We start from the raw sequence: 144,179 nt of genomic DNA, 5'->3' as shown, positions 1-144,179 counted from the left end.
ATCGAAGGTGCTGTACAAACAAGCTGGGGCCTATTCAAGATGACAATATTGACAATCGTACATCGACAAACGCCAAACAAAAAGTAAAAATGTATCGGGATGCGAAGGCCGAAGGCCGAGCTACGGAAGTGTAGTCCTAACTAATACTTTTTGTGTACTTACTCCTCAAACCGAAGAATACCTACAGTAAGTATATTTGCCTAAAACACAGAACAATTAGTATAGACGCTACAGAGATAACTGACCCATATGTATAGAAACGATAGACGTATTGGTAGACAACAATGAACCCGAATAAATAAATTAGAATTAGGTTGTGTTTGGTATGTTGTCAGTATTACGTATTTTTAATTTCGTTGCATTGCATATGTTCGGGCTATAGCCGGCAGTTATATCTGCAAAAACGAAATTCGCAAATTGCGGGCATCTTTCTCGCATCTCTGTCACTCTAATTACGCCTTCATTGGAGTACAAGAGAAAGATCCCCGAAATTTGCGAATTTCGGTTTTCGCGGTAGACCCTTTGTCCCTTACGGTCGCACGCATGTGGCAACAGCTTCTTAGAGTCTGTAAGAGAAGAGTCTCGGAATGTATTAGGCCCCATATATTCCACGACTCTTCTCTTTCCGAACAGACTCTAGTAGTTTGTGGTGTAGGTATACCTACTTGCTTTGACCCGGTAGCGCGTAGCGTAGCCATGGTCAAGTAAAAATCGGTAGAAGAGAAGAGTCGTGGAATGTTGTTGTGTCGTGTTGTGTTGGGCTTCATATAGTGTAGTAAATAAAGGTAGTGGACCCCGCAGTAATTCCTCAACCAGAAAAAACTTTACAGTATGATAAAGTATCAATAAATAAAAAGTATTGTATAAATTTCCAAAGAATAATAATAACAGAATTAAAGTAAATACCTAAAGTCTTAAATCGTTAATATCTTTTTACGGAAAAATGCTCCGTTCAAACTTTCTTCACCGGACATATTCAATGTAACGTATTCCAACAATATATGAAATATCAAAAAAAAAACCCAGCAGAAATACCAATATTAATAAAATATAATTTTTTGGCGTGTCTTGGACCGGAAAATTATTCCGTCAATTTTTTTCACTGGAATGCCATTTTATTGCAGTTTTATACCTACAAAATGAAAATCTAAAAAAATTACCATGTATAACTGTACTATTTTCAGAAATTGCCTTTTTACTCGCTGTGGAAAATTTCTCTATCCATTTTATTTACTGAATTAAGTTCACAGTTGTCTTTCTATTCAACTATAAAGACATCCAAAAAATAACGAGCGTATTAAAAACTAAACATATCGGGAGCAGTGTGTAGGGAGCGAGGTGTACAAGGGATGATATTTCATTTGGATACTTTGGATTTAAGTGTATACGTGACTACTTAGTACATATTTAAAATGAAATCAGACTGAGAAATCTTCTACTCTCAGTTTTTAATAGTTCTAAAATACTTACATAAATTTGGGTATGCATTTTTTTTTTCTTACACACTACGCCAAATTATATTGTAAGATCATATAAGAAGAAAAAAATGACAGAGCAATTTTCCGATGAAAATGAGCGAAAAAAAAAGGAATTATCATAAAAAAATATTCCCATGTTTGACAAAAGTTTTAGATTTTTTTCTAGTATTACATACTGATACAAATAACTTATTTGGTAAAATAATTTTGGACCGAGGAATTACTCAGTTCAATATATAAACAGATTTGTATTTTTACGTATAAATACCTAACTTAGAAGTGTTTTTTTTTGGATATTTATATGTTAGTTTCGGCTCATACTATACAATAACCAAGCAAAATTTCATTGACTGTGTAATTAATACATGGGTCTCCATACAACAACTTGCTTCATTTACTACACTAATATGGGTCACGACTTTTTTCTTTCCGCACAGTCTCTATTGGACTCTATGCAATTTTTCGCGGAGCAAAAGCAGAATCAAAACGCTATGACAATCTTATAAGTATATACAAGTTACTCTATGCTTGACAGTGACAAGAAAATGATAGATATATCGATAGCATCCAATTTCTACAATACCTAATTTTGGAATCGGCCAAATATGGCACAAATATACAAAATTGAAGTAAAAAACTGAAAACGTTACCGAAATAAACATGTGAAATACTTAAAGTAATTAAAATTATATAAGTATGTATCGGAAAAAAATATAAAGTATACCTTCGCAAGCGCCAAAGGATACATGTGTAAGTAGCCAGTCAAAGCTATAATTTGTATTTTTAAAATGTTTTGTGAACCGCAATATATCTTCTCGTTTGCTTTGCTTTTATGCCGGCTGTACACACTCGTCGAGCGACCCTGAGACAGGCCGAGAAGGAGAGTGTACACACTGCTCCTTTCTCGTTTTACTCATCTCGAACCGCTCTTCTCCGATTAGGTCTGGTTTTTTCGAGACTCGGCGCGAGGCTCTTGACGATACAGCTAGTACCGCGAAAACCGAAGTTCGCAAATTGCGGACATTTGTTTCTTTCAGTCCAGTTAAGACTTATTTAGAGTGACAGAGAGAGAGAGATGCCCGCAATTTGCGAACTTCGGTGTTCGCGGTAGACCCTAAGATCTAGAATATAGATTCCCACGATACATACTGAGTCTAGTGTGGAGATCATTGTATTGCTTCTATTCCTCGAGCAGGCCTCCAACCCCTGCCCACCTGGGGGAGCATACACCTGCCGTGTGTGTAGCCGGGGGATCCTCTCCCGCATAGGGCTATACGCAAGTGTCGTTACCAGGATGTTGCTTAAAACATCTGACACAGATGAAAAGGCCTATCATTAATGTTTCTTGAAATATTTTTTTTATTTGATTTCTTTTTCTAATGGAGGATTAAATGTTAATTAAACCCGTTTGTTTCCCAGTGTGCCTTGGCCCTCAGGATGGGAAATATATTTTCCGGCAAAAATACAACAGGGTTTGTTTATTTAATTTAATACCTACTAGTGCCTCTCGCGTCGAATGATGGTCCCTATGACGGGTACCTAATGATTCTCCGAAAATTACATATATTATTATAGAGGGTGACCTGGGTGACCTTAGCCATTGGACAAACCCTGAAATCCCACGTAGGGTTACTTCTCAGAAATGCTCTAACGGTAATATTTTTTTAATTAGAACAAAATATAAAAAAATAAATTATCAAACAAAAGTTATTTCCAATAATCGACAACAAAAAGAAACATACTGTATTAATTATTAAGAATAAGAAAAATAAGAATAAGAATAAGAAACCATTTATTGCAACACAAAAAGCACACTGGTTACATAATATAAAAGATTTACCAAAGAATTTGTGCGGCAAAATGAACGGGCTCAGCATACGCCGCGTCAGTCATTTCATTAGAAATTGCCAGTGCTTATTGGCAGTGCTTTTGACAATTTGTTTGAAATTGTGCGGCAATTATGACATTTGTCAAAAGTCAGAATCTTATTAATCATTTATTAATGTCATAAATAAAAAAGATAATCAAAACGGTCGAAGAAGGTTTCATACTATTTATTACCTCAGGAGCTAACTAACACATACAGGTTGCTACAAAGTAAAAAAATCGTAATTTGTTAATTTCTTCGTAACCGCTACACCGATTGTTATGATACTTTGTACTGGTTCTAAATACCCTAATGCATATGTACGTTTCGGCTTTGTCCAATGGCAAGGACACCCTGTATATAATCGTTGTCTGCGAATCGATAATCTTCTAAAAATTTCTCGGAGAATCACTAGGTACCCGAAGGATTGAAGTAGTACCTTCTGTGGTGATCAGTTGGCTGGTTTGAACCCGGTTGCCGATTAAGGCGTCCGTTGCACGCCGGCGCGGTTGAACGGAGCGGGTGAGCGGGTTAACGAAAAATAGTATATCATCATCATCTCAGCCATAAGACGTCCACTGCTGAACATAGGCCTCCCCTTGGACCTCCATTCGTACCACACACACAACAACATAGTATGAACAACGCTAACTGGCGAGGACGTGTGCTACGGATTTTACAAGCTTTTTATTAACTTGCAATGTATAGGGAGGTAACTATGTATCTTTGTACGGGTTAAAGCTTGCAAGTTAAATTCTACCCACTTCCCAACTACCATGGAATTTGAAAATTATGAGTGACAATGCAATATTATGGTACCTACCATAGAGCTGATCTGATGATGGAGACACGAGGCGGCCATAGGAACTCTATGTTAAAACAACGAAACCAAATTGAGTTTGGGGTTTTTAGCATTGTCTCGATGAGTATTAGTTGCCTGTGGAATGAAAAGTAAAGACAGAGATGAAAGCTTGTACAGTCACCTGCAATAATATGTTATTCTTCGAAGGCCGCAGAAATATGTGACACGCTCTTATGGCTCTACAAATAAGATCGTGTCAGATATTTTTGCGGCCTTCGGTGTGTAACATATTATTGCAGGACTGTACTAAAGAAGAAATTTTTGGCAAAAACTTATTATCTACAATGGCACCTGCGTGCGCCTGCTCCGGGCACTCGCGCTTAATATTGAATAATCTTAATCTCTAGTAAATATACCATATTTATTGTGTTTATTTATTACAGGCCTCCACGGCTGGGTGTGACCCCATCTGGGCGACCAGTGACCCCCCACCGATGTGACCTCACATCGCAAGTAGATAAAATACCAACGCCTCGGTCGTCTGCACACAGGTTCTTTGACATATCTATACCTCTAACTAGCTCTTTGACACCCTCACTCTATTCTAGCGTCAGCGCTATGGAAATGGCGTCTTTGTGCAGTTTATTGCCTCGAGCAGCAGCAAAAACTTTTAAAGCCGCCTTACACAAGCGTGTTTTGAACGTCGGCGTCTAGTCAGCGCTATGGAAAATGGCGTCACTGCACAGTTGCGCCAACGTTGTGTCGAACAGCAGCCATAGAGTTGACTAGATAAAACTTAGAAGACTGTTGTGTGTACTTGATCGACTGTTTTTGCTTTCAGAAAGAAAAAGAAGTGGTACGCTCTCGCAGCACTGATAATTGGCGCTATAGCTGTGGGCGCTGTGGTGTATAATAATAACTCATAAACATCTAAAAGCTGTAACAGATGGGCATTACCGGACGGACTTGGTTCGGTCAGCATATTTCTTTCTCTCTCTTACTTCTGCTTCTTTAACAGACGTACGGCGGACCTTCCCCTCGGTCGAACAGGCCTCGTACCGGACCAAGACGGTCTGGTACGCCCGTCTGTTACAGCTATAAGCTAGCACAGCTGTCTATATCGCCACAGGTGGATTCTTCTCTTTCTCACAGATAGTTAATTGATACTATAACCCTTTAAAGCGGAAAAAGTTCTGAGTTCAAGCCTCCATGACGCTAGATTGTTCTGATGAAGTTGGGAAAAAACGCAAAAAGAGGCTAAAAATTAATTTAATTCTAACATGCCTTGTGAATTAAGGGGTTAATCGAGATAAAATAATAGCATAGGAAGGACGTGAAGACCTCATTGGTCGCGTGCGGTATTTCTGGACCGATATGACATTCAAAACTTTTAAGATTACTTTTAAGATTGAAGCAAAATAATTATTTATGTATATATGTATACATATTGTAACTAAGCGAAAATCGATAAATTAATATATCTGACTTTTTGCATTATTTATTTGATTGCCATTAATTTATAGGTGTTTATTTATTTCGATATTATATTTTCTTTTTAAATGTTTATTATTTTTACTCAATCGCTAACGATGTCAATATTGCGGAAATTTCCCAAAAAGTTCTCAAAATATTCAATACAATTTCACTGGAAACAAAATAAACTTTAATTTTTGAAATGGAAAATTTCGATTCCTACGCATAAATATGAGAAGTATCCGAAATTTTTCATTGTTGAACTTGTAGCAATTTTAGAATTTTTTCGACGTCACAAATTAGGTACATTTAAGGAGCATTATTTTATAGTTTATACTAATAATCACAAATAACTTAGAGTTTAAAATTACATTTAAGGGTCAAACAGATCACCGTGTTATGTCTTTCCTGTAGACATACACAAGACTTAAGGGCTATAAAGGTTAATTTTCTTATTTAACCCTTATCCACGTGAAAAGGTCCTCCTTTTATTTAGAGAACTATGATAAAATCATTGCTTACATGCCCACAAGCTGTTAACTATTGCCCACAGGAGAGAAAACTAGTGTGTTATCGCGAACAGTACATTTTTCTCTCCTGTGGGCAATAGTTAACAGCTTGTGGGCACGTAAGCAATGATTTTATCATAGTTCTCTAAATAAAAGGAGGACCTTTTCACGTGGATAAGGGTTAAATAAGAAAATTAACCTTTATAGCCCTTAACTCTTGTGTATGTCTACAGGAAAGACATAACACAGTGATCTGTTTGACCCTTAAACCTCAGTCTACTCAGTAGAAATGTGATGTAACTACTTAGATCGTCTAAATGTGACAATAAACAAAATTCACGTGAAATTATTATTTTTTTATTTATTTATTGTCAATCTTTGGTTTACCTACAACATCCAAATGAATTTCTACAACACAGGTTGGCCCAAAATTATGTTGACAAATATTTTTTTACATTATTTATCTTACTCAGAAGTCTTACAAAATGTCTTTAAAAATTAAAACTATAGTCTGACAAACAATTGAAAAAGGCGCGAAATTCAATATTTCAATGGAGTGATAACCCTTCGCGCCTACATTTTTAAATTTGCCGCATTTTTTCTACTGACGGAAATGGCTTGATGGACTGACTATACAATCCTGTAACTCAAACAAAACGTATTATTATCTCAAAAATATTCTCCTTCAGACACAAACGCAAGCGTTATTAAATTTATCAACAATATGCATTCAGTAAAAAAATATTAACGTATTTTCGGGCCGCCCTACATTAAGCTTAGAGCCAAAAGTGGTGGATGATGGAGATCGAAGTTGTTGTGGAAAGAAGCTGGGGCCTATCCAAGATAACAATATTGACAATCGTACATCGACAAACACCAAACAAAAAGTAAAAGGATGCGAAGGCCGAGCTGCAGGAGTGTCGTCGTCAAACTCAGAACATTAGTAGGCTAGTAAAATTAGATGCAAACAAATCGTTAGGTAATTGCCAGCAAGCTGGAAATAGTTTGAATACTTTCAATTTATTAAATAAAAATAAATGTGGGTATAATAAAATTAAATACCATACGTTCAATTGGTCCTAAATGCATATAATCCGAGTTTGCTCTATCCCAGGAGGTGTGGATATATTTTGGGAGCTTTAGGCGATACATTTTAACTTGGATTGACAAAAGCACTCGATGTAGAAGGAGCCCATCATCAATTACAATGTCACTATCAGCAAGATTGGTGTGAATCAGACACTGGGGAAATAATCGGATTTTAACACGATGTTAAAAAAACAATATTCAAAGTGGCTGCCATTTTTACAATCTTTGACTACGAAATAATATTACCTAGTACCTAGTACCTTTCGGATCCTCAGATGTTAATTTTTATCATGATTAGAGCAAATTTTCTGTCGGACGTACCGTTTCTGAACTACAAGCAAAAAACTCAAAAAGAACAATATTTATTCCACAACTCCTGGAATGGAGCAAACCCGGATTACTCTAACTTAGAACCAAATGAAGGTATTAAGACGATTTCGAGCTTGCTGGGAATTAATTCCTGAAAAAATCTAATGTGACTGGCCTATAGTATCTTAGACTGCTACAGAATTCGAGCAACACCGACTTCCGAAAGGCAACTGAGATAACTGACCCCCATGTATATAACGATAGACGTATTGGCAGCTGATTGGCAGACAGCAATGAACCCGAATAAATAAATAGGGTTGTTTTTGGTATGCCGTCCGGGTTACGATTTTAAAACGTACCTACGTTTACATTTTTAATTTTGTTGCATTGCAATGTTCGGGCTATAACCGCAAAAACGAAGTTCGCAAATTGAGGGCATCTTTCTCGCTTCTCTGTCACTCTAATTACGCCTTCATTCGAGTACAAAGAAAGAGAGATTTGCGAATTTCGGTTTTCGCGGTAGGCCCTCTATCCCTCACGGCTGCACGCATGTGGCAACTCTATTGTTAAGTATAGAGTCTGTGTGGAAAGAGAAGAGTCGTGAAATGTATGGGATCCAATACATTCTACGACTCTTCTCTTTCCGCACAAACTCTACCTACTTGATTTGACCCCGTGGCGCGTAGCGTAGCTAACGTGAAGTAAAAATCGGTAGAAGAGAAGAGTCGTGGAATGTATTGGGTCCCATATGGGTCGCGACTTTTTTCTTTACGTATAGACTCTATGCAATTTTTCTCGGAGCAAAACTTGAGCAAAAGCAATCAAAACCAAAGAGTAAAGTAAGTAAGTAATCAAAACGCTATGACAATCTTATAAGTATATATAAGTTACTCTATGCTTGACAGTGACAAGAAAATGATATATCAATAACATCCAATTTCTACAAAAACCAACAATATCTAATTTTGGAATCGGCCAAATATGACAAAATTCAAGTAAACAACTGAATACTTTACCGAAATAAACATGTATATAAAGTAATTAAAATAATATAAGTATGTATCGGAAATATTAAAAAGTATACCTTCGCAAGCGCCGAATGATACATGTGTAAGTAGCCAGTCAAAATTAATAATTGAAATTTTTAGAATTTTAATGTTTTGAGGACCGCAATATATCTTCTCGTTTGCTTTACTGTTATGCCGGCTGTACTCACACGTCGAGCGACCCAGAGACAGGCCGAGTATGAGAGTGTACACACTGCTCTTTCTCGTTTTACTCGTCTCGTCCGCCCTTCTCTGATAATGCCGGCTGTACACGCTCGGCGAGAGCCTCTCGCCGAGAGTCTCGGGCGAGAAGCTGTCGACGAGAGCACACCATGTACACACTCGTTGAATCATTTAAACCGCGGATGCCCGCCACGATGGACATAGAAACTGTTGCTGCGATTTGCCTCTGTGCTGCTAGCTACTATAATGATTTAGGCGTATATCATTTAAAAAAAAATTACTAAGCCATGGAGAAGAAGGAGGTGGTGGATGGTTACTAATTATGCACCGCAAGAGAACCCTAATCAATTAGTTCACTTATTCGGACCCAAGCATAGTAGATATATTGCTTATCTTTATGTTTCACATCTTTTGGGTTCCACAGGACTGGTTCCATTTGGGAAAATTCTAAAAACTGCAATTCAGTCTTGTTGGACCACATTTTAACGGCTGATCACCAAAACGCGTCTTTACAGAAACATACCGGGCAATTATTGATGATAATAATATTTAACATACGTGTGGTGGTAATTTGCATTTGTGACGTCTACCCCCAATTTGTTCATAGATTTTTGTCGGGTAGTTACACAAGTCTCTGTTTTAACAATGGGTGTGTACATGCTCTGCCTCGCTGCCCTTGCGGGAGCAGCGGGACCCTTTGACTCGGCCGCAAAAAACCGACCGCAATCGGAGAACGGCGAGACGAGGCAAGGAAGACCGAGACAAGACGAGAGCAGTCTGTACACACTCACTCTCGGCCTGTCTCGGGATGTCTCGCCGAGAGTGTACAGCCGGCATAACATCGGTTTTTTTTTGAGACTCGGTGCGAGGCTCTTGACGAGTGTGTACAAATCTAGATTCCCACGATACAGGCTGAGCCTAGTGTTAGTAAGAACTCCAGTCCACTGAGTCTAAGTAAGAAGAAATCAGATCGGTTTTACGAGATTCGGCGCTTATAAAACTTTTGAGTCTTTTAAGTCCCGAGTCGAGTCCTTTGTTGAGTCTTTTAAGAGCAACTCAAAAAGACTCGTCTCCGAATAAACACTCCGTCAACAATTTTATGGGTTTTTCCTGAATAACAATAAAGATATTAGGCGTAATTGTACCTAATTCACAAATTTTACATAAAGACAATGCGTTTTGATTTTTTTTTGTAAAAAAATAAAGAGTTCTCTGAAAAGGACTCATGTTCTAACAAGTTGAATGGAACTCACGTTTAGACTTAATTATAAGAGTCTCAAAAACTGAGTCGAGTCTTGAAGCAGACTCAAAGGAAGGAAGGAGGAGTCTTAACCAACACTAGCTGAGCCTAGTGTCGATATAATTGCATTGCTTCTCTTGTAAAATTTATTGAAATAAATAGGTATATATATTTGTTTATTTAATATGTTTCTAGCGGGGGAATAAAATGTTAAATTAAACCCGTTTTTTTCCAGTGTGCCCTGGCCCTCAGGATGGGTAATATATTTTCCGGCAGAACATCAGGGTTTGTTTATTTAATTTAATACCTACTAGTAGCACTCGCATCATATGATGCTCCCTATGACAGTTACTAATCTCTCTTGGTTAGGCTTATTTAGTTTAATATTATTATGTAAATATCTAAATAGAAATACATAATAGAAAACAACCATTACTCAGGAACAAATATCTGTGCTATAACACAAATAAAATGCCCTTCCTGCGATTCGAACCCAGAACCATCGGATCCACAGGCAGGGTCACTCACTACCCACTAGGCCAGACCGGTCGTCAAAATCATCATAAAATTAGTTTTATGTTGCTGGATTCGTCAATCTATGCATCTCAAGTTAAAAGTGCCGTTTTTATTTAGAGTTCATAAAAATCATATTTCGGCCAAAACTAAAACTAAATTTCGGGCTTTAAAGTTTTTGGAGATGAGATAGGTAACCAAACTTTAATGCTGTTATCAACACCAGAAATACATTAATATATACTTATATACCTAAACACAAAAATCGTAATACTAATTATAAAATTGGTTTATAAAAAACAAAACTGCCAAAAAAAACACAAATATTTTTTTCGCAGAGATGGTACGGGTGCCAAGACTGCCAAGCTATCCGTCGACAATGTCAGTTGCAGGTGGGTAGTACCACCTACTTTTGGTATAGGTATGTAACCTTTTGGGCGCCAATGACCGATATACCGCACCGCACGTTCAACGCCAGAGACTGATTAATCGGTCACAGACAGCTTTTGTGTTTGACAAGGCGTCGAAAAGGTTAAATATATTAGGCATCTATGAAAAGGTATCTTACTTATTTTTTTTTAATGTACCTTTAATTAAAACATATTAAATAAAACAATTTTTTTCGCAGAGATGTTACTTGTGCCACGGATTTCGTCCATTGTGTCGATTGCAGGTGGGTAGTACCACCTACTTTTGGGATATTTAAACATATTAGGCATCTCTATTTTAAAAAATGTACCTTGAATTAAAACATACTTATTAAATAAAACAATTTTTTTCGCAGAGATTACACGGAATCCGTCCACTATGTTGGTTCCAGGTGGGTAGTACACCTACTTTTGGGATATTTAAGTATTTCTTAGGCATCTCTGAAAAGGTACCATACTTCATTTTCAAAAAATGTAACAGTAATACAATTTTTTTTATTTAATTATACTTTTGCATTCCGTGATACACTATTAGACAGTTATAGAATTAAATAAGACAATATAAAGGGATAATATCGGAACAAATTTATAATATGGCATGGCACAGCCACTTTGTCAATAGAAAATGGCGGCAAATTTAAATAAATGTAGTCTCCCACGGGTTGACCTTCCATAGAAAATGAGAAATTCGGGCATTTTTCTGCAAAAAAGTCGGGTGTGATTCAGTATTAAACACATTTCACGTTTCGTACTCTTATATTGGAAACTCGGTAGATGAATTATACGCGATATAATACATTTAAATAGTTTATTTCATGAATATCCAAAGACATAAAAATACCTATTTGTAACTATATATATAATCAATTACCAAAGGAAGGATTGGAAGGAATGGAAAAAATCGCACGCTTCTGTAGCTAAGGGACACCCCACACGCGTCTTTTGAGCGCTATTGAAAATAGCGTCACTGCGCTTTTGCGCCAACGTTGCGTCGAGCAGCAGCCATAGAGTTGATTAGACGCCGACGCTCGGGAGACGCTAGTGTAGGCAGGGGTGCGAAACTACTGCCTTCGGCCAAACTCGGCTCCGCTCGGCTCAGCATTGCTCCGAGCAATTATTAGGGTTGGCACCACTTGACTTCCTTTTGCGTGCACGACCACAGATAAGATAATCACTTGAATTTTGACAACCCTAAATAGCCGAAAGGGATAGTGCCATATATTAGAAAGGGATAGCATGATTCGACCCTGAACCGCTGTCAAACTTCGGTTTTGTAGGAAGTTTCCTTTCTGTACGGCAGTACTATTATTTATTATGTGATGTAGGGTAGCTCTAAGAGCGCCTGGACAGGTATTCCAATAGCTCACAAGGTCGAATTTTCTAAGCAATTACTTCCATTTTTTCCTTTAATTAAAAAAAATGTTGATGAAGTATATATTTGCAGTACATGTTGTGACTGCGGCCCCGTGGTGTATAAAGACTGTTCAACCCTAGTACGACGTAGATGGTGGGGACAAGAGTGAGTAAAAAAAACCGGCCAAGTGCGAGTCGGACTCGCGTTTCTAGGGTTCCGTACATAAGTACGACTCACGCTTGACTGCACATTTCTAATAGGTTTTCCTGTCATCTATAGGTAAAGAACTATTTTGTGTATTTTTCTTCAAAATTTTAGACCCAGTAGTTTCGGAGATAAGAGGGGGGAAATGGTTATTTTTTGGCTATTTTCTTAAATAACTTCGAAACTATGTATTATAAAATTATAAAAAAAAACATGTACATCTTTGGGTCACTAATTTACATATGTGTACCAAATTTCAACTTAATTGGTCCAGTAGTTTCCGAGAAAATAGGCTGTGACAGACGGACAGACAGACAGACGCACGAGTGATCCTATAAGGGTTCCGTTTTTCCCTTTAGAGGTACGGAACCCTAAAAAACTACATAAATAAATAATAAAAATAAAATATATTTATTTTCAGATTCCTGAGATCCATAGATTGTTAGTTACAAGACACTTATAAAACTACATTAGTAAACGTAAAACATAATAAAAATACTTATTTTCTAGGTCGTAAGACATGAAGGTCGGTATATCGGCGGAGAATATCCGAGTCCCACCTCTCTGCTATCATTCTCAGGATGCTATTTGAGCTCCCCCTCATCCGTATCACCACAGATGCCGTCGTACATAAAGTGCCTTTAAAGTGTCATTCTATGGAACTTGCTAACTATGTAAACAAAAGTCACTAGTAAATTCGTCATTCAGAGAAAATCTCAATATGGCGGTTTGTTTACATAGTTAGCAAGTTCCATAGAATGACGCTTTAGGTAATTAAATTTGACGACCGGTCTGGCACTAGTGGATAGTGACCCTGTCTATGAAGCCGATGCTCCCGGGTTCGAATCCCGATAAGGGCATTTATTTTTGTGTAATGACACTGATGACACAGATATTTGTTCCTGAGTCATGGTTGTTTTCTATATATTTAAATATTCATATATCACTACACCTTATAAAACAAAGTCCCCCGCCGCGTCTGTCTGTTTGTTTGTTTGTCTGTTTGTTTGTTTGTATGTTTGTTCGCGATAAACTCAAATCTACTCAACGGATTTTCATGCGGTTTTCACCTATCAATATTAGAGTAATTCTTGAGGAAGGTTTGGGTGTATAATTTGCTAACCCGTGCGAAGCCGGCGCGGGCCGCTAGTTATGTGTATAGTTACTTATTTAAGTACCTACATAAATATATACCCTCCGATTGCAGCTCTTACCGAGGCATATCGCTTCTTTCCAGTGCCGGTAAAATTCTGGCGCACATCATTAACGCACGCCTAAGCCAACTAGCTGAACGACACCTTCCAGAGAGTCAGTGTGGATTTCGTCCTAGCAGAGGAACCATTGACGCCATCGCTGTCGTAAGGCAACTCCAAGAAAAAAGTCTGAAACAACAACGGCCTCTCTACATGTGCTTTGTCGATTTAGAAAAAGCATTTGATAGAGTTCCACGTGAGGCCCTCTGGCTTGTTCTTCAAAAATCTGGCTATCCAAAGAAGTTCGTAAACCTGATTTGTCAATTTCACGTTGGAATGAAGGCACAGGTTCAACATGATAGCGAACTTTCTGAGGAGATCCAGATTTCGAGTGGCGTAAAACAAGGATGTGTTCTGGCACCCATACTCTTTGCCATATACTTTTCAGCGGTCATGAGAGACGCACTTAAGTGTTGCAGCAACCAAATCCAGCTTAACGTAAGGTCTGGGAGAAGTGTGTTGGACATCTCGAGATTCAGAGCAAAGTCCAAGGTGCAAAGAGTCTCTATAATGGAGATTCTTTACGCTGACGTCGTATGCCTAATGTCCTTCGAGCAACACCGGCTTCCGACACATCGGAAAGGGAGGGGCCCAAGCGATATCTCACCGTACAAATCTTTCTGCCATTTTTCGCGGGGGGAAAGGTGCACACAGTCGCACTTCTCACACACTTACATACAAAATCCAATCTGTAATGACGACACAAATACATAGAAAATGACGCACGTCAAAGACAAATCTTGCAAACCTCGATCTCTTTTTGTGTACGGACGAGTGACAAGTGTCACAACATGCACACTAACACATTTTCGTTGAAGTATGTTATTGTATTCTGAGAGATGTGAAGTCGGATTTGTCGCTCGACCGATCCGCAATTTGTACTGAGCGAGCAAAATCGATAAATCCAACAATTACATGAGACTAAAATATAATAATTGTGTTAGAATGTAATTAAACGTATGATATGTAAAAAAAAATATTACATGTGAAATGTAACACTTTCTTTTTGTAAATTTGATGTCCCCGACCTCGTTTTATAACAAAAAACCGAGCAAACAGGCATTTTTGTGCAGCAGTGTTCACGCGCGCATCTGGACTCGGTCTAGTGAAAAATCCAAGTGCAACTAGTTTTATTACCCGCGCTAGATTAGATTGACGCGCTAATCTTGTACCTCGGCAGAGGGGAAATAGTGCGAATGCCGCCTCCCTTCCGTGTTGCTCGAAGCTAATGTCCGATAGCATGACGGATCTTCGAAGCTACGTTGACGCTTTACATATCTCTTGTCAACGGTTCGGACTCGTCATTAGTGCTTCCAAGACTCAGATCCTCAAGCAACCACTAAGAGGTAGCGAAGCTGATCCAGCAACGCTTTATCTAGATGGGGAGCCAGTAGATGAGGTATCGCGCTTTAAGTACCTTGGAAGTACTGTCCGAAATGACAACACTTTGGCTTCGGAGATACCATTCCGCATCGCTAACGCCGATGCCAATTTTGGACGACTCGCTGACCGGGTTTGGAGGTCCCATGATCTTAAGCTAGAGACGAAGATTAGCGTCTACAAGGCGCATAATCATCCCGGTCCTTTTGTATGGCTCAGAGGCATGGTGCCTTTACAAATCCGATATAAAAAAGCTAGACACCTATCACCTAAGGTGTCTAAGATATATACTCAGAATCAAATGGCAAGACCGGGTTCCAAATTCTGAGGTCCTGCGTCGTTCTGGGCTCTATTGTATGGAAGCTCTGCTAATGCAGCGACAGCTAAGGTGGTGTGGGCATGTCCTCCGAATGGATGACCGCCGCTTGCCCAAAATCGTATTCTACTCTGAATTGGTGAAAGGCAAGCGGAAGCACGGCGGTCAGCATCTGCGTTATAAGGACGTGCTCAAACGACACCTTAACGCTTGCAACATCGACCCTGAGCGTTGGGAGGAGCTTGCTACAGACAGGTCATCTTGGCGGTCGACCATCTTTAACCGCATCAAATTGTTTGAGGAAAACCGCCTCAACATCTTAGATGCGAAACGCCAACAACGTAAAGAGAGACCGAAGCCCTCTTACGCGTATATATACAACGCGTCTGGCCAACTCTATTGTAACACCTGCAGAAGAGTCTTTAAGACCAAGTTCGGCCCATAACAGGCGTAATCCGTAATTGCTGAGGTCGCTGTCATCGAAATCGATGAGGAGGACTATATAAATATATACCGCTTAAGTGTGTCCATCTCTATCAAACGAGTAAATAATACCTATATATATGTAGTGTGTGCAGTGTGCGTAAACTGTAGGAGGCATAGCATGAGTACCCTGTATTTTGGCTCAAAGTGACAATAAAGCATTAAGTTGTCATGATCCCATGATATATGTCTATCTTTCCTTTTCCCTAAAGTACCTTCTGTGGTGATCAAATGGCAGTTTTTTAGCCGGTTGCCGATTAAGGGCGTCCGTTAGCTGGCGCGATTGCACGGAGCGGGTGAGCGGGTTAACGAAGAATAGTATGAGCAACGCTAACTGGCGCGGACGCGTGCGAAGGATTTTATTCTATAATGGCACCCGCGTGCGTGCGCCCCCTCCGTGCACTCGCGCCTAATATTGAATAATCTCTAGTAAATATACCATATTTATTGTTTTTATATATTACAGGCCTCCACGGCTGGGTGTGACCCAATCTGGGCGACCAGTGACCCCCCACCAATGTGACCTCAAATCGTATGCAGATAGAATACCAACGCCTCGGCCGTCTACATCTGCATACAGGTCCTTTGATATGTCTATACCTCTATCTAGCTCTTTGATACCCTCACACTATTCTAGCGTCTTTTGAGCGTCGGCGCGACTAGGAAAATGGCGTCGTTGCGCCAACAATGTTGCCTCGGCAACAGAAAATCGTTGCTAAGAGCCACCTCACACCCACACTCGCGTCTTTTGAACGTCGGCGTCTAGTCAGCGCTATGGAAAATGGCGTCGCTGCGCAGTTGCGTTGCGTCAAGCAGTAGCCATAGAGTTGACTAGACGCCGACGCTCAGCAGACGCTAGTGTGGGTTGGCTCGATGTCAACTGACTAGCTCAGCTACCGTGTAATATCCATGGTATAATAATATACTCCGCCTGGTACTCCATTCCCGTCTTTTCTAGGTCACCTAACTGACACGGGCTTACGTCATCATGCGACAGCGCTATATGATAATATGCGATAGCGCTATATATAGCGGCCATGTTGTTGTGACGTAGCCCCGTGTCACTCTGGGAATGGAAGACCATGTTTTATTAGACTATGGTAATATCAATCTTCGTACATTTACGATTAAGCGCGATGTATATTAAACGTGGCATTCAAAGGGCTTAATAGGGCGTATATCCTATAGCTTTGTTAATTTAGGATAAGACTTTTCACTTGTGATTACTAATTAGCAGCTCTTATCCTATAGTTCGTTTTTTTAGCATTAGAAAGAAGGTAACCGATCTTGACATGTCTTTTAATTGAAAAACGCTTTTTAAAAATCAGTAACTAGTATTTATGAAAGCAGAAGAATATTAAATGATTGTATTAGATAATTGTCACATATTTGCCGTGACTTATTTTCAAACCTTTTTTTTCAATTAAAAGACACATCGAGATTGTTTACCTTTTTTTCTAATGCTAAAAAAACGAACTATAAATACTATTAAAAAAATATTTTTTATAGTTTCTTGATTCGATGATTATTGTTGTCGTTTCCAAGTAAAAAGTACCACTTTGTCACTCGTTATAAGGACGCTTTGACAGGTTATTCGTATAAAGATACAAGCAAATCTCGTTCTTATGGTTCCTTTGACTAGACTTCGACACATTTTACGATTATAATAATAATTCAGCCTACCTACTAACGCCCACTTCTGGGCAAAGGCCTCCTCTCACCCGGGACAGGGTATGGGCTATAGTCCCCACGCTGGCTCAATGCGGATTGGGGACTTACACCTCTGAATGTCTTCGCAGATGTATACAAGTTTCCTCACGATGTTTTCCTTCACTGAAAAGCAAGTGGTAAATATCAAATGATATTCCGTACCTATATAAGTTCCGATAAACTCATTGGTAAGTACGAGCCAGGATTTGAACCCGCGACATCCGGATTGATCCAGTCGGCCACTACCGCATCACATTGTACGAATAGGTTTTGATATTGGTATCACAGGTTGAGAAGCGCATCTTCCATCTCCTCTGGTCCGGCCATTCCCGTCCGTATGAAAAATCCCTCGTCGCTCAGAAGAGGCCTATCGTCCACCTCACACCATGATCATGAGTAAGTGTTCAATAATATTACGATAGTAGACTTATATCGACCGGGATATGAACCGTGATTACCTTTTCTATTGTTTTTGAGCTCCCGATATTTCGATGCAGTTATATAGGTATTCATTTCAGCATTCATTTCATAGGGAAGATAGCGGGTGGGTACTGGGTAGCTCGAACACGATACAAAAGGTAATCACGGTTCATATCCCGGTCGATATAAGTCTAGTGAAACTAACCGTGAATCATTCAAACAAAATATAGTAATACGATACAAATTAGAGATGCAGCGGATAGTTGTTTGGCCGGATACCGGATCCGGCCGCCGAATATTCGGCCGGCGGAACTATACCTACATTTCGGTTTTTCAAGTGGGCATTGTGCAGGTTTTGACCTGTTTCGTAGTGAACGTTCGCGCGGACTCATTTCTAGGTTCAAAATGAGTGCGCGTGCAAGTGAGTGGAATGTTTAAATTGTTTTATATTAATAACGAGTGAGATTATGACCGTGACGTTTCTTAAATCCAATTATGTTTACTCCGAAATCAAGCAATCTTACTATCCGGTATCCGGCCGGATAGTAGGTCACTAATCGGTATCCGGCCGCATATTAAAATTGTGGCGGGAAAGGCCGGACACCGGATAGTAACCGAATATCCGGTGCATCTCTAATACAAATGCGAAAAGTAAGAAATTCGCAATCGAATCGAACACGATCGAAGAGAGTATTTTTAATCAACACGACATTATTCGCACCTGCATCGTACAAAGTTTTACAGTACATAATGGCCCTTTAAATTTTCGACATAGGCACCGCACTAGGGTTGCTATAAATGTAGCAGGGCTCGAAACCGGTTTTTTTGAAAAACCCTGAAGTAGCACAATATTTTTAACTATTTTATACTCTTTACGTAGGTAGGACTGAATCATCTATTTAGGTAACAAATTCGTATTATTAGATAGTCCCGTTCAAAATGAAATAATAAACCAAAGAACGAAAAAGAACGTAATAATACCGGTATTTTTTGTGTGTGTAAAACCGATTTGAGCCCTGAAATGTAGGGAAGCCGACCGGGACTTTTGTTGCACAGCTGGTATTATATAGAGACAAATACATACATACATCACTGGCTCAGTGACCCAAAGAGGATCTTGGCCTCTGACACAAGAGAGCGCCACTCTGCCCTATTCTGCGCCACTTCACGCCAGTTGGGTATTCCGAGGGCGGACAGGTCTTTTTGGGCTTCGTCACTCCAGCGGTATCTGGGACGCCCCGACGGACGTTTTCCGCCCGGGTGCCCCACATACGCTCTTCTAAAAAAAAAAAAAAAAAAGATAAAAGATTTTTATTCGTGACGATCACAAAACATGTACGAACATGTACAGACAACAACAGCAAGAACAGAAGAGAACAATAAGTGTGCATCACGAAATGGACCCAACTCAGCATAATGCTAGCTATAAAGCCAGCGCTGGTCTTCCGTAGGGCCCATTCGGTGATGCCACGACAGATAACACAAAAAGATACATATTAAAACATTGCAAAAGAAAGACAGAAGAAATAATTAAGAAAACAGAAAATACAAAATACAAGAAAACTAATTAAGAAACGAAACAAAACAAAATGAAAAGAAAAGCATAAACATAGACAAAAATTTATAGTAGACGTAATATTATGAACGCGACCATACCATGCGTCAACGCTTGCCTGCAGCTGCTAGCGCCAGCGGCGACTTGCGTAACAGCTTCAGGCTTCTCACAGCACGATCCTCCCCCATCCTCTCCAGGTGACCGAGCCAGCGGAGTCGTGTGGCTTTGATCTTGCCAATTATATTGGGCATCGCAACAAGCTCCTCTAGCTCCCTATTTTTCCTTCGCCTCCAAGTCCCATCTTCCTCTCTGATAGGCCCCAGAATCTTTCGCCAGATTTTCCTCTCCGCCACTAAGAGCTTGCTCTCTTCTTTCTGAGTCAGCGTCCAAGCTTCACACCCATACATCAAAATTGGTCTAATTACAGTTTTGTAGACTCGAATCTTGGTCGGTCTACTGATCAGCTTGGACACTAAGACTCGATGGAGCGCTGCCGAGCATCTTAGGGCGTTTTGGATTCGGATATCTATCTCTTCCTCCCTTCGGTTGGTATCAGTTACTGTGCAACCAAGGTACCTAAAAAGATCCACACCTTTGTAGGTGGTTGCTCCGACTACTAGGTCTTCTCTTTTCACTCTGGTGTTCTTGTACCTTTTCATTTGGAGATATTCAGTTTTCTGGTGGTTGATTCTGAGACCTATCTTCTCCCCTTCCTGCTCCACAATTCTAGCCATGGCTTCCAGATCCCTTTTGTTTTGAGCCAATAACCCCAGGTCATCAGCATAGCCAATGATCTTATGTCTGCCGTTCAACTCTACACCCCCATCATACATAAGCAATTTTCGAACGACGTATTCGAGTGCCAAGTTGAACAGCATTGGCGAAAGGGCGTCTCCCTGCTTCAGGCCAGTGCCAACTGCAAATTCGGCCGTCAGTTCTCCGCAAGCTCTTACCCTCATCTTGCTCACTTTGGTAGCACTGCAAAACCGCAGCACTGTGGATCAGATATTTCTGTTGAAACAGCTGATGGAGAAGAAATGGGAGTACGCACAAAATATCCACATGCTTTTTGTTGACTTTGCCAAAGCATACGACAGTGTTGACAGAGATACACTGTACAAGATTTTGCGGTACTTCAAAGTACCAGAAAAATTGGTGAACATGGTTATAGAGACAAATAAAGTGTCATTTTTACAAGCTTTTATTTAACTTGCCCTTTTTGTTTATATATTAGGTACTTCATAGTTAGTGTGGGTCAAATCTTGTAAGCTAAATTTGACCCACTTCCCGGTGTTCGTTTGAGCTGAAATTTTGCATAGTACATATGTACCTAAATAAAATGACAATGCAATATTATGTAGCCATGGGAACTGGATGGATTAAATACTGGGATTTGGGATATAAAACCGGACGCCTGCCTAGTAAATCAATATTATAGGACATTTTTTTACACCATTTGACTTAGCCCAATATAATAACATGGTAGGGTAATTCGGCAGTAACTGACCACTTTTACTAACTGGCCACCCTAAACTAAAAATGAATTCTATTCACCTATTAACAGAATTCATTTTACTATAAGGCGGCTAGTTATTGAAGGCTGGCCAGTTATTGAAACCTTATGCTAAAATGAATTCTGTTAGGTGAATAGAATTCATTTGGTGGCCAATTACTAACAGTGGCCAGTTACTGGCAAATTACCCTATACAATATTATTTCTGGCAGACGGTGACTCACCGTATTATTTATATTGTTGTGTATTGCAGGCCACAGCCAACGCCGTTCCCGCAGTTCAAGAGTCCCACTGCCCCCAGTACTCGGCCTGCTACCGTAATACACGACTGCATACATCCACACGACGGCATACGTCCGTTAGTTTTCCTTTATACTTATTATTCACGGGCATAAGTGTATCAGAAATTACGGAACATTTAGAGCCATCCCACACTAGCGTTCAAACATCAAATGCTGCGCAGTTGCGCCAACGTTGCGTCGAGCAGCAGCCATAGAGTTGACTAGACGCTGACGCTCGAGAGACGCTAGTGTGATCTTGGCATGAAGTTAAAATATCATTGCCGTAGGGTTAGGCCAAACAATCCTAGCAAGCTAGGATTAATTACATACCTGTTACATACCCTTTTCGTTAAGCCCCAAGACACAAGCTCAGCTTAGTTTGGGGCTCACCAGACACCTCCTGTGCATGTACTGTGTTCCCAATTATTATCAATAAAATATTCTTATTCTAAGCTGGAAATCGTTTGGTCTTAGGAGCGAATTGTTTCGTAGTCGACATCTAACGTCAAGTAGTGGAACTATCAGCTACTGACGAAAAATGTATTACTTAAACAATTAACAACTAATACTAGTGGCTCTGTGAGCTGTAGACCTCGCGAGCAGAGCTTTAAATAACATGGTGCTAAGAGCTTTAAATATAGTAAATTAAAAAAAAAACAATACGAAATTGATGTGTAAAAAAATACAAAAAGCTATATAATATATCCCAGCATACAATTACTGGGGATCGAACCCAGACCCTCTGTGCAAACAGAAAAAGCGAACGCTTACAAACTGAGCCAAATAGTTCTTAGATGGGTTGACGAAATTTAGCTACTCCTTCTCAAATTAAAATTAGTTAAAATTAAATATCTCAATACCTCCAAAACCAGCGAAATAAATTTTCTGAATTTTTGGCCATTTAATCTATAAACATATCTCAAAAAGAAAACACTCGTATGGTACCGATACCACTATTTGTTTAGGCGCGAGCTATCACGACTCCGCCATTTTAAAAAAATTCAAAAAACCGGACGGACAAAAAAATTTTTTTTAGACATAGAATCCAGTCACAAAATTTCACGAGATCCGGTTAAGAATTGCGACCTGTAGAGGAGAACATCCGGACATACAAAAGCAAAATGCTCCAGTCGAAACGTAGACCTTCGCTACGCTCCGGTCAATTGTAAGCAGAAGGAGTTGAAAATAGGCTTCCGGTTAATCCGGTTATAATATTAACTGAAAATTTTTGAGCATTAGTTTTCGTCATCTATTGTGAACTAGCAGTACTGATAAATTCCGTTACATGACGCTAGATGTCGACTATGAAATAACTCGCTTTTGGTAAGAAAACTGATTTATGGAGTTACCACTCTTTCTTTACTTATATTTTACAAGCTTTTATTTAGTTCACCTGACCGTTGTCTGTCTGTCTGTCTGTCTGTCTGTGTGTAATCAAATCTGGCAAGTTAAATTTGATCCACATCCCGGTTTCCGATTGAGCTGAAATTTTGTTTACATACGTAAGTCGGGTGACAATGCAATACTATGGTGTCATCGAGCTGATCTGATGATGGAGACCGGAGGTGGCCATAGGAACTCTGTGATAAAACAACGAAACCTAATTGTGTTTGGGGTTTTTTGAATTGTCTCGATGAGTATTAGTTGCCTGTGGAAAAAAAAGTACAGTCAGCAATAAAAAATTGTACCAAAAATGAATTTTTTGCCAAAAACTGATTTCTATGGAACTAGTGCTTAACCTTTTGAACGCATTGAAACAAAACAAAATAACATCATAAACAAAAACGTCAATTACACGCCAGTCTCCAGCGCAAGCGAACTAATGTATACCTTACTAGAAAGTGTGAAGGTTGTTTTGAAAGCGTCCGCCATAACATTTGTCCATGGCGCTGTGGACACGACGAATTTAAGTGTTCTTGGCGTTCAAAAGGTTAAGTTACTTTTTTTAAACTTTCCTTTTGTAGGGTTCCGTACACTCCGCTGTCCGTCTGTCCTTCTGTCTGTTCGTATGTCTGTCTTTCTGTTACCGGGCTGTATCTCATGAACTGTGATAGCTAGGCAGTTGAAATTACCACAGATAATGTATTTCGGTTATTTATATAACAAGAAATACTAAAAACAGAATATAATAAATATTTAAGTGGGGCTCCCAATGGTACGGAATAGTACGGAGTACGGAACCCATCGTGCGCGAGTCCGGCTTGCACTTGGCAGGTTTTTTTTTACTTCTTTAAAATTTTATTAATGCCTATATGTTTTTTTTATACTCAGGAAGCCCGGTGGTGGTGGTGTGGTGGCGTCAAGGTTAGTTTTCATTTTATTATTATGTTTCATAATTGTATTTTACATTTTCACCATGTACCTACTCAGAAAGGCTTTTTTTGAAATCAGTGGACAATGTTACATTTTATCCCGTGGAGTACAAAGTTGTTTTAAAAAATCTTGTTTAGGTAGGTACTTTTCGCCGGCTGAGAATACGTTTGTGCCATATTCATTTTTGAGAAAAATCGTTTTAAGGGTTCCCAAAATAACAAAAAATATGCTATAATTGACACTAATCATCTAATCAATTTTTGAAAAAAGTTATTTTTCAAAAATGTTGTGCCATATCCGCATTTTACTATAGGATAATTACACTCTTTTAACCTTTTCGACGCCGTGTCAAACACAAAAGCAGTCACCCGGACGTCACGTCACCAAAGTGTCAAAACTGAAATTGAACTTTATGCATATGCACGTAGGTCTATGTTGCTCTGTGGTCTATGACCGATTAATCAGTCTTTGGCGTTGAACCCGCGGTGCGGATATCGGTCATTGGCGTCCAAAAGGTTAACAGAAAATTATCACAAAAGTGTGACATAATCCAACACTTTTGTGTCATGTCATACATTGTACGTTTAACACTTACTCATCAAAAACGGATATGGCAATATGAAAAATGCTTTTATTTCATGATTACCACTATATTCAAAATATCTGTGTGGTACTATAAATAGTAAATATATGTGCCTAAATGATAAGTAAGTTCAATATTTCCTAAATGCAAAACTTTTCGAAAAATATTTTTTTTGCTTCTTTTTGCTCTCCTGCAAACCAATGTAAGTGGCGTATGGCATAAACGTATTCTCACCCGACGTTTTACTAGCATTAAATTGGATTAGATTTGTAATATTTTTACAAGCTTTTAATTATTTTCATCTGTAGGTTTCTTTTCAAATCTTGCAAGCTAAAATAGAGTCATTTCCAATGGGGTTGGCCGGTCGAAGTATTTAGCAGATGGCGCCAGCATAGCTTACCCTGTCAATCCCTAGAATTGTGTCCAATTTTTGTTTTTTTTAATGGAGTTTTATGCCCTGGATGCCAGCCCTTTAAGCCAAATCTCATAGAATAAGGGGCAAGCTATGATGGCGCCATCTATGCAAACCTTTGACAGTTGCCAACCCCATTATTAGATTGAGCTTAAAACTTCACATACTTTTAGGTGACAATGCAATATTATGGTACCATCGAGCTGATCTGATGATGGCTACCGGAGGTGGCCGAAGGAACTCTGTGATAATAATTATGATAATACTACGCAAGCTCATCTAACCTATTTATTTGGGTTTGTTAGAATTGTCTCGATGAGATTAGTTGACTGTTGTAAAAGAAGTACAGTAAAGCTTGTATAAAAATGTCATTTTTGTCAAAAAAAGTTACAGTCATACCCCGTTTTTAACGACTAGAATTTTTCTAACCTCAAAAGTTTAGTAATTAACTTTTTCTTCCGAAATGCTAGCATATAGGATAGAATGATATCGAATATTGCAGTACAATAATTATGTAAACGACACTATACTCAAATTTAATTTTGGAGGAAAAAGTTACCACTACTTTTGTGGTTATAAAATTTCTATTCAGAAAAATACGTATTTTCCTCGCGGTGGTGAAGTTAGGCTCAATTAGACGATGCGAGAACTCGCATGCGAGTTTCGTTACGCAGCATACTATGTAGGGGAACAACACGCGAACGCGAAGCGAAGCGATGCGGCGTGGGGTGAATCAATCCTTTGATAACTATAGAAGTGTCCTACGTGGGCGATCTCGTTGCGAACGCGAACACCTTGGGCCCGCCGCGCCGCGCCGTGTTCGCGAGTTGTTCGCTTACGTAAGACGCAGCGTTACATTGCGGCCGGCATTAATCCGTTGCGTACGATGCGTCCGATACGTGCGTTGCGGCTTTGTGGACGTCTAGCTCAATACTACTACTAGGTCTACTACGCTGCTGCGCTACACTACATTCTGCGCGAGCGAGACAGCAACATAATTGCGTACACGGCGGGAAAAAAATGATAACTCGAGATATTTTATTGAAGAAATTCGAACTTAAAATAAACTTACTAAAGTTCAAATTTCTTCAATTTTTTCCCGACATTTATCAACTTTTTCCCGCCGTGTACGGAATTATGCGCGTGCGTTAGAGATAGAGAATGGCTTGTTAATGTAAGTAATTCTTCGTAGTTCGCGTCCTTCCACTAGTATTTATATGTTAGTACTTACATTAGTAATTAAATGTACATACTATTTTTTCATTGACAGGTTCTGGAAGTTTTTTGTCCTCGCGTTGCTTCTGGTCGGCGTCGCGGGTAAAGTTTACGGCCCGGGGCTACTGCGCAAGGCCAGGAAAAACTGCGGGGAATTCCCTCCTTGCACTCCTCGCAAGAACAAGTATACATAGTTCGAACTCGCTCCTTGTCGCAATAAGTTCCGGTAAAAGCTACTTAAAGAAAAGTTTCCATAGTTCGAATTCCCACCTTGTCGCAATAAGTTCCGGTAAAAGCTACTTAAAGAAAAGTTTCCATAGTTCGAATTCCCTCCTTGTCGCAATAAGTTCCGGTAAAAGCTACTTAAACAAAAGTTTTCATAGTTCGAATTCGCTCCTTGTCGCAATAAGTTCCGGTAAAAGCTACTTACAGAAAAGTTTCCATAGTTCGAATTCCCTCCTTGTCGCAATAAGTTCCGGTAAAAGCTACTTATACAAAAGTTTTCATAGTTCGTTCGCGTTAAGAATGCAGTAAAATTATCAATTCATCATTGTCCTAGCTACGCCCGTGATGATTTAACGCGAACGAACTATAACAGTGCAAGAGGTGAGAAAATATCGTGCTTAGTTTTAACTACCAATCACAATCACATACCGCTTGGATACACTTAATAATTATGTGCTTTAAGCAAATAGTTTAGGTATATGGATAATCATAATACGATTTATTGTCACAATCATTTTATTAAATCATTTCTGATTGTCATAGATTTTGTTTTATTAAAAATGTATTGAGTTAGGTTATTAGCATGGGCGTGAATTGAATACTGAGCTCAGTGAGTATCCCAAATGAATGAATAGGTATAACTAAAAGGCGATTATTGTCAAAAAACAAAAAAAAAACACACATTTTCATCATTCAAACATTTATTCGAAAAAAGATAAGTTTTAACTTACATTAGGTACCTATTTGTATTATAAGGTAGAGTAGGTTATAAGTAGGTACATAGGTATATAATATATAAGAAATATACAAAATGGCACAGTTACAATAAAATTATTGAATCTACAAATGTTTCAAGTATTATAAATGCTTTAGGTCAGCCTCAAAAACTGTAAATATATCGAAAGAGTATAAATAGATCATTATGCATTTCATATGTACTTGTTTTAAAGTCATGTTATATAAGAATAGAATTGACTATCCGCTCTAAAGTTATATCGTATTAACATTTTGTTGTATTTAATACATAGGTATATATTTTAATAAAGCTGTAAATATTTGTCCCATTTCAGTAATAATCCAATGCAATATTTCTACAGAGTTTTCTAGCCTTTTCCGTTTTGTAGATTAAAATAATCTATCAAATAGGTAATATTAATATATAATTTGAGTTTTGGACAGTCTGAAGTATTTAAGTTGTATTAAGCAATAACATTTAATACATTTAGGCGAATCTGACACTTACAAGCTAAATATCTACCCCACAAGACTGTAAAGATTTATAAATTTATAATAATCTTAGATTTAAACACTCGACGTTAGATTACATAGTTTTGAATACAGATGTAGTGCATAATTATTTTCCATCGTATTTTCACGGAAACGTACTAACGTGTCTTGCTATTTCAGTCAGTCTCGGTACAAAAAGTACAGAGGTTGATTGAAGTAGCATGACAAATACGAACGTTTCCGAGAAAATACTATGGAAAACAATTATGCACTATACATCTGTACCTAAATTTGATCTAAATACCGTTTATTAGTTTTATTTAGTTGGAAAAGAGGACATTTTGTGTGATACGAACATAATGGTCAATTTCCATGTATGTTCAACTGCAGACGTGGAAATGGAAAATATCGATTCCCATACAAAAATTTTAGGCGTTACCAAAATATTTCCATGTGGACATTTCGCAACTTTGGAAATTTTCCAACGACACATCAGTAGGCTCAATACTCGCATTTTGTCAGTCTACCTATGATCCTACCTTACTAAGGCATAAACCTTGCATACATTCGGCACCATTCGAGATCTTTCCAGGCACTTTTTTACCACATTCCGTTATATAATAATCATATTTCCTGGATTCAAATATAGAGTCACAAAATATTGTTAATTTAGTAAGCTAACACTAACACTGCATAATATCAAGAAAAGTTATGTCAATTTTAATGAAATATGAAAATACCTACTAATATTTCATAAAAAAAGATAAACTGTCGAAATAGCATGATTTTACATTGACAAGCATATATTTTGAAACAATTTCGAGATACGAATAAAAAAAGAAAAACTTATCCTTAAAAATGCAAAAAAACACGAACTCAAAATGAATTCTGTAAAAAATAGAAAAATAAACGTACATAATCCTTAATCTACCTTAATTATATGGGCATAAGCAACATTTATTTTGCCGCGTGGGATAATCATCAAGGGCCTTAGACTACAATCGTTTGTTGACAAGCACCAATCAAAAAAATAAATGCATAAGGCAGACGTGAATAAGTTAGCGAAGGTCTCCTTTTCAGCTTGGGCAAAAATGCTATCGTAATTAGATATTCTCCTCCACGGATCGTAAATTCTCAACTTATCTCGTGAAATTTTGAGAGCAGCTTCGGTAGTTATATGTTTTCAAATTCGCGAAGCCATACATAAATACCATTTTAAGCTCTATAGCTCTACATTCTTTACTACATTACTAATTCTACAGCTCACAGAACCACTTTTTTTGCTGCTCTATACGACACAAAGAACGATTTTTTACCACAACGAATGGTTAAGTTTCGACTGGCGTTTCCTACGACTAAAGCTAGGCCCCTAAACATCAAACATCATTGAGGTACTTTAGCTTAGGCGGTGTTGTAGATGGCGCCCTTGCTGGCGTCGTCCATCTTGTGGTAGTGGCTTCGGATCACCATGAGGAAATACAGATGGATCACTGTAAAGAGGAAACGGTCATGTTAAACAAATTCAATTCAAATTCAAAATAATATATTATTTCAAGAAATACAGAAATTTCAATAATAGCAGTACAGTAATCTAAGAGACAGTAAAATAAGAAATACCGAATGCGCGCACCCGAGCTGCATACATCGCCATTGTTAGTAGCTCGGTACTACTTACAGGGCTAGCGTGTCTTGTAGTAAGTCAAGTGTAAGTCTTGGGCAGTTGTGTAAAAGTCTGACAACACTGTGTTCTTGTGCGGTGTAGGCATTCACGCAAACATCAAAGGCGTCGGTCCACTGTTACTTTATACACTGTGGTATTATATAAGTAACCTGCTTATTTGAAGCATCAAATACCTCAATACCAGTTCAATTTAGTGTGATTCCGAACCAGAAATCTTTAGTTTAGTCTTTTAGAAGACTTTAATGCCCTTGAGACTGTTTTGGTTCACGCCAATCCTTTTTAGCGTCTGCAATTAATCATATTCTGGACAAAAAATATGCCGTCTTTGAGCAGTCGGCAAAAAATAGGCTTTTGTTTGATTTTATATAGACCACCTACGTTTTTAACATCTATAGATTCTAATGATTATTTAACGTAGCTACAATGTCAACAACTATTTTGAGATTTGTGTTGTACACCACTCTGGGGTGCCTAGGACAGTTAGGACAACAACATTATACTACATAATGTCGATAGATATCTCATTATAGGTAAATGATACATTAGTTTACGTTTGTGATGACAGATACCGCTCTAGACTCTTAATAGCTGGTTTCGTTGTTATTGCTTAATTGACTTAATCGTCTTTTTTTTTACCGAATGATCATATACAAATGAAGGTCAACATCAGTTGTATACATTATTAGATAAACTTTAACGTTAAACAATATATTTTTTATGATTTTTGGTACATTTAACAAAATGAGATCCGATTGAAGTATTATAAATGCGAAAGTAACTCTGTTTTTTTAATGATTTATGAGGTAAACGAACAGACGAATTACCTGATGGTAAGCGATTACCACCGCCCATGGACACCTGCACACCACACTACTGCTGTGTGTCTGTCTATCTGTCTGTTACCTCTTCATACTTAAACCGCTGAACCGATTAAGATGGAATTCGGTCTGGATATAGCTTGAAGCCCGGAGCAGGACATAGGATAGTTTTTATCAATCATCATCATTAAACTGCAGGTCTTAATATTAAGCTATATTTTTTTAAATAACTATTTGTTTCTGACGGTCAAGATAAAAAAATTCACGATTCAAGCCTCATGCCTCATAGCCTCTTTAAAGTACTAAAAATTCTGCATAAAACAGTGATGTTATAAGGTAATTTTTGTGAAATTAATATCAAAGTATGCGTAATTAAGAGCTTTTTTTATTAGCCTATAAGATAAAGATCCCAGCAGTGGGCAAAGCCTCCCCTCTTTACCGCCATTTGGTCCTATCCAATGCACACTCCACTCTTTACTAAATGTGTCAAGGTAGTCCCTATAAAGAGCTAAATAAAAACAACACACACAAACGAAGTCGCGGGCAGAGGGTATCAATAAATCGATACACAACATAAATAAATATTGGACGTTATATAGCTTGTAGCATGGGGAGCGTGCGTCATCACATTGCATATCGGCACATCTGCGCGTAGATAAAGGATCGTCACTGTCGAAGGAATGGGTGTACAGTTGTAGTGCGTAATTATTTTCCATCGTAAATTCACGGAAACGTACGAACGTGTCTTGCTATATATTTCAGTCGGTCTCGGTACAAAAAGTACTGAGATTGACTGAAGTAGCATGACCAAAACGAACGTTTCCGAGAAAATACCATAGAAAACAATAATGCATCGGACCCTGGCTGAGATAAATAATGAAATATTTACGCAAAACAATGGTGTAGGATACAATGTTGAAGACTGAAGGGCCCTGGATAAGATAAATAATGAAATACTAACCTAAACCAATGATATTAGAGATGATGTTGGAGACGGCGGGCCCTGGCTGAGGCCAGAGAATATGATAACGGCGATGATGAAGATGGGGGAGTAGATAATGAAATACTTACACAAGGCAATGATGTTGGAGACGGGAGGGCCCTGGCTGAAGTCGGAGAACTTGATCATGGCGATGATGAATATGGAGTAGATAATGAAATACTCACCCAAGGTAATGATGTTAGAGATGATGTTGGAGATGGGAGGGCCCTGGCTGAGGCCAGCGAAGAACATAACCACGGCGATGACGAAGAAGATGGCCGAGTAGATCAGGTACGCCTTCACGTGGCCACGCTTGTTCTGAAAAAAAAAGTTTTTTTTTTTAAAGATAATAACTACGTTTATTTCATTTGTTTTTACATAGTCACGCTAAAGTAGGTAATTATACTACAGTGAAACCTGGATAAGTGAGACTTCAAGGGACGAGCAGATTTGTCTCACTTAAAGAGGTATTCCACTTACCCAGGCTCTCAGTTAGCCAGGTACAAATAAATGTCTGTCTCATTTATAGAGGGTCCCATTAATAGAGGTGAGAATAGAGGTTATATCTCAGTTATAGAGGTGGTTAATAATTTAAGTCTGTTTAAATATTTCTTTGAATTTATTTTGAATGATTTTCTAAAGGATAGATTTTTTCAATTAAAATTGATACGGACTTCATTGCGTCTTAGAAATTAATTAAATGAAAATTTGTTTATTCTTGTTACTTATCAAGATTTCAGCTTTCGTTTCGATAGTTTTAACTACATAAAGTAACTAAATGAAACTTGAAGTCGTTTAGACACAATTAAGCAAATGCGGAATTTGTGGATAGACTAAGAGTTAGGAAGAATACGGAAATAGATCAATAAAGTCCAAGTTAGAGAGGTCATAGATTAACGTTATCTCAGATACAGAGGTAATTCGTATAACATTCTAAAAAAACAATTAGCAAAATATAATCTTATAAATATAGTCTCAGTAAAAGAGGTAAAATACACTCTCTGTCTCAATTATAGGGGTAAATGTGACTATAAAATCACAACAACTAATCCCAGTTATAGAGGTTCGTTTAATCTCACTAACAGAGGTAATTCAGTGCTAAAGTGTCGGGACCGCACCATGAGTCCCAGCTATAGAGGTTTCTCACTTATCCAGGTCCCACTTTTAAAACCAGGTTTCACTGTAATTATAAAAAAGTATATCAACTGAAATAGATGTCATGTACTACAGAAAAACTGATCAAGCTCTCTAGCCCAGGCCGGATTCGAACCGATGTCTTCAGCTTTCGCGGTTCCGACATTGGAAAGCTATAATCTATTTTACCTTAAAAAATCTCAAATTTAACTTGCTTGTTAAAAAATAATGCGAGAATTCTGGCTAATACATAAATGCATTCAATGCAATTCAAATATTTAATGAAACCATTGTTTTAATACTTATATGGACAGGTATATCAAGAAATTAATTCAATTCAAATTACAATATGCTATTATAGGAAAACAAAGAAGTTTGACCTTGACTAGACGAACTAGTTAGGACTCTCAATGTTGTTGGGTGGATTTCATCACCAAAAATTTCACCATACAAAAAAATATTTTATTTTAATGTTTAATTTAACACGATTCTAGCTGGGTAAAGTAATAGGGGGCTGTATATTGAGGATATTTATGGTATTTATACAATCATTTGTGGCTTATATTTGAAGTTATCGCTTTCGGAAAATAAAAACGCAAGATGGTGATGACAATCATGGTACGGTAATGACTCTTTTATAGACGGTAATGACACTGCATGTACGGTAATGACGATTTGGGAACTAATTTATATATGTATTAAAAACGTATTAAAATAACAAAAACTTTTTTTAATTGTAAGGCTTTAGAACTTTAATAAACATGACAAATAACATGTTTTTGAACATAAGACTAGCTACATAAATTATTATTAGAAAATTATAAAAAATACATTTTATTCATATAAATAAATATATAACAAGTATTTTTATTGTATAATTTTAAATAATTTATATTCCGAAATAGGCAATTTATGTATTCATTAATTTTTTTGGGTTTTTTCAATGTTAAATCATATTAACAATATTGTACTCTTATTATCAGTTTAAACCCGCATCTTCTTTTATCTACTGCATAACTTGGTATTTATATCATATTATAAAATTGCTGGCTTACCAGTGAGCTTAATTTTTATAATAAATAATAAATTCGTTTATTCGCGACCAACTTGGATCAATAGTGTTAGTGACAGTTTTTATCTTAAGGCTAATGTTAGTATCTATAATATAATATACACAATTATTTACTTACTAGCTAATTCACTACTACAATCTCATATAACTATTTCTAATAAATAAATAAATAAGCAGATTTTCTCAATAAAACAGTTTAGAGAAAATCCCCCCACCTACTTATTCCTGCGCACATGGATCATGCAGCAGTTATTTATATACAGGCCATCAACCCTGTCCGCAATCATGATATATGATATATTACTTTTTTTTGATAATTTGATTCATTGCATAAGTTTGTATTTTTGTTGTTTTATAAATTAACTTTAAAAATAGCTATAATGATTTAAATCCATATATATATTGTTTAATAGCTAAACATTAATATATAATCAGTGTTTTATAAGTTGCAAGACCCCTACTTGTGATGCATGTCATAAGTTACAAAATGTTAGGTATTGGGTCCGGTGACTACCCAATGGTATAATTATTAATTGCTGTAATTATATACATCAATTAATATAATATTATCAAAAAACATAAGGCCATTACGATAGTGAGCCAGTACCGTAGCCTATGGTCGCTTAAAACTTAATATATGTTGCTTGTTTAAATACTTTGTTTTAACACGACTAACATGCAATTACAGACTCTAAGTTGCACGATTTACATTATTAGATAATAAATAATAAACATTTGTATGTTCTAAGTTCTAAGTGACCTAAATTTTGCCTACTTCAGTCAAAATGTTATTTAAAACTAACCATCCTCTAGTGTGAAAAAAATAGTCATATCTTCTTCTACATTTATTCTACATTTATAAGGTAAACATTATATAGTGTTAGAAGACATAGATAACGTTTTTCAAACATACAGCTTAATTTCATAATGAATTATAGCAAAATAACTAGAAAAGTTTCTGAAAACCGTCATCACCATACACATGAAATCATCACCGGTCGTCATTTTTTCCCGGTGATGATGGGTATGGTGTTGACGATTTGAGAGTTTTTTGTTTTTATTTCTAGAATACGAATAATAGTAGTTAATGTCTATGCTACACAATAAACTTCATGTAGTTTGCCATTCATTTCAATAATTATTTCTAATATATCATTTGTAACTTTTTTAAACCAAAGCATAACGGTGATGATGCTCTGTTGTGACAAACTACGTTTTACAAATTTGTTCGTAATATTTCTCACGATTCAATGATGTGACTTTATAGTGAAATCATTTTTGGCGTTCTATATTAAAGTGAAAAATAGGGCAAGGACCTTTAGCGGTATTTCGTTGTTCATACACGGAGATAAGCTCACATTGACATTACCATGACGGTGTTGACGAATATTCGTGACAAAATTTTAAATATTTTTAAATGTACTTTCTCGGTGAAGGAATTATTGCATATTTTCCCATGTGTTAAACAACAACATGGAAAAGATATAAGTAAAAGAAAAATCGCAATCGTACGATAGGTATGCTATAATTTTCACTGCAAACAATAAGGTTCAGATTTTTCCGGTAGACGGTGATGATTTTAGACACATAAAACATTTTATATAAAAAAAACTATTAAGTTATTGGAGATGGTAATTGAAGGAACATGAAGATAATAGTTCTTAAAAACATATAAAAAAGTTGCAACTCGCACAACCTACTAGTTTTTTTTATAAAGACCGAACCATAAGTTTTCGCAGGATTTTGAAATCCACCCTGTTATGTCTTCTCCCTAGTGCATGTTATACTCATAAAATATTTGTTTAAATTTAAACTTTAACATAATTCGCTGCCCCAATATTACAGGGTTCCATGTTTCAGTTTTATCGAACTGAAATTGAACATTGTCATAGTGACATTAAGTCAAATTTCAACTATTTTTAAAATGTAACATAGAACCCTGTAATATTGGGGCAGCGAGATGTCAATAGATGACATCGGGTGCATCGACAAACGCCAATCGAAAATAAATAATGTATTCGGAAGACCGATGCTACGAAAATTTTACTCATGTGACTAATATACATTATTTAACATATTGGGTGCCGGGAACCGGCCCCGGTTCTTTGTTCGTAGTCGCTTTCCTCTACAAAGCGGGAAAACGCTGGGATCGGCTACGAGCGTAGCGCTACGAAGCCGTAATATTTGACGTATCTTAAAGCTCGAATGTGTTTAGTTTCGATTGGCTTTTTCTATCAACGCACGTCGTGTCGAATGATGGTCCCTATGACATTTCCTTAAAGTCTCTTTTGGTTGGGCTTAATTTTACCCATTCAGCGCTAACACGTTGTTGTTTGGCCTCTACGAAGCATTTCCGCTACATACCGGTGATACCGGGATATCCATATGTTATCGGCTACGACGTAGCGCAACGACCGTAGCTTAGCGGTTAGTGTGTTAAAAAAATTATTGAAGTTAAATAAAAAATATATTAAACTAACAATTTTGTGTGTTAAACTTCCAAAATTGTCTGAAAACATTTAACGTGTCAGTTGGTGTCAGCTACTCCCTAGCTCCATATCAGTTAGAGGTGGAGGTAATCCTCATTGGATACTGCCGGTCCGGTATCCGGCAGCATGCCCGACTCGGCTGCGTTAGAGATTTTTTCCCCAGCCGCCTACGGACTAAACCCCTCCACCCTGTGAAGTGTTTTGTTTCTAGAAACTCGTGTAGGGACCATCATTCGACTTCGAGGTAAGTAGGTACCTATTATACACGTGTTTTTTGCAGGTCTAGATCGAGAAATAACACGTGTTTAAATTGGCAGCGCAGATCGAGAACTAACGTACCAGGTGGCGATTACAATCGTTACAATGGGTTACATATGAGATATTTTCCGATATAATTTTGAACATAAAACTGAAGTGATTGTAGTTTAATAAAGTAGCCATGGAACGCCTTTCCAAGCCAACTGAACAAACAATTGATATTAAAGTCAACAGCGTAAAGCACCGAGACGTTTCGTTTGCTTTAGGTACACGTTTATGTTATCATTAAGAGGGAAGAATAGCATTGCGATGCTAGGTACACTTTGGGGTTCCGAAGGGTAAAAACGGGACTCTATTAACTACTACGACTCCGCTGTCCGTCTGTCTGTCACCAGGCTGTATCTCATGAACCGTGAAGGCTAGACAGTTGAAATATTCACAATAGATTTATTTCTGTTGCCGCTATAACAACCAATATTAAAAAACAGAATAAAATAAATATTTAAGTGGGGCTCCCATACAACAAACGTGATTATTTTGCAGTTTTTTGCGTAGGTAATAGTACTGCGCGAGTCCGAGTAGTCCGACTCGCACTTCGCAGGTTTTTTGATGAAATTTCCTTTTCGTGAGAAAACGTTAAATCTTAACAAATCACTTTGATTTTGATGTCGATCGCTTCAGCATAATATATTCTAGGATTATAAGTTTTGCTTTAATAACATTTTTGAAAAAAGGAAAACTATAATAAACCTAGTTTTTCACTGTGTCAATAACGTACAAAAAATCAAGGAGAATAGAAAATATTTAGAAGTGGAAAAATCATTTTCTCTTTTTGTATGGACGAGTACGTACGTAGTATTCTTCGCTCTTAACAGTTAAGAATTTCAAAAAAAGTTTAGTACAAAATGTGTTATAAATATGTAGGTTTAACATTTGCATTATACGCCACCGCGCATAACAAAACCTTGACATTGCGAAACCAGTTATGTATACAAAACAGAGTAGTTATATTTAGGTATAACTATTCTGTTTTATATTGATTTATTTGAAACCAGATTGATCTTGAATGCGCGAATATGGTGCCTACCTATAGATACCTAATACAGGTAAACAATTACACGATTTATCAAATGTTACTTTTAGTCTGCGTTAAGTGTAGTGGGGTAGTATTATGATTGATTCCTGTAGACTATACTCTGGCAAAGGCACTTTGTTAGTAGAAAAAACCGCGAAATTCAAGATTTCTATGGGAGTTATTAGTCGCCTTTTTCTACTGGCGGAAATGCCTAGCCGATCTATACTTTATAAATGATTTTTTAACGACCTAATACTGTCGTTTGGAGGTACCATGCCTACGAAGCTGAAGATACTGGGTTCGAAATATGTATAGTACCCACAATACAATCCTTATTGAGGCTACTGTACTAAGTAAGAAGAAGATTATTAGGTACATAGGTAAATAATCTTGTTTATTTACTAGTATGTATCACGTGCTTTGCGACAGTGTTTGCAATGTCAGTACGGCTACCACCAGTTTTGACATTGACATAACGCTCACGTTTAAGTAACTTACTTTCTATGCATCTCGCTCGTACTCGCATATGCGAGCAATAGTGGAAGCGAAATGTACAGAAAGTAAATTACGTAGACGTGAGCGTTATGTCAATGTTAAAACTGATGGTAGAGGCTCAGATATTAACCACAGCGGGACACAAAAAGGGTTGTTGACACGTGTCTTTATAACCTTTAAAGAATGTTTATTGAGTTTGCAGTCTTTGGCATACTATCTGACAAAGTGTAAATAACAGTAGGTAGTTATTTTATGATTATTTTAATGTAATGTTTGACCGAGGTGGTTGTTGTATTTATAAATGTTGCAATGTATTTTACAGTACATATGGCCCTATTTTCCCGCACTAGTGCGTAAAATAGCACTTTTCGTGTGTATGTCAAACGTTTAACTGGCCATATATATTATAAGTACTGTAAAACGTTGTACGATACACGTGCGAATAGGTAATTCGCAACTCGTGTCGATTTAAAACACTCCCTTCGATCATGTTTTAATTTATCGCCATTCGTTTCGAATGTCCTCTTTTCCGCACTTGTATCGTAAATAACTATTTCATGTCACTATATATGATGTCACTGTAAATGTTGTATTAACTTGTGAAAGAGCCCTTCCCCTTGGGGCCTACTTGCAGAATGTTTGAACTTTGAATTTGAATTTTTGCATTTTGAATATGCCAAACTTTTATAGGTAATATTGAGAATTAACAACAACTTTAATATTATGGTAATGTTTTACGTAGTATACGTCAGGGGAAAAATTATATGGAAGCTTCCTTAAGAAATTAAGGAAGTTTTTTCTCAATTGGGATTTACCAAAGGTTAATGCATCAATGATAAACCAGTTCTTAGTTTAGTAGGTACCTATTTCATAATGGTTATGTTATGAAACTTATAAATGTTAAGATTTTATTTAAAACTAGTTTTGCCTGCGATTTCATCTGCGTGATGATGATGATTGATTTAATCCTCTGTCCTTCCCCGTTCTGCATACCAAATTTTATCTAAATCAGTTCATAATTTCAGCGTAAAAAGGCAACAGAAAAATAGACGGACATACAAATAGAGTTACTATTGGGCGTTTCTCAGAGATGACCTTCGGTGCCTGACTTCGGTGCCAAATTTTTTTTTTAACTTATTTGATATGCGACTTTATTTCCTAAAATCTAGCCTTAATATAAAAAATATTGGTAGTGGAGGCCTCCATTAGAACCTTATAGTTTTTAAGATATTTGAGATTTAAAAAACACCGAAATCATGTGCAGGCACTGAAATCAATTGGCGTCACCGAATTCAATAATGCATACACAAAAATCACATTTCAATTTTATATCTCAATCATATTACATTTTAATCATATTTTTCATTCTTATTTGATTATAAGCGATGTAATAAGGCTAATGATCTCGAAAGCTTACATAAATTTAATAGATATAGACCCAAGATTTTAAAATAACCTAATTACGGCTTGTAAAACAACATCTCTAGAAGATATCCCACACTATTTGACTGTCCTCTCATATAATAGGGTGGTGGGCGATGTATGGTCCTGGAACGAGTTTCAGACATGTCGACCACAAATTCGCACATTAGTGCCATAAAGGAGAAGATGTTTGTTTCACACAATCCGACCGCACACGCATCAAAAAGAAACTTATGTTACCTACACTCGATAAACAGGAAACTTTTGAGTGGTGTTCAATGCTCAAAAAATATTTAATGCACTTATAAAGCAATGTGATGCAATACGGAAAACAAGTATTTTTGAATAACAGAGTTTTAAAGCGTGAACTCCATCAATTTAAAACTATTTGAAGTGGTCGACTAATGCTTGAAGATCTAATAACCTGTTAATTATTTGAGGGTGCTGGAGATCTCCAGCATTCTGAAACACTTGAGATAATTTGTAACTCCTATATTTAGACATACAGACATAAGACATTGAGGATTGTTAAAACATTTGCTATGTTCAATTTGTGTCTATGGCTATCCTTTAGAAATATCGATCAGTAAGGTACGCTCAGTGCCTTTGAAGCGATCTCGACATTAGAAGGCCACTTTATTTTTAATCCCTTGTTCTGAACATCCCGTCCCTTGGGTGCACCTTGCATAATACTTACATACACAAGTTATTGTAAAAGAAGTGGGATCTGCATTCATTTAACATGGCTGACACGTTTTAAGTTATCGAGGTATAGGGCCTCAGGTGATACAGAGGACAATTAACATAATTTACTTCATTGGTTTGAAGAGAACATCAAGACAGAGAAAGAAACATTGGGTTTACAAGTTTCAACACACGTCTGGTTTAAAAAACTACTCATAGTAAACTAGTGATTTTTGAACTTGTGAACATCAAGACAGAGAAAGAAACATTGGGTCTACAAGTTTCAACACACGTCTGGTTTAAAAAACTACTCATAGTAAACTAGTGATTTTTTTGTACCTATTATGAATTCATTTACTTACAAACATAATTTTACGTTTATACAACGTATCTTGCACTTTTTAGGTGTAATAAATTAGTACAACAAACTAGTTTACAAAGCAGGATTTGAATTCAGTGATCACTTTTTTGATATCGGTGGTCAAAAAATCCACCGAATCCAAGGAAATCAACACCAGTGATGTCAAAATTAATCGCTTTTTAGCAATTACAGAAATAGCATGAGTGATACAGAGGAGATGTAATAATGATGGATTTACGTACTTTCGAGGATTTCTTAAGCACTTGCATAACGATAAATGCACTAAAACTTTCGGAGTAAATTGCACCACCGATCTCAAAAAAACATAGAACCAAACCCACCGAAGGACGGTGAAACCTTTAAAAAATCACTTTATTATACTGTGACTGTACCTCTACTCTATTCAACGGTTAAGGCACAACTAAAGCATACTATGTTTGAGACACTGAGTTCCTGGTTTACAACTTTGAAGGAGTACCGACATGTTTTGCAAATTACACCGAAATCAGGCACTAGCCCGGGACACATCGTAAATTTGGTTTTATTCAATGAGTTGAGCAAATACATTATTGTGATATAAAGATTATGATAAGTTAACTAATACCTTATGCGTGAATACCCATAATAACTCCGATCTAATGCCCCATCTTGAGTAATAATTTTTTGTTTCATAAAATCTGGGTGCGGGACACTCCCACCGAACATCATTTTTGGCATTTGAATTTTTTTTCTTGTATTATATAAATAATAAATAAATAATTTGATAGTGTCCCAGACAGAATATAGGCTGAAGATCATGCCTAAATTTATTCAGATTTATTGAACAGTAAATTCAATCATTTATAGCCCCGGACACGTAAAAATGGCCCTCCTGAGAAATGCCCTATTGCATTTATAATATTAGTAGGGATTACAACTTCCAATATTATGTGAACGTGAAGTAAACATCAGTGGGAAATAAGTCGCTTAAAGCAAACCTTCCTACTCAAAACTGGTTAGGTACTGTGCGTTTTATAAATGGGGAATTACCAACTGCAGTTATGCGGGTAATGCGGGCGGCATCAATGAATAATAATTCCACATTTACTATGTTACTATGGCTATACTTTTTCAAAATGAGCTTTTAGAATCAGAGTCAACATTGGTGCTTCCCAGAGAAATGAGTAAAAGTAAGCATAGAGTGCTCACTCCATACATGTTGTTACCAAAACGCCCATTACTTTCGTAGTCGACATCTAATAGCGTCAATTAGCGTAATTATCAGTACTGCTACTCGACACTAGATGTTACGTGTCGCGACTTACGAAAAGTGTATTGGTCAACAATTCACAACTAATATTACATGCAAAAGAAGTTGAAAATAGAGTTCCGGTTAATCCGGTTATAATATTAGATGAAAATTGTTGAGCATAAGACTAAATCCGTTCGTCGCGAAATCTATTGTCGAGTAGCAGTACAGATAGTTCTGCTACTTGACGCTAGATTTCGACAACGAAAATAATAGTCGTCTTGGTTACAAAACTGATGTATGGAGTGAGCACTCTATGCTTACTTATTTCAGTTACTTCTCTATGCCGAAACTACCTCGAATTCGTTAACGTTAAAAATGGGGTGCCAGTAAAATAGAACATTCGTAAACACGATATGTAAGTATCCATCCATATTGTACAATGGGCGTCCGGGCGTTGGAGTTGGACGGTCACGTACAGTCACCATCAAAAATAACGTATCAGACGCGTCAAAAGTTAGATACTTTCGCGAACAACTCAACAAAAATATATAATATAATGTCTCTATGTAGAAAAATCAAACTGTAACAGATACTTTTGAACGCAAAGTGTAGAGCTTTATCCCTCTTTTGACGACCGGTCTGACCTAGTGGGTAGTGACCCTGCCTGCGAAGCCGATGGTCCTGGGTTCGAATCGTGGTAAGGGCATTTATTTGTATGATGACTACAGATATTTGTTCCTGAGTCATGGGTGTTTTCGATGTATATAAGTATGTATTTATATATATAAGTATGTTTATATCGTCGCCTAGTACCCATAGTACAAGCTATGCATAGTTTGGGGCTAGGTTGATCTGTGTAAGATGTCCCCAATATTTATTATTTATTTATTTATTTATTTTTGTATTCCAGGCCGGCGAAGCAGATAGATACTTTTCAACATTCAAACATTTAATATTGTCTTCGGTTACCGCGATACTTACTCATGAAATAAAGCTATTGACACGGATTAGCTTTATCGCGTATCTTTATCTTTACTTGAAAATAGTTGTAATGTAGAACTAGCCTTATGAACCAATTTTGCATGTATAACTGGTCTTCAAATTTATAGTTTACGATGGTTCATTATTTTGTAAGTGGGTGGTTTTTGCACAGTGTAGTTTTTCCTCAGACACCTGGTTGACCACGAACGCTGTAAAGGGTTCGAAACGTCGGGATGTAGACGATGTATTATGAATTCAATATATGGGATATAATCCGTTTCAATAGTTTTATTTCATTCAAACATTTATTCTGCAAGTAGGCTCAATGGCTCTTTCACAAGTCAATACAACATTTACAGTGACATCATATAGTGACACAAAATATACATAGCAATATTTATAAATACAACAGCCAATTATGTACCTACCTGGGTCAAACATTACATGATAATAGATTGTCAATTTTGGAGATCGCGGTCATTATAAGTAATATTTAGAGATAGCATGTTCTCATTAAAGCTTGTTTTCCCCAAGTTAAACTGTAGATAAATTATTTTTTCTAGCCATGTTACAAAATTTTTGACGACCGTGTTAATCTCTAATTCATGTACTATTTCCGTATGTGATTTATCGTCGGAAAATTTAAGAAGCATGCATGATTATTAATATAAGACGGGTGATCATTAATATAGGTCAAAAAGAGCAGCGGTCCTAAGAACGCTGCCTTGAGGGACCCAAATTTTTTTATGACATAATATATTACTTAGTTAAACATATTAACAATACGCAAATACAATTTTTCGTGACTTTCCAAAAAAAAAAACCCAATCGAATGTATTGTAATAGTAGCCATAGATTTTGGATTTAGGTATGCGGGTCAAACAGATCACTGTGTTATGTCTTTCCTGTAGACATACACAAGAGTTAAGGGCTATAAAGGTTAATTTTCTTATTTAACCCTTATCCACGTGAAAAGGTCCTCCTTTTATTTAGAGAACTATGATAAAATCATTGCTTACATGCCCACAAGCTGTTAACTATTGCCCACAGGAGAGAAAAATGTACTGTTCGCGATAACACACTAGTTTTCTCTCCTGCGGGCAATAGTTAACAGCTTGTGGGCATGTAAGTAATGATTTTATCATAGTTCTCTAAATAAAAGGAGGGCCTTTTCACATGGATAAGGGTTAAATAAGAAAATTAACCTTTATAGCCCTTAACTCTTGTGTATGTCTACAGGAAAGACATAACACAGTGATCTGTTTGACCCATGCCCTTGATAGAGATGGACATCATGTAGTGTGACGTCATTATGAACACAATACGTCGCGGGCGTCGCGGCTCACCGCGGCTATAGATATAATCGAGTCTCCGACAATTTAGATGATTGTGTAGTCACATATAAATATAGTTGTATATTTATGGTTTCAATCCACAAACAAACAACGCCACGTCAAATTAAGCCGAATATGGGCAATCAGCGGAAATAATTCGTGTAGTTTTGAAAATTGGTACAGTTATACCATGTGGTGTCCAGATAAACATGCTAAAAGTCCTCGAGGGTAGGGAGTGTGCTGAGGGTGTAGAGGGGTAGGGGGGGTTTGAAGGTACCTTTTTCCATGTTTTCGCTCATATCTTGAATATCTGTTCTGTCATAGGTAAATCAAATTTGCTTAGGTAAATCCTGACCAGTAATATATGATCATTGTCAAGAGGGCGCTGTTATTCTCATGTATAGAGTGACAGTTCAGTTCAGTTCAGCTAAAAAGGCTTGGACATGTAACTCTATAACACCTTTATGTAAAACCCTTTTTACATATGTGGAAATAAATGATTATGATTATGAAAGTATGAAAAAAATAGTTCCAGTGAAATTCCGCAACATGGCGCGTGATCATATATTCCTGGTCAGGCTTACTTAATAATAAAGTTTAGATGTAGGTCCTATACATAATTAACCTGTTAGACTTGTTAGACGATGAACTAAAAGTAAACGTCCCAGTGCTCGACATGCTAATGCCCAATAGATGAGACCCTGCTGTCACCTCTATTGACAATGACTTAAGTTTGAAGGTGACTTGCACCGGGGCAGTGACGACCACTCGGACGTCTACCTTATACGACCTCAATACTTTAGTTCAGTTTCTTTTTTTTTTCACCTTTATTTATTTGTACCTACGCAAAAACTTATGAAGACCTTGGATATTTGGTGGTTTCAGTATTCATGTCTCGAGAACAGTGGCGTTGTAGAATAATACTATGTATTTGTAAGCCGGCCACGGTTGGATTTTTGCATAATTAACTTTTGCGTCGAGGTACATAGTTTAGACTAGAGATGCCCCGAATAATGAATTTGGCCGAATACCGAATACCGAACATTCGGCCCTCCTCTCGGCCGAATACCGAATATTCGGCATGACATGCTAACATTGAGCCACAATTATTATGAAATCTATTCGCCAGCAAAACACAACGTTTGCTAAGATATATTTTTATGTTGAACAGAATCAATTAATGTAGTTAGAGTCAATCAAATCAGACCCATGACAAAAATAAAATATTTTGGAATCAACAAATGCTCAAAAACGTGCCTTCGTGTTTAATTACTTTCCAAGAATACATTTTAAATATTAAATATACCTGAGTTATTGTTTTTTTCTTTTTTGTGTAATTTTTCTTTTTAGTTAGGTGCAACAGACATTCGGTATTCGGCCGAATAGTAGGCAATATTCGGCCGAATACCGAATCATAATCATTTATTTATTTCTTGAATGCGGTACAATAAAGATGTAAAAAAAGAATATTCGGCAAAATTGCCGAATATTCGTGGCATCTCTAGTTTGTACAGTCGCCATCAGATATATCGGAGCGGCCAAGGTGTTCATAATATCTGAACACGCGCCCTAACGCCTTGACAATAGAGGCGTGTTCAGATATTTGTGAGCGCCTTGGCCGTTCTGATATATCTGATGGCGACTGTACAAGTATTCCCTGCGCAGCTACACTTTGTATGATGTTGTAGCAATTTTTTTTACTAAAGTGTCATTCTATGGAACTTGCTAACTATGTAATCAAAAGTCACTAGTGAATTCATCATTCAGAGACAATTTCAATATGGCGGTTTGTTTACATAGTTAGCAAGTTCCATAGAATGACACTTTAGCCTAATTTAGTGTCCCACTGCTGGGCAAAGGCCTCCCCTTGTTTCTTCCACTCGACCCTTTCGTTGGCATTTTCTCAACATTCGGGTAGAATGCGTTCAAGTCGTCCCGCCATCTCCTTTTCGGTCTGCCTGCATCCCGGCCTGCACCATCTATGGTGTCCGGTGGGTACTCACTAACATAGATCGTTTGTACGTTGTCGAACTAGGGCATTTTAGGGGAATTTTAGTAGGGCAGGTATAAAAACAACTGTTCGCATGAATTTCGCGCGTTTCGCGAAAAGTTCGCGAATGGCACATCTGAACGCAACAAGCGTCACCTTATGCACAAAAAAAGGTTTTTAACTGATCGCGTAAATTTCGCGAGTTTCGCGAATAGTTCGCGAATGGCGCATTTGAACACAACAAGCATAATGTGCACAAAAACAGGTTCTTAACTGTTCGCGCGAATTTCGCGCGTTTCGCGAATAGTTCACGAATGGCGCATTTGAACGCAACAAGCCTTACCTTGTGTAGACCGACGAGCAGAGTGATGGTGAAGGCGAGCAGCAGCGCCAGGGCCAGCAGCAGGATGACCGATATCACGATGAGACCGACTCCCACTTCCTTAACGTCCTCCTTGTCGGAGCTGATGGCCACGCCCCCGGCCAGTAAGGATACCAGGATTAGGAGACTGAGGATTATCTCGCCCACCTGGAACAAGAGAAAATTCCTCATTTAGTACACTGATCACCGTTTAAGTATGAGTGAGACAGAATGCACGTATTAAGCATGTGTTACGCTCGCACACCGGAGCTTGCGGATCCGCTTCAAATGTTTAGATATACAGATGTAGTGCATAATTGTTTGCCATCGTATTTTCTCGGAAACGTTGGTATTTGTCTTGCTACTTCTATCAACCTCAGTACTTATTGTACTGAGACTGACTGAAATACGAACTAAAAAACGAACGTGTTTTCGTGCGTTTCCGTGAAAATACGATTATGTACTACATCTGTAATGCTTTAAGTTCACATCATCGGAATAATTTCTATGAAAACATGACTTTTTATGGCACAACAACACTTTGTCCTGTCAAGGGTTAGCTTAGACGGAGTCTAAAGATCAAAATTTACATTAATAGACTTGCGATTACTCTGGTTCCAAAAAATAGTCTGAATTCAATCGCGAAGATTGATAATCCAGCATCGATTCGAAATTTGGACGAATGCCAGCCTTCTAATGGAGGGCGATGACAGAAAGGTATAGGCAGACGCCGTCGGGACCAGGCAGCGGTTATTACACTGATATAAGCGAGACAGCACTATGCAAGCATATATCGATGTCCCGCTCGCACACCTGAGCAGCATGCGCATTAAAATTCGTATACGCTCGGTGTGTTATGATAGTATAGTTTGTTTATTTACCTTTCGGGCGCCATTGAAGATTTACCCTCTTTGCTATGTACAGTCGCCTTCGGTATCGGAGCGGCCAAGGCGGTCGCAAATATCTGAACACGCCTCTATTGTCAAGGTGCTAGAGTACTTGTTCAGATATTTTTGAACACCTCGGCCGCTCCGATAATATATCTGATGACTGCACCGGCCAATCTTTTATATTTTTAGAATATTTTACCGTTGTATTTCTCTTTTGGCCGAAAATATCTTAGAATTGAGATATTCTTATCTTCAACATCGGCTTTGAGATTCCTAAGGGTAAATCTGTGACGTTCCATAGGAAAAGGCACCATATGGCGGTCGGCGCTTACGTCAAGTAACATCGCATGCATTGCATGCATTCGTCGTTAATAACAGCGAAAGCGCCGACCGCCATAAGGTACCTTTTCTATTGGAACGCCACAGTTAGCTATATCTTACTATTGCCAAAGACATATGTAACTTCGTATAAGACGAATAAAGTCTAAGGAAAAAACGTGCCTCGGAATTCAAGTAAAAGTCATTCTCGAATAGATGCCGCACACACCTTTAGCCTATCCTCGGCTAGATGGCGTGACGACACCGTTTCATATTTAACAATTTTAACACATAGATATCAGTGAATGAACATGGATAAAAATGATATAAAAATAATAAAATCATTTATCCATATATATACATTTTTTGATAATTTTAAACGTTTTCATTTTGAGTTTTAGTCGTGTGTCGATAGATGGCAGTAAATTTACAGTGACTACAAAATTTACAATGACAGGACCCCTCTATACTATCTATTCTTTTTGCTATTGCTATGAAGTTCTAGTTATTTAGGCAGTAACCTAAATAACTAGAATAGTCATTCAATTAGGTGACATTTGCTAGAGTCGAATGTGTCAAGCTAAAATTACATAATTTAGGCAATTGAGATAGTTGGGTCGCTTCCCATTTTGCTCAACGATTTAATCTCAAGGTCACGAAAACAAAATAGCGTGTTACCTGCTCATATTCCACTTAGGGGTCATCCATTTATTACGTCACACGAATTTCTAGGTTTTTTTACCCCTCCCCCCCTCCTTGTCACACTTGGTCACATTTGGCAAACCCCTCCCCCCTGGTGTGACGTCACATTTCTTCAACGAAATCGGCAAATATTTATTTAATATTTTATCAAAATATTTTTGACAAAAAAAATATTAGTAATTTTATAACCCAAAACTGATTAAGAAATAAAATTAAACGAATAAAAACGATTATCGTTTCAAAAACTATTTAACTGTATAGCGAATAAAATAATTTAAATAAATTTTCGGTTAATGATGAAGTTAAAGTGACGTCACAAAGTATATGACTCCCCCCTCCCCCTTGTCACAACATGTCACATTTTCTTGACCCCCGCCCTCCCCCTAAACGTGTGATGTAATTAATGGATGACCCCTTATTATTAGACTTTCGGGATCATTAAACCGAAGTATGACCATGACCACTAGGTATACGTGATGAAAAAAATGGGCTACTTTTGCCTACTTTAGTTAAATATTGCAATGAACGTTGATAATACAGTAATTTTAGACATTTATCGTTTGCGTCAAATCCGGTAGGTAGTTCTGATTATTTGCAGACTTGTTTATGATTGGCCCAATGATTAATCAAAGTTTGAGACCTTGAGCGCCGAACGCAACTTTATCAAAAATCGAAAAATCCGCGAAAATTTCGGTTTTATTTTTATTTGGGTGATTTTAATTAACCCTAAAGGAGTAGTTTTTGATAGTACCTTCTCGAGACGTTTTTAAAGTAGATAAACTAAATTTGCTACAATACGAGACTACAATTGTCTCTGTAGATTTAGTAGTTTCTGAGAGAAAGCCTTTCAAAATTTATATTTTTTTTACATTGAATTCGTAGGCTAAGTGAGTGCAGTGAGTTTGGTTTGGCACCGCTTGGCACGATTGTTCCTAAAGGTGGCCACTGACGAGCCTTCCAACAGTCCAAATAGCGTGGCTGCAATCCAAAATCGGTCCGTGAATGTCAAAAATGTACAGTTACAATGTTTAGTAACGGCATCCATTTGGAAGGCTAGTCAGTGGCCTGCTTAACAAAGCTCACTTGGCCCGATAACCACGAGATCGTATCGTGTGCCTACCCCCCAAAAAGGGAGGGGAAAGGTCGGGTCCCCACTAGTCCCCAGGTCCAATCTATGCTATATTTCTTCCTGCTCTTAGCAACTAGGGCAAGTTCTATATCATTAACATACGTTCCCAGGCTGATGTCTATACCAATTTGAGTATCTTTTAAGTAGTTATTTACCTACATTTTGCCGTGAACTTTGAAGCCAACACTAAACGATAAGAGTTTGTGTCTAGAAGCATTAAAGTCGAGGCGCCATTAGTGAACTTTTGGGTGGGGCGGTCACGCTACGCACCGTTTATTGTCTCCAAAATAGCTTTAGGGATCTAAAAATAAAGTGGCTTTAACTACCAAGCTGCGTGGCTACAAAAGCTTGTCTAGAGGACGAAACTGTGTAGTTTTAGGTGATTTAATACATGCGTAGTTTTATTTGTAAAACCTGACCAGCAAATATATGATAATAGTCAAGAGGACGCTGTTATTCTCATGTATAAGGAGACAGTTCAGTATATAACGTAATACATAAGTAAAGTAATCACTATTTTTAGCTCGTAAATCTTGTTTTTTCTAGTATAATCCTTATTTGAATCCAGTTTTAGTGTTGATTTTCGCCTTCACAAGGACATAGGTATTACGAAATTGATTTAGGATATAGGGTGGATTTCAAAATCCAGCGAAAACTTATGGTTCGGTCTTTATAAAAAAAACTACTAGGTTGTGCGAGTTGCAACTTTTTTATATGTTTTTAAGAACTATTATCTTCATGTTCCTTCAATTACCATCTCCAATAACTTAATAGTTTTTTTTATATAAAATGTTTTATGTGTCTAAAGTCATCACCGTCGACCGGAAAAATCTGAACCTTTTTGTTTGCAGTGAAAATTATAGCATACCTATCGTACGATTGCGATTTTTCTTTTACTTATATCTTTTCCATGTTGTTGTTTAACACATGAAAAAATATGCAATAATTCCTTCACCGAGAAAGTACATTTAAAAATATTTAAAATTTTGTCACGAATATTCGTCAACACCGTCATGGTAATGTCAATGTGAGCTTATCTCGGTGTATGAACAACGAAATACCGCCAAAGGTCCTTGCCCTATTTTTCACTTTAGTATAGAATGCCAAAAATGATTTCACTATAAAGTCACATCACTGAATCGTGAGAAATATTACGAACAAATTTGTAAAACGTAGTTTGTCACAACAGAGCATCATCACCGTTATGCTTTGGTTTAAAAAAGTTACAAATGATATATTAGAAATAATTACTGAAATGAATGGCAAACTACATGAGGTTTATTGTGTAGCATAGACATTAACTACTATTATTCGTATTCTAGAAATAAAAACAAGAAACTCTCAAATCGTCAACACCATACCCGTCATCACCGGGAAAAAATGACGACCGGTGAGGATTTCATGTGTATGGTGATGACGGTTCTCAGAAACTTTTCTAGTTATTTTGCTATAATTCATTATGAAATTAAGCTGTATGTTTGAAAAACGTTCTCTATGTCTTCTAACACTATATAATGTCTACCTTATAAATGTAGAATAAATGTAGAAGAAGATATAACTATTTTTTTCACACTAGAGGATGCTTAGTTTTTATTTAACATTTTGACTGAAGTAGGCAAAATTTAGGTCATTTAGAACTTAGAACATACAAATGTTTTTTTTTTATAATCTAATAATGTAAATCGTGCAACTTAGAGTCTGTAATTGTATGTTAGTCGTGTTAAAACAAAGTATTTAAACAAGCAACATATATTAAGTTTTAAGCGACCATAGGCTACGGAACTGGCTCACTATCGTGATGGCTTTATGTTTTTTGATAATATTATATTAATTGATGTATATAATTACAGCAATTAATAATTATACCATTGGGTAGTCACCGGACCCAATACCTAACATTTTGTAACTTATGACATGCATTACAAGTAGGGGTCTTGCAACTTATAAAACACTGATTATATATTAATGTTTAGCTATTAAACAACATATATATGGATTTAAATCATTATAGCTATTTTTAAAGTTAATTAATAAAACAACAAAAATACAAACTTGTGCAATGAATCAAACTATCAAAAAAAAGTAATATATCATAAAAATTAAGCTCATTGGTAAGCCAGTAATTTTATAATATGACATAAATACCAAGTTATGCAGTAGATAAAAGAAGATGCGGGTTTAAACTGATAATAAGAGTACAATATTGTTAATATGATTTAACATTGAAAAGACCCAAAAAAATAAATGAATACATAAATTGCCTATTTCGGAACATAAATTATTTAAAATTATACAATAAAAATACTTGTTATATATTTATTTATATGAATAAAATGTATTTTTTATAATTTTCGAAAAATAATTTATGTAGCTAGTCTTATGTTCAAAAACATGTTATTTGTAATGTTTATTAAAGTTCTAAAGTCTTACAATAAAAAAAAGTTTTTGTTTTTTTAATACGTTTTTAATACATATGTAAATTAGTTCCCAAATCGTCATTACCGTACATGCAGTGTCATTACCGTCTATAAAAGAGTCATTACCATACCATGGTTGTCATCACCATCTTGCGTTTTTATTTTCCGAAAGCGATAACTTCAAATATAAGCCACAAATGATTGTATAAATACCATACATATCCTCAATATACAACCCCCCATTACTTTACCCAGCTAGAATCGTGTTAAATTAAACATTGAAAAAAAATAATTTTTTGTATGGTGAAATTTTTTGTGCTGAAATCCACCCTATAGCATCTGTTTGGTTAGCACTTTACATCAAATTATTACTTATTTTAAATTCAAATCTAGATGGAGTATGAATGACGAGTCGCGGTCACCACAATGATATTGCAGCTAAATATAGATTATACCGTCGGTTGGCAAGCAAAACTCACCAAGTACTATCAAAAAATTAAAGTAACAATGCACTTTATTACACTTGTAACACGGTTTATTGTCCAATAATTTAAATGATAGTAGTTAGTGATTTTTGCTTGTCACCCGGCGATACGAGCTCCAAAATTGACTTGTGACGAATGACGATTGTACAGAATGCTAGTCTCGTTTCACTACTCTCACTTGATTACAATACCTATTATGAATTGGACTTTAACTATGACGCGCAAGTGACAAACACTAGTCGCCTCTTTTTTACTTTGGTGTTCTTTTAATTATGCCTTCTATTTTTCGCTTGTTATGTTAGGGTATGCCATATCTATATATACAATATCATTGGGTCACCTCGCATCGGCGCTCCTATTCCCATACTAATTTAAGAGTAGTATTGAAGTGGATTACTGAACCTAATAGCCCACCATTCCATTGCCTAAAATGGGCTTTCATTAATTAGTAACGAAGAATAAATGTGTCCGGTCTAATCAAAAGGTCCCACTTTGTCGCTTCTAGTTTCCGAGTTTATAGTAAAAAAAATAATTGAAAATCGGGTTTTAACAAAAACTGATACAACATACTCTACGAGTAAAGAACCTGTGACTTTGGTTGCAATTTTAAGCAACTTTTTAGGATCGCACTCCAGTGGGTACCTACTACTGGGGACCTCTTAGCTAGCCGCCATTCTGCTCGGTCACGACCATGCGCGACCGGCGGCGGCGGCAACCATAGCAGGGAACGAAAGGTCCGATCGCAGTGTCTCGCTCCTACCTATGGTTGCCGCCGCCGCCGCCAGTCGCGCAATATCGTGGCCTTAAGAGTTAACTAAACACCGACGCTCAAAAGACGCTAGGGGTGGCCCTTAATGATAAAAGCGGCACCTATTGGGGCAGTGTCATTGGGACATGTAACTAACTATTCTAACTAACTATTTTGGCTCAGCGATCCAAAGAGAATCTTGGCCTCCGAAACGAGAGCGTGCCACCTGTCTCGATCCTGCGCAACTTCCTGCCAGTTACTGACGTGAAGCTGAAGCAGATCCGCCGTCACACTGTCTTCCCAGCGATACCTCGGCTGACCCACGATACGGCTACCAGTCATTGGAACATGTATAATATTATTCCAAGGCAGAAATTTACCCATGTAGTCCTCCGAATCGCTAAACTTAAGAATTGGGCGGGGCACATTGCACGTAGAACCGATGGCCATTGAGACGGAAAGGTTCTCGAGTGGCGACCACGTACAGGGAGGCGCAGCGTGGGTAGACCCCCCACAAGGTGGACTGACGACCTGGTAAAGGTCACGGGAGTCCGCTGGATGCGGGTGGCGCAGGACCGGTCATTGTGGGAGGCCTATGTCCAGCAGTGGACGTTCTCTGGCTGATACGATGATGATGATGATGATGATGATGATGATGATGATGATGATGATGATGATGATGATGATGATGATGATGATGATGATGAATAATAATTAACTCACCAGCTCCAGGTAGCCGATGATGAGGCATCCTGTCTTCAGCTCAATGCAGCCGCAGCACTTGTCGAAGATCAGGCTAGGCATGATTCTGGAACAGGAAAGAGTACGTTAACATTACAATAGTCGAAGAAAACCGGCAAAGTGCGGGTAGGTCTCGCGCACGAAGGGTTCCGTACCATTAAGCAAAAAACGGAAAAAAAATCACGTTTGGTGTAGGTATGGGCCCCACTTAAATATTTATTTTATTCTGTTTTCAGTATTTGTTGTCATCTATCTAGTTATCACGGTTCATGAGATACAGCCATAAATTTAATGTGATTCAAGTTCAAGTGCGCGAAATCTAAGCTTTTTAGCTTAATCTAAGCTAAGCGAAATCTAAGCTATTTATCTCGAAGAAATTTGTTTGTCAATCTAAATAGTTGCGTGTTGAGTTTATTAGGTATAGCAGCCGGTACCAAAAAAATAAAAAAAACATAATTTCTGACAGACAATAAAGGGTTAATGTCAAGGTAAACCCAAAGCACAGAATAAATAATAGTACTACCGTACAGAAAGGAAACTTCCTACAGAACCGAAGTTTGACAGCGGTTCAGGGTCGAATCATGCTATCCCTTTCTAATATATGGCACTATCCCTTTCGGCTATTTAGGGTTGTCAAAATTCAAGTGATTATCTTATCTGTGGTCGTGCACGCAAAAGGAAGTCAAGTGGTGCCAACCCTAATAATTGCTCGGAGCAATGCTGAGCCGAGCGGAGCCGAGTTTGGCCGAAGTCAGGAGTTTCGCACCCCTGCCCAAAGTCACGAGTCACGACCAACCTAACCTAATGTACCTATTAACCATAGCCTATGTATTATATGTAACCTCATGTTAGTAAATATAAACACTACTAGCGTCCAAAGAATCCGTATGAAACAAATGGAAAAAAAATCGATTACGTCTTGTCGAAAAAACAAAACCGGTCTGGCGTCTCGGAGCACTTGGAGGTGCCCTTGAATAACCCACGCCGTACTAACCTGATCATACGTGAGCCTTATGTCTTGGTAAATAAGACTCACATAATGTCAGTCAACAGTGTACACGATGGTACAAATCGATGATTGTTAGAAACTTAGCTTTATTGTGATGTGGTAAGAGTTGTTTTTGAATGGTAGCGTGTGGAATGAGGGACGAGTATGATGCTCAGACCAGACAGTAATCAGAGAAAATATTGTATATACTGACTATAGTAGCCGCAATACCAACTGGCGATTGAAGTCATAATGCCATCTCTTTCACTCTTGATTGATCTTAATAAGGGTAAAGGAGATAGGCATTATGACCTCAGTCGAAAATTGGTATTGCGGTGAGTATAATTCCCACACTAAGCTCAAGCAGGCTTGTGTTGTGGGTACTCAGACTACAATATAATTATGTAATATAAATACTTAAATACATGGAAAACACTAATGACTCAGGAACAAATATTTGTGCTTATCACAAAAATAATTGCCCTTACCCGATTCGAACCCAGGACCATCGGCTTTATAGGCAGGGTTACTACCCACTATGCCAGACTGATCGTGAAATAAAGCTAAATTAACCAAGCTAAATCAACTTCATACAATGCCGTGTGATCATTGTTGTATGATACTGTTTATTATTTTTTCATTTAGGCTTTTTCTAAAATTTAAAAATGTCACCCTGCTAATTACAACATCAAAAGGTGAAATTGACCTTACCTCACTTCAACATCTTAAAGTGTCATTCTATGGAAGTTGCTAACTATGTAAACAAACCGCCATATTGAAAATGTCAAAAATGATGAATTTACTAGGGACTTTTGTTTACATAGTTAGCAAGTTCCATAGAATGACACTTTAATAAATATTTTAACATTCTTAGGGCCACTTGCACCAGTTGCACCATTCCACTAATCCGGGTTAACCGGTTAAACCTGGAGTTACCATGGTTACCAGTACAATTTGACACTGGGTTAACAGTTTAACCGGTTAACCACGGGTTAGTGAATGGTCCAAGTGGCGCTAAGTAGGTCATTTATTTTTTTGTTTTTAATTTATAAATAGCAGCAATACGTCTGTATAGGTACGCTCACAAAGCTAAAATGCAAACAGCATACCTAATGTACTCAAATCATTATGGTTGACAGTCTTATATATCTTGTCTCTGGTAGGGGTTGTGGTAGTAGCCGAATATAGGCCAGGCGATGAGCCAGGCCTGTTGCTCCAACGAGTTGTTGAGTTTTAATTTTATGTTTGGAATTAATTCAAAGTTATGAAGTGACGACCGGTCTAGTGGGTAGTGACCCTGCCTATGAAGCCGATGGTCCCGGGTTCGAATCCCGGTAAGGGCATTTATTTGTTTGATGACACAGATATTTGTTCCTGAGTCATGGTTATGTTCTCTATGTATTTAAGTATTTATATATTATATATATCGATGTCTGAGTACCCACAACACAAACCTTCTTGAGCTTACCGTGGGGCTTAGTCAATGTGTATAAAAATGTCGTATGATATTTATTTATTTTATTTATTTATTTTATTTATTTATTGCACGTTGGCACGGGGGCTAGTTCCCGATTCGCCGGATTTACTTTAGTACGTCACAATCCGAACATACGAGAATCCGAGGAGAAAAGAATCCGGCGAATCGGGAACTAGGTAACCGAATGAAGAGGATATTGGACGACCGCTTTTATATTACAAACGTAGTTCTCATTTTCCTCTCTGGAATTCTGGATACTTATTAACATTACAGAAAAAAATTACACAATTCCATGGCTGTGTCCATTCGTTAAATTTATTTTATTTTATTAAAAAATAGCTATAGTTTGTTCGGAGTTTAAAAAAATTTTGTATGGAATGAAAAAGGAAAATTGGGACTACGTTTGTATCAAGAAGCGGTAGTCCACTGTCGTCCTAATACCTCTCTAATACCTATACCTAAGAGTTATTTTATTTAACACAATAAACACATTTAGGTAGTACAAGATTAAGGTAAAGTAAGTATTCAGCAGGTAAAAGCCTACTCGTATTCCAGAATTTCCAGACAATAAAGTCAACCTTCAAAATATTTTATTGCACGACACGAGTATCCCAGTCTCAGGTAGCAAAACAAATAAAGGCGAGGGGTCGTAAGCGTTTTTGGCCGTTGTTTTCAAGCCCACGATTGTGTGTTGACTATGGCCATACGCCAGGGACCAGTCCACTCCTTCCCAGAAAAAAACATTTAAATGGCTTAGTCGTTTATCGAATAGCCCCAACGATTGGCTTTCCCTTTGAATTGCTCACCCGTTCATTTGACTTAGCTCTAGGAAGAGGTTTCCCTTTCAGTGATACATCTAAATTGAAAGGGTATCCCCTTCCAAATTCAAAAAATTATGACACATGTACTGTCAACGCGCCAGACGCCCAGTCCTTCACTTTAAACATAACTAAACAATATTCAATTCTATTTTTACAAAAAGAAAGTTTAAAATGGGATAAGGTTAGCGCTTAGGAACGGGTATCCAGCTTACCTGTATTATAAAGCGCTTAAAAAGCCAAATGAAAGGGGTTTTAGTTATCAACGGCTTTGGTAAGCAAAGCCTTACGAAATACCACTTCCAATTCCCTCGAAGGGGATACCGGACCGGTCCCTGCTTGCCACCGTCCAAATGCACCGTTTTGCATGAAAAAACCTTGTGACCAAACAATGCATTCCTGCATTCATTCACCATCTGGCCATTAAAGTTATTTAAAGCAAGGCACCCTTTTGTTTTGTTCCTATCTTTAGCGATGATGTAATGACGCCTTGAAAGAAATAGTGATTCCTGGCTCATAGGCGCCGGCAGATAACGAAACAATTAAAAAACCGGCCAAGAGCATGTCGGGCCATGCTCAGAATAGGGTTCCGTAGTTGGGTGATCCTTCGTGGCTATTCGTAAAGTCCAGCTATCACTATACTAATAGCAACTGCCAAACAACGTCGACGACTCTACGAGGACACTTTTTACATTCGCGAAATCATTAAAGGTCACCTATATCATCTGATCACGTTCCTAAAACGTTCGCTGGCAAATTGTACCGCTGGACAAATGCCAAAAATCTGCACAAATCCACAGAATAAGTAATAGTACTACCGTACAGAAAATAAACTTTATAAAGAACCGAAGTTTGACAGCGATTCTGCAACGAATCATGATATCCCTTTCTAATGTATCTCACTATCCCTTTCAGCTATTTAGGAATGTTAAAATTCAAGTCATTACGAGTATCTTATCTGTGGTTGTGCACGCAAAGGAACGTCAAGTTGTGCCTAATAATTGCTCGTAGCAATGCTGAGCCGAACGGAGCCGAGAATTCCCGAAAGGAGTAGTGTCTCCACACAGACAAATCTTCGAGAACACATTTTTCCCGTGCGTTGTCATCCCATGTATTTCCCTCACCAGCCTCACCACGCATTTCTCATAGTCAATGTAATCAATACAGAATATAAACATACATACATTGTTTAGGTATATGGCGCTTTATTTACTAGTCATTTGGCTACACCCGTGACGTCATCAATAAACAAACGAGGGGAGCGACGACGGCTCCAAACAGACGCCACGCCTTTTTACTATAATATCCAACATTTAAAAGTATAACTATGTAGTTAGACAATAATTTCAAAAGCGTATTTTATGCAACAGTTACAAAACAGGGGTTCTAAGGAAAACAAAACAACGCGTAGGCGGGGGCGTATAATTTTTAGCATTACCTACCTGCCTCGTGTTTTTGACAGATTTGATTCAAATCTTAAGTTAAATTAATACCGATTCCCTGGAGTAGAAATTTTGAATTTTAGTGACAGAAATTGACAGTTATCAAAAAAAGCATGACTAAAAAAAGGGGCAAATAAATCGTTAGAGCTAAAATGGACGTCATTTAGGGAAAAGGATCCAACCCACAAAAAACTGTCTGTAATATACGAAACTGTCAAAAAGAAAAGTCATTCATTTGAATGACATATTTTTGAGGATGGATCCTTTTCGCTAAACCACGTCCAAATATGTGTACTGTACCTACCTACACATTTATACGGCTTAGTATTAAGCAGAGCTTAAGCTATAATATTATGAATGTGTATTTAAAAACCAAAGTTAAAAATTACCTACGCACTAAGATGGCGGAAACCTGTGGGTGCGGTTATGGCGGTAGATAAAAAAATAACGCCGCTCCATAGGGAAGCGTCATGGAACCGAGGGGACGCCCATTTTATTACCTATGTTCTGATAATTCTCAAGTTATAAATCACCACGAGTTTAAGATATAACTTTAAACTTTTATTAGTTAACATTTTCACGGTGCCCATTTTGACGATATTTTTTTGCGTGTCAATTTTTTTCTTTAACTGCGCACGACAACAATGTCTGGACGAGCTTTTTAGATTTCGGAAATAGTATTACTTTTTAATTTACTTTACTTAATTCTGAACTTATAGGTAGGCATTTGATATGTACTTACTTTTATTAAGGTACATTAAGGTAGTTAGTGAAAACGCACCTATTCTGTTTCTTGCATGAGCGTAAACTCGGAATTTTATCAAATCTCTAACAAAGAAATCTGTTATTCAAGAGTATAATGTCTTAAAATACAAATACCTATGTTTAAAAATACCTATACAAATAATGAAGAGCTATTTGTGTTCAGTGTAAAATTCTCAAAACCTGTTTTTATAATCGAAAATAAATTGACAGTTATAAAAGCTATAATGTTCAAACGACGCGCTTAATTACATTTTAATTTTATTATCGATTAAAATCAACGGGCGATGTTATTAATGAGAGTATAAAAATAAAATTAACTTACATTTTTTTCTTTACCAACACACAAACACGCAAGAACCGACACTGATAGCGGCTACGATCGAACTGATACTAAAGTCTAGATCAACACGGCGCGTCGTTGTTGATCAACTGAACGAGATGAGTGAATGAACTGGTTTTGGAACCGTTCGTTCTTTCTTGCAAGGACGCAGGACGCAGGGGACGCAGGTATGCGTCAGAGCGCGCAGCGATGTGAAGTTAGTTGCAAAACGGGTACGGGCTCTCTTGGAGTACTCAGGTCTGAAGTTAGCAATATTCGTTAGGGTGGTATTCCACCCGTCCAAATTCTTTGTCCAATGTGTATTTTGTCTCACATTTTGCTTAATGAGAGAGTGAGATGCAATGACATTGGACCAACATATTGGACAGATGGAATACCACCCCTCTGATACATACGTTGTGCGAGGTATAGGCGCCAGCTCTTCGTTCACCAGTTACGTCAACCAGACGCTTCGCGTTTTCTGCGAACAACTTGTGCGCACTGGGACTACTGGGAGTCCCAGTGCGCACAAGTTGTTCGCAGTTGTTCCCAGTCTGGGACCCCATGTACTTAATCAAATCTTTGTGGAATTATTCAAGGACAGAGATATTTCATGAGCTTTATTTCACTCGCTGTATATGATGCTAACGTACGTATGGACAATAGGTATACAATGCAGATAATGTAATGGAATAAATGTTTCTGTTAAAACATCTGGCGAAATAAAAATGATATCATCGGGCAGACAGATATGTAGGAAGTAGGGCGCCATGCCGGTTTAATAAGGGTAAAAAATGTGACGTTCCCCGGGAAAAGGTACCTTGTGACGGCTGACGTCACATTTTGTTCACACCAATCAGTGTGAGCGCTAATTTGTGCTCACGGACAAGATCATAGAAAACAAGATGAATGATGAAAACTACATACCGTAAAATGGGGTGAGTAGGGATTGCGAGGAGAGTCGGGTTATGATTGGGGAGAGAACGGATGACAGGGGGGTGAGTTGGTTTTTAAGGGCTACTGCTACCTAAATAATGTATTCCTATTACAAATGGAGCTATAGTAATATTCATAATAAAAAAAATTCGATTCAACAACGTTTAAAAATTTCATTTCATTTATTTATTGTAAATAAATGAAATGAAATCACCTTTTGTATAAAATCCCATCTTACCCCAACTACGAGGGACGGGGTGAGGAGAGATTTTGTGTTTATCGTTAAAGTTATGAAATAGAACTACCTAAAATCATAAAAAAAACTAAAACACAAACGGGCGTACAGGCCCCTAGATCTAACTTCATAGTTAATGATTCAATATCTGGGAGACCGAGCTTTGCTTGGAAAACATATAAAAAATCAAAAATGCGCGTTTTCCCAGAGACAACACCTACCCGACCTAGCTAGATATCGGCCCCGAAAACCCCCATATAGCAAATTTCATCGAAATCGTTAGAGCCGTTTCCAAGATCCCCGAAATATATAATATGTAGGTATATTGTATATATTAAATAAACAAGAATTGCTCGTTTAAAGGTATTAGATTAGATAATAACAAATCAATCAAAACTATAAGTTAATATTGTAACTTTAAACATTGAGAACTACTATTAGTCATTAGATAATATTGTATCCACTTATCGTTATCATTTACCTACTCGTAGTTAGAAATGGTCACATTTTAAAACAATACCACAGCGTTATCTCTTTATCAGTAACAGCGCAGTCAACGTTTGCGATTGCATTACTGCATTGTGAATGTGAAACATTTAACTAGTGTCATTCTATGAGAAAAGGGACCATAGGATGCGCATAGACACAGTGCGACAATGAATAGTAGAAAATAATTGATACCGTAAAACACCCTATTTTCGCCTACTTCTTGACATATTTTTGAAGTTTCCTCTTAGGGTACATGTTTATTGTGTGATCACTAGTATCTAAATGGTATATACAGGGTGAAATTTAAATCACTGGCCATATTCATTCCCGGCACTAGGTTACACTTAAGGAATCTATTTAGCGAAAAAAAAGAGTACATTTTTTTTAATTTTCATTTTTCAATTTTTAAATATTTTCCACGAGTCGTGGTCACCCTATTACCACAAATGTAAACAAACCTAATAGTAGGTTTTAACAACAACATCAGCAAAACCCTTATCTGACCTTCACTAAACCTTATAATCGTTGCAATAGGGTCCACCCAGGTAGTGTTGGCGATGGTAGGCAGATTTATCAATTTCGAGGGTAGTCTAAACTAAACCATTCCGCGCTAGCGGTAAACATAACGGTAAGCATAAATGATTAGTCACTCGTCACTCGCCAACCTTAAAATAATAATCGCGCGCGTACTAAGGTTAAAAAAAATGTTTTCGAACCGGGAATATTACGAAGTGGTACGGTGTTATTTATTAAGTGGTGAGTGTTTACGTGGTGCACAAAGATTATACGAAATGGAATCCGTTCCACGCCTTCGCAGACAAGGATTGAATCCAAGAGTACCATCTCGTGGGACTTTCGTTAATTGCGTCGATTTTTAATCAAATGTACGTAAGTTGATTCAATTTTTTAAATACGCCTGAATGCAAAGATTCCCGACCATTTTACTCATTGTTTTTAAGCCACGGACGTTTTGTTAATAATCATTAGTCAGAAATAACATTTTAGATTAAAAATGGGTTGCCTTTGCATTTTGACGGTTCTAAGCCCGTTAAAGAATGAAAGGAAAAATTAGCAACTTATGTAGGTAATCTCGCTGCAATAGGGTTCATAATTGGTGACGCGATTGCAAACAGCGGGAGGGGCGGGGTGTCAATGACCTTAACTGATAAGAGAGAAGCGGGTGTAGTGGGTAGTTGTCGGTTCACCATAACGTACGAGGTTTTTAGGACAACTTGATGATGAGTTATTTCGAAAAAAATGTACTGAGCGGTATTAAAAGAAAAAACACGTGTTTAATATTTTTTCGAGTTCTTTCGGTTGTTTCAATTTGGCCAGTGAATTAAATTTCACCCTGTATAATGATAACACCTAAATTTAATTTAAAAATAACCCAATTTTATGTACGTTTATACCTAAAAAAGGAGCTCAAAGACAATAGGCGAAGTTTCTTCTTTTTGCCTAATTTCGCCTACCCTATCAAACATGACTGAACATAGGCACACTCCATAAAAATTAAGTTCTACCCTCTGTATGATTCACGTAATTTATATTGAATCGTACGCCGGTGTTATTAAGGTCCTATTACGCACATATTTTCATCATAGGCGAAAATAGGAAGACATCCAGCGTGTTTTCATACATATCACTACGATCGTTCAGGGTTGTCAAAAATCATGTTTATAACCAACTGTCGCAATTAAAGAGGATTTTTGGTTTTCATGTCGTAAATCATATAGAGGTATGAGAAAAAAAAAAACATTTCAAAATCAACCACAAAATGTATTTAAAAAGTAATACATATTAATTAAGTACTTAACAAAAATCCCGTTTACGTTGGGTTATCTTGTAAAATACCACGACATAAGAAAATAACTTTAAATAATCCATTTACAAACGCATGGTCTAGGACTCTAGGTACTAAAAAAATTATGTCAACAAAAACACCACATGACTTAGTTAAAATTTCAAAATGACCTGAACACAATAAACACGTGAATCGGCCATTCTGAAATTACTGAGTCATGTGGTGTTTTTGTTGAATATAATTTTTTTGGACAAGTGTTTGTAAATGGATTATAGACTATATATGTATCAAAGAAGAAGACGACGAGATTACCTAGTTATATAATTAGATACTTCAAAATAAAAAAAAACGATTAATATTATTGTACGAGATCATTAGGATGTAGTTATTAAATCATATATTATTTATTTAGTAACTAAACTATTTCCGGAAGTTTATGGTATCACATCGTTCAAGCTGCTTTTGGCGATACTTAAAAGGTATCCACTTACTCGTAACTGTACCTACATATAATCAATAAGTAGATAATACAATTTTACTGTATTACCTATAGTCGTATCATCGAGAGCGTGGAATTGCATATGCAGTAGTATTGTTTGTTTACAGGCATTCTATATTTGAATTTTCTATTTTCTTGTACTATCAGCATACAACCACTACAAATGCAATTCCATCTTCTCGATAATTCAACTATACCAACACATCATCGTCTATATAATCATCTTTTCGTCACTAATTTCAATCTTGCAGTTTTTGTAACTTTACGTTTATTATTATTACTACTATAATAAATTGTACCAGTTGTATATATTAGAAACAAAAAATAAAAGAAAAAACTATTCTTTGTGCCAACAAAAATTGGCGGTCCATTATTACCTATTAAACTAAATGTGGATTTCGATCAGAGAAAGAAAGCCACAAATCGTTTTTAACCTATAACACATTATAGTTTGTAAAGTCAAAGGAAAAATGCAGTTTGCCCCTTCGATCTTCCTTTGGCACAGGCAACAAAGCCACAATATCTTCCTTAAGAACAGAAGCTATGTCATCTAATCGAGGCCAAACGAATAACTTTTTGGCGTTTCTAAGGAATTTAACGTTACAATTTGTTCCTTCCATATCTATTATTAATCCAGCATAATATTTGCAAGTTTTTTTAATGGTAAACTTAACTAGAACATAACTCCCCACCTCTATTGGTTTTGTTCCATTGTCAAAAACGTCGGTTACGGATTCTGCGCTAGTATTTAATTCATCAAGATCCTCTTCGTCATTCACTGAATCCAATAGATTACTCTTATATTGATCCCATGATTCTGGTTCAGTTTCTGATTCTGATGAATATTCTAAATCCTTAATTAAACCGTCTGAATCAGAGTCTTCACGAAAAAAGTGGCGTAAATTCTTTTCTTTTTTTATAGTTCGGTGATATGACATGGAAGCTTCATTAATTACACTATTATTACTGCCACCTGCTTCAATATCTGAAAAATGAGTATGATTTTCAGTCACTTTTTGTGTGCGTAGGGTGGAAGTTAAAGTAACTTTAGTTCCTTTATCTGTTATTTTATGAAAATCATCTTTGGACCATTTCTCGGCATCTGGCAAATATTTATCTTTCAAAATGGTTACTTTTGTAGATTTCATTGGAATTTTATTTGTGTTTGTAACTGTTTGAAGGGGCAGGTCAATATTGTTAATTTTATCGATGCACAACTTAAAAAGTGTATCCACAAGTTTACGGCAGTTATCTGCGGCGGGTAAACAGTTATTACTATTTTGAGGTTTTGTAGAAGATTTGTGTTTATTACTTGTGGTTTTTTTAGGTACATTTTTCTGTTTAGAGCATTTATCGTTTAATTTATTTTTTGTCCTTGGTGGAACACTTGATTCAGCAGTAAAGTCACTACTTGATACGGACTTTCCAGGAGCAACATTTAATTTTTTATTGCGAATTTTTTTCATTGGATCTGCAGCTCTATGCTGTTTTAAGAATTCCAGAAGTGCTGTGTCTATACTTTGATTAAGTGATATGTTAGCATTGGGCAGTTTTTTAATTACTTGTTGTGGGTTTAATGGATATATACCGGTACTTTTGAACGCACTGTAAATGTTGTCTGTTTTGTTACTCAATTCCGACATCAGAAGTTTAAGTAATTCGGGGAAATGTGATTTGTTTATTGTGGCCTCTCTTGGATTTTTTACCTTATAGTTAAATAAAATCTTTCTCCAAAGCTTTTTCATGGGACCAAAATAGCAGACATCTAGTGGTTGCGTCAAATGTGAAGAATTGGGCGGCAGTAAGACGAACCTGATTTCATTTGCTTCACAGAGAGACACAATCCGGTGATTTATATGTGACGCCAAATTGTCACCGATAAGTACTTTTGGACCAGACTTGCGTTTAGCCCATGGCAATATGATAGTTTCGAACCAGTCCTCGAAAATAACGTTGTCAAACCAGCCCGACTTGGAGCGGTTGAACCTCGCGTGTGTAGGACCATTTATTGTCCATTGCTGATGCAGATGCTTAGATCTATACACTACATATGGTGGCAGGCACTCTCCACCAGCTGATATCGCAAACATAATTGAAATAGCTCCTTTAGAACTATTTAACACTCGTTCAGGATACTTAACCCCCCTTCGAAATAGACACTTTTGTACGCCGGGGTCATCGGATAAATTGGTTTCATCATAATTTATTATGTTTTCTCTTGGAACACCATTGATAGACTCTTCTAAATTTTGAAAATAAGTAATCATGTCATCGGGGCTTTTTTCTGCTTTTGTTTTAGAAATATTTTGCGTTGTTCGGAGTGTCAGCTTATTTTTGTTTCGTTTCATAAAATTATTGACCCATTTATCGCCCGGCATTTTGTTATTGAATAGGCTTTGTCTATTATTTGCTTCCAAATAGCTAAATACCATAATCCTTACATCTAAAAGGGTGAGGGGACATCCATAGTTAGCTGCAGCTATTAAAACTCGAACAATATCTTCTTCTTCATCAAGTGTTAAGCGTGTTGGGCAACCAGGACCATTGGGATGTTTACAATGAAGTTTGTCCAATAATGTTCTTCGCGGTATACCAAACATTTTTTGGGCATCGTAAGATGAAATTTTTTTTGATTTCATCAAATCAACCGCAATTTTTATCATTTCCGGGTCATGCTTTGGGGTGTAATTTCTTTTTGTTTTAGATTTAGGTTGAGGTTTCCCCATGATCTGCAAATATTGAAAATACAAACATTATATAAAGAGTAACAATAGCAGATTGTATCACAAGGAAGGAAACTGACATATTTACGGCAAGGGCGTACATTGAATTCTAAGCGAAACAAAGGCTTTTAAAATAGAGTTCTAATCGTAAGGGATTCATGAGTTAATGTCCGAGATGCATATAAAATTGCTACCGTGTGATAGGTACTTATGTTTTTCATAATATCTATGACTAAAATGAAAAACTTACTCCCATCTGTAACCCCTCACCAGCAATCCCTAAACTCCGCTCCACCAACCTAGTAACCGATCAACTCCAAACCACTACCCCCACAACCTCACAACCACAAACCAACACTTTTGTAATTTAAATTTTTCATAATTACTACCCAATATAACGGATAGGGATAGTGGAGAGAAACAACAAAACTTAAGTACGTAACACATTTTGAAATACAAAAAAAAATGCAACGAGTAGGTACCTACTTTTTCATTAAAGTGACAACCCTAGGGGTAGGCGAAATTTGGAAGGAAGAAGGCGTTTTGACCTCCCAGGTGACATATTACAAGATAACTTTTTAATTACGAGGGATACGTGAAAACTAATTATTTCATGTGAAAGATCATTAAATTTCGATTATAGATTGCAGTATTTTGTTGACTCACCTGTTAAACATGTGCCGCTGGAGATAGAAGTATTCACGAGCAAAAAAATCTTTGTCACACCTTACACTCTTCAAGACACTCTAAAAGTGAACAAGCTGAAGGTAGACACAAAAAAGTAACAGCAGTGTTGCCACAAATAAATTTCCCAATAGATATGGTAGTTAAATATGTCACGTTTGATACCAATTTTAGTAGAAAATTGAATATTTTTAATTTAGGCGATGTTTGGCTTGACAGGCGACATTAGGGTATTTTACGGTAGGTAACTGTTTCGAGACATCATCTTCCTCGCGTTATCCCGGCATTCTGCCAGGGCTCATGGGAGCCTGGGGTCCGCTTGGCAACTGTTTCGATACCTACAGATTTGGTAAAAAAAAAAATGATTAATATTTTTTTTATTTCATAGAATAAAATTATAAAATAAATAAAGCGTATTAAATACCTGTTATTCGTCGATCCTGTACATGTGTTGAATATAAATTAAATGAGTAAAATCAATAATGCCAATATCTAGAAAGGGAAAATCGATTATTTTAGTACCTATCTCATGTAGCAATGTTAAATATAATTAAAATATTTTTCGTAATTCAAAGAGAAAGAACATCACCACATTCGTAAAAAAGAAACAACGGGTTGCACTCCGGGAGTGCCGGCAGAAGTGAAAACTCAATGACATTGTAACAGTTAGTTGCGTCTTACGTCAAAATATTAATAACAGCGCCATCTAGTGCAAAATGTCTGCAGCACTATGTATAATTGAGATTAACGCAATCTAGCGTTATTTCGTCGCATTACTTGAAACCCCCTAAGCACATCACTGTTAGTACTCAAGTTATATTAGTACCAGTTAGAGGGAAACTCACTAGATGTCATTTAAATCACGTAACGTTCGTTACGTGTCCGTCACACGTGACATCACGTCTTACGTCTTACGCTCTCGCGACTTTAACATTTTTTCCCCATCACAAAAAAAAGAGACCCCGCCGCTAAAGACGCTTTTCACTTCAAAAAAATGGCCGTTGGCCGTCCAGTGTCCACTACTCTTAAAAATGGTGCCTAACTCACTAATTGCCACCGTAAGGTACCTTTTTCTACGGAGCGACACACTTTAAGGGATGAGTAATATTTTCACGTATTGTACCTATTGTTATAGTGGGTAAAGGAAAGCCCTTCAATGGAGATAGGAATTACGTACTTTAAGGGGAAGAACCTGGTGGCCTACTAGCAGGATAATGGACACCACACATAACAGCCGTAGGAGCCATTCCAATTTCAAATTTGTTGTGTGACAATACGGTTAACAATTGATTTAGATTTTTGATAGCTTTACAGCTTTTAGAGGTAGTGGGGCAGTGTTATCTAACGACTGTGGGGAGCCGAGGTTGAGAGTATTGAGTCATATGTGACGTCCCACGAGTAAAGGTAAGTACCAGGGATGTAGCGGATGCAGATTTTTTGACATCCGCGGACGCGGATGCGGATATTTAAAGGCTCACATCCGCGGATGCGGATGCGGATGTCAAGATTAGGTACTTAGAAAACGTCAAATATTACAGTTTTAGTATTTTTTTATTAAAAAAAAAACGTTTAGTATTTCAGCAAGAATATTAGGTGCGTTATATTTAATAAACAGTAGGCAAACCTTGGCTTATCGGTGATACTTGGTAATTCGGTGATAATGGGTTGTTATCTTTCGCAGAGCTTACAATGCTGAAATGTAAGCAATTAAATCGCTGCCAACCCAATTGCAAGCATCAAAACTGACAGCTGCCAATGATTTTATAGCTCGCATTTCCTCATGGTGAGAACTGTGTAAGATTATAACGGAGTATCACCGAATTACCATGTATCACCGATAAGCCAAGGTTTGCCCTACCTAACTTCGCCGACTTTTCTGGATCGAGACGATTTCGTTATAGTTATAGGTAATAACGAAATTACCTAGCACTTACGCCGCCGCTAAGACTGTCGCGAACATCGCGAATCGGCTAATAGTTGCCAGCGTCATCGAGTAGATGGCGCTTGCAGTCACGTTTAAGTTAAATGACCGATTCTAGGTTATTGTGATTTTTTAGGATAAGACAAGAGGGTAGACGCCGAACGATAGTAAGAAAAGGATGTTATGTGCGAACAAATCGACGGGGGGAGAGAATCATGCTTTTGTATCAATTCAACGACTTTCTTATGGTGTTATTAGATTAATGATGTGTCTCCTATAAATTGTGACCAACGTATCAGTATTCAGAGTGCACAGTGATCCGAGGGAATTGTTGATGGCTAATATGAACTTATGGTAAACTTAGTGTGAGGAATGGGGTCGCTATAAGGGGAGGTTTGGAGGCGACTATGAGGCTCAAGAAACCAGGTGGATAATCAGGTGAGGCTAATTTTGTATGTAGGTGATAAAGTAGGACACCAGCAATGAGTGAATCGTTATCTCACTAACCAGGCCTCATATAGGTATGTAGTATGATTACATATCGCTAACCAGTATCAGTAAAGGCATCATCTCGTTCGATAGGTTAACAAGTATGGTGAGCTTGACGACAAAGACGTTCCTATACCGACTTGTTCGACATCCGCATCCGCATAAGCTCCGCATCGATTTTATGCGGATGCGGATGCAGATGCGGATGTTGAAAATAATGCGGAAGTTTCGCGGATGCGGATGTGGATGTTCGCAACATCCCTGGTAAGTACCTTATGGCGGTTGGCGTTTACGACGCGTATCAGCGTATTAGTATTGGAGCGTCGTGAATAACAGCGTAAGGGCCAGTTTTTGATTACCTACATTTGATTACAGACAACGGGACAGGTGAAACTAAATTTATAAAATCTTGTAAAATGAACTGTGTCAGTTCATTTTACAAGCTAGTACCTATCATTCGACGCCAGAGGTATAATTCTGAAGCGCGGCAGTTACCCGCATTCCGCACAATTGATGCAATCATACATAATTAAAATTATCACACGTTCCTGTTAATCCCATGGCATGGTATTCCCCTTATCTTCGTTGTTAGGTACATTTATTATGTGTAAAATAAGTTTGGTACCTACATACCAAAAACATCGACTAGAGTATAGGTACCTACTTAAGTACATATAACACTTTAAACTCTCGCGTTTGTACACATATGAATAGAGTCCAAGAAAAGTCTGCAGCGGATTTGATAGCCCACGCAGTGCAAGTGTTATTTATACGTCATAATTTCAGAGAAGTTTGACGTTTAAAATAACACTTGCACTGCATGGGCTATCAAATCCGCTGCAGACTTTTCTTGGTCTGACTCTATAAGGTCTCCATTTTCATTTTGCTGGGACATCAGTCTTTCGTGACCACAGCTAGTGCAACCTGGCTGAAACGCCGGAAAAAAAGGTAAAATAATGAAAATCGCGTTAGACCCGTTAGTGACATTAATTATATGTACTTACTTAAGAATTTTTCTAAACACACATGTACGAAAAGCATAAACTAACTAACTTAAGGGGCCGGTATATGACGTTTTCGATTTAGACCTCACTTTGTAACCATAATTTGTTCAATAAATGTTTAATAATTGCATTAAATTACACGTAAATTTGTTCACGAAGAAACCGTGTACCGACTTTTCATGCCATTGTATTTTTAATTTGCTGTTATTCTCTACAAATCGACACTAAAAGTATCAAAAAATCAAAATATGGAGTTCCGTTTGAGACGGAAGCAAAACAATTTTGTCTTTGACAGTAATTGAATTATTGTATGATTCTGAAAGCTAGATAATCCAGCTACCAATTTATTATCGATTTATATTTTTACTCACAAAGACAACACAGAAATTCAATCTCAAATGTAAACTTTCGAACAATTTCCATACATTGACGACATCACTCAAAATTCTTCTTCAAGTCAGATGCCCGTTGGGGCTACACCGGAGCACACGTGTACTTCTTCAAATGAAAATGACAGCTTTATTTTCTTGCTTTTGACAATTATATTGACATTAAATCATATACGCACACGAGAAAGTATACCAGTAGATAAATTGTATTTCAAAAAATAGGGTACATTAATATCAGCACGCGTCTCATTTAAATTTGATTTGCTGTTATAATGGTTGAAAACCGCAGTAAACTATTTTAAAACAATACGATTACAGTCGAATTTAAGTATTATGTTCCTTCAAAACTTGCTTAAAATGAAAAAAGTTTAAAGACTCATCTTTACTGATTGGGATCAATTTTTATTATGCTGGTATCATTTTGCGTCAGTTTAAAAACGTATTTGACTTCTGTACGTCAATGAATTTTGATGACAATTGTAATCTTGTATTATATTATAGAACTTTTATCTTAAAATAATGCCTATTAACAGGAAGAGTTATGTAATTCGTATAAGTAATACCTGAAAGTCTTGTACCTAGATCTGTAATACCATGGATTGCGACGAATAAATGATAATGATTATGCGGTTCGTTCCGTCTATATGTATAATGCGTGTACGTGCTGTTCTCTGAAAATCTTCAAGAAAAAATAACGGCTAGACCAGCACTAAGTACTAGCGAGTTTTTGCGGCTTTGGAGACCGAGATGAAGCTTACAGGCCAATAGCGCTCTAGTTATTGTTATGTATACCTATGTATCGAATGTTTTATAAATTACCTATAAAAAGCAATGTTTTATTTCGATTAGGTCTACATTTTGTGCATATTGAATATCTGAAGTATTTTCGTACTAAACTTGAAACTTTCGTTGAAACGAAATAAAATAATTATTCCAAATGTACAGTCGCCTGCAATTTATGTTACACAACGAAGGCCGCAAAAATATCTGACACGATCTTATTTGTAGAACCATAAGACCATGTCACATATTTTTGCGGCCTTCGAAGAGTAGGTACTTACCGTCATTACCACCAACTTTGCCCGCTTATTTTTTAAAACGAATTTCTCAAAAAACATCACATCATATGACTTTTTTTGCTCAGCACGTCCATTGTGATCAAACGCATCAGTTTATTTGAAAAAAAAAAATATTTTTTATCGTGTTTTTACTCATTTTTTTGCGTTTTAGAGGGCGGGCAAAGATATCCGGGGTTTTCGCCAACATTGCCCACGTCAATTTGGTATTCAAATACAGCTCGTATGATGATGATGTCTAAGGATCACTTAAAGGTTTTGGGCAATCCTACCATTCCCTGTTAATAACTTAGCGATAAGTGTAAAAACTTTAAAATAAATTTGCTGGGCAATGTTGCTTACCCGTTTTTGCCCATTTCCAAATAAGGCTCGCCTAAGCATTTTACAAAGGCTAGGATTGTCACTTTTGAGAAAATCTGTTACAATAGTAGTAGTAGTAGTAGTGTTTGACGACCGGTCTGGCCTAGTGGGTAGTGACCCTGCCTGTGAAGCCGATGGTCCTGGGTTCGAATCCCAGTAAGGACATTTATTTGTGTGATGACACAGATATTTGTTCCTGAGTCATGGTTGTTTTCTATGTATTTAAGTATTTATATATTATATATATCGTTGTCTGAGTACCCACAACACAAGCCTTCTTGAGCTTACTGTGGGACTTGGTCAATCTGTGTAAGAATGTCCTATAATATTTATTTATTTATTTATTTAATAGTTTAATGGCCAAAAATATGATTTTTGTTGTGTTTTTCATTCGTTAACGGGATAAAACATCTAAATAAAGGGTAATAAGACAAATTAAATACAGTATATATTTATAAATTTATTTTAGTGTACAAACATAACCTTCTTTTACTTGCGAAGTTGGGTAAATTAGATGAAAGTGACAACCCTAATCCGTTTTTGGTGGTGGGCAATGTTGATATAGATGCCAAATTACCGGATTACTTTGCCCACCGCTAAAACTTTTGTGTATTTAGGCCTTTTTAGTTTAAATCTCAATAGACATAATCTATGCTTCATGTGTTATAACTCAAACCCGGAAATATTTGTCAAAGGGTTCTCAATTTTTTCTACTTGCATTCATTATTTATCAATTTTTTGCCCGCCGAAATATACCCTATATTAGACAACTCGCTCAAACTCTAAATTCCCAAGTCAAGTTATGCACAAGTTTGGTATATAGTTTTGTCAGAAATATAACCTATTTTCTACTAAAAATAGCAGGGTGGCCTTAACTATTATAATTTTTTCTACATTAACGAATTTGTTTAAAATTGTCGTTTTGGGCAAAGTTTCCCTGGAGGCAAAGTTGGCGCTAATGACGTAACATATTATTGCAAGTGACTGTACATAAATGTTTCGGTGGTTTTGAGATTATTTTTCAGGTTAGTTTACTAACAATCAAGTTATGCAGATACCGATTTCGTGAACGTATAAGTAGTAAGGTACCGCTATTGTTTAGCGATACCGATTATTTTTGAAGGCAAAACTATACCGTTGAAATATAAAGATATTAAAATTACAGCAGGGACAACCATTTTTTATAGGTGTACCTAAACCATCATTGGCCGAGCGTTAGCAAAGGTCTCCGTTTCAGCTTGGGCAAAAATGCTTTTGTATGTTCTCCTTTGCAGATCACATTTCTCAACTGATTCTCGTGAAAATTTGTAAGCAGGTTCGATAGAACTATTCTGTTTCGCTTTATCCGCCAAAATGGAATTGCAACCCTGCTGAAACTTTATTTATTTAAATTCCTATTGAATGGATTTTGCACCTTATGAAAAACCGTATAGAGTAGTAAATAACATTTTACATCTGACTTAATGACATCTTGTTTTATTCGCTTTAATTGTACAAAACGCGTATCTCGACAATGCAATATTAGGTAGTAAAACAGTCAACAATCAAATTAATTAAATAGGTAAGTACGTCACGTGTGACATGAACAGACAAGGAAAGCAAGATTAAATGCATTGTTTCTCTTTCATCTTTCAATGGAACGCTTTTACCCTCAAAGGAGGCTAGTGGTCAATACTAAACTAAAAGTCCAATCCTAAAAAAAACATGATGGGTCACTGACCTGTCCCAGTAAAGTGAGGTAGTGTGCGTGAAGTGCGCTTGTGTGTGAAATGGGGTAAATTGACAGAATCTGAAATTTTACCCACCGCTACCGTCGCCTTAATGGCGCAGCCAGCGACCCAAAATGAGTCTTGGCCTCCGACACGCGTACACGCCAACTGTCTCGATCCTGTGCCATCTCCCGCCAGTTATCGGCATGGAGATCGCGCAAGTCCGCTTCAATGTGTACAAAAAGTACAATAAGCATAATAAAATTTATTTTTATTCGATTGACTAATTTACCAACAGACACAAATTATTATTATAAATATTATTTATTTAGCTTCTCCCCGCGTCTTTGTATGCTTAGAAAAGGCTAAAATATTCCATTTGAAAATTCTTATAATTAGGTGTAAGAACTCCTTGTTCTAGCAGGGGTCGGCAAGTATGGAATATTACGCGAAACTCTGCGTAGGAGGCGCCACTTCCACTATCCGTCACAATCTGGGGTTGTACCGCGAAACAAGAAAATCGAAATTTCGTTATCTAACCTCTCTATCACTCTTGCATATTCGAGCGATAAAGAGGCAGATAACTAAATGTCGATTTTCGCGTTTCCCGGTAGGCAAATATCAAATATCAACATTTATTCAGCAAATAGGCCACAAGGGCACTTTTACACGTCAACATTGAATTTACATACAAGCAAAAATAATAACAAGACATTTAACAATTTTATAAAATACAACTAACAATTCAAACTAACGTATTACAATTACTTAGAGATGTATATGGTATCTTAATGTCGAATTACATAAAAAATACAGATACAAAACACAATAAAAAAAAACTATAATATTTTGAGGTGCAAATGTCTCTAGATGTCAGAACTATAAGATTATATGGTTTATCAAATTATCCTTAGAGATGTATAGGGTCTCCAAGAGTCAATATCCTGTATAATTAACACATTCATTGAGATAAAAGAAACATACGAGAGCAGAATGAGGCGTCTCACTGTAATTAATTAATAAAAATAAAGTTACTAAGTATAATAGCTCGTGTAAGCTTAAACAGACCAGTCTCCACAAACAGGCCCTTGTTTATTGTCTGTGAAAACTTGACAAAAAAACAGTTTAAGGCACAGTACTTATGTATAAGTTACTCTATGGTTTAGGTACTAGACGAGCTAGTGCTGCACACTGGCGGCAGAACATTGCAGCTATTTTTGAGAAGAAGAGCCAACCGCAGTAGAAATTATCCGTTTTAGGAATCTCAAAGAGCCGCAAATGTTGTTTTGAGTTGTCTAACTCTAAATGTGATTTTTTCGGCCGGTTTTAATGCCACGGTTTGCCGACCCTGTTGTAGAGTAATAGCAAAGAATGCTGAATGATTTTTGCCTTTTTTTTTAGGCGTTTTTAAGGACTATAGGATAGTTTTTATGCCGGAAGTCATCCCTGAAGAGGATGAAAAGTGGGGTGGAAATGAGAAAATTATTGATTTGCCTGTTAATTGGTGTAAGCAACTAAGCATATTAACGATAGGTATATACACGGTGGCTAAAAAATAATTGCATTCCCGTTGCGTTGGTAAAAACTTAATAGTTAACAAATTCATTGCATTAATTAAGTTATATTATTAAAAGCATTAAATTTAAAAAAAATGCCTCACGTCATTTTCAAAAGAGCTGATACTCTTCAAACTGCTAGATCGATTTTTATATCGTGAGAAAACCGGACTAATCCAAATAAAGCCTAGTTCTCGCCCAAATAAAGCCTCTGTGTTGGAAGGTCAGATGGCAGTCGATTTCGTAAAAACTAGTGCTTACGTCATTGGATTAGTTGTCAAGTCTCCTACGAGCCGTGACAAAATGCCGGGATAGCGCGAGAAGGAGACAATTTTATTTGTCAGTTGTTCTTGTTATGTTGTACCAAACCCGAGGAAGGGTAAGACCACCCAACACATGTTAGTCAGATATGCAGAAAGAGAACCTGAGTATGCAGACAAGCCAGAACGCACTCTGGCGCATATACAAGGATACCCGACCCCAGGTAAACCGGGAAGAGGGACAGGCAGAGAAGAAGAGTTGTTATTGTTATGCCGGGTTTTGCCTAACTGCGATAAGGAATGATTCAATGGCTGGATGATTTTGGCTATTCCCAATTGGTCATATACGAGTACCTACAATGAACTTATAGTGCAGGCGATATAAGGGGATTCAATTTAAAAAAATCTCCCGTTGGGCTAGTCATATTCTAATATAGTTGGTATATACGCCTTTGTTGAATAAAAAACCCATGAGTTTTAAAGGTCCTATTTGTCGCTATAACTACAGGAAGTCATAGAAAGAGTCTATCTAAGTAAATATGTACCTATATGAATATGATTGTTACAAGCTTTTATACGTATTTAACTTGGAATGTTTCTATGTCTTTAGGTACCTACAAATTATGTTCCAGTCAAATCTTGCAAGTCTTAGACCTATTTCCCATTATTAGATTGAGCTGAAACTTCACATACTTTCCTGATCACTTTGTCACTTACCACAAATACACATGTACATATAAATTGGGTGATAATAATTAATTTATAAACCTGTATTTATTTCTTTGTAGCTTGCTTATTTTAATTAGATCTCGTATACTAGTATGTCCTCTTTAAATCTTTCAATTTGTTTAACAAAAAAAACCTTTAGACTCTTTATCTGAACTTTTCTTTGTATTTTGTATAATAAAGCTGAATTAAAAGGATAGTAAAGCGGAATTTCCTCTGTCATCATAATCATTACGGTTAGTTCCAAGTAAGCGATTACAAATAAATAAATATGCTCATGCATAAGTATAGAATGTTATCAATAATGACACCGCCTACACAGTGGTCTCCGATAATTAAGTGACATTTGCAATACAAAACCAGATAAAACATCCATTTGAGATCATAATATCACGAAGCCCCGGTTAGATGAGACTTATTTTATATTAAAAAACGAATTTTAGAGTTAAATAAAAGTGTGTAAAATGCGAAGCGAGGCACCACAGTTTAAAAGATGTTGTTTCTGTGTTCCTTTAAGAAGAGGACTGATTGGGTGGGGATATTGCAAGCTGGTAAGTATAAGTACTTAGCATAGAGAAATAATTAAGCATAGAGTGCTCACTCCATACATCTGAGGGACATGTTGCCTCCATGTCACACTTACGTAAGAATTTACAAGTGCGACAGAGACGTGGGGTTCTCTCGATTCCTCATGGATCCCATCTTCAGAACTGGGTTTTGGCAAAAACGGGACCAAACAGTATATATATATCAAAAAAGAATTAACTTGAATTAAGATATGGAGTAACAATCATAAAAAGAAAACATACAACCGAATTGATAACCCCTCCTTTTGAGATTTGGAAGTCGGTTAAAAAGGCATAAGATCCACCGATGGAAATGAAATGAAAATGAAAATGAAAAAAATATTTGTTCAGTTTAAGAATTACTTATACAGTTGTAAGTATTGGCGCCTCTTTTTAAGTAACAAATACCTGTGTTAAGAGGTACAAGAGAGATGGACAGTTAAGAGTAAGTATTACTGTTTATACGTGGGCCATACTAAAAGTTTCTGGATTCTGATATATATGAGACGACTTATTTTTTCTACGTGGCCAGTCCAGGAATTTTCAGTATACTCTAAGTACATACATATTTATAACAGTTTATTTCCTTTTTTCAGGTCCTCAACGTGTTAACGTTCGCATATATAATACTGATATGCTCTCTGATTCGGCGCCACAGTTTTTTTAGTTTTAGAGACTTCGCAATCATTATTGTCATTTTTGCGATCGTGATCACAGACACTTGTTTTAATATTGTCTTCGTCGTCGCCGGCCATCGGGTGAGATCTTTTGTCTATATTTTTGTAAGATTAGACCCTATTACTTTAATACTACTACTCTACTACTCCTCTGGCGCAGCGACCCAAAGTGTGTCTTGGCCTGCTCGCCACTGATCCCGGTCCTATGCCGTTTCTCGCCAGTTTTCAACCCGGAGCTCGCACAGATCAGCGTCCACGACATCCGCCCATCGATACCTAGGTCGGCCGATCGGGCGGCGTCCTATCGGTTTTCCCTCAAACGCTCTTTTGACCGCCCGATCACCTCCCATTCGCTCAAGATGGCCGAGCCACCGAAGCCTTTGCGCCTTTGTCACACCAATGATGTTTGATTCAGCAATTAGTTCTTCAATTAGTATTAGTTTAATTAGTTGAAGAACTAATTACTTTAATGATACCGTAAAATCAGGCAACTTTAGTCCACAACTTACAACTATGATGGTCCAAAGTATTTTCCGAATTATGTTGAATATAATAAAGAAAGAGCATTAACAAGTGTATCTAAGCTCCTAAATAAATGTAACGAGTACAAATAATCGGCCCAATTCGAACTTTAAGATACGTCAATTAATAGATCTAGAAACGATATGGATTAGATATGTCAGTGGTCAGTGTCAAATATGACGTTTCTTCAAACAAAAACTTCACTTTTGACACTGACACATCTAATCCATAGCGTTTCTAGATCTATTAGTTGACGTATCTTAAAGTTCGAATCGGGGAGAAAGGCTCGGCTCAATGTAAAACAAATACTCTATGGTTTACGATGGATGCTAGTACTGCTAGTACTGCACCCTGGCGGCGGAAAATTACAGTAATACGTATTACTATTTGCTATTACCTAATTAAGATTCAATAACAAGTATCAAACTCTTTCTTTCAGAAAAGCGTCAAGTTGCTACGAGTATCATATATCTACAACATGGTGTCTCTGGGTCTAGTGATTCTGGCTCATTGTTTCAAAATCTACACAAACATATACTACATCTATTATATGACGCAGTATATGGGATTCCACATGTTCTTCATAGTTGATCTTATGGTCAGTGCGGCTCTTGCGTTTGGTGTCATTTGTAAGTATACATACATACATACATATAATCACGCCTATTTCCCGGAGGGGTAGGCAGAGACCACGGATTTCCACTTGCTACGATCCTGACATATGTACCTCTTTCGCTTCCATCACTTTCATAACATTCCTCATACCCGCTCGCCGGTTTAGGGTGCTCTTGACCTGGCCTTTCTTCAGGATTTCCCCAATCTGATCAGAGAAAGTCCGCTGAGGGGATATGTAAGTATAGATATATGACGTTATTCATTATATAAACGTTTGTCAAATCTAACTAAACCTTTCATAATCGTTTGTCCCTATTCGTCATTTTGCTATTTCTGTTTGTTATTTAGAAAGTGACAAAATTTAACAGAAGTATGTAAGAGATTGCTAAGTTTATAAATGAAGGGGAAAGTGGTATTTTTTTTTACAATGAAATACAAAACATATTGACATAATTTTCCTTATTTTCAGTTGTACAAGTATACATGATATTACTGATACGCAGCGAGATGATAAAATTACAGAACCAGGCGTTAGAAATTCAGTTCTCAAATAATTTAGCCGGCGAGCCGCAGTGCACGCTTCACAATGCGTCAGAACAGTGCACGGAGAAGAAACAAGTAGTGCAGAACTGTTGCACGGATAAGCAAGCCCTGCAGAACGGTGCGGAGGAGAAACAAGTTGTGCAGAAATGTTGCACGGATAAGAATCAATTTGGGGAAAACTGTTGCATGGACGAAAAATAAGTTGATTAAGAATGTTACAATTAATTAAATACAGGCGACATACCTGTTGAGCGTACCTCACTAAAACGTGTTAAAATAATAATAATAAGTTAACTGGTCTTGCAATCAGGCTGCTTGTCAATGCATATTTTTACCAGGTTTTTAAATGTAATTAAAGAACGCATTATTAATATAACCAATTTATAATCAAAGCACAAGGCACAAAAGTTTAAAAGCTCAAGAATATAAAATAAATGCAGATTAGGATACAAAATCAATTATGAAACTAAGAAAAATATTAGCATTTAAGTAACTAAATCATCATTAGTATATGTACTTACTAGTAATTATTGCATAAGTTAATAACAACTCAAATATTATATTATTATGATATTGAACACACATACACTGTAAAGACATTAAACTTATAAATGCTTGGGTGAATTTCTTTCAATATTTCAACGTAGTAAGCTTCTGCTCGTATTAAACAAACAATTTAACCCAAATTATTAAACCAATCTACAATTTGTTTGCCCACTTCCTTAGTTAGACCCTATTACTAAGACTCCGCTGTCCGTCCGTCCGTCCGTCCGTCCGTCTGTCACCAGGCTGTATCTCACGAACCGTGATAGCTAGACAGTTGAAATTTTCACAGATGATGTATTTCTGTTGCCGCTACAACAACAAATACTAAAAACAGAATAAAATAAAGATTTAAGTGGGGCTCCCATACAACAAACGTGATTTTTGACCGAAGTTAAGCAACGTCGGGCGGGGTCAGTACTTGGATGGGTGACCGTTTTACGTCGGGCGGGGTCAGTACTTGGATGGGTGACCGTTTTTTTTTGCCGTGGTACGGAACCCTTCGTGCGCGAGTCCGACTCGCACTTGCCCGGTTTTTTTTTTCTTCAATAACAAGTGTTCGCGAACTTCTGGAATTCCCAATTCAACATAATTCTTGACACCGCTCACAGGAATATTTTGAGCGATGGCCGTGAGCGGAGAATACACCCTTCCTTTCGAGTAAGGTCCCTCTATGCACCCGTTCTCACAGTTGCAGCAGCCTACGTTACACGGGCCTTTTCCACAGCATAGGGTATTCTCCACATAAGATCCATCAGCACATACTGGTGGCTCTATTCCGTTGGGATTAAAATAGGCAGGGCAGCATTTTTTGGTGAAAATGTCCAAATTATGAGCTTCGGCAACACACGCAATCATGACCAAAGTGTAGAAGTATTTCATGTTGCTGGTTTCGACAGGATACTTGGAAGGTGTTCTTGAACACGAGCTTGTGATGGGTAGAATGAATAGTATCAAACAAATGGTGAGGCCATTTATATAGCTGGAGAAGAGTCATCATTTACGTAAATAGACATATGGTGTTTTTGGTTTAAATTTATCCGACAAATGATTCAAAGGGAATTGTAACCACAAATTTAATTTATTAATTAAATTCATAATATGTCTGTTATAATTTTATTAAATAGGGCATTTCTATTTAAAGTTGTACCAACATTTTTGTGTTAGAATTGGGAATTTTTATATTATTTCTACTCAGAATCACGAGCTTTTTCCATTTTTACTGAGAAAAAATATGTCCCCTTAATTTTTGATCCGTTTGGTTACGGTTTTTACCCGACTACGGCAACGCAAAAGGAGGGTTATGATTTTGACCGGTATGTTTGTGGGTATGTATGTATGTATGTTCATCTGTTCCCTCATAACTTCTAAAGTAAGTACTCATTGAAATTTGACAAACGACGTGTCATTCGAATCTCTTAATCGTCCGCTGGTTATAGGCTATATGATGTCACAAAAAAATAAACACGGCGCCCTCTAGAGGTCATAAAGTCACGAACCAAAAAAAATAAAAATAAGTAATGATTACGTGTTGTATATAATTTGAAAGAGCTCAATTAGCACATTTCAAATATATACATATTGTTAGTTTTTGCACCCGGCTTTGCTTGCATGCACCCGATAAAACATTAACTTATCTGGTAGGTAATTCGAACTACGAATCTACAATCGCTCTGGATTCTATCAATCCGCGTGTTACGCGACTACGGCGATACAAGAAGGATTTTTCAAAAGAAATTTGTTTGGCCGCTATATACATGGTGTTTTCTAATGACCTGCAATATTTCATAACGTGAATAGGTATAGAAGTCCAGATCAGCAAATTATTTTACGAGATCGGGTTTGGTCCCATGGTAAAAGTTGCTTAGTAATCTTAGTATATTCACCTCGTTAAAATTCGCAGTGGTCAGGCGAAGCATACTGAAACGTACCTTTGTGACGCACCGGACTCGGTCCAAAATGCGACAATAAAAGGGTCAGGCGTAGCCCGATGTACGTGGCGCGCTGTACGCGGTCCAAAGCCGGGCGCCTTCGGCACCCTCACACTAAAAGAGTCGGGCGTAGCCCAACGTACGAGGCTCGCTGTAGGCGTTCCAAAGCCGGGCGCCTTCGGCGCCCTCATACTAAAAGAGTCGGGCGGAGCCCGACGTACGAAGCAAGATGTACGCGTTCCAAAGCCGGGCGCCTTCGGCGCCCTCATACTAAAAGAGTCGGGCGTAGCCCGACGTACGAAGCACGATGTACGCGTTCCAAAGCCGGGCGCCTTCGGCGCCCTCATACTAAAAGGGTCGGGCGTAGCCCGACGTACGAGGCACGATGTACGCGTTCCAAAGCCGGGCGCCTTCGGCGCCCTTATACTAAAAGAGTCGGGCGTAGCCCGACGTACGAAGCACGAAGCACGCGTTCCAAAGCCGGGCGCCTTCGGCGCCCTCATACTAAAAGAGTCGGCCGTAGCCCGACGTACGAAGCACGATGTACGCGTTCCAAAGCCGGGCGCCTTCGGCGCCCAAGTACTAAAAGAGTCGGGCGTAGCCCGACGTAAGAAGCACGATGTACGCGTTCCAAAGCCGGGCGCCTTCGGCGCCCTCATACTAAAAGAGTCGGGCGTAGCCCAACGTACGAGGCCTGATGTACGCGTTCCAAAGCCGGGCGCCTTCGGCGCCCTCATACTAAAAGAGTCAGGCGTAGCCCAACGTACTAGGCCTGATGTACGCGTTCCAAAGCCGGGCGCCTTCGGCGCCCTTATACTAAAAGAGTCGGGCGGAGCCCGACGTACGAAGCAAGATGTACGCGTTCCAAAGGCGGGCGCCTTCGGCGCCCTCATACTGAAAGAGTCGGGCGTAGCCCGACGTACGAAGCACGATGTACGCGTTCCAAAGCCGGGCGCCGAAGGCGCCCTCATACTAAAAGAGTCGGGCGTAGCCCGACGTACTAGGCTCGCTGTACGCGTTCCAAAGCCGGGCGCCGAAGGCGCCCTCATACTAAAAGAGTCGGGCGTAGCCCGACGTACGAGGCACGATGTACGCCTTCCAAAGCCGGGCGCCGAAGGCGCCCTCATACTAAAAGAGTCGGGCGTAGCCCGACGTACGAGGCTCGCTGTACGCGTTCCAAAGGTTGTCGGGCGTAGCCCGATATACGCGGCGCTCGGCGTGCATTTCTGTACAGAGGACGCCTTCGCAAAAGTAATATAAAGTGACTTCAAATATTATTGTAAGTATCGAAATCCTGACCCCAAAATTAATTAAATAAAAAATAAGTTCATAAACTAAAACCCGACTACTGCAAATCGCGCTCTAAAAAGTATGAAACAAGATAGAATTCTTATCTGAAATTATCATATAGGAAAATTATAAGAGTTATCGTTTTTTTATATATTTACAGAGATATTCAAAGGATCGCCGTGGACGTATGCCACGATTATAAACTTTAAGGTAAAGTGGCATACGACCACGGCCATCCTCTGAATCTCTGTAAATTCTATCTTGTTTCATACTTTTTAGAGCGCGATTTGCAGTAGTCGGGTTTTAGTTTTTGAACTTTTTTTTTTTAATGTAACCTTCTATGACCGTAACAAAACGCTCAAAAAAGAATTGTATGAAATTATGGTGACATTTTTTTTCTTGTATAAGAATCGACAGAGCTCGTGATTCTCAGTGGAAATAACATAAAAATTCCAGAATCTAAAATGCAAGTTGGGGGTACTTTAAATAGAAATGCCCAATAACAATTGACGTAGGTAGGAAATAAAATATAAATAGTAAAGTACTAGGTACTTCTTTTTGCAAAATAGGTGAGATTCATACACGTAACTACGACTTATGGATAATTTTAATAATAACACATACTTATCTACTAAATCAGAAGAACTTTCTACTGAGCAAGATGCCATCCATGGTAAGCATTTCAGTATCGTAAGCTGCGTGTTTCTAAAGTAGCGGAAGTGCTTCCGGTTTTATATATATTTTCACCACACCAGCTCGGAAAGGCTTACATTGCACTTCAAAAACTGATAGCAAAGTTGCATTTTATTCACATGTGAGGCAAAGTAATCAAATGCAAATTTTGAGTTGTTTTCTTATGTTTGCTGGTAGAATTGACTTTTAAATGATGATTTTGGATGATAAATATTTAAAAACATTTATTTGGATTTGATTTGGTTTGATTTTGTTTGATATTTTACATTAAATATTTGCTTCGGGTTGGTGTGGTGAAAAATGTTGTGTTTCACTCGGAGGCAAATTTTGTTTAACCCTCGTGCTTTGAAACCCTCGCAACGCTCAAGATTCCATTTTCGAACCACCCGCTACGCTCATGGTTCAACTTTGGGTTCTTTCGCTTGCTCGGGTATCAATATTAGCACGAGCGGTTAAACAACCACTTTGCCCCCTTGTAAAACAAATAACTATTGTCATGTTATAAACCTTCGGTATTCCGCTTTCTAACTTATCCCAACTTTTATCGCTACTTTTTGTGCCAAATATCATTATTCCAACTTGCCGTTCCAAAAAAAAGTGATCCGTGAACAAAGTTTTGTACGGAGCACTAAAAATGATATCTAGCTCAACGGTAAATACGCCTAGAACCTTATTTCCTGCAATGACTATCATTCATTTGGAATACATTTAATAAATACCCATTGAATGGCTCCCCTTTATCTTGCATAATATCGATTGTCCGAAATACACTTCGCATAGCAGGTTTCGCAGAAACATTTTTAACCGAATGATACTTTTGCATAATTGTATAATTAGCATAACTGTCATGTCGCATAACATTCATTTGGCAGAATTTTGAATAGCAGAATACTAATATCGTCGATTTTACATACGCAGAATTGTATGTAGCATAAATTACATTCCACCGAATTTCTTATGGCATATTGCTCATATTGCAGACTTGAATTTCGCAGAATGTTATGCAGCAGAATAAAAGTTCTGCCGAAGTTGTTACCACATACTACTCATGTCGCTGACTGAACCTACACAAAAGAAATTGCTGCCAGAACTACAGGTTAGGTTAGGTTAGAACTGCGACCCTTACATAAAAGGAATTGCTGCCAGAACTATCGGTTAGGTTAGGTTAGAAGTGTGACCCCTACACAAAAGGAACTGCTTCCAGAACTGTAGGTTAGGTTAGGTTAGAAATGCGACCCCTACGTAAAAGTAATTGCCGCGAGAACTACAGGTTAGGTTTGAACTGCGACCCCTACATAAAAGGAATTGCTGCCAGAACTATAGGTTAGGTTAGGTTAGAACTGCGACCCCTACACAAAAAAAAATGTTGCCAGAACTTTACGTTAGGTTAGGTTAGAACTGCGACCCCTACACAAAAGGAACTGCTTCCAGAAGTGTAGGTTAGGTTAGGTTAGAACTGCGACTCCTACACAAAAGGAATTGCTTCCAGAACTATAGGTTAGGTTAGGTTAAAACTGCGACCCCTACTCAAAAGAAACTGCTTCCAGAACTGTAGGTTAGGTTAGGTTAGAACTGCGACCCCTACACAAAAGGAATTGCTGCCAGAAGTGTAGGTTAGGTTAGGTTAGAACTGCGACTCCTACTCAATAGGAACTGTTGGAGTAGGTGTTCATTGGTGGAGTAGGGTACGGACAATATTATTCTCATCAACACTATGCCAATGAATTATTCTGCCTAAGTAAATTGTGCGAAAAGACAGTATGCCAAGTAAATATTATGCGACGCAATTTTTGGCAAAACAGTTGTTCGATTATGGGATTATTCTTCAAATTGACATTATGCCATTGCATTATTCAGCTTTACAAAATTGTGCGAAACAACAGTATGCCATGAAACTTATGCAAAAAGTAATTCTGCGAAATGATGATTCTGCCAAGGGTTGCTATGCGAAAGTAAAATATGCCAATAAAATTTATGCAACATATTAGTAAACCATAAAATAGCCTAAAACAATAGCAACACGCAGCACTAAAAATGTTGGTACCTAATATGGAGATGACAAATGCGAATGAAAATTCACGTGATCAGTTCTTACATTACATACCTACTGTTACGCCACTCCTAGCTAGACAGCTTGCCTCTTGTCAAAGGGCTTGGCATGCCCTTGGCTCCCTGGATAAGGGCTTCTCATCAAGCTCCCCGCAACATTCAACCTGATTCTAACCGACGCTGCAGCAATCATCTGCAATAAATGATATGGCCATGACTTCAGCACCACCTGCAAGGGGGTAGTCACATCACATCCATGGCACCGCCGCTCAGAATGGGGTTCTTGGGTACCTTAACATCAACACCAGCCATGGTTATTGACCACTTAATGACCTTTCGTACCGGAAGAGACTTCAAAAGACGTCCTCTAATTTCTATAACAAAAATAATGCATTTAGCAAATATCATGCAAATCGTATGATAGCAAGTACATTCTGAGAAGAGGTAACCATGTTTTTGTCTGTCTGTTATCTATCACCACATAATAAAATTAAAAATTGGGACCTAGCACCCACACTTTGATAAGCACATTATGTTAACCTACATGGCTGACAACATTTATTACTAGTGGCTCTGTGAGCTGTAGACCTCGCGAGCAGAGCTTAAAACTGAGTAAACTGAGTGAGTGTGTGGGGTGAGTATGGCGCCGTTGTTTAGAAGAATTTAGAGAATCTAATTTGACAATTAAAACCTTATCTATCGAACCTGCTTACAATATGCTTAGCCCGCGCTTGATGAATAAAAAATACGAAGTTTTAAATTTTTTTTATAAAAAAAAAAAAATAAGTTCAAAAACTAAAACCCGACTACTGCAAATCGCGCTCTAAAAAGTATGACACAAGATAGAATTCTTATCTGAAATTATCATATTATCATATAGGAAAATTATAAGAGTTATCGTTTTTTTATATATTTACAGAGATATTCAAAGGATCGCCGTGGACGTATGCCACGATTATAAACTTTAAGGTAAAGTGGCATACGACCACGGCCATCCTCTGAATCTCTGTAAATATATAAAAAAATGATAACTCTTATAATTTTCCTATATGATAATTTCAGATAAGAATTCTATCTTGTTTCATACTTTTTAGAGCGCGATTTGCAGTAGTCGGGTTTTAGTTTTTGAACTTATTTTTTATTTAATTAATTTTAGGGTCAGGATTTCGTTACTTACAATAATATTTGAAGTCACTTTATATTACTTTTGTGAGGGCGTCCTCAGTACAGAAATGCACGCAGAGCGCCGCGTATATCGGGCTACGCCCGACAACCTTTGGAACGCGTACAGCGAGCCTCGTACGTCGGGCTACGCCCGACTCTTTTAGTATGAGGGCGCCTACGGCGCCCGGCTTTGGAAGGCGTACATCGTGCCTCGTACGTCGGGCTACGCCCGACTCTTTTAGTATGAGGGCGCCTTCGGCGCCCGGCTTTGGAACGCGTACAGCGAGCCTAGTACGTCGGGTTACGCCCGACTCTTTTAGTATGAGGGCGCCGAAGGCGCCCGGCTTTAGAACGCGTACATCGTGCTACGTACGTCGGGCTACACCCGACTCTTTTAGTATGAGGGCGCCGAAGGCGCCCGGCTTTGGAACGCGTACATCAGGCCTCGTACGTTGGGCTACGCCTGACTCTTTTAGTATGAGGGCGCCGAAGGCGCCCGGCTTTGGAACGCGTACATCAGGCCTCGTACGTTGGGCTACGCCCGACTGTTTTAGTATGAAAGCGCCGAAGGCGCCCGGCTTTGGAACGCGTACATCGTGCTTCTTACGTCGGGCTACGCCCGACTCTTTTAGTATGAGGGCGCCGAAGGCGCCCGGCTTTGGAACGCGTACATCGTGCTTCGTACGTCGGGCTACGCCCGACTCTTTTAGTACGAAGGCGCCGAAGGCGCCCGGCTTTGGAACGCGTACATGGTGCTTCGTACGTCGGGCTACGCCCGACTCTTTTAGTATGAGGGCGCCGAAGGCGCCCGGCTTTGGAACGCGTACATCGTGCCTCGTACGTCGGGCTACGCCCGACTCTTTTAGTATAAGGCCGCCGAAGGCGCCCGGCTTTGGAACGCGTACATCGTGCTTCGTACGTCGGGCTACGGCCGACTCTTTTAGTATGAGGGCGCCGAAGGCGCCCGGCTTTGGAACGCGTACATCGTGCCTCGTACGTCGGGCTACGCCCGACTCTTTTAGTATGAGGGCGCCGAAGGCGCCCGGCTTTGGAACGCGTACATCGTGCTTCGTACGTCGGTCTACGGCCGACTCTTTTAGTATAAGGGCGCCGAAGGCGCCCGGCTTTGGAACGCGTACATCGTGCTTCGTACGTCGGGCTACGGCCGACTCTTTTAGTATGAGGGCGCCGAAGGCGCCCGGCTTTGGAACGCGTACATCGTGCCTCGTACGTCGGGCTACGCCCGACCGTTTTAGTATGAGGGCGCCGAAGGCGCCCGGCTTTGGAACGCGTACATCGTGCTTCGTACGTCGGGCTATGCCCGACTCTTTTAGTATGAGGGCGCCGAAGGCGCCCGGCTTTGGAACGCGTACATCGTGCTTCGTACGTCGGGCTCCGCCCGACTCTTTTAGTATGAGGGCGCCGAAGGCGCCCGGCTTTGGAACGCCTACAGCGAGCCTCGTACGTCGGGCTATGCCCGACTCGTTTAGTATGAGGGCGCCGAAGGCGCCCGGCTTTGGAACGCGTACATCAGGCCTCGTACGTTGGGCTACGCCGGACTCTTTTAGTATGAGGGTGCCGAAGGCGCCCGGCTTTGGACCGCGTACAGCGCGCCACGTACATCGGGCTACGCCTGACCCTTTTAGTGTCACCTTTTGGACCGAGTCCGGTGCGTCACAAAGGTACGTTTCAGTATGCTTCGCCTGACCACTGCGAATTTTAACGAGGTGAATATACTAAGATTACTAAGCAACTTTTACCATGGGACCAAACCCGATCTCGTAAAATAATTTGCTGATCTGGACTTCTATACCTATTCACGTTATGGAATATTGCAGGTCATTAAAAAACACCATGTATATAGGGGCCAAACAAATTTCTTTTGAAAAATCCTTCTTGTATCGCCGTAGTCGCGTAACACGCGGATTGATAGAATCCAGAACGATTGTAGATTCGAGAGTTCGAATTACCTACCAGATAAATTAATGTTTTATCGGGTGCATGCAAGCAAAGCCGGGTGCAAAAACTAACAATATGTATATATTTGAAATGTGCTAATTGAGCTCTTTCAAATTATATACAACACGTCATCATTACTTATTTTTATTTTTTTTGTTCGTGACTTTATGACCTCTAGAGGGCGCCGTGTTTATTTTTTTGTGACATCATATAGCCTATAACCAGCGGACGATTAAGACGATTCGAATGACACGTCGTTTGTCAAATTTCAATGAGTACTTTAGAAGTTATGAGGGAACAGATGAGCATACATACATACATACATACCCACAAACATACCGGTCAAAATCATAACCCTCCTTTTGCGTTGCCGTAGTCGGGTAAAAACAACAATTGATATGAAATTTAAGTGTAAAAAAATACAAAAACTTATATCCCAGCATATATGTAATTACTGGGGATCGAACCCTGACTTCCGTGCAAACAAAAAAAGCGAACGTTTACAAAATACACCATGATAGCTCTTACATAAGGTGACGAAATTTAGCTACTCATTCTCAAGTAAAAACTAAATATCTTAATACCTCCAAAACCAGCGAAATAAAATTTCTGAATTTTTGGCCATTTAATCTGTAAACATGTCTCAAAAAAAATACACTCTTATGATACCGATACGACTATTTGTATAAGCGCGAGCTATCACAACTTTTCCATTTTGAAAAATTTTCAAAAACCGTCTCGACAATAAAATTTTAACGGTTCGTAGAATTCGGTTACAAAATTTCACGAGAATCGGTTAAGAATTGCGACCTGTAGAGGAGAACATCCGGACATACAAAAGCAAAACGCCCTAGTCAAAACGTAGACCTTCGCTTCGCTTCGGTCAATAAATTGTAACATTCTCGTAATATACAGAATACTAGGTTCTATACTGTAAAACCACCAAACTGTAGTCCAAAAGAATTTGAAAAAGTATTTGAACAAATTAAATTATTTCAGAAAAATATTTTATTAGTATATGACATTTATTTCAGTTTATAGTCCAAAAGCTACCAAATAGGGTAGGGTAGGGTAGCAATGTACAAGTTGCAGAACAGTCTCAAAAATTCAGTAACATTCTCGGGAATTTCCGGAAACTTACACGAGAATTTAAATTAAATTTCCAATGAGAACATTCCCTATGAGAATTATCAAAAAATGTACTATTAGTATTATTTTAATAAACTCGTAAATAATAAGACAGTCAGTTAAAATAATTGATAACGGCGGTGTCCAGCGACTGAATAATTTTTATGGTTCGTAAAATTTAAGTTCTAAGAACATTCCGTATGGAAAATTCCGCAACTTTGGACACTTCTCCTTGGTGCATTGCTAGGGTAGGATATAATCGGATTAGGCTTAATGAAGTCGCTCGTAAAATTCATCACATAATAATCCACAAGTATAAGAAAAAACTGGCGAAGAGAGAAGTGTCAAATTCTCTCTTTGGGTTCCCTACAAACATAAAATTTTTAGTGTTTTACTTTTTTTCTACCAATTTTCGCTTGACCGTATTTTAGTATTTGTTGTTATGCATATGCAGATGTCATTCTAAATAGTGGTGCAGGCCACGTAGCCAACATGCCAATCGCTAACGCTCCGTAGCGATCGAAACGCAACTGTCACTATCGCACTAATATGGAAGAGTAATAGAGAGATACAATACAAAGCGTTTCGTCTTCGAAGCGATAGCGATTGTCACCTTGGCTAGGCCGGCTGTTCTCTCTCCCAGCTCCTTGAAATTTACCTTAAAATATCCATAATCCTTCGAAGGATGGGTTTTAAGTTGGATTAGACTTACAGTACAATCTTTTTTCCAATCATTCAAGGCATTATGTTTACATCGCAATAATTTATGACGACAATTTATTTATTTCAGGATCATCAACGGATAGTTATATTTTTCCATCTGTAATCATTACATTTCTGTAGTTATCTCTCGCCACATACTGCAATAATAAATGGCTACATAACACCCACTGGTTTGATAAATGCAAACGCAGATCTATTTCAAACCGACTATGAAACAGATGTAGGTATCTACTTAAATTGTCGCAAATTTATTTAAATATTAAAAAATTGTGTTGTCTTTTGATAAGCTCCATTTGAGAAATTTATAATAAAATGATTTGACTAATATTTAGGTGACATTATTCTTTACCTTAATGAAATGGAAGCCCCTGAGTTCAAAAGATGTTGTTTTTGCTTACCCTTGAGAAGAGGATTGATTGCTTGGGGATATGCTAAAGTGGTAAGTACATTTTATAACTATACCTATAATTATGATAAGCGTCATTATACCAATCTGCTCGTTTCGTGTCTGTTGTGCTTATGTAGGACATCCTTTCTGACCTGAAATCTGATGGGTCAAACTAATTTTACACCAAATGGGCGTTATTAGTTAATGTATGGCGCCATACTTTTGGCGGGTAACTTAAGAGTAGAAGGATTTGTTTGGCCAACTGTCACTAGTAAAACGGTTCAGGCGGAGTATGTCACTTTCTTAGGACGTCACATTCTGAGGACGTCACATTCTGAGTTCGTCACTTTCTGAGTACGTCACTTTATGAGAACGCCACTTTCTGAGGACGTCACTTTCTGAGTTCGTCACTTTCTGAGTACGTCACTTTCTTAGTTCGTCACTTTCTGAGTACGTCACTTTCTGAGAACGCCACTTTCTGAGTATGTCACTTTCTGAGAACGCCACTTTCTGAGTACGTCACTTTCTGAGTACGTCACTTTCTGAGAACGCCACTTTCTGAGTACGTCACTTTCTGAGGACGTCACTTTCTGAGAGCGCCACTTTCTGAGGACGTCACTTTCTGAGTACGTCACGTTTTTTAGCATAGCTACGATATCATCATCATCATCATATTTCCAAGCAGATGAAGTCGCGGGTCGAACTTGCGCAACATATTATCTACAGTCCGTAGATATAAATCTCTCCATAACTCTCAGAATGACCTTCGGATTTTAGAAAGATACATCGGGTATCGGCGGTAGCACGCGAAGGTGATACTGTTGTTCTGCTTTCTTACTCACTCGCAAAAAGTTAGGGATACCCTATTGTCTCAATGTAAAACAAGCCCTAAATTAATGACTTTATGCTTAATATTTGGTTGATGACTATATTGCGATTTGACTTTTTGTCATAATCTAAATAAAATAGAATCAGAATTTGAAAGCAGAACGTCACACCGTCATTTACTACTTCTCGCTGAAATTATACAGAGTGGTAATAATAACAGGCATATTTTTTTGTAGGTAAGTATATTTTTTATAGTTTGTGTTTGTTTTTATTTAATCTCTAGTTTTAATTAAAATTTACTTTAACATAAAAAAGTAAATTAAAACAAAAATTTTAAATTTAATTTGTAAATAATTTTACAGTACTTAAAAGTCACATATTTTAATATGAATATAAATATTTACCTACTCTATACAGGTTGGTACAAACCTCGATGTCCAAAATTTTTAAGTGAAAACTTCTTTAGCGGTGCTGTGCACTTTTTGTGATGGGGAAAAAATGTTAAACTCGCGACAGGTCACGTGACCGTAAGATTCGTAAGACGTAAGACGGACACGTGACCTGATCGAAAAACTGTTACAATGTCATTGAGTTTTCACTTCTGCCGGCACTCCCGGAGTGCAACCCGTTGTTTTTTTTTTTAGATTCTTCACTACGTGGGCTATCAGATTACTAATTTGGGAACTTTCCACCTCGATTCCTTTGAGCGGTGACTCTGTCAAATTATGACTATTGTCACTTTTTTTTACCTTTAAAAAAAACTTAGGGACTAGCAGTTTCTAAAATAACCAAAAGTCGTTGAACTCGCATGTTTTTTTTTAATGAGGTAAAATCTAAACTTGACCTGCTTGAACGTAAAACTTTGACTTTTGTCTTTTTTTCCAACTCGCAGCCAAGTGAGGATGCTGATTTTTTTAAGCAACTGCGTCGTTTGTAAAGGATTATGTTATAAAAAGAAACATTCAAAAAAGTTCAATAGTTTTTTTAAATAAATTAATTGGTTCGGCCCGGAATTTCTTAACAAAAGTTAAAAGTTCAAAAATTCATAACTCGAAAGCTACGAAAAACCGGCTAACATATTCTATAATTGAATTGAGGAATCTAAAAAAAATTTGGACGTCGTGGTATAGACCACCCTGTATAGTTTTGAGTGTTGGATTGCAAGTTGCAACTAAATCAGTACGACGCTGTCATTTTCTATTACGCGAATACGTCCGATTTTACCCGAAAAACGAAGTTCATTCTGAGAGTTAACGGACTGTAAGTGGTCAAACAAATTTGTCATTAAATAAGAACAATAAAAACTACACTCATCCTTTTCTTTTGGGTGCTAGTACTAGTGTAAGACAAAGATAGTATGTTTATCTCTGTCTATGTTTGAAATGAGACAGTCCTTTGACAAACTTTATAACCTTTTTGTAGTTTCGGATTTTAAATAGAAAAAAAATCAGCGATATCAAATCGGCGACATGATAGATTTTTATTGTCAGGCTAAAAGTACAATGTAATATTAATTTAAAAATTCATCGTGTAACCTATATAGGAAGAAAACAAACAAATAAATTACATTAAATATATGCAGAACATGAGAACTATGAGAGTATGGATCACTCCATACGCAGAAGTGATTGATGGCTGAACATATATTCTGAATATGCCGTTGCCGATATGAAGAAAAAATCCTTTGACGCCTATTCTCCACAGGTGACACGAGAAGAAATATTGTCTGAACCAAAACTGCAAGAGCTGATTTTTATACTGGTGTCAGCGAGCTTGCCATGATACCTTCACCAGCTAATCACAGCGGCGAATGATAAAATCATGGTTCCTACTGTGCGAAACATTTATGTGTATTGAATCGAAGCTGTTGCCGGCCTAACTCCAATCTGTGGCTAAATGTTTTGGTGCTTGTAGTTTCTAAGTATTCTGAATTAAATAATGATTTAAACATAATTAGATTGTTTTTTTATTATTTATTTCTCTATTTTTCACTTTATTGCACGAAACATAGGACGTTTTGCCAAATGGAATTCTCTACCAGTCAGGCGTAAGGCAAACAGAGATTGGTATTGGTATGTAGGATATAAAAGCGACCGTATGTCGAACAGCTAATCTGGTTGCTGGCAGTATACATTTTTCGTGCAGGTATATTATACTGTTAAATCGTATCTATGCTAAAAAACGCGACGTACTCAGAAAGTGACGTCCTCAGAAAGTGGCGTTCTCAGAAAGTGACGTCCTCAGAAAGTGACGTACTCAGAAAGTGGCGTTCTCAGAAAGTGACGTACTCAGAAAGTGACGTACTCAGAAAGTGGCGTTCTCAGAAAGTGACGTACTCAGAAAGTGACGAACTCAGAAAGTGACGTCCTCAGAAAGTGGCGTTCTCAGAAAGTGACGTACTCAGAAAGTGACGAACTCAGAATGTGACGTCCTCAGAATGTGACGTCCTAAGAAAGTGACATACTCCGCCTGAACCAGTAAAACTGCTGACACTAGTAAGCCTATCTTCTATGAAATATGTTTGTAGGAAAATTTATTGGTTATATATTATATATTTGCTGACAAAATACTTTTATATTGTACGACGATTGATTGGTTGTTGTTGTATTTGATTTAACGACCGGTCTGGCCTAGTGGGTAGTGACCCTGCCTATGAAGCCGATGGTCCCGGGTTCGAATCCTGGTAAGGGCATTTATTTGTATGATGATAAAGATATTTGTTCCTGAGTCATGGTTGATTTCTATGTATTTATATATTATATATATCGTTGTCTGAGTACCCACAACACAAGCCTTCTTGAGCTTACCGTGGGGCTTAGTCAATTTGTGTAAAAATGTCCTATAATATATATTTATTTTTATTTATTTATTGTTACAGGGCCTCGACATGTTGATGTTAGCATACACATCATTAATGTTTTATTTTTTGGTTTACTTTGGTTCAAGATTTGTTTCTCCCGATCTGGTGATATATATATTTATTAGTGTTTGCTCACTAATCGATATTTTGTTCAATATTGTCTTCATTGTGGCTGGACATAAGGTACCTATTATTTTTTTATATACCTATTATAGGACAATTGTACATAGATCGTCCGTTTTGGGTACCACCGCCCACACTGTTAACTCTGTACATCGGTGGACGTTATGCCTTTGGTAATAAGGTCCACTGTTTATATTTTATAAATCAACATTGGATTGTGTATTTTTTCCAATAATTATATTAACATTTTGTTATACTTCTTTACAGAAAAGTATTAAGTTGCTGAAAGTGTCTTACGTGTACAACATGGTATGCTTGGGTTTGTTGACATTAGGAACCTGCTTCATACTATATTCAGACATCGATTTCATACACAAAATATGGTCATACATCGAAGACCACAAGTACATAATATTAGAAGTGCTTACAGGCTCTGGACTGGGGATATGCCTTATATGTACGTACATGCGTATTTAATATTAAGATTAAAGATTATTTATTTAAATAATATTAACTTAAGGACCAACCGTAAGTAATGGACACTTCATCAAAAGATCCAGTTATTATTGTTGAAACATATCGACTAATTAAAAATAAATAGATAGTCATAACGTATCTATTGGATCGTAAAAGACATTCTATTTTTGTATGTATTTGGCAGTTATTTATCTAGGCTTTTTACATTAAGGCGAGGTATGCCCGAGGAAAATTTTCAGATTCTGTCAAATTACCCCATTTCACACACAAGCACACTTCACGCACACTACCTCACTTTACTGGGACAGGTCAGTGACCCATCCTGTTTTTTTTTTAAGATGCAAATGAGAGTATTTTAAGTTTCGTGTTAACCACTAGCCTCCTTTGAGGAAGAGAAACTCTAAAAAAGTTCCATTGAAAGAAGGAAGAGAAACAATATATTTTATCTTACTCTCCTTGTCTGTTCATGTCACATGTGACGTATTTAAATGTAAATTAACTAAAATCGAATTCATTAGATACGCGTACTAAATAAACCGAATAAATACAGAAGTCGTCAGATGAAAAACGTTATTTAGGTACTACTCTATTCAATAGGGCTTTCGATAAGGCGCAAAATCAATTCAATGACAATTTCATTGAAATCATATGTGTATTCCGATGATGTTATTATTATATAACTTACTTACCTTATATTTAGTTGTAGTACCCAGCTAATAAGAAAATTTTGCATGCTTTTTCAAGTGAAATGTAGGGGAGAGCGGGGACAAACGTAACGGCGGGTGGAAAGGAAAGTAACTATTGCTCTGTAGGGTATCTAATAGTCAAAACACCACTCCGCTGCTATTAGGTAATAGACAGTGGCGCCCCCTTCACTTGCATTCAGTCGAAACGGGCGCCACGTGCTATTAGGTTGTGTGAGAGGACGCAACGTGATTTTTCGAATCAAAAGTACGTTTGGCTTTTAGTTATTTGATGTTTACGTTGTATTAAAATACATACATTTTCTGAATATTTGCATATCCCCTAGAGTGGCATTGTCCGGCTCCCGGTCTCTACGGTAAGTGGCGGGGAGCCGGGAGACGGACAGACATAACAAGCCGTTGAATGGCGGCGCCTCAGATTTAACGGTGGGTTGAGGTTGAGTGGCGCGGCCATTTTGGAAAAATATACGTCAAGTGGCGGGGCCTCCAGGATGGTCATCGCGAATTTGGCGCGTGTTAGAAATATGACCGTTTCTCAAAAAATATGTATGAATGATATATATTAACTATGTATTATTGAATTCAGCATAAAGTGGTTTATTTGATTGTATACCAATGAATTACATTCTATTTTACGTGAATTATGCTGGACTTGATCAAATCTCATATTATTACCAATTTTTTTCTACTTTCATGTATAAAAATACGTATAATTAGGAAATAAAACAATTGACTGTAGAAAAAGCAGTTTTTATGACAAAACAATACATTTAATATGATTCACACAGTTCTAACAAACTTTATTTTACGCGGGAATTCGACCGTTAAGGAATACCATCCTTGTTTATTGACGAATGCATCTTGCAAGAGTGAGCAAGCAAGGCATAGTTTTAACGGTTTTATTTTAGGCGCGAAATACGATGTCGCACAGAGGCCGGGAGACGGTCTCTGCCACTCACGGGCTTGTTATGACGGAACCGTCTCCCGGTTCGCCGCCAATTAGGGAAGTGTCCGGCTCCCGCCCTCTGCCACGCAGGGGCATATTTAAAAAAATGGCCGCGCCATTTCTCCTACCCTTCAACCGGAGGCCCTGCCACCCGAAGGGATATTGATTATTAATTAGATTGATTGCAATTTATTTTCTCGAGCACGTTCCGTTTCAAAGATATCTTTCATGTTTTCAGAAAAATGCGGTCGGGTACAAAAGTAACAAAGCCGTATAGGTACAAAAGTAACATTTACATCCCATACAATATATACCTATTGAATCTAATATGGTGTCACATGCTTAATGCGTCAATGATGATTTAAACGATGTATGCCATATTTGTGAGTGAAAAAACTCTGACCCTGAATTATCTGAGTAGAAAACATGTTTATAACAGAATAATTGATCTCATCACTTGAAATAAAAACAATTTCTAACGAGGACTTAATATTGATTTATTTTCTTAAAATGCTAATGTTTATGTAGTTAAAATGCAAATATTAAAGTGTGTGATCAATAATAATTTACATATTTAATTAGTACTTTTTGATTTGATATACCTATCATATTATATTAATTACAGCCCACTGTATCTTGTTACTTTTGACCCACACGTGTTACTTTCTGCACGCCAACGGGGTCATGAGTAACAAAAGACGATTTTTTAGTCACTCTGGTACTTACATACAAAATACACAATTATAAGGTTCATCAAGATGTTAATGTACAGAACATGCAATGAAGTTATATATGACTACATTAATTTCATCAAAATAATAACGGTTAGCCAGAAACTAAGGTCAAAGTACAAAGTTGTAATAAAAATTCCTTCTTCCATAACAGCAATATATTTCCTGATCACAATATTCCGTTACAGTTCAATCTCCAATCACCTTACTTCACAATCGTCCTCCCTTCACCTCTGCCCGTAACCGAATGCCCGTTAACCGCCATGCCAGTCGTCTTTTATTCTTTCTTCCAACTACCTTCTATTTACAAAGGTCAACTATCAATCACGTTACCTTTAAATTTATTAAATTATAGATTACCAATGATTATTCAACTCATTTCATTAAATCTGTTTCTAATAATTAGTAATTTTAATGAATCTTACAAAGTGTTGCGTTTCTCCCCGCTCTCCCCTACGCATCCAAAATTACTGTCCACCTATGTTCATCACTACATTTTTGCAAACATATCGTTATCTTCATCAATAAATAAAGTCCTGGCAGGGTGGAAATTTAATTTTGGCGGATTGTTTTTCTCTGCATCTGACTGTACAGCTACGCCAAATTTTTGGTAAACTTACGGTTATATGTTCAGAATCTGAATCTGTGTAGTTATTTAGTACGAAAATACTGAACGAAGATATATGGACATTCCTCTGGTCCTTGAACTACGTCCAAAAGAGAGGTATGGGCACTGTGAATTACATCTCGCTTTGTGTGGTAGGACACAGCACAGCGGATGTCATTCCAGATCTAGAGCAGAGCTCAACCTTACAGAAATCTGCAGCCAAATAACACTAGATCCTACTCATAATAATAATAAAAAATAAAATAAAATATGCACAGAATATAATTGAACTAGAAACTTTGTTTTATTTTATAGTAAATTTGGATAACAACCGATACATAGACAATCACAGAAAACCAGTCCGCAACGGTATTGGTCTGTAAGCCTCGTAGGCAAGTATATCTCGGCCTCACGAGCCGCAAAAACTCACTAGGACTGATAGACCGGGAGATAGTGACACATTTTACTGGGTCATTTGTACCAGTATGGCGGTTCGTCAGGGGTCTAAGCATGTAATGAAGGAAAGAAAATGCTATGACCATAGCGCTGGTACCGGCGGCCCAATCGCGTGGGCGTTAGTCGAACGTGTCGGATAAAATACGAGTGTCGAACGATTTGTACCACAAAAATCCTCGTATTATTCGATAGTCCATAAAAAAGAAGTAGGCGGTAGCGTAATGCCATACTTCTCCGGTGTGACTTACAGCCCGCCATACTGAGGCGAACACGTTAATTAAAAAAAAACAATTCAACCATTTGTACCAAGCTAATTTTTGCACAGGTGATCATCGTCGAGCAGCCATTCATGGACATCACCATGCCATACTTTTCGGATGGTTCCAAATGCCCGCCATACCGCCGCAAGGGAGTTAATTTTTTTTTATTGCTAAACGATTTGTACCATCTTGAATTTTTTTTTCAACACTTTCTGTGTGATCATAAATGGAAATCTCATAATGCCATACCTGTAGGAGGTGGCAAATGTGTACAATATTTTTTTTTTATTTCAAGTATGGTGCCCCTTTTTCCCCCTATTAGAAGTATGGCAAATATAATAATGGTCACATTGCATCATATAATTTCCAAAAATCCAAATGCCATACTGGTACAAATCGTCAAAAAATTGTTTTTTGTTTTAAGTCTTGGCTTAAGTCTCACAGTCGTCCGCCCCGTAGTTATAATCTGAAATATATTTTTTTAGGTACAATTGTATCCAAACAAACAGAATATGATGATGCCATGCTGTAAAAAATTATTTTACGTATACATAGTCGTATTTTTGAAACGTGTCGATTAAATAAGTTTTTCAAGTATGGCAGCACTTTATCCCCCTACTATAAGTATGGCAATTATAATAACGGTCACATTTTATCAAATACTCTCCAAAAATTTAAATGCAATACTGGTACAAATCGTTTAGCAAAAAAAAAAAAAATTAACTTCCTTGCGGCGGTATGGCGGGCATTTGGAACCATCCGAAAAGTATGGCATGGTGATGTCCATGAATGGCTGCTCGACGATGATCACCTGTGCAAAAATTAGCTTGGTACAAATGGTTGAATTGTTTTTTTTTAATTAACGTGTTCGCCTCAGTATGGCGGGCTGTAAGTCACACCGGAGAAGTATGGCATTACGCTACCGCCTACTTCTTTTTTATGGACTATCGAATAATACGAGGATTTTTGTGGTACAAATCGTTCGACACTCGTATTTTATCCGACACGTTCGACTAACGCCCACGCGATTGGGCCGCCGGTACCAGCGCTATGGTCATAGCATTTTCTTTCCTTCATTACATGCTTAGACCCCTGACGAACCGCCATACTGGTACAAATGACCCAGTAAAATGTGTCACTATCTCCCGGTCTATGAGGCTTGACCATAGTCGTTTATTTATTCTTGATTTCATGAAGGTTTGCAGAACAGCACGTAACCGCATTATATATCTGGGCGGACCTCACAGCAACAAAATAGGTGTACCGATTCAAGATTTTCAAGTAGCACACGAAATATTTACATATCGTTCCGTATTAATAGGTAATATTTGAAGATCAAAAGTTCTCTAACATAAATACAAGATCACAAAATTGTCATCACAATCAGTTCATTGACGTTGACGTACAGAAGTCACATGGGTACGTTTTTAAAATTACGCAATATTAGGTAATACCAGCATAATGAAAATTAACTCCAATCAGTAAGTATGGGTCTTCAAACTTTTTTCATTTTAAGCGGGGTTTCAAGGAGCAAATTACTTAAATGATTTTAGAACCGTATTGTTTTAAGATAGTTTACTGCGTTTTTCAATAATTATCCCCCGTAAACAACAACAAATCAAATTTAAGATGAGACTCGAGCTCTATGTGATGATAATTAATTTACCCTATTTTTGTAAATACAATTTGTCTACTGGTATACTTTTTCGTATACGTATATGATTTAATGTCAAAATAATTGCAAAACACAACTGTCAGTTTAGTGCGCCCCGCGATAGGACCGCCTTCGTTCAAGCCCAGCGGGCATCTGATCAAAGAAGTTGCGTGCACGGGACCGCTGATATCATGTTTTTGAACTTATTTATTTAATGTTAAAATAAAAAAAAAGTAATCGCGGAATTCGCTCAAGCATAAAATTGCGCGTTATTAGAAGCAGTTTTCATATTTTTATCTTTTGTGCACAAATTGTTACGAATGTTTAAAGTCCGTTTTAGACCTATGTTCGTGATCGTTTTCTATCGAGCAAAAGTCAAAAACTTAGGATTCGAATCGCGGAAGTCACTAGGAAAAGCCCTCAAGATTGCTAATTGAATGTATGGCAGCCGTATTGTGAACCAAAAAAGAGCTACGGCTTTTTAAAAACTTCGTTTTCTGAACCCACTGCACCTTAACATTGAAGTATTTGTATTTAAATGTGTTGTTGGCAACCGTAGTTACTTACCGCCCCTAAGGATTTGTCAAAACGAATAATATGGGCCCAAACTCGAGAAGTTTGCTAGAGTTAGACCAAGAAAAGTCTGCAGCGATTTTGAATAGCCCACGCAGTGCATGTGTTATTTTAAACGTCAAACTTCTATGAAATTATGACATAAATAACAGCTGCAGCTGCTGACTTTTCTTGGACTAACTCTAGTATGTACCAAAGTATTGTGTTGTCATCATATACCCGCACCATGAGTCACTGAGAGTGTCAAAACTGACATATACGCTACCGTCTAAGTAATTTACTTTCTATACATCTCGCTCGCACTAATATGCGAGTACGAACGAGATGCATAGAAAGTAATTTACGTTCTCGATAGCGTTTATGCAGCGTTTATGTCAGTGCCAAACTTGTGCGGTGGTAGATGGGTGGTAGCCACACAGATTACAGTACTAACTAGAGATGCCACGAATATTCGGCAACTATTCGGTATTCGGCCTATTCGGCCACTTTGCCGAATATTCGGTATTCGGCCGTTTGTTGCCTACTATTCGGCCGACTCCGAACATCTGTTGCACCTACCTAAAAAGAAATTTTACACAAAAAAATAACCAAAAACTAAGTACCTATATTTAATATTTAAAATGTATTCTTGGAAAGTACGAAGGCACGTTTTTGAGCATTTGTTGATTACAAAATATTTTATTTCTATCATGGTTTTTTTTTACTTGCATTGCATATTTGTTTGACTTTATCTAGGTACTTTCATTAATTCTGTTCAACATAAAAATATATCTTAGCAAACGTTGTGCTTTGTTGGCGAACAGTTTTCATATAATTGTGACTCAAAATGTTCGCACGTCATGCCGAATATTCGGTCGCTGAATATTCGGTATTCGGCCGAGAGTGGGGCCGAATATTCGGTATTCGGTATTCGGCCAAATTCACTATTCGGGGCATCTCAAGTAACTATCCCAGTTCTATATATCGACTATTAGAAGTACATCGTTTAAAACGAACTTGTTACTTTTATTATATGTATTGTTATTTAGTAACAAGTTAATAAGCGTGTTAAAAACACCGAGATTATTATCGTAAAGCTATTAGCAAACGAAATTCCCTAAAAATTTGCTAGACTAACTTCGTCAATGAATAAAATTGATTCTCGTGAAAAAAAATTCTTATTGTTTTCAGTTATACAAGTTTACATAATCTTGCTGATACGTAGCGAAATTGGAAAGCTAGAGAACCAGACGCTAGAAATGCAGTTCACGAATCACGCAGCCTCAGAAGAGCCGCTGTGCACAGTTCACAACGTATCTGACACAAACCAGTGCACAGACAAGAAACAAACCGTGCAAGACATTTGCACGAACGAGAAATAAGGCGTCAGCGACTGGATAGTGTAAATCGTTAGATGTAAATGATTTGTCTATCGTAATTCAAATATTGTAGCCAGAAGTATAAAATAGAATATAATTATATTAAATTGATAACTTTTATTATTTCATTATTAGTTCTAATTTAGTTCTAATACTAATTTAGTTTGGTACCTAGGTAGGAATAACATCTAATATATAATCATCCGTTTAATTCAAAAGCTTTCAAATAGGTGTAAGTATATAATACAGTAAAATTATACATTTTGCGTTTGCGTCAAATCCGGTAGTTCTGATTTTTTGCAGGCTTGTTTATGATGTTGGCCCAATGAATAATCCAAGTTTGTGACCTTGAGCGCCGAACGCAACTTTGTCAAAAATCGAATAAACCGCAATCTTTTTTAGATTTGGGCGATTATAACCCTAAAGTACTAGTTTTAAAGTAGACTAAATTTGCTACAATAAGACACTAGAATTGTCTCTGTACATCTAATATTAGGTCCTTACCTATGAAATTGGCGTTTTTGTTCATAGATATAAGTCTGATCCTAGTTTTTTTTTTTTTACAAAAGTACATACACAATTACAATAAAACTACAGTGCACTCAATAAACAACGATTTTACATACAATTAATTGTTATTTTTTATTGTTAAGTGTTCAGAATTAAGCCTTGAAAATAGGTCTTTTCATGTGCTGTCGGTTCGAGTATTAAAATTACTTATATTTTTCTAATGGTACCAATTTTCAAGAAATGGAGATATTGAAAACATACCTTAAAGGTGTCAAAAATTACTGGAAAAATTTTGTTTGGTTTGAATTAGCCATCAAAAAAATATCCGCAAAATTAATTGTATGGAAATTCGTGTTTCGTTGAAATTCTCCGAACAAAACGCCAATTTCATAGGTAATGACCTAATATTTTCCGAGATACAGTAATGATTGGCCCAATAAATAATCCAAGTCACAAACTTGGATTATTCATTGGGCCAACATCATAAACAAGTCTGCAAAAAATCAGAACTACCGGATTTGACGCAAAAAAGCCAGGTTACAAAATTCGACAAAGTTACTGGATTAATATAAAATACATTGATGTTTATTGACTGTCTAGTACATATGGTACCTAGGATTTATTATTCTTTTCTCCTTCTTACTCATAGAAACTTATGATGAATCACTACTACAAAATAAACATACCAGAGATAAACAAAATATTGTGTTTTATTCGCAATTCGGTAGTTCCCGGATTCTTAAGACGTAAACCGTTCCTCTGTTCTAAAGATTGGGAATTCCTTAATACAATAATATAAAAGCAATTGTTTTGTACCGGGTGCCTATTCTGTATTAACAAGTTGGTATCGGGTTTACCTTGTTTTGATACGATCTTGACCGTAACGTGAGCACAAATACGCGTTAGCGGGATACACTAATCGGTGCCGACGAATGGGAGATAAACAGTCAGAATTTAGTCTAACGGGTGGCTGTTTTGACCCAAGATCATTCAACATACGGCTGACGTGTCCTGCCCAATCCCATTTGTGCTTGGCGGCAGTTTCAGCTACATCAGTTATGGAACGTAGTATTGTATTCTTAATGCGATCGGTTAGTCTTAGTAATTATAATTTTCTCTAAATCCCATTTGACACTACTTACATGCTAACCACACTGACATTTCTACGCCACAACTATGTGCACACATTTAAGTGTCACTATAGTTTAAATTTTGTCACTAGTTAAGTTATTCCTGGGTTTTGGTCCTGGCAGAATATCAGTGCTTCAATAAACGATATGACGCTCTCACTTAAAACGGCATGCTTAAATTATTAGAAAATTCGCATGAACATGTATGTTACATAAATCTGTCTAGTACTAATTTTCGTTGCTAAAAATAATTAGATAAGTAGGTACCTATACAAAGAAAATAGAGCCGGTAGAAATATTTTATGTAAAACTTTTAATCGATCTAATTTATTTGTATGTATTAAAATTTTTGGGTAAAAAAAACCTATTACCAGACATATATAATATTATGCTACTTGAATGCTGATATCAAATTTCATGTTATTTTCGACGGCGGCTAGGTTCGTGTGGTGTGAGTAGGGCATGCAGTACCGGTCCCGGTACCAGGAATTTCATTTCCCGGTTCTGGGCATGGCCGGAACCGGGATTCCCGGTTCTTCCCGGTTCTCAAGGCACCTTATGATAATTTGTAAGAAATTGTTTATGTTAGCGTACAATCTTTATAAATGACTTATTTTCATATAAATAATTGCGGAAGTATTAATAAATTACTTACTTTATTAATAAAACCACACTTTAATTGGCGTTCCAACCTATTTTACGAAATTTATGTAACCGGCATAAAAGTAAGGTAAACGTACTAGTGCTCGACATGCCCAATAGATGACACCTTGCTCTTATCTCTGTTGACAATGACTTAAGTTTCAAGATGACATGTAAGTACTGGGACCACGTCGAGTACCAGTATGTTGACCTTACTGAGCGATGTTTCAGATAAAAACAAAATTGAAATAGAAAACTGGGTGAATTTTTACAATTTACCATTATCCGTAATATCGATTGAAAATATTGGAATACCTACTTTACTAGGTTAGTTTGTCGGATTATTTGGGTCCCCCGTTTCATATCACCATTATTAAATGTTATTTAATGTCCCGAGCTAAATAAGTACTAAATCATTACTACTATTGAAATGGGAATAAATAGTCATTTGATGAGAACCGGGAAGTACCGGTACCGGGTATTCAGTACCGGTTCTTTTGACACTATAAAATTCCCGGGTATTCCCGGGAATTTGAGAACCGGGAATTCCCGGGAGCATGCCCTAGGTGTGAGTCTAGGGCTTGCAATCCGGATATCCGTATAACCGTTTTATCCGGATATCCGTCCAATTTACTATTCGGATTTAGATGAGGTTGATATCCGGATAAAACGAATAATTCGAATACCATTTATGACAAAAATATCATTCAAATTTTTAAGAAAACTATTTCAAAAACGTTGAAAATTATAACGTAAACGATGTCGGTTGATTTATTTATTTATTTATTTAGATACATTTTTACGGTATAAAAATTGACTATTTAAGTATTTCTCCTTGATTGTCGACACTCCCTTATTTTTTTAAATATTTGGGAAAAATCTTATCGACCTAGTTCCGTAAAACGTACAAAGTAATTTTGAATGTACTTGTACCGTGTTCCTGTCAATCGCGCTGCGCTGCATTCTTGTTAGCGTCTGAATACGTTATTAATAACGTGCGAAAAGAACTAAAATGGGTCCAATGGAGGAGAACTTTCGGTTGATATTGAACTGCCGACCACTTGAATAAATCTGTAATGAAAGCCTTGATTGACCTTAAATGCAATGTAATATCTCAGAAGTTAGAAGACGTAATCGATTCTATAAATCATCATTTCGTGATGCACACTTATTGTTCTCTTCTGTTCTTGCTGTTGTTGTCTGTACATGTTCGTACATGTTTTGTGATCGTCACGAATAAAAATCTTTTATCTTTTTTTTTTTTGTATCTAAAACCACGGCCAGTACCTAAAGTCAATAAGACGCCAATTTCTTAACTGAAGAAGAGTTTGACCATAATTATATACTTCATGGTTGTAAAATTTTAATGAATTACACGTCAAATATCTTGTGATCATCTGAAGTCACTTAAGAAATGAATTTCACAGCGCAGGCTGCCAGTATTAAGCGGAGGGTTGAAGTATCTCCATAAACTACATTTATATTGTTAAAAAAAAAAATTGCGGAAGGTTGATTGTCATGTCACAGTAGGTAAAGCTTCAGAGAAAAAAATTACCAAGTGAAATTCCGACAATAAAATTTCAACGAAAAGGTAGAACTCCTAAAGATACCTTAGCATTTGCTGTTACGCAACCTTTTATACGTAAAATTTGATTCTATTACGTTTTTTATAAAGTTCGTGTGAGTTTTGTTAAATAAAAAGCAAGTATTCGAATTATCCGTTTTATCCGGATATCCGGATATAGTAAAATTATAAATATTCGAAATATCCGGATACAAAAATGGTCGGATAATGCAGGCCCTTGTGACTCATAAGGCATCTCGCTCGCGCTTATTGGTGCGCGTGAGATACCTGATGGCACAACTTGAGAGTCAGGCATGAGGCATGAATTTATACCAAATTTTAAAATAGAATCGGCCACCAGTCAGAGTGCACATTTAATAGGTATTTATTTTGTCTCCGTTATCTTTCAACGAACAACAATAATAACCGCCTGCTACATACATATAAGTAAGTAGTAGTAAGTACATAACATCGGTAACTTGATAAAATAAACACATATTCATGTCAATCGTACAAAGGACACACATGTTCCGAACGTTAATTTGAATAAAAGTTTATTAAATACAATTAAAAAAGGAGTGGGTGTAATTTTAGTGAAAAAATAAAACGTTTCAGTAAAAATGCACGGAGAAGCGCCAGAGTTAAAAAGATGTTGTTTCTGCTTGCCTTTAAGAAGAGGCCTGATTGGTTGGGGATATACCAAGCTGGTAAGTGTCTGGCATAAACATTAGAAAATTAGTAAAGTAAAGTAAAATATTCCTTATTGCACAATATATAAAACAAATTCAAAACAGATTTACAATATAAATAAAGGTAATAGCAACATGCGACCTTATCGCTGTAAGCGATCTCTTCCATACAACCTAATTAATGTATTTACACTTAAATACATTACAATTTAATATAGGCGAACTAAATTAAATCTAATAGAATAAACACCCACGAAGGTCCTTCAGGCTTGTACCCTACTCCCCTGCGAAAGAATGCCATGCCCAATTTTATAAAAGTTTATTTTTACTTACCTAATACTTCTAAAAATTTAATGGAGATTTGTATATCGTTTTATACAGTTAAAGCAGAAGTTTTAATTTAGATGTTTCATTATTTATTTTCTTGGTTTCAATTTCATGTCAATTGCGTCCTTCTTCCTACTAACGGCAACATTGAGTAAATCATTATATTATTTTATATTTATTTAACTATTTAACATTAATGCATATATATAATATTATTGATTGTAAGCAACCAAACTTTTCGAATGATAATGAATAAACTAAACGAAATATTTCTATTATAAGATTAACTAGACCATCATTATAATCTTTTGTTTTAGGTGCTCAACATTTTGACCATGATGTACATTGGATTTGCGATTTGTTATTATACGTCTGATCCTAGGAAACATTTGGAGGCCATACCCATTGTGATTTTGACATTTATTGTCATCTGTTTACTCCTTGATATAGCCTTCGGTATTATCTTTATTGTCGCTGCACACAAGGTACCTATGTTTTTGATAAAGCTTGTGAGTGAATCTGTCTATATTACTTATACAATATAAATGCTTGTATCCTGCTGACTGACTGACTCATCAACGCAGAGCCGAAACTAAAAAAGCTAGAAAGTTGTAATTTGCATGTAACATTCCATCTATATTGTGTACAAGAAATAAGAAGCGATTTTGAGAAATTTAACCCCTTTAACCTAATTTAAAACGGGGATGCAAATTTGTATGAGGATCAAATTTTATTTTAAGCTAGGAACTTGAATCTTGGTAAAAACTTAAAAAGACATTTTGATAAAATATAAGAAAAGTAGATATTTTTAGCGTTTCTGAAAATTCATCCCCTAATAGGGTTAAGAAGGCATTGAAAGTGTGTATCGGAAAATAAATCCACGCAAATGAAGTCAAGGGCAACCGCTAGCACCTATATATTTCATTTTATTCAGTACGATTAGCAAGCTTTCGGCACCGCAAGGTCGGGGTACTTTAGCCCTTACAAGGTTACCGTGTCCACCTATGAAAACCCATTTATTGAATTAAATAATTCTTAAAAACTTACACAAAAACAGATTAGTCACATGATGTCGTTTTTAAGAATGTATCAATTCAATAAAATAGGTTTTCGTGGGTGGGCAATAGAGTCAGACCGTGAAATGTCTGCAGCGATTTTGATAGCCCACACAGTACGAGTGACATTTTAAACGTCGAACTTCTATGAAATTATGACGTATAAATAACACACTGCGTGGGCTATCAAATCCGCTGCAGACTTCTTGGTGCGACTCTAGTAACCTGGGAGGGGGTTTAAGTACCCCGACCTTACGGTAGGTACCTATTAGTCAACTAAATAGTTTGCCTTTTTTAAGAAACCCGAGAAAAGAGGTTTAATGAAGGTCCAAGCCGAAAAATTCACCTAACTTTAGCCGTTTTATACTTACTTTTACCCCCTTATACTAATAAAACTTGGCAAACCTCTGTTAATTTATGTCTTTTTCTAACAATCACAAATGTTAAAATTAGGGATAGGGACAAACGACTATCAATAGCTTGTTTGACTTGACAGACGTTTATAAACAACGCCATTATACTTTATTATTAAAGTTCCAAGACATCTTGGAGTTTCATATTTAGCTATTTATTACAGAAAAATGTGAAGCTGCTGAAAATATCCTACATATACAACACGGTGTGGCTGGGCTTGCTGACGCTGGCCAACTGCTTCCTAGTGTACATAAACCTCTATATCGCTTACAGAATGTGGTCATACATAGATATCCGCAAATATATTATCTTAGATTTGATCACCAGTTCAGGACTAGCCTTCAGTCTTATTTGTAAGAATAACTTTTTTTACCAGTTCTTAAATTATTTGTTTTTTAAAATACTCTCTGTAATTTTTTATTGATTCTTACTCTCATTTTAGTATTTACTTTCAAAGTGTAAACCATGATCAGAAAATTGAATCGAAACTGATCCGCAGTTTGTATTTTAAGGCGGAAGCGACAACTTTTGGTCCGTTGCGCTAAACTAAATTGCCGCTTTTCGGCTCCGTTGTAGCAAAAAAATAATATAAAAAGCACGGGCAGTAAAAAAGAAAGCTTTGATCACATGTTTAATGTTTATTAACAATTCTTCAATTTTATTGTTTTAGTTGTACAAATATACGTGATATTGCTGATACGCAGTGAGATGATAAAACTACGGCAGCAGACCTTAGGAATGCAATACACAAACCACACAGCCTCAGGCGAGCCGCAGTGCACACTGCACAACACATCTAACCAACTACTTATTAGGCATTTGTAAGGCGCTTTTGACGTGTATATGGCATTTTTTGGACATTGTATGGCAGTATCAACATTTTTATGGCACTATTTATTGTTTTTGTGGCATTTGTAAGACCCTGACAACATTTGTATGGCACCTTTTCGACATATGTATGGCAGTATATCGACATTTGTATACCACAATCGACATTTATACGGTCAAAATAGCCGTACAAATGTCGCCATACAAATGTTTCCAATAATACTTTTTTGCGAAATTTACTACACAATATAACCGATTCACTTATTTATTTTACGATATATTTTAACACTGTATTTGTAACTATTATTGTAAAATACACATTTTTATTTCGACTGTACACCAACATATTAGGCATCCATACAAATGCCGTTGTAGTTGTACCAAAATATATCGAAAGAGATTCTTGCCTGTTTTAATATAAATAAAACTGCTTCCACGTCCACATTCGATGTAGATCGACGCCCAACTAACCGCACTATTGCGTCGTAAATTTAATTTAACCGTTATTCAATAGACAAAGAAAATTTTGGGGGGTATCTTTCAGTCATAACAAAACAAGTGCCGCGCGGGACAACGATCAAAGGCTTCCCTTGTTTTATTAAATAACGCATTAAATTATCGAAACTATTAAATCCATTCACTTGAAAATGCTCTTTATAAACATATAAAGTTACTAGCTGTGCCCGCGGCTCCGCCCGCGTGGAATTCGGTCTGTGTCAGTAAGCGGCTAATTACTAATCCTAATTTCTCTCCGAGGCGGAACTTGAAGTAAAGTTGACAGATGGATATGCTAGAGGACTGCAGTCTAGATAAAATATTTTACAATTAGGTACCACTAAATAAAACTACACTCCAAAATCAATAGTTTTTTTTGCTCTTATTCAAATGTTACACGTGATTTAAACGCACGACAGTGTAGTAGATGTATATCGGACGATACAGTAAGGTATACGCGCGCGAGCGAAAGCGAAGCGGCCTGCCTGGCTAGAGCGCTACTCACTGTGGTCTTCTTCAGACTCCTGAGGAAGACCACGTGCCCCTTGTAACCTCAATGCGTTGCGAGACTTTCGCGAATGATTGGATTTTTTTCTGGAAAGCATGGTAATGCGTATTAAATGCGAGTCCCAAATCGTTTGACTCCGCAAACGACCAGTGCCGTTTTGATGCCCTAAGCATTTGTAGACCATGGTGCCCCCTCTCCCTAGGGCCAAAATTGACAGTGCTGCAGCAGTAACGTTGCAACAGAGTAATGTTAAAAAACGCGAGCGAAGCGAGCGCGAAAATTTTTCGATATAAAAAGGCAATTTGATAGACAGTTGTACATTTTTACTTTTAGTATGGAAATCAGTCACATCATTTTATCACGAAAATTGACAGTGCTGCAGCAGTAACGTTGCAACAGAGTAATGCTGCTGCAGTCGCTATACCTTAGAAAGTGATTGAAAACGCGAACGAAGCGAGCGCGAAAATCTTTCGATATAAAAACGCAATTTGATAGACAGTTGTAAATTTTTATTTTTAGTATGGAAATCAGTCACATCATTTTATCACGAAAATTGACAGTGTTGCAGCAGTAACGTTGCAACAGAGTAATGCTGCTGCAGTCGCTATACCTTAGAAAGTGATTGAAAACGCGAATGAAGCGAGCGCGAAAATCTTTCGATATAAAAACGCAATTTGATAGACAGTTGTAAATTTTTACTTTTAGTATGGAAATCAGTCACATCATTTTATCACGAAAATTGACAGTGTTGCAGCAGTAACGTTGCAACAGAGTAATGCTGCTGCAGTCGCCATACCTTACAAAGTTATAGAAAACGCGAGCGAAGCTAGCGCGAAAATTTTTCGATATAAAAACGCAATTTGATAGACAGTTGTACATTTTTACTTTTAGTATGGAAATCAGTCACATAATTTTATTACGAAAATTGACAGTGCTGCAGCAGTAACGTTGCAACAGAGTAATGCTGCTACAGTAGCCATACCTTAGAAAGTAATTGAAAACGCGAGCGAAGCGAGCGCGAAAATTTTTCGATATAAAAACGCAATTTGATAGACAGTTGTAAATTTTTACCTTTAGTATGGAAATCAGTCACATCATTTTATCACGAAAATTGACAGTGCTGCAGCAGTAATGTTGCAACAGAGTAATGCTGCTGCAGTCGCCATACCTTACAAAGTTATTGAAAACGCGAACAAAGCGAGCGCGAAAATTTTTCGATATAAAAACGCAATTTGATAGACAGTTGTACATTTCTACTTTTAGCATGGAAATCAGTCACATCATTTTATCACGAAAATTGACAGTGTTGCAGCAGTAACGTTGCAATCGAGTAATGCTGTTGCAGTCGCCATACCTTAGAAAGTGATAGAAAACGCGAGCGAAGCGAGCGCGAAAATTTTTCGATATAAAAACGCAATTTGATAGACAGTTGTACATTTTTACTTTTAGTATGGAAATCAGTGACATCATTTCATCACGAAAATTGACAGTGTTGCAGCAGTAACGTTGCAACAGAGTAATGCTGCTGCAGTCGCTATACCTCAGAAAGGTATTGAAACCGCGAGCGAAACGAGCGCGAAAATTTTTCGATATAAAAACGCAATTTGATAGACAGTTGTACATTTTTACTTTTAGTATGGAAATCAGTCACATCATTTTATCACGAAAATTTACAGTGCTGCAGCAGTAACGTTGCAACAGAGTAATGCTGCTGCAGTCAATGTTTTTTTTTTCAAAGTACCCACCTTGTATGAATATGGATTTGATATGGGTGCGATATAATTACGATTAGGTATAATTCACGATGGAGAAAATTAATAATTTTAAATAATTATGCAATTATACGCGTGTGGATAATTATGTGTGTTTTACCACTATGTAACTATGTAAACTCATTTTTAGTTTTCTTTATTAATTAATGTTTACTCAGTTCCCCAAAAGACTGTGCAATGAGGGGCAATTAATTTACTGTCGTTTAATTTTGTTGTATTATTAATTTATTAAATCAACATAATTATTCAATTATTTTTGTTGATATCCGTACCCCCTGTTCTAAACTTAGAGTTAATTTGGCAAAATCTTTTCTCGGTAGCTTATTCATGTCACAACGTACTAAATTCAGCGCCATCTGTTAGTTTACCAGGGTACTCAATAGTGGTAGCACATATTTGAAAAAAGTTTGCCCCTCCTTCCTAAGTAGCGCCATTAGATTCAGGGGCAAACTTAAGTCAATCGACTGTTGTGGCTACCCCCCCTTTTAGATGTTGAATTTTTATAGCCTATAACCTGGCCGGGGATTTTCTCGACAGATAAGTAAAGTTTTCATCAAAATCCGTTCAGCCGTTTTCACGTGATGCGCGTTCAAATAAACAGACAAACAGATAAACAGATAAACAGACAAACAGACAAAAATTCTAAAAACTTTTGGAACGTGTTCTGTTATCGATTCTAAGTATCCCCAGCCAACTTTTTTTCAAATATCTTCCATGTACAGACTTTCGACCGTCTTCAGCTTTATTATATGTATAGATTCATAATACGTTGCCTACATCCAAAGTTATGATTTTTTTATTGGCTGTGTGCCGCCACTGGGACACGCAAAAAACGGCAAATTTCGTCGTTTTTGGAACTTCAAGTGCGACTTTGTCAGAAACAAATAATATTTAAGGTACAGTTGTACATTATATTTAAAGTTTACAATACATTGGATAAAAATATATACATACCCAGTCTTTTAGTCCTATGGACTTCGAGTTATAGCCGTGGGACAGCAAAAAATGCCTATTTGAAAATTTACCCACCCAGTGTTTGTGCACTCGTCGCTTTCTTGTTCTCTCGCACTCTTCTTCTTCAAAAAGAATTTGAAACAATAGCATTTCTTCGTCCGAACTATCCATCATCGACAAACAGCACAGGGCTATAACCGCGAAAATCGAAGTTCGCTAATTGCGGGCATTTTTCTCTGTCACTCTAATTACGCCTTCATTGGAGTAAAAGAGAAAGATCCCCGCAATTTGCGAATTTCGGTTTTCGCGGTAGCCCCTCAGGCTCTCGTGACTTCGACTCGCTTCGATTCGTCTGTGATGAACGCACACGGAAAAAATGCGACTCGATTCAACGTGGCTCGATTCGACGCGATTCGAATTTAATGGACGCCAGCCTATAGGTTAGCTCTCGTGCTACCTCAAAAACAACTGTGTGCAAAATGGCATCGTGTCTATTTCACCCTATTCCACTCAATTATGTACTACGGACTTGAAATATGGAGAACAGCAGCAGAATGGCATCGTGTCCTTGTCTTACATAAAATAAACGTGCGGTCAGAATAGTTTCTATGTCGGCCCCAGGTTCACCAGCAAAACCACTTTTTATCGAAAATAACATACTCACACTACCGTAGCAATACATATTTAACATCGCCAAACACGTACACACACTCAAACATACTTTTAACACTAGCAAGCTCACCCGTACCCGTCTAGGAAGCAAAAAAAGCCTGCTTCCCGCCAGACACCGACTGACTAAGTTTATTTTTTTTTTGTAATGTTTTATAAGTGTTTTTATACTTATTGCACTACTATACTCACATTGTAAAACCCTAACCTAAGACCCAAGACAAATAAAGGAATAATAATTGTAACTTGATTTATCTAATTTATTTTTAATTTTGACGTGTAATATGTAATTATATTATTAATGAGTATGAGTAAGCCATCTCGCTCACGCTTGTTGGTGCGCGTGAGATGCTCGATGGTCAGACTTGAAATTAAAATCATATCTAAATGTTTTAAAATAGGCATCCAGTCAGAGTGCACAACTAATAGGTAGGTTTTTTGTCTTCGTTATCTTTCAACGAACAAAACAACAACTGTCTGCTGCATAACACCCAGAACTTGATAAAAAAAACACAGATTAATGTAAATCATGCAAAGGACGCTACACATGTTCCGAACTTAATTTGAATTAAAAAATATTAAGTACGATTAAAAAAGTCGTAAGTGTTAGGTGTGAGTGAAAAACGAATTTAGCAAAAATGCAAAGAAAAGCCCTAGAGTTAAAAAGATGTTGTTGCTGCTTGCCGTTAAGAAGAGGCCTGATTGCTTGGGGATATACCAAACTGGTAAGTGTCTGGCATGAGCGTTCATTACTTATTATTTTTCTCCACACCAACTTGTATGATGCTCAGATGAGAAAGTTATTTTTATCAGTTGTATACCATACCTAGTACCTAAGCAAATCCGTAATAATTTCTTTTGTATCTGTTAGGGAGACCTGTTATTGGCTTTATGATTGTATCCTGGTTATAAGTTTATATTGTTTGTTAACGCTGTTGGTCTTCTAATAAAATGAAATAAAATAAAAATAAAATCAGCAAGAGAGGCAAAGTAATTTGTAGCAAATTTTGACTAGTCTGGTAGAATTGACTTTTAAATGACTATTTTGAATGATAATTTATTATAAAACCAGTGAAAAACCATAACAAATTGTTAAATAAAATTATAATAATAGAGGTGTACATTTGTTAAACAACCTGTCTAGCTTAGTGGGTAGGGACCCTGCCTATGAAGCAGGTCCCGGGTTCAAATCCTGTGGTAACGGTATTTATTTAAGTGATGACGACGAATATTTGTTCCTGAGTCATGGATGTTTTCTATGTATTAAAGTATTTATATATTTTATATATCGTTATCGAACAACCCACAGCACAAGCCTTGTTGAGTTTATGTGGGACTTAGTAAATTTTTGTAATAATGTCCCATAATATTTATTTATTAATTATTTGTTACAGATACTCAACATTTTGGCTATTGTGTACAGTGGATTCATAATGTATATTTATGCCACCAGATCTTGGAGACCTATGGAGGTCAGAGATTTTGTGATTGTGGCATTTATTGACTTCTTTATACTCCTTGATATCGCCTTCGGTATTATCTTTATCGTCGCTGGACACAAGGTATGTTTTTCGATATTGCTTGTGAGTATATATTTACATAACTACATAATACAGACGGGTGTGTGAATTTTTTACTTACTTTTACTTTGCTTTGTCGCGTATATTTCTTTGTATATATATGGGCTTCAAATCTTGTAACTACAATTTCAACTACTTCCCGGTGTCTGATTTAGCTGAAATTTGGCATACTTCCGTATTTCTGATGACAATGCAATATTATGCTAACATGAGGCTGGTCTGATGATTTTGGCGGTGGGTTACATGACTCTTACGAAATCCAAGAAAAGAGATTTCGATAAGTTTCAAGCTGAAAACGAAACCGCCTGACTTGAGCCCTTTACGTTTAAACTTTATTATTTAACACAAAAGTGAACGACCCCCCAAAACTGCATTTCCATATAAACCTAGTCCCCATTTTCCTCTCTGGATATTAAGATAACACAATTTTGACACAATTTGATGTATGTATGTATATTGACTATAGCTTTGTCCTTTCGTTTGATTTTTTTGAATTTTAAATGACTGAATATAAAAATTGGGACCATGTACAAATTTGTATGGAAATTGTTTTTCGCTACTAACTTTTGTAACAAACAAAAAATCGAAAAAATCAAACGAAGACGCATAGCTAAAATAAAATTAGGACTACGTTTGTATGGAGAAGCTGCCGTCCCCTTTCCTCTTAAGTTACAAGACATTTTTGAGTTTCTCATTGAGTATTTTATTGCAGAAAAATGTGAAGTTGCTACAAATATCCTACATATACAACATGGCGTGGCTGGTCTTAGTGACGCTGGCCAACTGCTTCCAACTGTGCATAAACCTCAGTATCGCTTACAGGATGTGGTCATACATGGACTCCCGCAAATATATTATCTTCAATTTGCTCACCAGTTCAGGACTCGCTTTCAGTCTTATTTGTAAGTTATTTTTTCCGAGTTCTTAAATTAGTTATTGAGCTTAATATTTATCAAAACAATTTTTGGCATTTTAGGAGTTTCGAAGTGTAAGTAAATCAAACAATTGAATCGAAATAATGGAACTGCTCAGTCCTCAGTAGTTCCATACAAATATGATGTAGGTATTGTAACAAAAAAAGATTAAAGATACAATTAACGTAATAATACATATAATATAGGCGTAGGGATGTGACGACCCCATCGCCCGCTGGTTTTACCAGTGCAATCAGTCAACGCAGGGCAGCTTGTGGCGAGCTGTTGGGGATTAGCGACCTCACGTACCCGAGTGCTCCTGGAGAGTTCTGTTACCCGCAAGGAGGGTGGGTGGGACAGGATTCTCTGCCTCTGGCTTGCCTTAGCCGGCCGGCCAGAGTAGAGTCGTTAGAGCTATAAGCTCCAGGGGTGGAAGTGAAATATGCATAAGACGCGAGTTGGCACAGTGGCTGTTAACAGCCACTGGGTAGAAAGCGGCGCACACCTCTCGACACCCCTGAGCCGCTCACACCGGTGTTGCCCTTGAGCCATCCTAGATGTCGCTTTTTGTGGGGGCCCATCTTGTGAGGGCGAGTCACCGTCTGCCGGAAATAAAATTGCATACCGTTTTATTAGGCAGGCGTCCGGTTTTTTACCCCATAGCTCAGTTCTTAGTCCATCGCTTTCACCCAATAACCTAGTTCATTTTAGATTCCATCAACTCTCAATAGTCCTTACACCCTGGCGGGTGCTGCCTCTGCGTGCGTCCCATGACACTGGCAAGGGCAGCCTCCGCTCGGTGTACCCCTTACATTTCATTAAAGTGTCAAAAGGGCCTCTACGTGTTGGCTTCGGCTCCGCGCACGCCTCCCAAAGGTCCGGAACACCATTGTTCCGTGATGGGAAAGATATATAATATTAAATATGAGGCATGTAAATATAATGTTTTATATCTAAAATTGTTAATAATATAAAATAACTCGTATTAACTTTCCATAAACTAAAAATAACTTATGATCTCGAAATAATACTAAAGCAAATCTAAAAATCGCTGCTAAACTGCCCACACGAGAGTCGCTTATTACCTACATCAAATGATTTCTAATTTACTTACGCTTAGAATACTATATTTTTTACTAGCAAAGCAATGTCGACCAATTACTACTACTAGATACGTCATTAAATATTTATTTAATTCGATTTTTCTAGTTGCACAAATATACCTGATATTGCTGATACGCAGTGAGATGATAAAACTACGGCAGCAGACCTTAGGAATGCAATACTCAAACGTAGCCTCAGGCGAGCCGCAGTGCACACTTCACAGCACATCTGACCAACACACGGATGGGGAAAATTTTGTGCAGAACTGTTGCACGGATAAGACACCAGGTGTGGAGCACTGTTGCACGGACAAGGAACAAGTTGTGCAAAACTGTTGCACGAAAGAGAAATGTAATACTTAAAGTTTAATTAAAGGTGATGTAGCTTTATAGACAGAGTATTTGACATAAACTGTTTTAAGTAGGTAAGTATGCATTTCGTTACAAGTATGACAAATCATGTAAAAAAAAATTAAACAAAAGATATTATGTTTATATTTTGTGGACTGTATAAAAACGGTACACTTCATTTTGAATTATAAAATCAATAAATTAATTTTTTTTAACCTATCTTTCGGCAGTTTCATTTCATTTTAATTAGGTATTTGTGTAACTTAGCTAGTTTATTATTTTATGTTTATTTTGTAACTTTAAATAGAATAACCTACAGAGGGGGCGTACATAGGAACTAAAAACATAACATAAATACCAATATAATCAGGCGTATAGTACAGTTGCGTTTGCGACACGCTCCGTCGCATGCTGCATATGTACTAGTGCGAGCGAGACACACTGTTAATACCAAATTAGAATAATATTTGATGCGTACATACACAATGAGCCCAATTCAGATTTAACCACTTGTTACGGTTTTGTCTTATTTTGTTACGACCTTGAGGACCGCTCACGCTGATTGATACTTGCCAAAGGGAATTTAATATAAAAACAACCGGTTGCACTCCGGGAGTGCCGACAGAAGTGAAAACTCAATGACTAGTCCAAAATATCTGCAGCACTATGTATAATTGACCCATCCTCCTTTCTATTGAAAAACTTTAGTTCCGAAATTGCTGGTCAGTGAGCTTGTTTAAAATTCGAAATTCAAATTTATAGCGTTAATTGTTTAAAATTCGAATAGAAATTGTAAAGTTACCTTGCAGACCTCGCATCTAAATATATTTGGTCATGATATTTTGAGTTTTATTCACCAGTATTAGAGTCCACTTTTATTAGCGATTTCATCAAGATGTAGCTTTATTGAATTATATTTGAGTGATATAAAGTTAGAATGTAACTGTGAGATCCTCGTATTGCAACCCGTACAAGATTAGAACCTTTTTCATGTAATTTCATTGAGTTTTTCTTTATTAATTTAAATGCCATCTAAATGAGTGGCCATCGAAACCTTACGGTCACGTGATCGCGTTACGCTGTCTCGAGTTTATCATTTTTTCCCCACCTCAAAAAGTGCCCAGCGCCGCTAAAGAAGTTTTCAATTCAAAAATATGCCCATTATTTTATATATTTTGCAACTAAGTACAGTCAAGTGTAAAAATATGGGTGCACAAATCATCTCAAAAATATGTACCATAGCTCTTATGTCAGCGAATTAGGAACTATGGGACATATTTTTGAAAAAGTTGGCTACACCCATATTTTTACACTTGACTGTACAAGGACTAGAATAGAAACAGGATCTACAGCAAAATTCCAAAATCGAAAATTCGTTATCTGCTCCTCTAAAGGCGAGTCCACTCACAACGAACCGCCTCGCGAGGAAATTGCCGCGCGAAGCTACTCGGTCGGTAAAGACGTGCCTCGCCCAAGGCAATGATATTGATATTCATACGGAGTAAGTAACAGATGTAGTGCTAATTATTCTCCATCGTATATTCATGGAAACGTACGAACGTGTCTTGCTATTTCAGTCAGGCTCGGTACAAAAAGTACTGAGGTTGACTGAAGTAGCCTGACGAATGCGAACGCTTCCGAGAAAATACGATAAAAAAGTCTTCTTTGTCGTTACCTAGGTATACTCTTTGCAGAGTGTCGTGGTAATGAAGTAAAAGTCGTGCGAGAGATGCGCGTCAATCACCACGACAATCATCAAGGTTGTTTAAAAATCAGTTCAAAACAATGACGCTGGCACCTTGGAGTATGAGCCGGCCACTTGTCTGGGACGCTACGTGCGTAGATACCCTGGCGCCTTCCCATATTCCAGGCACCAAAGTTGGCGCTAGTGCGGCCGCTTCCTACGTAGTAGCTACATATTTGCGGCGTTTGGTGTGGAAATCTTGGGGCCTTGGGACCTAGCGCGCGTCGCCTCTATGAGGAGCTGTCAAAGCGCCTCATAGAGGCTTCTGGTGACCAGAGGGCTGGCCAATATTTTGCCCAATGGATCAGCATTGCCATCCAGTGGGGCAATGCGGCTAGCCTTCTGTGCACCCTACCGAGCGACTACGATTTAGGTATTTTTTTTTATTTATAAGTTCTTAGTGTTTTATTATGTTATAAAAATGATTTAAATAAAGGTTCAAAACCGTATCAAATTGTTAAATTTGAATCGTGTTCCTTATCGTACTTAACTGAAACATTGTATTCCGGTTCCGGTGTGACAAATCAGTCATTTTAGTCACATTTTATAGCAATTACGTGTTCATTTGATTATTGTATCTCTCATTGGCAACAAAAAATAATAGACCAGTGAGGTATTTGAAAACTATAAACACATTTTAGCCCGAATTGTTTTAACTAGAGTCAGACCAAGATAACTCTGCAGTGATTTTTACACACAGACGTGCAAGTTTTATTTAAACATCATAATTTCATAGATGTTTTGTGTGAGTATGAGTGTGCATATGTGTTTTTGATGTCTGTGCTATAAAAATCGCTGCAGAAGTTATCTTGGTCTCACTATATATTGATATACCTACCTAGTTTACCTAGTTAAAGCTCGTTTAACCAACTAACTATTATTTAAACTTCTTTTAAATCAATATTACCCAGAAATATGGATAATATCGAAGAGAAGAGTAAAGTGACCAAATTAAGGAATCCTTTTGAGACTTTGTTGAGAATGCGACGCGAAACTCCGGGATTCAAAAGATGCTGCTTCTGTGTACCTTTGAGGAGAGGCTTGATCACTTGGGGATATTTAAAACTGGTAAGTGAATTCTTCTCAACTTCTTTGGACACGTGTCTCGGCGAGACGGAACATCCATAGAACGTCTAATTGTGCAAGGAAGAGTGGGAGGTGACAGGACTAGAGGAAGATCGCCAATGAGATGGACCGACCAAATCAAAGCCAGTGTCGGCCACAGTAAGCAAATGCCCACGGAAAGCAGCTCTACGGGAGGAATGGCGACGTGTCGTTAAACAAGTCGCTCAAAAGTCTACAGTCATAATGGCCACGACCACTCTGTCAAGAGTGTAACGAAGAAGAAGTGAATTCTGATACGAACCCCGATGCACATGTTTTCGTCTAGTGAGACCATTTTTTGAGGTTCTCGCGTTTGTTCAAAAATAATGTTTTAGTTTTAAAATTACTAATATTTAATGCTTATACTAATGTAATTTAATTTTATATGGTAATACTCTCCAATCACTAAATCCAAATACAAGAAATACCGTTTGTACTGAAAGAAAAAAAATAACGATTTTTTATTTTTTTATTAACGGGTAGGATTGCAACATATGTGAAAAGGGCTATTACTAGGGAAAGCAACAGGGCTCTGCCAATGTACTGACAATTTTGTTTCGAGCCCATGCATGCAGCATCAGTGCTGTAGGAGAGGACAATACGATTTGGACAACGTTTTTGAAAAGTACGTTTTTTCTGCAATAAAAGTCTCATGCAATTTTATCATACGATCAAAATAAACTACTTACATTAAACATTACTATTATGGTTTCCATTACTGGGTCATTTTATGTTGATGTGTAAAATTTATTAGAATAAACAAAATTGTTGCGTGGAACTAGACGAAATAATTTGCATCGGGACTCGTACCTGTGTAAATTGTATAAACTTTTTTACACAATAAATGTACAAACGGTAATCAGCGGTAATTTACAATTTATAAACAGTTATCAGCAGCTTTCAAATTTAACGGGCTCTTGTCGCAGGAGGGTTCGAATCTCGGTAAGGGCGTGGTAAGGGGTTTGTGTGCTTATCATGTGTTTTTTATACCTTTTATAACCAGAATTCTTATAAAAGTGCCGATATCTCAAAAACTATGAGATATTCATTAAGGGTAAAATTGCTCAATCTTGTAGCCCATCAGCTGGCCCTTTAAGTCATGGCCTTGATTTTAGGGATATCGACACCCTGTATAGCGTCCCATTTTATCTTCGACCTATGTTGATAGATTGCCTGGGAATCCTGGGATGAAATGGGTCGCTTTATTCCCTAGTTGTATATAATCTACTATCATAATGTGTTCCAGGTTCTCGACTTGATGTCGCTATCTCTAATTATATACTTATTAGAAGGCATAGCAGCAATGAGTATTTTGCACGTGATACTTATAATGGAAACTGTCGTTTTAGTTATTGACATGGTATTCAATATATTATTGATCGTGGGTGGCCATCTGGTGAGTATTAATCTCTAATTAGTGAAATTCATTTGAGCCCAAGTTATATGAATGTATACAGGTAGGTATAGTATAGTTGAATTTCCTGAGGTGATTTTTTGGCTTTGATGTTAAACAAAGGCATTGTTTCTTTTATGCAGCGCGGGATTGGGTAGCTGACTACCGAATTCCTATAAAAAGCCCATTTAAAAAGCAATTTGATCATCCTATCCATATACTTAGTTCAAATTTATGAAACAGTTAATTCATTTCATATTTATTTTCACCTGAATGGGAGCGGTCAATCGACACAATAACCAAACGTGTTATCTCCAAATGAGATGAATTAGAACCTTGCAGCATGGTAATATATGTATTGCTTTTTAAATGGGCTTTTTCAGGTGATTCTGTTTTTTGATGGTTAACCAAGGGTTGAAAGGCACCCATTTCTGTCGTGGTAGTTTGAAACCAAACAAGACACGGCAATTTTGCAAAATCAGTAATTAAAGTGCCTAATAGAACTACAGCCATGATCTTTTTTCCTTAGGAAAACATTTACTTAGATTGCAATTTGCAATATTTACGAAAACAAACATATTTCAACGGACTGCAGTAATTTTAAAATGTTTTTTTCATTATAGTGACGACCGAATGAAAATCCGTTCAGTAGTTTCTGAGTTTATCGCGAACATACAAATACACAAACAGACAGACGCGGCGGGGGACTTTGTTTTATAAGGTTTAGTGATAAGCTTTTCTTAATTATCGTTTGAGGCTAAGTTGATCTGTCTAAATAAGATACACCCCAAATATCTATTTACATTTGTTATTGTTATGTTTAAATTTATATTTTTACAAATAACTTCTTTCAGAAAGCAGTAAAATTGCTCAAAGCAGCTTACATATTCAGCATGGTCTGGCTCGGGTTGCTAGTTGCGGGCTTCTGTTGGCAAACATACACCGAGATCAGAGGAGCTTTGATCTTAATATCTTATGGTATGGAGTACGGAGATGTTGTAGTCGTTACACTACCCGGATTGAGCATTAGTTTCGTTCAAATATGTAAGTATATTAGTATATAGTATAAAATCAAGCTTAAGATTTTTGTATATTGGGCGGGAAATATTGCCAGGCATAGTGATGGCAGGTGGGCCAAAATGTTGACGGATTGGCGGCCGCTTATGGATGAAAGAAGCACCTGACGTTCGTTAGCTTCCAGACTGTCCCTGAGTAGACGATAACTAAGTATCGTCGTGAGGTACTTCTGGGTGAGACTAGCTCAGGACCGGGATAATTGGCGTACTAGAAGAGAGGCATATGCTCAGCAGGGGGCAACAGCAGGCAAAATGATGAGGATTTTATACAAATCTATTAAAGACATACTTACTTGTTTACGAATAACCTTGTTGACTGAGCGAACGCGAAGCGTGAGTCTCCATTTCAGCTTGACCCCAAATTCCTTCGTATGTCTGTCCGTTTGTCCAGCAGTTTTTCTCTATGTCGCATTTTTGTGAAGTTTTGTCAGCAGTTTCAATATTTGTAGGGGCTTGTGCACAAATCACCCGAGGTTCGACTGGGGGAGGGGGGGTCACGAAAAAAATCACGATAGATCACGTTGGGGGAGGGGGGTATAAGGAAACCTCACGTGTATTTTTCTACAGTGAACGAAACTAAGAAAAAAAACCTACCACATATGAGTAGATACTTTTTCTCGGTTTCGTTAAACATAAATCTTCACTCTGCACTTCAAAATAGCGAGTCTATTTAACGAAAATAGAAATATAAACAAGATTTTCTATATACAATACTCTCTCTTCTTCGTCGAAACCTCATGACTGAGGGTCGTGACCGCCATAAGTTGCTTTAACTTGGATTGCTCTCCAACCTGGCCGATCTTCTGCCTTCCGCATAGAGCCCTGGAACTTGACACGTGTGACTTCCTCGATGGCATCAAACCAACGTGTGGGTATTCTGCCTCTGCCTCTTCTGCCCTCAACCTGGCCACCGATCATCAACTTCTCTAGACTGTCGGGTTCCCGCCGGGCCAAGTGCCCAAAGAAGCCGAGGATTCTCCTGAGACAGATAGTAGAGAGACGGGTTTTTATGTTGAGCTCGTTCAGAATAGACACGTTGGTGCGATGTGCGACAGCGGTCCATGAGATACCCAACATTTTGCGCCAGCACCACATTTCGAACGCATTTATTCTTGCTCTTGTGCGAGCTTTTAGGGTCCAAGTTTCCGCTGCATAGAGAAATATGGAGAAAACGAGAGTGCGCATGAGGCGTATTTTTGTGTTGCGCTTGATGTTTCTGTTTTTCCATATTTTCCCCAGCCGACTAACAGCTGAGTTGGCCATTTGCCCACGCCTTATCACTTCTTTATCGCAGTCCCCGTTATAACAAACTAGTGACCCCAGGTAAACAAATTCCTGTACCGTATCCAGGTCACGCAGTTCGTAAGTCCTCTGCATCTGGTCCGCTCGGTCCACAAACATAAGTTTGGTCTTGCTCCTATTGATGAGAAGGCTATATTCTGCGCTGACATCCTCGATCCTGCGCAATAACTCCGAGAGTTCGGCTTCATTGGTGCCAATAATGGTGGTGTCATCGGCAAACCGAAGGTTGCTTATTAATTGGCCACAAATCCTTACACCTCTCTTCCAGCCGTCCAGTACACGGCGCATGATATGTTCCCCGACCAGATTAAAAAGCTGAGGGGAGAGTATGCAGCCTTACCTGACGCCTCTTTCTGTTTTGAAGGGATGGGAAATGTCGTCGTCTAACCGCACTCAAGTGCTACCGTCCAAATAAAGGTTCTGCACAAGGAATACTAGGTGTTCTGGTATACCCATTTCCTTCATTAGTTACTCCGAACATTTTGTGCCAGCTGATGCAGTCGAAGGCTTTTGCGTAGTCGATGAAGCAGAGCACCATCGGTACATTAAATTCTCTGCATTTCTCTATGAGCTGCCTAATGTTCAAGATTTGCTCCCGCGTCCCTTTGCACTTAACAAACCCGGCCTGTTCTTTCGCGATTTGTTTTTGAATGAAGTGCTCCAGTCGTTTGTTGATAATGCTGAGCAAAACCTTGCCTGCATGCGAAATGAGCGAAATGGTCCTGTAGTTCTCACATTTAAGGGTGGAACCTTTCTTGTGCAGAGGATATAAAAAAAAAACAAAAAAAATATATTATTTTCAGATTCCTGAGATCCATAGATTGTTAGTTACAAGACACTGCTAAGACTAAGATATACAATACTATTTATCTTAAAATAAGGTCGAATAAAATATTTCAAAAAAATACACGTGAGGTTGTGTGGGGGGAGGGAGGGTAGCCAAAAACCTCACCAAATATCACCAAGGGGGAGGGGGGTCAAAAAGTAGCCGAAAATACCTCGCGTGATTTGTGCACAACCCCTAGGATGCTTTAATGATATCAATAACAATAAGGTGTGCTCCCGATACTGGTTTTATATACAAAATGAGTCCTAGGACCAGGTTTCAGAGGTTTCGGTGGCATAAAGCTTATGGCCTCAGCTACAATTGCTGAACAACCAGTTCGCATCCGGCCCTACGCCACCAGCTTTGTTTACTTTTATAGTAGATTTACCATCAGATTTACTTGTTTTCAGGTCTACAAATGTACCTGATACTGCTGATACGCAGCGAGGTAGTCAAGCTACAGGAGCAAAGTCTGGAGATGCAGTTTTCTAACCCTGCCTCTGCTGAAGCTCAATGCACAATGCACATTGCTGACTCTAAATAAACTAGATCATCAACCCTTCCACTGCTGAGCTGAGTTTCGATGAATATGTTGTTAAGCATACAGTAACGTGGCACATATTGGATACATCAAACTGTTTAAATAAGTGGGTGGGGGTGAAAAATGGATAGATATAATAATAATCAAAATATTTTGTATGCAGTGGCTATACCTAATAAAATACTATTATGAAACGAGAGTTGTAATGTGTATCCATTGTCCAATATATTATTTATGAAGAGTGTCAACAATGTTAAAATAATACTTACACAAAACCTAAAACTCACAACTAAAACTAAATACTAAGTATAAAATATCTCTCCTAAGCTACCCGCTTCTGGAATGGAACCTAGAATGCTGGCGGCGTTGCCGCTTTGAACCGCCAGACTTAATCTTTGAGCCAATATATGATTAACTCCCCTATAATAAACGTGGCATCAATAATGAAACCTGGTACCACAAATCCTGTGAAATAAGTACTTAAGTATTTAACATCAGTATTAAACACTTGCAACATATTATCACAAAAAATATCGCTTTAGCGCGCCTAGTCTGGCTCGAAGAGCCTGCGAAAAAAATCGTAATGGTAACTTTACAACGATTTAGAATGCAATCAGGAAATCATAACTAATAGACGTGTAAGAGACATGAGTATAAACTATAATATAAACTATATTACAGTAGCCGTAGAGACGTCCGGTTGTATTTGTCCTTTTACTGTCTTTTACAATGAAATAAATTTTATAAACAGATTACTAATTAAGCCTAGGACATCTGTAACAGGTCACACGTCAGTATAATCAGCAGTATTATCGCAGTTGAAAGGTCGCACATCTTTACAGTCTTGTTCAAAAGTAAGTGAACATGCTGAGACTTATGTCTGTGGAATAAGATACCAAATTGCACATATTCTTAAGGATTCTACAGACGGTGACACAAGTTGCATGCGATTTTAGATGATTGCCGGCTTAGTAGGAGCAACGAATTGAATCGATCGATGAATTGCCGCAATGTATTGCAAATCTCATGCGATTATCAGTGACGTTTATAGAGGGTATAATTATAGGGAAGTAATGAAATTGCCTACAGTATTCTAGTTGCACTATCACAGTGTAAACAACTTCGGATATAAATAATAGTTATTTTATTATAATTGTGGGACTATTTATATTTGAGATGTGTAATCTACCAGTGTTGACTAAATGCTGTTGTTGTATGCCATTAAGGAAAGGATTGATTGCCTGGGGATATTTCAGAATGGTAAGAATACCTTTTGCTTAAGGGTGGTATTATTCCACCTGCCCAATTTCTTTGACCAATGTCATAGCGTGTCAATCTCTCATTAAGCGAAATGTGAGACGCAATACACATTGGTCAGGTGAAATACCCCCCGAAGATAGAAAGATACAATACTCTTTTCACATCACCTAGTCTGAAAAGAGCCTTTTCACATCACCTATTCGGAAAAGGGCTTTTTCTTCCCCGCTAGGAGGGATCAAAGTGGCACTTTTCTTCCCTGCTATTAGGGATCAAAGTTGTACTTTTCTGTTCTAGGACACATTTTTTTTTTCATTTTTACATACAAATTTTTAGCTCAAATAGAGTGTTTTGATACATGTTAATTTCCTCATATTTTTTTTTCCTTATAGTTGATGTGAAAAGCAGTATGTGTCACACGGTATCAACATTATTTCGTCTTGCACGTTAACACTTGAATCCCTCATTACGCTCAAGATTCTATTGTAGAATCCATCGCTTCATTCAGGATTCAATGTACGCCCTTGACGGAAATATATCATTTGGATCCCTTGTAACACAAATTACTATTTCTTCCCTGCTAGGAGGGATTAATGTGGCACTTTTCTCTTCTAGGACACTATTTTTGTTTTTCGTGCATACTTTTTTGTGCATAATATTTTGAAACAATAATTTCCTCATAGGTGGTGTGAAAAGCAGTATGTTTCACATAGGAAGCAAAATTATTCCACTTTATGATTCTATTTTAGAATCCCTTGATACGTTCGCGATTTAATGTACGCCCTCGCCGTATATATGTCATTTTGCTCCCTTGAGACAAAATCTACTATTATTGGCATATCTAAGTAAAAATATACAACTTAACGGTTTTTTTTAGATTATAACAGCTGCGTATTTACTGGTAATCGTCCACGAAGTCGGCACACAGTTGACACAGGTCAGTGCGAAAGGACTCGCCATAGTGCTCGCCCTGCTGAGCTTCCTTGTGACCAACATGGTTTTCACTGTGACATTCGTCATTGGTGCGCATAAGGTATGATTTATTCAATTATTAATATAGGCCTTGCTTCTAAATTTAGATTAATATCAGAATACTTATTTAACACATTCAGAGCCAAGAACCCAACAGTCGGGTACACTGTTCGTAGCGACTACGCGCTACATACGGCGAAAACGTACGCGCTACGAGCGTAACACGTAGCACTTAGTGGCAATGAATGTGTTAATCATGCATGCGGCTCTGTGGAGGTACAATAGCGGCTCTTCAAGTAACCCAATATTAAAATTTAAGAGTTCTTAGACTCCTAAAATTTACATTTGCGGCTCTTTAAGCTTCTACTGCGGTTGGCTCTTTTTCCCAAAAGTTTCCTGCCCCTGCGCTATCGCATAGGAAATAAATTAAAAATGCATTGTTTATTTCAACAGAAAAACTACAAGCTGCTGCGGTTGTACTACTCCTTCAGCATATTCGCTCTGGTCGTCGCAATCATGGGCTACTTCATATTCATTACTCTGCAAGTGGCGTTGACCTTGCAGGACGAAGAGAAATACATCCTTGGCTTCCCGTTAATAGCTGTCAATATATCTACAGTCACCAGTATATGTAAGATTAACTTATTAAAATACATCTAAGAAATTGGGCCCTTTTGGCATGGTGCCGAGGACGCTGGCACCATTTCCCCGCTGTATTGCGATGGTAATACGTTGAGCGAGAAAGCTGCCAGCTCTTCGGTCACCAGTGAAGTCGATTAGTCTTTTTGATAGCTGTTTAAAAAGTTGTAGAGCATTAGGTCAGTTTAATATTAAAATTCATTTTTAATTTATTTAAATACAATATATATACAGTGGTTCTACTAAACGAAATTAATAACTAGCTTAAATCTAAAATAGGCCCTTGAGGCATTGTACCAAGGATGCTGGCGGCATTTCCTCGCTGTATCGCAATGCTGATACGTTGTGCGAGGTAGCCGCCAGCTCTTCGGTCACCAGTTACGTCAACCAGACGCTTCGCGATTTCTGCGAACAACTTATGCGCGCTGGGACCCCATGGACCTAGAGTTTCAACACCAAATGGTACAAAATGGTACTCTCTACCGAGGCACTTATATTTGTTACGTTTTAGAATTTCGGCGCTTTCCGCCGCTCCGCCCGCTTTTACAGTAGTCCGTTGGAGGTGGGACGGTGCCAGTGTGTCTACGCAGGTAGCATCCCACACCAACATCCGTCCCAAGCTCCAAGGAACTAAGGACACTCCATCGGGCCTCTTGCCATCATCTCTGATAATGCCAGTCGGCTCAAGAAGAGCAGGCACATTGATGGTGGCAAGAGACCGACGGACTATGTCATTTTTAAGCGACTCATGTCTCGAAAAACGGCCTGCACTTTTTTGACAAGATAATCCGTGGTGTCCCAGTCGGTCCACGTCCGTGCCACAAGAGCATATGTGTGGCGTACACACCGAAACCCCGAGTCGCAAACCAGTCGCCAGTCTAAGGGAGGCCGGATCCAAGAAAGTACCAGTATTGGGCGAAGGATGGGCATGTAGCCAGTAACCGGCTTCCCGGGCTCCGACCGCCAAAAGCCTCGCGCGGTCTGGACCTGTACAGTTGTTTAGGAGAGTATTGTAAGTTAAATCACAGTAAACATTATCCCAACTCCTTTGTGAATTTGGGTTGTCTGGAAATATTAAAATATTTTTTTTACTAGACTTATGTATATCGACCGGGATATGGACCGTGATCGCCTTTTGTATATCGCGGTCGATATAAGTCTAGTGAAACTAACCGCGTGAATCATTCTAAACTGTTAAAAAAGTATTTTGTCAAAAATTGAATTTTTGATACAAGCTTTTATCGCTGACTATACTTTTCTGTCAACAGGCAACTAATACTTATCGAGACAATTCTAATAAACACAAACACAATGAGATTGCGTTGTTCTATCACAGAGTTCCTATGGCCTGCTGTGTCCATCAGATCAGCACGATGGTGCCATACTTATTGCATTGTCACCCAACATAGTTACATATGTGACGTCCCACGGTAAAGGTACCTTCTAGCGGTTGGCGCTTACGCTATTATTAACGCCGCTCCAATATTATTGCGGCGCTATGCGACGTAAGCGCCAGCCGCCATAAGGTACCTTTTGCCGTGGAACGCAACATGTATGCGAAGTTTGTAAGTAGGTATAATATTTTTTTTCTCAAATCTGTTTTTTTTTCAGTTCTCGACCTGTACTTCCTCATACTCATCAAAATCGAGATTTTAAGGCAGCGAAACCAGACAGCCTATTACGTGAACGGGGAACGTAGAGAAACTAGCTTCGTCCTTGACGTTTCTATGGCGAAAGAACAGGACAGAAGATGTACCACAAGCTACTCTGACTCGGATTCTGACGAAGATGTGGTTCAGAAGAAGCGAATGTTTCCGGTTCATGAATTGGAGATTTTGAAGAAAGATTTAGAGAACAAAAGAATATAAAATATTCTATATATATACCTACTCGTCCACTTTTTAGGGTTCTGTGTCTGTACCCAAAGGGTAAAAACGGGATCCTATTACTTTGCTATTACTAAGACTCCACTGTCCGTCTGTTCGTCTGTCCATCTGACATACGGACAGACAGATGGACGGACATGACGAAACTTTAATAAGGCTTCCGATTTTGCCACACTTATACATAGTAGTATATTTATATAAACTATACACTGAAATACCCACACTTTTTAGGGTTCCGTACCTAAAGGGTAAAAACTGGACCCTATTACTAAGACTCCGCTGTCCGTCCGTCTGTCTGTCTGTCTGTCCATCTGTCTGTTACCAGGCTGTATCTCATGAACCGTGATAGCTAGGCAGTTGAAATTTTCACAGATGATGTATTTCTGTTACCGCTATAACAACAAATACTAAAAACAGAATAAAATAAATATTTAAGTGGGGCTCCCATACAACAAACGTGATTTTTCTTGCCGTTTTTTGCGTAATGGTACGGAACACTTCGTGCGCGAGTCCGACTCGCACTTGGCCGGTTTTTTATTTTACATTCATACTAGAGGGAGTGAGTGGACGGTTAGCCTAGAGTTCAGGGCGTCAGCCGCGTAAGCTGAAAACGCCGGTTCGAATCCCGCCTACACCACTGGAATGCTGGAGACATTTTCTTTAGTGTAAAACATCTATGTATATCAGTTGAAAATCACTGTTTTTATCACATATTTAATTACACAAACGGGTCTACCGCGATATAATTGTATTGTTATTAGCTTAAATTCCGCCGTTTCAGCTGAGTTGCACCAGTTTCCGTGACCAGCAACAAAAACAATTAATAAACAAATTAATTAGGTGTATCGCGGTAGACCCGTTTGTGTAATTAAATACAATGTATGTGTACAAAACGCGAGAGTTTAAAGTGTTATATCACTGTTTTTTGACGTGATAACGTCTTATAAATCGATGAACACCGGTAGCATGCGCGAAAAAGTGTCACGTTGTGGACGGATCTCCATGGTAACGTTGTGGACAAATCTCCATGGTAACGTTACGTAATGTAATGGTAATGTTTTCTTATGACGTTATCGGGCATTTCCATTTAAAGTTGTACCCTCGAGTTTTTCGCATGTCCCCTTGCATTTTTTGCAATTTACTCTTAAGACGAATTTTTTTACTGGGCAAATGATGTTTTTTATTGAAATATATTATATAGACACATCATTTATGAAGTTTAATGCACAATAAATCACTTTTTTCTTACTTAAAATCAGGTTTTTAGATATGATAAAATGACCCCGTAGTACTGTCCCCGTCACCGACTTCAAGTTTTGATGGACCTTTACACATATTTTTTCTATGAAGGCAACACCAAGTAATGCATTCTTGGCATAGTTTAAATGTTGAAAAATGTGTTATTGATGAAAAAGAGCTTTAAAAACATCAATAATAGGGTTTAATTTCGATAAAAACGTTGTCCCCGCGAAATCGTGAAACGGACATAGTCCGGGTTGGTTACGCAGTTTTCGCTACTTAGCGAAATACTTTTTACCAATATTTTAGGTTTTTTTACATCCTGGAAACCCTGTGACCATAGATAAAGCTTGTTTAAACGTCAAATTTGATTTAAAACAGTCAATTCGCAACCTCCAAGGCGTGCTGGCGTGCGACCTGTAAGTTTACTCAATGTTTTGTCCGTTTTGTTCAACTGTTTATGCAGCTTGAACCTTAAGTAACTAAAACACTGTTTATATTAAATAAAACTATGTTTCATATAGTTATTTGTCAAGTCAACAAGTTGAACATTGCGGTTAGTTTTGTTTTATTTTGAATAGATTTAATTCTGGATCAGACAAATCGTTACGTCCGTTTGGTTACAATTTGAAGCGTAACATATAGGCAGACTAGAAAAATGTAACCGAACGGACACGGTAAAGTCGCACGCACATTGAGTATGTATAGTTTTTACCGTGACTTTGTCTATACTTATTTAATTCATGTGCAATTAATAAGTCATATTTTATTAAGTAAAATTGAGTTCCTTATGTTTAAAACTCTATCTACTGATTTTAGTACAAACTTAGGCCTCCTTTTTTTATTCGCTGAGTATTTGTGTAAATTTTTGATTATTGTGATCTCGTCTTTACTTTGTCCATTAAGTTACATGGGTGTCCATTTGGAAATGTCCCGTTGATTTCAAAAGTATTTTCATTGTTTATTCAAAGTTTATAAGCTAAAATATTTAATTTTTTTGACAATAATCACATGTTTTGTTAATTCTAATGATTGTTATTCGTCACATGGCAGTAATGCCAATAACTATTTAATAAACCTAAAAATAACGTACGATTTGGGGCCACCTCGTAACCAAACCACCTAAAATTCCCTTTTATGAAAAATGTTTGCTCTAAGTTGGTCAATGATAATTGTTTTTGTGTTGTTTATTAACATTATTATGCTTTAAACATAAAAACATTTGCTTCAAGTATGTATTTTATTCACTATATCAAAAACCATTTGTAACCAAACGGACCGCAAAAAACCCCCCTCATCCTATTAAATATTAATTTTAACTGGTTTATGCTAAAAATATGACGATTCTCTTTTGTGTTTCATAAACTGGAATATATTTACTCATAGAATTACATAAAAAAGTACCAAATAATCCAAATTATATTTTCAACTCGTCAAGTGAGTCATGGTACAACTTTAAATGGAAATGCCCTATCACGCAAAAATATCGTCCGTAAACCGACTTTACAGACAACCATATTTCTTTTTTTCAAACCAGTCAACGCAATTTTACGTTATTTGACCTCAACTGTTCCTTGAAAAGATAACATATCGCCCGACGATCAACTCCTACCCCTACTTAGCTAATCTGAAGTCTAGATTCCTAAGGTCTAGGCCAATCTTCTCGACTGGCCGCTAATAGATATCATCCTTCTTATGCATTAACAGGAATATGTCTGAGTGGTGTGAGTCATACAGTTATATTTCGTCTTGATATAGCCACGCACATGAAAATGACGGGACATATTTTTTTTAAATTTAATTTTGTTTTGCTGCAAATAAATCGCTTGAGGATTTGCAAAAAAATTTTGGTCAATTAAGTTATATATTAATTCAAAAACGACAAAAAATTTAACTATGTAGACCAGGGGGGCGATTTTTGAAATTCGTTCGCTCTATTTCGTCACTCGAAAATCGGTGGAAAACGGCGAAATGGTAATTTTTGAAATGCTAGCGATAGAAATTTGGAATCGAGTGGTATTGACCACTCGTTTTCAATTCTATTAGTAGAATTTAAATGCCTAGTAGCGGAGATATTATTGAACGAAATGCACAAAATCGAGCGGTCGAATTTCAAAAATCGGCCCCCAGTGACAACCTGAAAACAGGGGCGAATTTGAAATCTCTCTTTAGGTCATAGTATATTTTTATGCGGAAGTTTTTGGTAGTAGCTAAACAAGAATACCTACATGATGTGAGAAAATTATGTACATCTATACATATAATAAAGCTGAAGAGGGTCGAAAGTCTGTACATGGAAGATATTTGAAAAAAAGTTGGCTGGGGATACTTAGAATCGATAACAGAACACGTTCCAAAAGTTTTTAGAATTTTTGTCTGTTTGTCTGTTTATCTGTTTATCTGTTTGTCTGTTTATTTGAACGCGCATCACGTGAAAACGGCTGAACGGATTTTGATGAAAACTTTACTAATCTGTCGAGAAAATCCCCGGCCAGGTTATAGGCTATAAAAATTTAACCCCTAAAAGGGGGGGTAGCCACAACAATCGATTGACTTAAGTTTGCCCCTGAATCTTATGGCGCTACTTAGGAAGGAGGGGCAAACTTTTTTCAAATATATGCTACCACTATTGAGTAAACTAACAGATGGAGCTGAATTTAATACGTTGTGATATGAATAAGCTACCAAGGAAAGATTTTGCCAAATTAACTCTAAGTTTAGAACAGGGGGAACGGATATCAACAAAAATAATTGAATAATTATGTTGATTTAATAAATTAATAATACAACAAAATTAAACGACAGTAAATTAATTGTCCCTCATTGCACAGTCTTTTGGGGAACTGAGTAAACATTAATTAATAAAGAAAACTAAAAATGAGTTTACATAGTTACATAGTGGTAAAATAAACACACATAATTATCAACACGCGTATAATTGCATAATTATTTAAAATTATTAATTTTCTGCATCATGAATTATCCAATTTTCATACAAGGTGGGTACTTTGAAAAAAAAAACATTGACCTCTGTCATTTGCTGTGCCGGATTAACCCTTTTAGGCAAAATAAGCAGTTGCTTTGGGCACCCGTCTAGGGGGCACCAAAACCGTAGGCAAAAAAAAGCGCAGGCTGCATCAGCATTGCAGTCGTGGAGTAGGTACCTACATGAAACTTTTATACGTGTACAAGTACCCATCTAATAACGTCCCATCCCTTCTGGGACTAAAACTAAAAATGTACAACTGTCTATCAAACTGCGTTTTTTATATCGAAAAATTTTCGCGCTCGCTTCGCTCGCGTTTACAATAACATTATAGGATATGATAAAAGTCACATTCGGGTGGCGACTGCAGCAGAATTACTCTGTTGTAACGTTACTGCTGCAGCACTGTTAATTTTCGTGATAAAATGATGTGACTGATTTCCATACTAAAAATAAAAATGTACAACCGTCTATCAAATTGCGTTTATATATGGAAAAATTTTCGAGCTCGCTTCGCTCGCGTTTTCAATAACTTTCAAGGTCAAATTGCGTTTTCTATATCGAAATATTTTCGCTATTGCTTCGCTCGCGTTTTCAGTAACATTCTAAGATATGATAAAGGTGACATTCGGGTGGCGACTGCAGTAACATTACTCTGTTGCAACGTTACTGCTGCAGTACTGTCAATTTTCGTGATAAAATGATGTGACTGATTTCCATACTAAAAGTAGAAATGTACAACTGTCTATCAAACTGCGTTTTTATATCGAAAATTTTTCGCGCTCGCTTCGCTCGCGTTTTCAATAACTTTCTAAGATATGGCGACTGCAGCAGCATTACTCTGTTGCAACGTTACTACTGCAGTACTGTCAATTTTCGTGATAAAATGATGTGACTGATTTCCATACTAAATTGCGTTTTTATATCGAAAAATTTGCGCGCTCGCTTCGCTCGCGTTTTCAATAACTTTCTAAGGTATGGCGACTGCAGCACCATTACTCTGTTGCAACGTTACTGCTGCAACACTGTCAATTTTCGTGATAAAATGATGTGACTGATTTCCATACTACAAGTAAAAATGTACAACTGTCTATCAAATTGCGTTTTTATATCGAAAAATTTTCGCGCTCGCTTCGCTCGCGTTTTCAATAACTTTCTAAGATATGACGACTGTAGCAGCATTAATCTGTTGCAACGTTACTGCTGCAGCACTGTCAATTTTCGTGATAAAATGATGTGAATGATTTCCATACTAAAAGTAAAAATGTACAACTGTCTATCAAATTGCGTTTTTATATCGAAAAATTTTCGCGCTCGCTTCGCTCGCGTTTTCAATAACTTTCAACGTCACATTGCGTTTTTTATATCGAAATATTTTCGCTCTTGCTTCGCTCGCGTTTTCAGTAACATTCTAAGATATGATAAAGGTGACATTCGGGTGGCGACTGCAGTAGCATTACTCTGTTGCAACGTTACTGCTGCAGTACTGTCAATTTTTGTGATAAAATGATGTGACTGATTAAGATACTAAAAGTAGAAATGTACAACTGTCTATCAAATTGCGTTTTTATATCGAAAAATTTTCGCGCTCGCTTCGCTCGCGTTTTCAATAACTTTCTAAGGTATGGCTACTGTAGCAGCATTTATCTGTTGCAACGTTACTGCTGCAGCACTGTCAATTTTCTTGATAAAATGATGTGACTGATTTCCATACTAAAAGTAAAAATGTACAACTGTCTATCAAATTGCGTTTTTATATCGAAAAATTTTCGCGCTCGCGTCGCTCGCGTTTTCAATAACTTTCTAAGGTATGGTGACTGCAGCAGCATTACTCTGTTGCAACGTTACTGCTGCAGCACTGTCAATTTTCGTGATAAAATGATGTGACTGATTTCCATACTAAAAGTAAAAATGTACAACTGTCTATCAAATTGCGTTTTTATATCGAAAAATTTGCGCGCTCGCTTCGCTCGCGTTTTCAATTACTTTCTAAGGTATGGCGACTGCAGCAGCATTACTCTGTTGCAACGTTACTACTGCAGCACTGTCAATTTTCGTGATAAAATGATGTGACTAATTTCCATTCTCAGCTGTAATGCGACAATGAACGTCACTCAACTAACCAAAAAAATTCAATGTACCTAATCTCGATGACCCTAGGGAGAGGGGGCACCATGGTCTAGAAATGCTTAGGGCATCAAAACGGCACTGGTCGTTTACGGAGTCAAACGATTTGGGACTCGCATTACCGCCTTCCAGAAAAAAATTCAATCATTCGCGAAAGTCTCGCAACGCATTGAGGTCACAAGGGGCACGTGGTCTTCCTCAGGAGTCTGAAGAAGACCACGGTGAGTGGCGCTCTAGCCAGGCAGGCCGCTTCGCTTTCGCTCGCGCGCGTATACCTTACTGTATCGTCCGATATACATCTACTACTCTGTCGTTTAAATCACGTGTAAAATTTGAATAAGGGCGAAAAAATCTATTGATTTTGGAGTGTAGTTTTATTTAGTGGTGCCTAATTGTAAAATATTTTATCTGGACTGCAGTCCTCTAGCATATCCATCTGTCAACTTTACTTCAAGCTCCGCCTCCAGGAGAGAGGGAGAGAAATTAGGATTAGTAATTAGCCGCTTACTGACACAGACCGAATTCCACGCGGGCGGAGCCGCGGGCACAGCTAGTATAAGACTAAATTGGTAGCCGTTTTAAAACAATCAAAGTGCCCCAAACCTAAAGTCACCCCCTTTTACGTAGGTACACATTCTTTTTTAAGGGAGTCTTTCCTTTCGATGTTGTAAAGCATTGAAGAAATAAACCTTAATTTACTCGTGTACGTGTGCGCGCGTAATTACGCGCGCAAATAGGTACTCTAATATATAACGTCTTAACAATCATTATTACAATTGGCGTTGTCTGTGTAATAGAACAATCTCAAACTTAATTTTCAAATCCCTTGTCCCAATTTGCCCAAATCAGGTCCAAGCCAGTTCAAAATCGTCCTGATTTAAATTCAAAATCGTGGTACCTTTAGAGGAAGCATCCTATTATACACGGGAAGCCCGCAATGACATACAACTGCCATCTTCGCAGTCTGTCGCGAGAGGCCTAAGTGGTTACACAAAACGAAATCTAGATGTAAGACGTTACAGACAGCTTCATACAGTGCGTAATTAAAACAGATTTGTTATAATGTCCAGTTTGAAGTAGTTAGTTTAGCACACTAGCTCGTAAAGGCGCTCTTTCCCCTTCAAAAACTTTTTGTGGCATTTTATCCACAAGCGCGGATGCAAATTTTGAGTTGATTCCTCATTAGCAGGTTGAATTGATATTTTAATGATGTTTTGAATGATTAATACTTGTATTTAATAGTGTTGATTTTGATTTAAATTGTAAGGTTTTTTAGTTCGTATTTTGCTCGCGTTGGTGTGGTGAAAAAGTTTGTATTTCACTCGGTACTCTCGGTAGCAATGTTTGTTTAACCCTGTCTTAAAGCCCTCACAACGCTTAAGATTCAACTTTTCGAACCACTCGTCGCTACGCTCGGGGTTTAATTTTGGCATCTTTTTCATGTTCAATTATCAATACCACGAAGGGTTATTAAATGACCACATCTTTGACCCCTTATGAAAAAAAGTTATTTGTTTTACAATGGGTCAATTTTCAACGTGGTGAAAACAGGGCCCAGAACTTTATACTTACGTCAGTTAAATCGAATAGGCCCCTGACTTATGTCACTATTATAATCCCGGCTAGCGTGCGAGGTCTGCGAGATGAAATGGTGCCAAACGAAATGTCCAACGATCCCTATAGTTAGGAAGTGCTGCTTCTTTGTGCCCATACGGAAAGGAGTTATTATATTCGGATATGTCAATTTGGTAAGTAACTTTACGTCTATCAAGGGTTTGCAAACTACGGCCTACCAGGCCTTAAGGATGACTCGCACTAGAACGGTCCGAGTGTCTGACACTTCGTGTTCTATAGAATAGAAAGCATCGCATGATCACCGAGGCTCGGAAGTGGCAGTCTATAGGAAACAAAGTGTCTGACGCTCGGCTCGGATCCGAACCATTCTATGTACAGTTTGTCATCGTTTACTCGAAGATAGAAAAGGGAGACCTGTATGGTTACCATCAGTTTGTCACTGACATAAACGCCGTCGAAAACGTAATTTAGTTTCGATACATCTCGCTCGCACTCGCATATTAGTGCAAACGGGATGTATAGAAAGTAAATTACGTTCTCGACGGCGTTTATGTCAGTGACAAACTGATGGTAACCGTACTGAGGGCCTACCGCGAACCATGTTCGACGTGTTGCCCCCTTGTCACACTTACGTACGAATTTACAAGTGCGACAGAGAGGCAACACGTCGAACGTGGTTCGCGGTAGGCCCCCTGAAGGCCTTGCCAAGGTCCTCAGGTCAAAAACTTCTGAGACCCCAATTTTAAAGGTACAGTTTTCGAGATCTATACCAAAATATTGTTTGAAGAATGATATTTTTTAAATATGTCTTTCAAACAGCTACTCTTTTTGTCTAATGTTTTTAATTATTTACACAACAAATAGAGATATAAGCGGAAATGAATACCTAATAAATATTGCTCACTAAAGTTTGTCAAAGGACGTCTCGTTTCAAACATAGACAGAGAGAATCATACTATCTTTATCTAACACTAGTACTAGCACCCAATAGAAAAGTATATGAGTATAGTTTTCTTTGTTCTTATTTACTGACAAATTGGTTTGACCAACTATAGCTACAAATAGCTGTGACCTAACACTTGTGAGCATAGTAAGTGCTTCAGAAGGGCACTCAAAAATGTTTTATGTGTACAGGTGTACCATACCTATATTTAATTATTCTTAAAACTTTTTCCAGGTCCTCACCCTTCTCGTGTTCCCATTCTTCGTCTTCATGCTGGTCGAGGAGGCGACCAAAGATGACGACGGCGAGGAACTGCCTCCACGCATGGACCCCATAGTGCATATACCACTAACCCTCGCGTTTCTCCTCACTGATGTTGTCATGTACATCATTCTACTCATTGGAGCCCATAAGGTAACTTTATTTAACTTGCCTTGTTAATTTATATTACATCTAGGAAGCTAAACTAGACTACCTTGAGATTTGACCCTGACTACCATGTTGTCTTCGTGCTCTTGTAAGCCAGAAAAGATGGCGACGGCGAGGAACTACCTCCACGCATGGACCCAATAGTGCATTTACTGTTGACTCTCATCTTCCTGCTAACGGATCTACTTGTCTTACTTGCCCACTGATTGCCACCGACGGTCGTATCCTGGAGGTATTAAGACTACGTTTAATAGACCATATAAACTGGTGTTGTGCCATTTATGGGCCATTCCTGTAGACATCGCAAAAAGGTAACCTAAAGGCGGGCTACATTTTTTCAGTACTTGATGAGACTCAAATAAGAAAAACGATATCTTGTATGTACCAAGTTCTCATCTTAAAGATCGGCAACGTACGTACAACCCAATGTTACAGGTATCCATGGGCGACGGTAATCGCTGACCATCAGGCTCGTTTGCCTCCTATATAAAAAAAACAGTTTTATTTAGGTATCTCATGGTATTCCTATTTTCAGAGAAAGCAGGCCTTACTGAGGAGCTACCTGTACTTCGGCCTCGTGTTCCAAGCGGTGACTTTCTGCGTGGACATGTTGTTCCTCGACATGGAAGAGTACCTCGAGAACGCCGTGTACTTCTTCTTTTTAGGTATTTCATCTTTCTCGCGTTATCCCGGCATTTTACCACGGCTCATGGGAGCCTGGCGTCCGCTTGGCAACTAATCCCGAGAGTTGGCGTGGGTACTAGTTTTTACGAAAGCGCCTGCCATCTGACCCTCCAACCTTATACCTAACTAGGCCTTATTGGGATTAGTCTGGTTTCCTCACGATGTTTTCCTTCAGCGAAAAGCGACTGGTACGTAAGTTCCGAAAAACTCATTGGTATGTACGAGCCGGGGTTTGAACCCATAACCTTCGGATTGAAAGTCGCACGCTTTTTATGTAGAATTATTTGCATTTACCTAATAACCAACCAACGGGTGCAAATTACATTGTCGTTACAACATACCATGCACCAATTCATCAAAGTGTAATATTTTATTATAAGATTTTATTACTAAACTGACAATCACGTAACTTTTTTACACATTTATTTAGATTATACGAGCATGTTTATATCTACAACTATTGAAATAAACGCCTACTAAAATATAGTAGCAAACTTTTGTGATTTAATTTTGTTGTATCAGGAAATTAATGTCGCGCAAGTTGTGTTAAATAAGTATACTTACGTATTTATTTGAGCACATGCCCACATCAAAACAAGTAATCGCCCTGCCTAAATTGGAATTAATCCCTTAACATTGACACTTTGCGCTAGATACGGGCAATGAAAGTCTTTAAATAAATATTATAGGACATTTTTACACAAATTGACTAAGCCCCACGGTAAGCTCAAGAAGGCTTGTGTTGTGGGTACTCAGACAACGATATATATAATATATAAATACTTATAGAAACAACCAAGACTCAGGAACAAATATCTGTATCATCATACAAATAAATGCCCTTACCAGGATTCGAACCCGGGACCATCGGCTTCATAGGCGGGGTCACTACCCACTAGGCCAGACCGGTCGTCAAGTAGCCAAATTCTTTAGTAGCCAAATTCTTTACAATTCGGCCCGCGACGAAGTAACGCCTAGCCACGGCTAGGATCACGATCCTTGGGGGTATGCTCTGTTCTCGGCTCAAGTGAGACCCCTGTTTTATGGTTAATGTGTTATGGTTTTGATTCGATTGACGATCGTCTTGATGACTAGCGCGCTTCTCACGCAAGACTTTAACTTCCTGCCCGATTCGAATTTTAAGATACCTACGGCTACGTCAATTAATATATTATTATCTTGAAACGATATGGATTAGATGTGTCAGTGTCAATAGTGACGTTTTTTTTAGAAGCGTCACATTTGACACTGAAATATCTAATCCATATCGTTTCTAGATCTATTAATTGACGTATCTTAAAGTTTAAATCGGGCCGTTCATTTCTTCAATGAACGTGAGCGATCTTCAAGGTCATATCCAGGGATCGTACATTTTCCAGCGTTTTTGGTGCACGAAGTGTTGTTAACGGAATTGGTATAAATAATTTCAACCCTAATGATTAATTAGCGTTTATTACGTTGATATTAACCTTAATTTACCATTTCAGATGAAATTATCTATACCAATTCCGTTAACACCACGCGAATCGATTTGGTGCAGCGGAGTGGTGTTAACGGAATTGGTATAAATAATTTCAACCCTAATGATTAATTAGCGTTAATTAGGTTAATATTAACCTTAATTTACCATTTCAGTTGAAATTATCTATACCAATTCCGTTAAGACCACTCTGCTGCACCAAAAATGCTGGAAAAAGTAAGATCACTGGTCATATCAAAGCCAGTTCAACACTATTACAAATTCTTAAATCTAAATCTCCCCATGTGCTGTTCTTTACAAACGCTCCCATTTTCCTCTTCTATGTATACAGAAAACCATGTTCCTTCCAGGTCTGAACGTGTACCTGCTTTTCTTAGTCTACAACACAGTACGGGTCATCGAGGAGAGTGCAGTGCAATATGTGGCGCATCAGGATCTGAGGCATCTCATCATGTGACGTCACTACCACAGATCTCAAATACAAAATGGAGCAGGAAACTCGCGGTCACTATACAATATAAATAAAATAAAATAAAAAGCCTTTTATTCCGTAACCACTTATACAAACTATTTTTAAACGAAATACTATTTTATGCTAATCTAATAAAGTGTTAGGACCCCTTCCGGGTATAGGGCTCCTCCAAACTCTTCCACCGTTCTCGGTCTTGTGCCTCTGTGAGCCAGTTGCTCGACACTCCTTTGGCTAGGCCGGCAGTTGCGTGGGCTATCAAAATCGCTGCAGACTTCTCTTGGTCTAACTTTAATTATACATATAGTTCGTTTTTTTTAGCATTAGAAATAAGGTAAACAATCTTGATGTGTCTTTTAGTTGAAAAACACATTTTAAAAATAAGTTACGGCAAATATGTAACAATTATGAATCTAATACGATCTTTTATATTCTTCTACTTTCATAAGTAATAGCTACCTATTGATTTTTAAAAAGCGTTTTTCAATTAAAAGACATGTCAAGATCGCTTACCTTCTTACAAGTTCTTTATAATGCTAAAATAAACGAACTATAGGTATCACAAAAACTTACAATACATATTTTTGTCGATGTTTCGTCATTTTATCAGTCTCTAATTTTTGCTAGAAAAACTTCCAGGTCTAAAAATAAATCAATATTGAGGAAATATGATCAAGCGCTATACAAACAGCAACATTCTTAACTGTCCACAGATGGACCTTATGCCTTATGTAATAAGGTTTTCGAACTGTCAGTTAACCAGGGTTGGCGATGGCAAGACCTGTTATTTCGCGGAATTCAAGGCTGTACCTACAGTCGACGTCAAATATATGTTTACATTTATCGCCTTATTACAAAGGAGTAAGGTGCAAAAGTGTATACATATTTTTGACGTCGGCTGTACCATCCTCGTGTCAAGCGATGATGTAAGTACAAACTGCATTGTGATATAAAAGTAATTTATGCACGAGGTTATTATAAAGATGTGCACGTGACGCTGGTTCGGTGTGTGAGAGAGACAACTCTCTGTATGTCACATCCACGTGAAAAGACGCTTTATTATTTTTATGTAATTTGTCATATTTAACATTGAATTGCAATGAGCCTCTAATTTTAAATTTAGGTATCTTAAGATCCTACTACAAAAAAAACTTATTTCCACCTTTTTTACAAAACATTATATAGGTATCTCCGAAACAAAAAAGTAAAAACCCTCATAAGGTACCTTTTCCGTGGGACGTCACATATGACCTTCAACTTCACATAGTTATTCGTAATTTCTAGGTCAAATTATACTAAGTAGCAGTTCACAAAATGTTATGCGAGTATAAACTGTTGACAGACGATAATGTCATGGTGTCATTTGTGACGCTTCAGAGGTCGGGCATTACGTGACCGTAATTGCCATCGCTATGACTATTATATGACGTTACCGTGACATTCCGATCTATCAAGGATCTATCTGATGATTTTTTTTATCTTAGAGGATATAACCAAACGGAGCCGCTTTGTCTGTAATTTTCTCTACAAAACAAAATACTTGTTCTCTGTGCCGGTTCTGTACGTAGTAATAATATTTCAATGTACAGGACTAGCGGATCGATTCGGAAAATGAATTAGATTTCTACTAGACTTCAACAAGTTACGATACGGATAATTTAAAGATATTTGTAAGATAGATATGTCAAATTTGACGTTTACGCGATTCTGGAGGTCCTCTTGAACGATTTCGACAAGTTATGACTTAGATATCCAAGTCACATCTAGTCGATATCTAATGTAGATC

At 37.6% G+C, this 144,179-nt stretch overlaps 5 protein-coding genes and 1 long non-coding RNA gene across 7 annotated transcripts; 5 read left to right on the top strand and 1 right to left on the bottom strand.

The window, feature by feature from the left end:
• Window positions 1–26,837: 26,837 nt before the first annotated feature.
• LOC134797069 (uncharacterized) lies at window positions 26,838–59,036 on the bottom strand. The gene is made up of 5 exons (XM_063769290.1): window positions 58,992–59,036; window positions 53,162–53,246; window positions 45,732–45,917; window positions 31,048–31,180; window positions 26,838–28,871 (listed from the first exon to the last, which is right to left on the bottom strand). Exons 2-5 carry the CDS (start codon window positions 53,240–53,242, stop codon window positions 28,783–28,785), a joined length of 489 nt encoding a protein of 162 aa, XP_063625360.1. The 5' UTR covers window positions 53,243–53,246; window positions 58,992–59,036; the 3' UTR covers window positions 26,838–28,782.
• Window positions 59,037–76,255: 17,219 nt separating this feature from the next.
• LOC134797052 (uncharacterized) lies at window positions 76,256–79,313 on the top strand. Its single transcript, XM_063769272.1, has 4 exons — window positions 76,256–76,399; window positions 77,011–77,172; window positions 78,053–78,242; window positions 78,698–79,313. The coding sequence occupies exons 1-4, from the start codon at window positions 76,313–76,315 to the stop codon at window positions 78,970–78,972; spliced, it is 714 nt and encodes a 237-aa protein (XP_063625342.1). The 5' UTR covers window positions 76,256–76,312; the 3' UTR covers window positions 78,973–79,313.
• An 11,269-nt stretch (window positions 79,314–90,582) lies between these two features.
• LOC134797053 (uncharacterized) lies at window positions 90,583–130,875 on the top strand. Of its 2 annotated transcripts, none has more exons than XM_063769274.1 (4): window positions 90,583–90,690; window positions 127,842–127,997; window positions 128,390–128,567; window positions 130,187–130,875. In XM_063769274.1, the coding sequence occupies exons 1-4, from the start codon at window positions 90,610–90,612 to the stop codon at window positions 130,441–130,443; spliced, it is 672 nt and encodes a 223-aa protein (XP_063625344.1). In that variant the 5' UTR covers window positions 90,583–90,609; the 3' UTR covers window positions 130,444–130,875. The 2 variants fall into 2 exon arrangements, with proteins under 2 accessions (XP_063625344.1, XP_063625343.1); XM_063769273.1 differs by lacking the exon at window positions 90,583–90,690 and adding an exon at window positions 126,785–126,967.
• Window positions 94,342–102,248, top strand: LOC134796852 (uncharacterized). Its single transcript, XR_010145011.1, has 3 exons — window positions 94,342–94,510; window positions 94,718–94,907; window positions 102,029–102,248. It is a non-coding gene; the product is annotated as an uncharacterized LOC134796852 (long non-coding RNA).
• On the top strand, window positions 106,638–117,733 carry LOC134796936 (uncharacterized). The gene is made up of 4 exons (XM_063769130.1): window positions 106,638–106,769; window positions 115,168–115,335; window positions 116,066–116,255; window positions 117,477–117,733. The coding sequence occupies exons 1-4, from the start codon at window positions 106,683–106,685 to the stop codon at window positions 117,731–117,733; spliced, it is 702 nt and encodes a 233-aa protein (XP_063625200.1). The 5' UTR covers window positions 106,638–106,682.
• Window positions 130,876–138,370: 7,495 nt separating the features above from the next.
• LOC134796850 (uncharacterized) lies at window positions 138,371–142,427 on the top strand. Its single transcript, XM_063769061.1, has 4 exons — window positions 138,371–138,561; window positions 139,566–139,745; window positions 140,296–140,425; window positions 142,275–142,427. The coding sequence occupies exons 1-4, from the start codon at window positions 138,457–138,459 to the stop codon at window positions 142,379–142,381; spliced, it is 522 nt and encodes a 173-aa protein (XP_063625131.1). The 5' UTR covers window positions 138,371–138,456; the 3' UTR covers window positions 142,382–142,427.
• Window positions 142,428–144,179: the final 1,752 nt, after the last annotated feature.

This window comes from Cydia splendana, chromosome 14 (assembly GCF_910591565.1).
Source record: "Cydia splendana chromosome 14, ilCydSple1.2, whole genome shotgun sequence".
NCBI lineage: Eukaryota > Metazoa > Arthropoda > Insecta > Lepidoptera > Tortricidae > Cydia > Cydia splendana.
The sequence above is the reverse complement of the archived record's forward strand: the minus strand, read 5'-3'. Positions and strand labels throughout refer to the sequence as shown.

Excerpts from the sequence above, each read along its gene's own strand:
- LOC134796936 (XM_063769130.1), top strand. The coding sequence starts at position 106,683 with ATGCACGGAGAAGCGCCAGAGTTAAAAAGATGTTGTTTCTGCTTGCCT. Across the intron at positions 106,770-115,167 it reads GTTGGGGATATACCAAGCTG|ATACTCAACATTTTGGCTAT; the intron begins GTAAGTGTCTGG and ends TATTTGTTACAG. Across the intron at positions 115,336-116,065 it reads TTATCGTCGCTGGACACAAG|AAAAATGTGAAGTTGCTACA; the intron begins GTATGTTTTTCG and ends ATTTTATTGCAG.
- LOC134797052 (XM_063769272.1), top strand. The coding sequence starts at position 76,313 with ATGCGAAGCGAGGCACCACAGTTTAAAAGATGTTGTTTCTGTGTTCCT. Across the intron at positions 76,400-77,010 it reads GGTGGGGATATTGCAAGCTG|GTCCTCAACGTGTTAACGTT; the intron begins GTAAGTATAAGT and ends TCCTTTTTTCAG. Across the intron at positions 77,173-78,052 it reads TCGTCGTCGCCGGCCATCGG|AAAAGCGTCAAGTTGCTACG; the intron begins GTGAGATCTTTT and ends TCTTTCTTTCAG.
- LOC134797053 (XM_063769273.1), top strand. The coding sequence starts at position 126,884 with ATGTGTAATCTACCAGTGTTGACTAAATGCTGTTGTTGTATGCCATTA. Across the intron at positions 127,998-128,389 it reads TCGTCATTGGTGCGCATAAG|AAAAACTACAAGCTGCTGCG; the intron begins GTATGATTTATT and ends TTATTTCAACAG. Across the intron at positions 128,568-130,186 it reads ATCTACAGTCACCAGTATAT|TTCTCGACCTGTACTTCCTC; the intron begins GTAAGATTAACT and ends TTTTTTTTTCAG.
- LOC134796850 (XM_063769061.1), top strand. The coding sequence starts at position 138,457 with ATGAAATGGTGCCAAACGAAATGTCCAACGATCCCTATAGTTAGGAAG. Across the intron at positions 138,562-139,565 it reads TATTCGGATATGTCAATTTG|GTCCTCACCCTTCTCGTGTT; the intron begins GTAAGTAACTTT and ends AACTTTTTCCAG. Across the intron at positions 140,426-142,274 it reads CGTGTACTTCTTCTTTTTAG|GTCTGAACGTGTACCTGCTT; the intron begins GTATTTCATCTT and ends TGTTCCTTCCAG.
- LOC134797069 (XM_063769290.1), bottom strand. The coding sequence starts at position 53,242 with ATGCCTAGCCTGATCTTCGACAAGTGCTGCGGCTGCATTGAGCTGAAG. Across the intron at positions 45,918-53,161 it reads TCATCGGCTACCTGGAGCTG|GTGGGCGAGATAATCCTCAG; the intron begins GTGAGTTAATTA and ends CTCTTGTTCCAG. Across the intron at positions 31,181-45,731 it reads TGCTCGTCGGTCTACACAAG|AACAAGCGTGGCCACGTGAA; the intron begins GTAAGGCTTGTT and ends TTTTTTTTTCAG.